The sequence below is a fragment of the Urocampus carinirostris genome, chromosome 6 (genome assembly GCF_059441175.1).
Source record: "Urocampus carinirostris isolate Australia breed hairy pipefish chromosome 6, RoL_Ucar_1.0, whole genome shotgun sequence".
NCBI classification, from domain to species: Eukaryota; Metazoa; Chordata; class Actinopteri; order Syngnathiformes; family Syngnathidae; genus Urocampus; species Urocampus carinirostris.
The window spans coordinates 7,489,905-7,633,474 of NC_142354.1; the positions used below are offsets into that span (position 1 = coordinate 7,489,905).

At 41.4% G+C, this 143,570-nt stretch overlaps 4 protein-coding genes across 14 annotated transcripts in view; 1 reads left to right on the top strand and 3 right to left on the bottom strand.

Annotated features, from left to right (window-relative positions):
• Positions 1–8,894: 8,894 nt before the first annotated feature.
• LOC148363696 (dihydropyridine-sensitive L-type skeletal muscle calcium channel subunit alpha-1-like) lies at positions 8,895–58,081 on the bottom strand. Its single transcript, XM_088337327.1, has 41 exons — positions 57,794–58,081; positions 57,567–57,672; positions 52,436–52,575; positions 52,206–52,348; positions 49,953–50,105; positions 46,471–46,676; positions 39,946–40,049; positions 39,724–39,869; positions 39,257–39,338; positions 38,679–38,839; positions 38,352–38,577; positions 37,954–38,161; positions 37,311–37,431; positions 35,937–36,051; positions 34,866–34,968; positions 34,715–34,784; positions 33,721–33,853; positions 32,153–32,282; positions 32,031–32,090; positions 30,538–30,644; positions 30,370–30,457; positions 29,455–29,562; positions 29,335–29,387; positions 28,097–28,243; positions 27,827–28,028; positions 26,700–26,858; positions 26,518–26,628; positions 24,753–24,836; positions 24,610–24,657; positions 23,330–23,356; positions 22,703–22,828; positions 21,750–21,815; positions 21,573–21,664; positions 20,197–20,356; positions 20,005–20,132; positions 17,867–17,963; positions 13,174–13,276; positions 12,092–12,193; positions 10,427–10,557; positions 9,303–9,416; positions 8,895–9,104 (listed from the first exon to the last, which is right to left on the bottom strand). Exons 1-41 carry the CDS (start codon positions 57,979–57,981, stop codon positions 8,895–8,897), a joined length of 5,058 nt encoding a protein of 1,685 aa, XP_088193453.1. The 5' UTR covers positions 57,982–58,081.
• Positions 58,082–61,296: 3,215 nt separating this feature from the next.
• Positions 61,297–72,344, bottom strand: optc (opticin). Its single transcript, XM_088337089.1, has 7 exons — positions 72,202–72,344; positions 70,066–70,281; positions 69,803–69,944; positions 66,702–66,860; positions 65,751–65,953; positions 63,006–63,101; positions 61,297–62,788 (listed from the first exon to the last, which is right to left on the bottom strand). Exons 2-7 carry the CDS (start codon positions 70,264–70,266, stop codon positions 62,618–62,620), a joined length of 972 nt encoding a protein of 323 aa, XP_088193215.1. The 5' UTR covers positions 70,267–70,281; positions 72,202–72,344; the 3' UTR covers positions 61,297–62,617.
• A 10,976-nt stretch (positions 72,345–83,320) lies between these two features.
• On the top strand, positions 83,321–99,695 carry LOC148363698 (macrophage colony-stimulating factor 1-like). Its single transcript, XM_088337090.1, has 6 exons — positions 83,321–83,534; positions 90,529–90,642; positions 93,945–94,007; positions 94,078–94,248; positions 96,246–96,432; positions 99,342–99,695. The coding sequence occupies exons 1-6, from the start codon at positions 83,502–83,504 to the stop codon at positions 99,359–99,361; spliced, it is 588 nt and encodes a 195-aa protein (XP_088193216.1). The 5' UTR covers positions 83,321–83,501; the 3' UTR covers positions 99,362–99,695.
• Positions 99,696–103,358: 3,663 nt separating this feature from the next.
• plekha6 (pleckstrin homology domain containing A6) overlaps positions 103,359–143,570 on the bottom strand; it is a 69,502-nt gene continuing 29,290 nt past the window's right edge. For 2 of the 11 annotated variants that reach the window (XM_088337682.1, XM_088337676.1), the window contains 22 exons: positions 141,102–141,202; positions 129,292–129,485; positions 128,712–129,176; positions 128,041–128,512; positions 127,201–127,287; positions 125,093–125,146; positions 124,921–125,001; positions 121,951–122,019; positions 121,796–121,876; positions 119,970–120,119; positions 119,804–119,899; positions 118,549–118,660; positions 118,110–118,255; positions 115,391–115,543; positions 111,812–111,881; positions 111,529–111,632; positions 110,231–110,389; positions 108,690–108,842; positions 107,658–107,791; positions 107,404–107,576; positions 106,192–106,294; positions 103,359–104,606 (listed from right to left, as the gene is read on the bottom strand). In XM_088337682.1, coding sequence (XP_088193808.1) covers positions 106,209–106,294; positions 107,404–107,576; positions 107,658–107,791; positions 108,690–108,842; positions 110,231–110,389; positions 111,529–111,632; positions 111,812–111,881; positions 115,391–115,543; positions 118,110–118,255; positions 118,549–118,660; positions 119,804–119,899; positions 119,970–120,119; positions 121,796–121,876; positions 121,951–122,019; positions 124,921–125,001; positions 125,093–125,146; positions 127,201–127,287; positions 128,041–128,512; positions 128,712–129,176; positions 129,292–129,485; positions 141,102–141,202 — 3,140 coding nt within the window. In that variant the 3' untranslated portion in view covers positions 103,359–104,606; positions 106,192–106,208. Of the gene's footprint in view, positions 104,607–106,191; positions 106,295–107,403; positions 107,577–107,657; positions 107,792–108,689; positions 108,843–110,230; positions 110,390–111,528; positions 111,633–111,811; positions 111,882–115,390; positions 115,544–118,109; positions 118,256–118,548; positions 118,661–119,803; positions 119,900–119,969; positions 120,120–121,795; positions 121,877–121,950; positions 122,020–124,920; positions 125,002–125,092; positions 125,147–127,200; positions 127,288–128,040; positions 128,513–128,711; positions 129,177–129,291; positions 129,486–130,345; positions 130,731–141,101; positions 141,203–143,570 lie in introns of those variants that run through there. The other 9 variants (XM_088337679.1, XM_088337686.1, XM_088337677.1 and 6 more) reach the window with 9 other exon arrangements.

Here is a 143,570-nt window from a genome sequence, read left to right on the forward strand (position 1 = left end):
TCGTACGAGAGAAGTTGGGAAGGCAAATGGAAGCGGGTACCCTTTTTGCGCCAACAAGTAGCAAAAAAGTCATGGTGACGTCCTGGCCGTACTCGTCCGATTCATCGCACGGAGTGAAAAGGGAGGCCACCAATATTCAAGTTTTTCCGCGGAATGTCGAGTAGCACGACGACAGGTAAGGCACTGATGGACTTCCCTCGTCACTGGTGAAAACGCCGCAAAGTGGAAGGAGGAAGTCGACTTCTGACTCACCTGTGAGGCCCGCCGACGATGGAGAGGGAGAATAGATCTTAGATGAAAAAGACGGAGACAAAGAGAAGAAGCGAGAATATAGACGATGCGACTCTCCTTCTTTTCAGAGGGAGCCTGCTGGCGAGTGAGGTGGGGTGGCTCTCTCTCTCTCTCTCCCTCTCTCTCTCTCTCTTATATATATATATATATATATATATATATATATATATATATATATATATATATATATATATATATATATATATATATATATATAGGTCGTGGGAACCTCCTGCGTGGGTTTAAATCCAGCTACCGGCCTTACTGTGCAGAGTTTTTATGTTCTCCCCGTGCTTGCGTGGGTTTCCTCTGGGCACTCCTGTTTCCTCCAAGGACATGCATTTCAGGTGAAATGGCCGGTCCAAATGGTCCCTAGATGTGAATGAGCGAGTGAGTCGTCTGTCCCCGTGTGCCCTGTGATTGGATGGCAACCAGTTCAGGGTGTCCCCTGCCCACTGCCCGGAGATGGCTGGGATGGGCTCCAGCCCCCCCACGACCCTAATAAGGATAAGCGGTACAGCTGATGAGATGAGATGAGATGATACATATATATGAATATATATATATATAGACCAATAACAAAACTTTGCACAGGGTCATCAGAACAGTCCAGAAGATCATGGGATGCTCTTTACCCAACAACCAGATTGGAATGACACAAAAGAGAAATTTTACATAAATTCTACCATGGAAATACTTCAAATATCTTTCTACAGAAATGCTACAAAATATGACTCCAGAAATATGACGACAGGAGTACAACAGAGTACTTCCACAGAAATATTTCAATAGAAGTAATAGAAAAAGACAACCATAGTAATGCTACAAAAAGACAGAAATATTACAAAAGTGCTACTTAGGAAACACCACAAAGAGTACCACAGCATAAATACTACAAAAACATGATAAAAAACTGAATTAATATTACAGAAACACTAAAACCCAGCTATAATAGTTCTAAAATACAAAAATGTTAAGACAGGAATACTACAACAAAATACTACCACATAAATATTACAACAGAAGTAATACAAAAATATCATTATAGTAATGCTACAAAAAGACTACAGAAATCCTACAAAAATACTCCTATTTAAATACTACAGGAATTTGAAATAAATACTAAAGTCATACTTCAAAAATACGAAGGTAATACTAGGAAAATGGTACAGAAATACAGTACTAGAAAGGTCCTGAAAAAATACAACCGTAGTAGTACTCGAAATGAAATATACGTAAGAAAGAAAAGGAGTATAAATGGAGAGGAAGGGAAGGTGTCCGGGACAGGCCCCTTATGGCCCTCGACCCAACGAGGACCCCCGATTGGCCAGCTCGGCTTCAAAGGGGAGAAACCGGCTCCGCAATTTGTTTTTCGGAGATTTGTTTTCTCCGGCGATATATATGACTGTCTCGTATAAATGCAGCCGCGCGCTTTCCAGCCACTCCCCGCAGCTCGATGCCCTCTAGGGGGAAGACGGCGTGACATTTTCATCCGCATACCAGACCGGATTAGCGGGATCCGGAGTACACGGCTGTGCATTAACGCCACAGCGAGTGAAATAAATAACAAGCGGGCGACGGGGCATCCATAATGCATTTCCGATAAAGACCCCTCCTCGCTCGCTCCTTCTCTTTTACATTTGATAAAATGGGGAGGGGGGCCGAGAAAATACGGGCGTCGGAAACCATAAAGGGGCTATAAAGCCTGGCCGGCTGGCCGACTGCGACACCGGTTCATGACGTCGTGCACAAACGCTGCTTTGTGGCTTAGCGGGGCCCTCGGACCCCCTTTGGACGGAGCCCCTCGGGGACGCCGGGGGAATCTTAAAGACGACGGGGGAGGGGGGGACGTTAACCTTGGAGGAGGACTTGAAAAGTTGACACTGAAAACATAGCGCTCACGTTTCACACATGATTTGAAGTCCAGTCATGTTGATTTGGGACGCCCTTAAAGGGATACACACATTCTAAAACCTACAAAATGTGGAAAAATTGTACGTTTTTTTGCACAAAATCCACAGTGGTACAGATTACAAAGTACCTGGCCGGGAAGATAGTGCCTCTCGTTACAAAAACAAAAACACAGTACGCGTTCCGATTGGCCGCTCCCAGAGTTCTACCAGGCAATTCAGTGCGTATGCGTGAATCACAGCATGCTCTTCGTGTCGCCTCACCGCTCAACTGTCTACTGTATGGTAGCGCTACCAAGAGCCGTCATTCACAATGGACCTCATGAAAAACACGCAGAAAAGTGAACACGGTGAAAAGAAGAGGAAGAGACTTTTTCTCGCCATGGAAACAAAGTGAGAGTTAATAGAAAGGTATGGAAACACCACTGTGCAGAAAGACTTCAGGGACAACGAGGAGGATGACGCAGCCATCATTCCACAAGCCCAAAATAAAGAAATGTTAAGGAGTGGAAACTATCGTAAAGCACGCCGAATACTGCGAAAGGGACTGCAGGTTGAGTATTGCGTCTTCTTGGGTTGTCCACAGGCCTCTAGCCGGTGGGACATGCGTCTAGGAGGCATTCTTGTCAGATGCCCGAACCACCTCAGTTGGTTCCCCTCAATGCGGCTCTACACTGAGCCCCTCCTGGATGACCGGTCTTCTCACCCTATCTCTAAAAGCATGGTTTGTACACCCTTTTGATTGCTAAATTCAAGCACTTTTAAAGGACTTTCAAAGTCAGTTTTCCCTTTATTCTAGTCCCATTAAAAAAAAACAGAGCTGATCAAAAGTACAAGAGCCTAAACCTTAGTTTCAAACCCCAACTCTAGACCCAACCTTACTTTGGAGCCCTAAAATCGGTTAAAAACCCTAACTTGCAGCTAGCTCTACTTCCAACACTAGCTTGAAGCCCTAGCCCTAACCCTGTTTCAAATTGTAACCCTCGTTCTAAACCTATTTGGGAACCCTAACATGGACCTCGGACCCTAGTTCCTAGCTCTAACCCTGTTTCAAAATGTAACCCTATTTCTAAACCTATTTTGGAATCCTACATCTAGTTTAGAACCTTCATTTTAAGCTCGAACCCTTGTTCCTAGCTCTAATCTTGTTTCACATTGTAATCCTAGCTCTAAACGTATTTTGGAGCCCTGCATTTAGTCCGACCGTTAATTTTGATCTCAAACCTTAGTTCCAGACCTTATATCTTGCTCTAGCTGTAAAACCTAGCCCCAACCTTATTTCTCAACCCTAAATTCCGTTTAATACCCTAATAGGAAGCATTAACTTTAGGTTGTAATCTTAGCCCCAAGCCCTTATTAGAAGCCCAAACCCTAACCCAACACCTAAAAAAAGAAAGCCGGACATTTTTCAAGCATTCATAGGTATTAATTAACCTGACCATGAAATTCAAGCAATTTCAAGGATTTCAAGCACCTGTACAAACCCAGTGAGGGAAAGCACAGCCACCCTGCGGATTCAACCTATATCTTGTTCTCTCGGTCAAGACTGTTTTTGAGGGGAGGAACGTAGATCCAGACCTTTCGGTTTCGTCTTCACCGTGACGGCATACGCCGCAGTATTCCGTCCTGCCATCCTACCCCGGCTCGAACGAGACCCCAAGGTACTCGAAATCCTCCGCTCAGGGAAGGATCCGATCCCCGACTCGGAAGCGGCGCGCCGGCCTTTTCCAGACCTGGAGGTGGCGATCTTGGGGACTCCGTTGTCTGCCGTAAGCGCGGACGGGATGCCTCACCGGCCCCCTTAGCCCATTAGGGCTGCACCAACAAATTGGGTCCGTGAAAGTTAGGAACAAGAAAGGCCAGATGTATCCGTCATCTCCAAAATGTCACTGGGGAGGAAGGAGACAAGGATTTGCTGGACTACCTTTCATCCCGTTAAAACAGAACCTCCTCACCTCTTTGAAGTTTTCTTTGGCTCCTTTCATGCTTTCGCACCCAACCATATGCTAACAGTACTTACAAATATAAATCCACAACAAATGAAGGCACAATTTCATATTCATATTTGGTTTTGGGGCTCTTTGTCCTCATCATTGAGTTATCGGTTCTCTTGCCGATTCATCAGACTTTCTTGTTTAGTTCAGGTTCTGTTCCAAGAATCCGTCCTCTCTTTGTTATCCTTTCATGGTTCGGGTACGTATTGCGCCTTGCCCCTCTTTTCAAGTTTTGTTCCGTCAGAACCTGCGAGTGTCCAAAAATATTCTCAATTGTCTCACGTTCCTCCTTTCATTTAGTTGGAGCAAGTTACTGTTCCAAGGTTGTTTCCTGGTGTCGCCATCTCATCGTGTCAACCTTATCTCCATCCTTTCATGTTGTGTTCAGGTAGCGCTGTGTTCCGGCGTTCAAGGACCTTTGCTTCAAAATCCTTTCTTACGAAAGAATCAAGGTTCAGCTCAGGTTAATTCAAATATGCAAAATTATGTGCAGAACTTTATCTTTTTTGTTAGTCAAAATAGAAAAATGATCACCAAAATCAGTTAAAATATGTGCAAAATGTTCCCTTTATCAATTCTCCAGTTTTCCTTCCTCTTCTCACCAGCTTTCTTGGGGCCCAGTGTAATGAGCGAAAAAAGGAGATAAAACACACTAAATCACTGTAAAACTAAATGCGGTCCCCCTGAAATGGACGGCAGCAGCTCAGGAGGTAAAACGCTTGTGTTGGGATAAATAGATCGCAGGTCCGATTCCCGGCTCTTCCGTGTTATATGTTGAAGTGTCCTTGGGCAAGACACGGAATCCCTAATGCCCTCAATAAGCAGGTAGGCACCTCGCATGGCTGACACTGCAATCGGTTTGAGTGAATGGGTAAGTGTGAAGCACATTGTAAAGCGCTTTGGGAGGTCTTCATTGACTTGAAAAGCGCCATAGAAATGCAGAACATTTACATTCCATTCTGCCCGTTTTCCTCAAGACCTTGAGTTTTGGGTTGCAGACAGCATCGTGATGTGTCTCACTTTCCGGGAAACTTCCACAAGGAGAATGAAGGTCATCTATTGGTTTCACAAAAGACACTTTCTCTAGAAGAATATCAAAACTTTCCACTATCCGTGTCAACAAAGACATGTTGACTTAGGCACCATTTGAACTTTTAAAAACATTTCTTTTGATTTGAATAGAACAAAACATGGATTCATTCGTGAAGAATTGCCGATGCAACTCGAGACGTGAGTCCTCAAACAGCGCCTTTCTGATTTGTTTGGGTTAAGGCGTGACTGCCCTCTAGCGGACAAAACGTAGTATCACAAGTGCTTCAACGACGAACCGTTGGATAAACTTGAGTATTCGTAGTAGAGTATTTAAAGGACACCGTGTATTATTTGCACCTCCTAGTGGTCAAAAACGTCAATAATGGAACAAATCGTTGATTTGTACAAGCACCATTACAGAACTGTCACATTAACGCGCCTTTTTAAAAAAGAAAAACAAATAGGTCGAGATGTTTGCATTTATTTAACATAACATGAGGCTCACCTAATACAATATATGTTTTTCTATTCTTGCCCCTCTTTGTCTTTCTTTTTTCTTTTACAATGTTTGTCATAGTGGTTTCATTTCTTCTTCTTTCCCTCTTTTTTCTTGTTCCAATATTTTTTCCGCTTTTTTTTTTACTGTTTCCTACTTTTTTCCTCTTGCGTTTTTCCCCATTTCGTCTCTTATTTTCTTTCTCTGCTGGGCAAAAAAAAAACTAGAAGCAAAATGTTGCAGTTTTGTCACTTTGAGTCTCCATTGTTTGTATTCCTTCTTCTATTTTGTAGCACTCGTTTTTTGGATACATGACACAATACATAGTGGTCAAATATTTCACACTGTGCCTTTAAATCTTGAGTTCCTCAAAAGGAGCCGGTCAATTAAATGGACTTATTTTGAATTGCTCGAGGTGACCAGTAGAAGTCAGGGGGTCTTCAAGATTAAATTAGAACCAAATAACTCTTTTGTGTTTTTTTTCTTCATTTTTGCGCCTTTTAATGGTATCCTTGAGCACTTGTGTCCTGTCCAGGTTTGGTCTTTTGGGAAATGATTCACTATGATGTGACTTTAAGGTTCTGTTACTAACATAAAAATGTTTGCATGGACGCGATCCCTCTAATCTCTCTGATTTAATATCCCTTTGATCCCGCCCGGAGCTTCCGCTCGGAAATTGTCGGTCTACTAGTAATCCCAAGAGCCAAGAAGAAATCTGCAGGTTGGAGAGCGTTCTCTGTTCGGGCCCATATACTGTGGAACGCTCTACCCTGTTAGAAACTAACTTAACAGCATAAATCACGAATGCTGCATGTTGAAATAATATTTGACGTAGACAATATAGGTAAAACTGGGAGAAACACTGACGTGAAAATGGCGCCGAAGGAAGACGAAATCAAAATCAGGGGTTTTGACTGGGACCAAATAAAGTCACCTGCTTTAATTGCAATAGGGAAATCAAAACAATAGACAGTGGAATGGCGTCTCCCAGTGGGACCCTTCACTCACTGCCCTACACCCACTTAATACTCTTCTTTTTCTGTCCTTTCAGTCGACGAGGCCGGTGGTGAAATGAGAAAAGGAGCGGACCGGACCGAAACCCGGACCTGAAGCGCATGGACGTTTGCAGGGACCAGCCGACAGGGGTGAGAGACTTTTTGGGCCTTTTGAGCAATATGGTTGACGTTGACCGCATTTTGTGTTTTCTTCTCCGATGCGACATCCATTGCAGCTTTTCAAGGTTTCTTCCAGTATATTCCCCATGCATCAGTTTGGAGTTTTTCCTCGCTCGCATGTCGGTCTCAGATCGGGGGACGGTGTCGTTGTGCGACATTTTGTGATCAGGGGCCAAACAAAGAAAAGAGACCTGACTCAGCCAGTCATTGATGACACTTTGGTTAGCTCGCTGTGTTTATGAATCAAAACCTTTTGACATTTTTAACATTTGAATGAGAAATATTGAATAGGGACATTCTCATTTTACAACCCTGGCAAGCGGTCTAAAAAAAAACCCCAAACAGTGGTTCCTGTGCTGAGGGGCCCTCTCCACCTGTGTCGTAAGAGGTGACTAAAGTGGCGGGAGCGAGGGGACTGGGGATCTTCTCCTCTCTATCTCTACTCCCTAAGAGACAGCAAGGCAAAGAAAGGGGGGCGGGAGACCGAAAGGTCCCGCAAACCCTAGGTATAGGGTCACTAAATGTGAGAGGATGTGGAAGTAAAGCGACCGAGTGGAAGAAAGAGGAGATCAGAAGGATGATGATGAAAAGGAAGGTTGATAGATAACCCTGGGAAGCAGTCCCCCAAAAAGCCCAAACAGGAGTACCTACTGTTTTCTGAAAACGCGACGGGCTTTTTGTCTTTGTAAGGATTGGACTCCACAAAGGCCAAACGGATACATGGATTTATTGCGGAAGGAAGGATCCGGCGACAAGAAAGACCTGGCGGAGAAGCGGTTTTGCCAAAGCGCGGGACGGCCTCGGGGGATCCCTCTCGGAACGGGCGGCCGCTTTCTTCGCCGATGAAGCGTTCCCGACGGTTCCTCCGCTCCGGTTAATTTCCCCAACGCCGATCTGTGGAAACAAACGTGGGCTTGAAAGGAAAGCAACCCGCGTCACGGGCTTTTGAATCCGGTCCTCGAAACAAAAACGGTCACGAAAAACCAAAACGATGGCGATAGTAAATCAAATGCTTGTAATAAAAACGTGCGTCTACTTCTAAAATACTTCTATAGAAATACAACAAAACTACATATAAAACGTAGTGCCTGAAACAGGGACCTCATCTATTCTTCAGAAAAGAAAAACATAGGATGGAAATACTGCAAAGATATTACTACAATAATTCTAAGATATAAAAATACTGCTACAGAAATATGACCCCAGAAAATCTACAAAAATACAACCACAGTAATATATATATATGTATTTATACATAAAACCTCCACAGAAACACAACTAAAATACTAGTTCGAAAATACTTCTAAATAAATATTTCAAAAATACCACTACAATAATACAGTAGTACAAAAATACTACTGGAGAAATACTACTACAGAAATGCCACAAAAAATAATATGACGGAAGCATCAGAACAGAAATTACGATGGAAATACTCCAAAAATATTATAAACAAAACTACAGTCATACTACAAAAATACTACAGATATACAACAATTCTACAACGGAAATAATACAAAAATACAACCACAGAAACACTTCAAAAATTCTTCAAACATACTGTAAAACAAAAGGTTTCATTAGGTAAATACTGTAATACGAAAATACTACCGAAATACTACATAAATACAACAGGATTTTTACAGTAATAAAACTACAGTAATACTATAAGAATTCTACAGATAAACTGAACAATTAAACATTCTAATGTAGAAATGTTACGAGCATAAAACAGAAGTACTGCGGAAACTGTATTGTGAAAATACTACAAAAATTGGACAGTCGAAATACCCAAAAAATGGTATATACGATTACAGTAATACTACAAAACTAAATATGGAATGTAGTGTTCAAAACGGGGACCTAATATCTTATTTTTGCTTCAATTGGGATGATTTAAAAACCAATTTGATGAAACTATTAAAAAATAAATTTAAAATGTAGATGTCCACATGTATTTAGGCGGTTTCTAGGACGGGCACCCGGCCCACATTTTTCAACCCTCCTGTTTCCAAATAGCTCCCCCCCAAAACCGATTTTGCCTACACAAACACGGGAAAAATGTGAAGCGAGCACCTTTGGCGTTGTTGTTGTTAGCGTTAGCGTCGGCCATCTGCAGGGGGCGCTGACTAGCGACCTGGTGAGCGCCGGCGGTCTCTTCCGCAGCAAAAGGATCCGACGGTTGACCGAAAAGGCCGCCGTGTCTCTGTGGAGGATCAAAACCGTGTAAAACGGCGGCGGTAATATTTGTAAGCCCCGCCCCCTGCTTGTTGATGCCCAAATAAAGAGGCGCGCCCGAAAATCTGGTCTACCTTACATGCGGCATATTATATATTGAGGTTCATTTGGTTTCTGAATGACTCTAGTAAAATATTTCAATCTCCTTTCGATACTTCGGACCCACCCTGAAAACGTCTTCATCGCCGGCGCCGTCCGTTTGGTCTTCGTGCAGGAAATCGCCCGAGATGGTCCGGTGGAGTTCCGGGGCCGCCTCTTCTTCTATATTCCGGAGTCCCGCCTGGAAAACAAAAACATGAGCACGAAAATAACAAAATAGGGAGTACTAATGATGTGTAACACATCATACAATAATATTATAAATATACATGGAAAGAAAAATAGGAACATTTATGTACATTTGGTGAGTCAAGTTCTATGTCTCTTTCTGGCTCTATGAATGGGACTTTTTTTAGCTCTCTTTCTCTTTTTGGCTTTCTCTCTCCCTCCATCTCTCTCTGCTTCTCTCTCTCTCTCAGTTTCTCTCTCTCCATTTATCTCTCTCCCTCTTTCTCTCTCAGTGTCTTTCTCTCTAGGTTTTGCTCTCTCCATGTGTCTATCTCGGTTTCACCCCCTCTCGTCTCTCCATGCTTCTTTCTCCCCCTTCCTCTCCCTTTCTTTCTCCCTCACTCTGTGTCTCTCTCTCTTGCTCCCTCACTCTCTCTCCCTCACTCGGTGTCTCTATTTCTCCCTCACTCTGTGTCTCTCTCTCTTGCTCCCTCGCTCTCTCTCCTTCACTCCTTTTCTCTCTCCCTCACTCGGTGTCTCTCTTTCTCCCTCACTCGGTGTCTCTCTTTCTCCCTCACTCTGTGTCTCTCTCTCACCCTCACTCTGTCGATCTCTCTCTCTCTCTCTCTCTCAGTTTTGCTCCCCATCTCTCTCTCTCTCTCTCCCTGTTTCACTCACTCTTCATGTCTCCATGTTTCTTTGTTCCCATTATCTTCCTTCTCTCTCCCCCTCAGTGTCTTCTTCTATCTCTTTCTCTCTCTCCCCCTTTTCTCTAACTCCATCTGTCTTTGTGTCTTTCCCCCCAGCTTTCTCTCGATTTCTCTCTCTCTCAGTCTCTGCCACACTCTCCCTCTTTCTGTCTCTATCTTACTACACCCTAACCCACAAACCTGCCTGCCAGCTATCTATCTATCCATCTATCTATCCTTCTGTCGTCCTATCGTTCTATCTATGTATCTTGCTGCTCCCGGCAACATTTGCAAAGGCGAAGGCGCGGCATCCCCCAGAGAAGAAATATCTGGCCTGTATCTCGTCGCTAGCGCTTTTCTTGGAGGGCCGGCAACCGTAGTATTCCTCCTGTCTTTTCTTCATTTTGCGGAAATAATCCTGAATCAGGAAGGTGGCGTAGAATTTCCCCACTGTCACTTCGTCGTCTGGTAGAAAACAGAAAAACAAAGAGGTGTTTGCTTCCCGGAAGCACACAAAGATCCTCGCTGTGCTCCTGACGTCTTATTTTTAAACGAAGAACGTGATTGCGCGTGAGAAGCCGAAAAGGGCTCCATTGTTGGTACGTTTGGTTCAGACGAATGACTCCGTGACCTCGGGGTCCAAAAGGAAGTGAAAAAACATAGGGTACACAAATTTATTCAGGCCCGCAACGTCATATTTTGAAAGGAAATGGAACCGGGAAGTAAGTGGATACATATCATGTCCAGGTCATAGAAAATGAAACAGTAAGCCGATTTAAGAGTAAAAAATCCATCGAGCAAAATACACAAATGTAAAGTGTCATTTCGAATGAAAACCGAACCAGCACTGTGTTAAATATGGTGAGGTGACATCTGAGCCATTTAGTGTTACCTGTGGTGTTGCGCAGGGTTCAGTACTTGGCCCCCTTCTTTTCAGCATTTACATGCTTCCATGAGGCATTATTATTTGCAAGTACAATATCAGTTTTCATTGCTACGCAGATGACACCCAACTATTTCTTCCGAGGGAGGAATCTGCCACACCAAATTGTGGAAATTTGGAGGCCTGCCTCACTGAGATAAAAGAATGGATGTCACTCAACTGCTTGCGCCTTAACTCTGAAAAGACCGAAGTGGTAGTTATTGGTCCATCTAAATGCCGTGACTTGTTCTCAAAAACGGGTCTGAACATTGACAAATGTAATATCACTCAGAGTGACTCAGTCAAAAATTTAGGTGTCATCTGTCCTTTCAAACATACGTTTAGAATATGCCTAGAACTGCTTTCTTCCATCTTGGTTACATTGCTAAAATTCGCCCTATACTGTCTCAGTCGGATGCGGAGATTATAATTCATGCGTTTATGACCTCCCGTCTTGATGACTGTAATGCACTACTCTCCGGTCTCCCCAAGTCCAAAATAAAGAGCCTTCAGCTGGTACAAAATGCTGCAGCGAGGCTTTTAACTAAGATAAGAAAGTTTGATCACATGACCCCGATTTTAGCGAACCTGCATTAGCTCCCTGTTAGCTTAAGATGTGATTTGAAGGTTCTGTTGGTATTATACCAAATCATGCATGAAATTGCTCCCTCATATCTTTCAGATTTAATGTTTCAGTCCAGAGCCTTTGCTCTTAAAACACTGGTCTAGTCGTGATCCCAATAGGCAAGAAGAGATCCACAGGTTGGAGAGCGTTCTCCATTTGGGCCCCAGTGCTGTGGAATTCTCTTCCCCCTGAGATTTGATCTCCAACCTCAGTGGAAATGTTTCAATCCAAGCTTAAAACACACTTCTATTCCATAGCATAAGAATAACTTAAATTTTATGTTAACAATATCTGTGTATTATTTTCCTTCATGTCGGTTTTAGATCGGGGATGCTGTCATAATAGTCTGTGGTTTGCAATAGTCTTTGATCTGTGTAGCCTTTTGCGACTCTTTGTGATTAAGGGCCAAACAAATAAACTTGACTTGTCTGAGTTGCGTATAGATGCGGTACCTCCGATAGGCGGGATGACTTGGTCCAGCAGTTTCATGCTGGTTCTCTTCCAGATCTTCTTGATGATTGCTCTCAGCTCCTCGTTGGCTTGTTCAAAGTTACCTGGAGGAGGCAAACTGCGACTTATACACCGGTGAGACTTATATGTGACATTATTAGCACATCATTCTATATTTGAGTTTTACATTTATATTACTGACACTGTTTATCATTTCACATGTTATTTTAACACTAAGCTGCAAGAGGGCGCTCAAGGCCCGTGTTGATTATTTTAACCGTGTCTTGTTGTGGGGAGGACATTTTTTGAAGCGGCTTATCGTCTTGGAGGAGTTGTATACCGGTAAAAGTGACACAGAGGATAAAGATTTGATCGGGTTTAGTGATTTGTTGATAGATTTACTGATAGTTATATGCCGGAGTTATTTGAATAACTGGTAATATGTTCAGTTGTGCCCAATGATCGTGACTAACATATGCACGTACGTGTATCGTCAGTATACCCTGTTCTTTATCTCATTCGAATTTGAAATTGCCTTTCAAGGGCGGCAGTAGCTCGAGGAGCGCTCGTCTTGCACGGCTGACTCCACGACTGGTGTGTGAGAATGGGTTAAGTGTGAGGTACATTGTAGAGCTCTTGTCTCGGGACCAAGAGGTCGCGGGTTTGATTTCTGGCTCGTCTGGGGAAGACACTCAATTCCCGATGCCTCCGATAAGCGAGTAGGCTCCTTGTGTGGCTAACTCTATACCGCTGCGTGAGTGTGTGTGAATGGATAAAGTGTGAAGTACATTGTAAAGCGCTTTGGGAGGTCTTAAAAAAGCGCTATAGAAATTCAGCCCATTCATCATTTATGTTTCAAGTTGACACGTTTGATTTTGGTGTTGGTTTTTATCAAATTGATTCCCCCAAAAATGCGACTTATACTCCGAGTGGGACTTGACATGAATGAATGCATGTTTTGCCTGGTGCAACATCTACTTCTGAGAGCCTTCTAATCCGTAAAATACAGTCATTCCAATTGGCACTACCGCTTCTCTGTAGATACAGTCATTGGTAATTAAGGAAAAAAAGAAAAAGGGAAAACCTTCGGTCTTGATCTTGAGAGCAGTTCTGACCAAGGCAAAGAGCGTAGCGTTGAAGGTCACGGTTCCGTCACTGTTGAGTGGCATGTTCATGGACACTAGCCTCTGAAAAACACACACGGTAATGTGCTTTTCTATCACTTTTGAAAAAAAGGAACAATATCAAGATTGAATTAAAAATAATTAATACTTTTCCTATCAAAATGCTTGATATGTGTTCAGTCATTTATACTTTATCATATCAGAAAAAAGGAAAGAAACTGGGCAGCACGGCGGCGCAGTGGTTAGTGAGTGTGCAGCACAGTTCTGAGGTCATGAGATTGAACATTTCTGTGCGGAGTTTGCATGTTCTCCCTGTGCCTGCATGGGTTTCCTCCCACATTCCAAAAAATGCATGTCAGGTTAATTAGCCGGTCCAAATGGTCCCTAGGTGTGAACGAGCGAGTGAATTGTCTGTCCCTGTGTGCAACCAGTTGAGGGTGTCCACTTCCCACTGCCCGAAAAGAGCTGGGATGGGCAGACACTACTGAGGATAAGCAATGCAGCTAATGGATGGATGGATGGAAGGAAATAAATTAAATCAGAACTTACTATTACGTCTTAGATTGATTGGTTTTGTATCATTTCATCACAGACAAATTTCTCTTGACACAGTTTCTCTATAATGTTCTTTTTAAGAAAACCAAGACTTTTAAAGACGTTTTTAATGCCTTTTGGAAAAAAAAAAACACAATTAAATAAGGCAATTTAAAAAAAAAATGTTTTTTTTTTTTTTTTAATGAATCAAAGAAGCAAGGTTTTGGGTGCTCTGAGGAGAGTGATGAGCAACAAGAGTATGAGTATGGATGTTAAGAGGGGACTGTATGAGAGTCTGATTGTGCCAACTGTGTTGTATGGTGCAGAGACTTGGAGCCTGAACCCAGATTTGGGAAGGAAATTAAATGCGTTTGAGGAGTATGTTAGGAGTGACAAGATTGGATAGATTAAGAAATGAAAATTGTGAGAGACAGAAGACAGATCTCGGTAGTAGTGATACTGAGCAAGCGTGTGGATAAGAAGGTACTCGGTTGGTTTGGACACGTGGAGAGGATGGATGAGGAGCGAATGTTGAAGAGGATCTACAGAGCAGAAGTAAATGGAAGGAGACCAAGAGGAAGGCCGCGATTGACGTGGATGGATGGTGTTATGAGTGCACTGCAGGAAAGAGGTCGTAATCTAGTGGAAGTTAGACCTCTAGTTGGTGATAGGAATGAGTGGAGAGGTTGTAAAAGTTGTAGAAGGATAGTGGGATGTTTGGACGTGTTCTAAGGGATGGGCAGGGCACCTGTATGATGCGGGAGGGGTAAACCAGCGAAAGCTGTCGGGCCCTGCTGTTGAACGGAAGAGTGTTTTTTGTCACCCTGACCCCAGTGACACGGCCGCTTTCTTGTGCCTCGTTTCATCTGGAGGGACGGAAGCGTGACTGACTAGGGTGCAGAAGTGCTTCACTTGTTTGGGCATTTGGGTTGGCCATGGTCCCAAAACTTTTTGTCTGTGTTTTTTTGCTTCAATCTCCTTTTTTAATTTTCTTTCTGTCGGTCACCCCTCTTGAGGGATATGACCAGGGTAGATAGAGAAAATAGATTTTTTTAAACCACATTTTGGTCCAGTTGGAAACTTTCCATCTGAAAATCAAATTTATAAAAACGGAGTCTACAGTACACCCTTTTCATGGGCAAATTCAAGCAATTTTTAAACACTTTCAAGACCAATCTCCCAATTTTTCCAGTACGGTTAAAAGAGGAAATCGGAAACGAGTCATGTATTGCGAGGATCGATTTTTTTAGCCTCTCTTGTGCATTTATCAAGACATATGATTTTTAGATCTTGAGGTAATCCCGAAAATATTTGTAGATCTGTTAATATTTTTGGAGACGAATGGATGTCGGGCAAAAATGACGGTAATATGTAGCTTTTATTTTCAGTTGCAGGAAGTTCCTCCTATTACAATTTACCACAGGGAAACACAACCTTCATTTTTTGCATGGCCCTGATGAATCTCCATAATTGATATGTTATCTTAGCATTAACACACATTTTCAATGCCCTGTTTAGTTGTAGCATGTAGCAAACCTTTGGCGAAAAAGAAAGAAAAATCTATGCAAATGACATATCTTGCATATGACTCCCATTGTGAAGAGATGTATCTCTTTTTTGTATTATTTGATGCATCTGTCCTATTGCACCTGTAGGAGGCGATGACGCCTCAGCCGACAACACCATTATCATTTTTTAATTTGGGTTCTTTTTTGTTTAATGCTGGGTCTATCGAGTCAGGCTTCCCAGAAACATGACAATGATTTTAAGCATTTTAAGCACTTCACCCAAAATTCAAGCATTACTGAAGTAATTATTTAGATCAAGAAAATGCTTACCAAACTATCGGTTTAACTCCAATAGTTCCTGGCCTTGAAAACAATACATTAAAATAACAAGCAATGACCCAGATTTCAAGCACCCGTACGAACCCTCAGTCAGAACTGACAGAAAACTACTAATTCTATAGAACCTCTCTTGTTACGTCCATGAGGCATGAAAAATGACTTTGATAAATGTTTTGAGTTCACTAGATAGGAATCATATGAATGTGTTTACATTTTAAGACTTGAAAATTGGATTGAAGACATTTCAATGCCAACGAAGGCCTTATTTTTGGAATAACCGATTCAATGCCTTTTAAGGCTTGAAGAATCAGCAAGAGTAGCAAGAGTAGAATAGGTTTATGGCGACAGAGTGTCCCTTTTTCAGCGAAAGGGGGGAATAAAAGAGAGTTTTGTCATAAATACAAAGCGGTGTATTATTCGCAAAACATTTATAAATGCCTCCTAGCATTTTCATGACTGATTTCCTTTTTTTGTTTTGTTTTCCTTCACTTTTTCTTGAATATTGATAAATGTACAGTAGAAAGAGTTTGTATTTGAAGTGAATTTGTCTTTATTTCCACTGACATCAATGTCGTGAAACATTGTGTACAACGAGATTAGACCTGGCACTTCAAAGTAAAACATGTCATATAGACTTTGAAGAGGAGATGTGATGAAAGACTATCCGTCATGGTTTGGTCCCTGCAGTCCATCTTTTCCCCAAAAGATGGCACTTTTCCTCTCCCCAGGTGTTTTCAATTGGACAATCAGCCACCTCTGCTATGAATACCTGGGGCCTTACTTTGCTTAACCGTTTTGATTCCTGGAGACTTTCACTCTCCCCCTCCACTCCGCTTTAAGACCTGCCACTCCAACACTCTTCTCAACTCCTTACTGTTCCTGTAAAATTGGCCTCAAATCCCAATCCAAGACTTACCCAAAGATAATTGAATGCTCTTCTTGAAGCGATTGAGGAATATGGACACTTTTGGTCTCTTTTGAAAGGTAAAACACCGAAACTGAAATAATCACCGTTAGTGCAACTAACATCTGGTCATGTTGAATTTTTTATGTTTGTATTCGCACACCAACAGAAGGTTGTAGCATGAGACAATGGCTTGAAGCCCTACCTGGTACCTTGTCACATTTGATCACAAGCTGTAGAACCGAACATTGTATTTAACACATTTTTCCAAAGATTAGATTAAGGCGTTTCCAGAAGTGTCAATTTGGAGACAACCAGTTCATAGCCCTAAAAACCTTGAATTTGCATTTTTTTACTTTGGCCAAATTTGAGACATTTTAAAAAAGGTGCAAATGTTTAACTTTTCTTTCTAGTAGTCCTTCAATGATTGTGCAAACTTCCGTGTAAAAAATGAATCAGGAGTGGCGTTGCGAGCGTTTATTTCGGGTCTAATTTGAATACACTTTGGAGAAACGGGTATCGTTCTTTTCAGAACTTCATTGGCTAACTATTGTGTCAATCGTCGTTGGCATCCGTTACTACTGGCTAACGATATACGAAGCTAAATACAGGCCCTTGTAGACTGAATGTGGGCTTCGGACCGTGAAAAAAAGCCCGATATTGGCTGAAAATGGTGTCAATCGAAGAGGCTGAGGGCCATATCGGAAATAATTTAACGAGATTGCATGTAGGTGGCGAAACAGACGGATTGCAACGAGGAACGTCCGACGATGCAAAAAATATTTTGGCAGATTTTGTTTTTTATATCTGTGGGCATTCAGGTACGTTTTGGAGTCAATATTCGACACCGATGTAACAAGATTATATCCGTGGCAAATTGTATCCAAGGGACTAGAATCGAGATCGGGCCTGATCTAAATAATTACTTCAGTAAAAGTATGATACTAGATTCTCTCAAGTTTACCCTCCTCGTCCCAAGATCTGCCCCTCCGATCGACTTCAAGATTTTTGCCATCCCAGATCTCTTTATCGCCAGTAAAGTCTTTTGTCCTTGCTGTTTAAATAAACGTCCCACCTAGTGAGATTAGACCGCATCCCTTGTTTCCCGCGCTTGGGTCTGTACGACACCCCGTGAGGATCAGGATAAATAGGCAAAAAAAAAGAAAAGAAAAACTCAGTGCTGAGAAAACTGCCCCCGGTTATAAAAATAATGCGATAAAAAAAGAAGTACATGTTGAAATCGGGTACTAACATTTAGCAGCAACCATTAGGAAACCCCCAATTAGTCTCAAGGTGCAGATTCCCAGCTTTGTGCAGCAGTAAATCTTTTCACCATTTCATTATTTTCCAGGCGAGTTTAGTCTCTACCTTGCAAGCGATCCGATGAGGACAAAACTTCCCGAAACCCAAAGGCGGGGGAATCCGTCGCAGGAGGGTCACCACGTCCAAATGCTTGATACGCCCCCTACGGGAGGAAAATACAAATACAGTGCTTCATTTTGTTTTTATTGACACGCTGCTTTATGAATCTTTTTTTCTGTCGGTGTGAATTGATCGTTTCCAAGAATAGTGATGCCAATTCCTGATGGCTAGGAACAGAACGTAGAATACTACAGGGTAGGAAAACCGGGGCCCGCGGGACCCATTAGGCATTCTATTCGGCCCGCTGAAAAGAGTTACAGATGAAAGTATAACCAAAAAAATGTTGTTTTGGTGCCAGTTCTTGTTCCCAGTTTCTCGCCATCAAAATTTATTTTTCAAAAAGGACACGGAAAGTATGGCTCGAGGGTCACCTATGGCCACCAAGGTTTGCTAATCAGGCCCGCTGAACAAAGTCTTTTATGAAAAATGTCAATAAAAAATGTGTTTTAGGTGCTACTTTTTGTGACGCGCATAAAAACAAATTTTTCATAAGATATGAAATGAAATGATCTGCATTTATATAGCGCTTTTCAAGTCAATGACTTCCCAAAGTGCTTTACAATGTGCTCCACATTTCCCTATGGCCTTGCAGCCATGTAAGGCGCTAACCTGCTTATTGGGGGTATTAGGGGTTCAGTGTCTTACCCAAGGACACTTTGACATGTAACACAGACGAGCCGGGATTCGAACTGGGATCCCTTGATCCCAAGACGAGCGCTCTACCTCCTGAGCTACTGCCGCCCCCAAAATAATAAGAAAACTACAGCCAAAGGGCCCTATATAGCCCGCAGTATTTTTTGAAGTATAACAATCGAAAACATGTTGTTCCGTCCCCACACTTGTCCCCAATGTCCCTTAATGTCCCCTTCCTCTAAACATTTTTGTAAATAATAATCTGCATTTCTATAGCGCTTTTCAAGTCAATGAAGACCCCCCAAAGCGCTTTACAATGTGCTTCACACTTATTCATTCACACACTCACACACCAATAGCGGTCGTGCAGCCATGCAAGGCGCCTACTTGCTTATTGGGGGCATTAGGGATTCAGTGTCTTGCCCAAGGACACTTCAAAATATAACACAGAGGAGCCGGGAATCAAACCTGCAACTTCTTGATCCCAAAACGAGCGCTAAATAATAATTATAAAACAATATGTCCACATCTGGCCCCACCAGGCTCAAAAAAATGTTTGTATTAAAAGTACTTCAAATGAATAAATAATATGTACAGTGACATCTAATGGTCAACTCATAACAATACTGTCCCTTTAAGCGTTGTGTAAAAAAATGTTTCTTTTTTTCCTTTTTCCCCATCTTCTTTTCCCTTTTTTTTTTCTTTAGATGGATAGATAGATAGATACTTTATTCATCCCTGTAGGGAAATTCACACTTCCAGCAGTATCCTTGTGTTGAGAAATAAAACAATAATATAAAAGATATAGAATACAAAAATACCCAATATAATATGCTGATATAGATTATTTAAATAGTGCTACATAAAATAAACACTTTATTAAAAATAGGGTAATATGCAAATGTGGGGGTAAAGAGCCTCATGGCATGAGGAAAAAATGATCTCCTCAGTTTATCTGTGGAACAAGACTGTGATACAAGTGTGTCGCTGAAGCTGCTTATCCCTCACTTCTTTCTTTTTTCCTTCGCAAAAGGCTTGGCAGAAGAAGAAAGAAATTGATGATTTTTGGTCACTTTGAGTCTTCTTAGTTTTTTTTTGGTCATTTTCTCTTTTCTTTTTCTTCGCCCCATTTCCTTCTTTTCATTTATTTCTCTTTTTTTCTCTCTTCTTCCCCTTTGTTTTCTTTTTCATTAAATTTGTTTTTCTTCCTTTTTCCTTTTTAACTAATTTACTAATTTTTTCCTTCCATTTTTGTATTTTCTTTTTGTCAAAGGCTTGGCAGAAAATAAGACTTATACTTTCTGGTCCTTTATAGTCTCCGTAGTTTGTACTCCTCTGTACTGGTATTTTGGTCTCACCGGACTGTCCAGCGACCTAATACAATCTGTCCCTCGATACGCACGATATACGACTTTTTGGGTTACGACTCCTAAAGGCAGCAAAATCCTCACGTGGCTTCGGGATCGTATTCCGCCCAAATTTTCTTGAACTCGTCCAAGTGCTGGGGTCCCAGTATGGACCAATCGCGGGTCAGATAGTCAAAGTTGTCCATGATGACGGCCACAAACAGGTTTATGATCTGCCGAGGACATCCGTGACGAGTTTCTGGTCAGAGAACGCGGAACGTGATGTCAAAAGCTCACCAGAAAAGCGCAGAGCATGTAGAAACTCATAAAGTAAACGATGGCGAAATTGGAGCCGCAGGTGAACTCTTCACCGGGCAGGAAATCGGATTTTGGGTCGCATTTCTTGCCGTACATGCTGGCGAGCATCACTTCGTGCCACGCTTCGCCCGTGGCGCATCTGAAAAAGAACAAAACATTAAAGTCACGTTTTCAAGTAGAACGCGTGGAGTCTCTGACGCAGTGCCCTCTCTGGACAGTTGAGGTGCTGCTAGATCACTATAGTGTCGGGTCATTGTGATTTTCTTGTAAAATGATTTGATATCGGTTGACTGGATCGATGTAACCCCATTTTTAATATTTAAGCTGGTAGTCACATAATAAGGTGATATTTTACAAATTGGATTTGTGGGAATTATATTCAAGTGATGATCATTATTTTAAGTGACTAAGAGAGTAGAATGATCATTTATTCTTGTACAGTATAACCAAATGTATTAATTCATCCTTTGATTGATTTATTCAACAGGAGAAACAACAAAATCATATCAAATTCATGGGTTTTATAACGCGAATGAGCTAAAAGATGTCACTTTATTTTAGCGCGCTATCTGGCTACCTTTTTAGCTTTGTAGCATGCTATATCCTTGCCTTTTTAGATCATTAGCAAGCTACCTAGCTAACTTTTTACAATTTTTGCATGCTACCTAACTAACATTTGAGCTCTTTTGCCTGTTATCAAGCAAAATATTGGCTTCCCTTTAGCTATCTAGCTTGGTTTTTATCTTTCAATCCAACTATTGAGAATGCTTTTTACTCTTATAGCTAGCTCTCTAGTTGCCTTTTAGTTTTTTTTACCCGTATAGCTTTCTAGCTAACTTTCAAGCTACCTCTAGCAAGCTTTTTACATTTTTTTGCATGCTATCTAACATTTGATCTTTTGAGCTAGTGATCAAGGTAAATGTTTGCCTTATTTCTAGCTAACTTCTAGCTGTGCTTTCTATCTAGCTATTTAGATGTCTTTGTATTGTTTTAGCTAGCTATTTAGCTCCCTCTGAGTTTTTTACCTGTTTACTTTCCGAGCTAACTATCAAGCTACTTTTTAGCTATTTAGCAAACCACCTAAGTTGCTATTTTATAAATGTATATGAAAGTGGGAGCAAAAAGTAGCTGGACGCTCGAAAAGGGTCGGAGAGCCCGGGCTTAGATCTTTTTCTGTCCCCTGAACGGTGAAAGGATTAAAAAAACAATAACAATTGTCTCCTTCTTTTCAAACATAGTCAAAGTACAGTATTGTATTGCACTCATTTGAAAAATCTCGGCTAAAGATTGAGAACGGAACGGCGAGATGAAAAGGGAAAATGCTCTAAGGCCGTACTTGATGTGGGAGCACTGACCTGAAGAGCAGCAGCACGGCGTGCGGAAAGGTTTGAAAGTTATTGTTCCTGTTGATATAGGTGCCGTCAACCAGTGCGATTTTACCAAAAATCTAGACGGAAATTACAACATTTGGAAATTAGCTACATGCCAACGGAGCCATTTTAGAGGAGAGAAAAAGGACAAAAGCCACGTGCCTGCATTCCCACAACGGCGTAGATAAAGAAGAGCATCAGAATGAGGAGGGCCACATAGGGAAGAGCCTGCAGAAAGTCGATACTTTAAAATCTATTCAATGGAGACTTCCAATCAACTATCCCTATGCACTTTCTTTCTTTTCTAAAGGGACAGTGTTTATTATATCGTGTCTCCTAGTGGGAAAGAAAACCCTTCTTTTAATCTTCCCCAACGCTTGTCATCCTTGAAGTGGGCCGAGTACTTGTGGGGCCCCTTCTCAAGGTTTCTTTTTTCCTCATCCTGAGGTTTTGGTTTTTCATTGCCCCCTTGTTGGTTTCAGATCAGGGGATGGTGTCATTGTAACCTGTGCAGTCCTTTGAGACTTTTTGTGATTTTTCGTCATTTTTGCCCCCAAATTTTTCCTTTTTCTTTTCTAAATTTCTTCCTGCTATTTTCCTGCAGTTTTTCTTCTCTTTTTATTCCATTTTGCCTTTTATTCTTCCATTTTTTGAGTTTCTTTTTTCTTCACAAATGGCTAGGCAAAAAAAAAACTGAGAAAAAAATGTGATTTTCTTCTTAGTTTATTTCTTCTCGCTATGTTGTTTTTTCGTTTATTTCTCATTTTATTTTTCTGTTCCCCTTTTCTTTTTTTTCTTTGTATTTCCTTCCATCAATTTTCTTCTTTTTTTCTTCCTTTTCCTCTTTCACCCACTCTTACTTCCTTCTTGTCTTTTTCTTTCATTTCTTTTTGTAAGATGGGGCAACAAAGGTAAACAAACAGTGCTTTTTGGTCACTTTGAATCTCTGTAGGTAATATTCGTTTTTGTGCTGTATACGAGACACTACAGTGCCATCTTGTCGAAGGATACACACTGTCCCTTTAAATGTCCAAGCCGCCATATCCTCGTGTTGCTATTCGGACGTTAAATTCAGTAAGTGCTCGTCTAAACATCACCGGCCGTTCGAAACTGACCTGCAAGGATTTGATGAAGGTCCACAGCAGATTCCTGATTCCTTCCGAGCGATTCAAAAGTTTGACCAATCGCATGACTCGGAAAAGTCGGAAGAAGGTGATGGAAACGCTCATATTCTCCGTAGACTAGGGGGGAAAAACAAGCCGTAACAGACGGAACAACAATGTCAATGTATAATCGGCAACGAAACTTAAGTGTTGTAATAAGTGAAATGAATATCCTGAACATTTAATATCCAAGTTGGAATGGACCTCACTTGTGCCCAACTGTTCCATGGACTTATCTCAGTTTTGTCTTTATAAACACGTACGAAAGCTGTACAGGAGTATGCCAACAAAATTGAGGACAAGTGTGAAGAAGCATTTTTGTTATTGGAAGAGAAAAATGCAAAACCTTTTCAGAAAATGTGAAATACTGTATACGCCGTGATTCAATCAATGTGATGATCGTTAGAATCGTGTCAAATATGACTGATAGAAGAAGTGTCCAAAGTTGTTTTGGGTACATGTCTTTGGCTTTGACCCTTTTTTTCAGGTGAATTTTTCAATTTGCGATGCGATGTGTTTAGCAACACGATCGAAAAGAAAATACCAACAGTCGAAGTTTGCGTTTTGGTTTGAACTCACCGCGATCGCTTGCATGGGATCGACTTCCTGTCAAGAAAGATAGAAAAGGTTGTCAGCACAAGCACAATATTCAGTTTATATTGAAGAATGGATTTTGTGTTGTGAGACCATATCTATTATGAAATCATTTTTGTGCTTCATATTGTCTTTACCACAAGTAAGCCAACTGGAGTGGGTTCCAAAAAATAGCAACAGGGCCGGAAGGAAAAAAAGATGACCTATCTATCGATATACTGAAGGCGTATCCCCCTAATGGGAGGTTGCCGGAGTCAAGAACACACTCACATTCACCAAACATCGACTCCCCTTCGCTCTTCCCAACCTGACACCGAATATTAAGCCCACATTGTGCCATGCAACCACTGGTTTATCCCATGTTATATTTCTTTTTGATTGTCAAATAATTATCCAATTCATCAAATTGACTTTGAAACACACAGAATTGAAAGCAAAGCGATACATAATGTCCCATTTCTAGGCACAAGATTTGATCATTTGCATTAATACTCAAAATGAGATAGATCGATAGATAGCTAGATATAGATAGATATAGATCGATATAGGTATAGAGATGGATAGATATAGAGATAGAGATAGATAGAGATAAATAGAGACCGATAGAGTGAGATAGATAGAGCTAGAGAGATAGCGATAGATAGAGATAGATATAGAGAGAGAGATAGATAGAGATACAGATATAGTTATAGAGATAGATAGATATATATAGATAGATAGATAGATAGATAGATAGATAGATAGATAGATAGATAGATAGATAGATAGATAGATAGATAGATAGATAGATAGATAGATAGAGAGATAGAGAGATAGAGAGATGGATAGATAGAGATAGAGAAATATAGACAGATAGAGAGATAGATGGATAGAGATAGATAGATACTTTATTCATCCCTGTAGGGAAATTCACACTTCCAGCATTATCTTTGTGTTGAAAACTAAAATAATAAAATAAAGATATCGAATACAAAAATACCCAATATAACATTTTGCTATAGAGTATTTAAATAGTGCTACGGAGAATCCTTTTTCTTTCATTAAATGTGATCATTATCGTCAAATGGTGGGAAAACTCAGGACAAGATTGACATTAAAATAAAGTAGTCGTTTTTTATCCGTATCATTCTATTTGGAAGATTTTTGTTAAGCTGGCCGAATGAAAAAGTCTGGCGTGTGGCATGAAGGCCATGGATGTCCCACATCTGGTCTAAACAATTGAAGATCTTTAGCATTTGACAGGCAATTGAGTTTGAAATATTTACATCGCAGCCTTGTAGACAGTACAGACCTCCGGACGACACCAGCGCTGCCTGTGCCACCAGAAAAAACAACAAAAGCATGAAATGAACCGACGATTTCCTATGATTCATTGGCAGGCGATCACGAGGACAAAACGGTGACTGACGTCAATTTCGCTGAGAACCACGTCCACCACGCTTCCGATAACGATGACAAAGTCGAAAACGTTCCACGGGTCGCCGAAATAACCCTGGGGGAAAAAGACAAAGAGGACGTTTGGGTCCTGATAAACGGTGTGCCTTGAAAACACTCCATTTCTGCAGTGAGATCAAAAATTGAAATTGATTTTAGGGCCATGAATGACTCCAAAGGTTGATTGCAATTTTAGGGCCACGGACGACTAAGAAAATCAAGGCTTGTTTTTCGTTCTGGTGCCGTTGATGAACCAAGAGGTTTAAGATTTGAATTGAAGTTCCATACATACATACATACATACATACATACATACAGACAGACAGACAGACAGACAGACAGACAGACAGACAGACAGACAGACAGATACTTTATTTATCCCTGAAGGGAAATTCACACTTTCAGCAGTATCCTTGTGTTGAAAATAAAATAATAAAATAAAGATATCGAATACAAACTACCCAATATAACGTTTTGATATAGAGTATTTTAATAATGCTACATAAAATACACACTGTAATCAAAATAGGGTAATATGCAAATGTGGGGGTGGGGTTTAATGTGGGCTTTTACTCCCTCGGGTGGAGTTAAAGAGCCTCATGGCATGAGGAAGAAATGATCTCCTCAGTCTGTCCGTGGAACAAGACTGTGACAGCAGTCTATGAATTAAGGGTGATTTTCATTCCAGTACCATTGACAACCATATACGTCAAAGGTTGATTTGGATCGCGTTGCCAATGACACCTGTAAACATAAAATTGGATTTTCAACTTCAGTGCCATCGATGACTAAAAACATCAAGGGTTGATTGTAATTTTAGTGCCGTTGAAGATGACTATGGATATCAAAGGTTGACTTTAAATGTCAAAGAATGGTCATTTCAGTGCCATTAAGTAAAACGTTCATTTGAAAATATACTGTAAAAATAAACCTTGGTCTATAGACGTCAATGGAAATTCAATTCAAATCTTCAACCTCTTTATTCGTCTTATGTGTTTGCCAGTGTGTGTCCGGTCAGGTCGGGTCATTGAACCCCCACCAGGACGGAGCCCGTTACCCAACCCTTCGCCCGTTTTTTGGGACGTGTTTGAAAAAAAACATTGAACTTTGGTATGTAAAAAAATAAACCAATCTAAAAAACAAGATTTTAGACCTTTCCACTGCCTTAAAAATGTGGGCGTTATTTTTGACTAAACAAAAAAAAATGTCCACATATCAAAACTATAACTAAAATTGGGTTCTATCATCTGTGAAATATATCCATTTTTACACGGGAGTGTGCACAATTATTGGACTACTGGAAAGAGAAGTTAAACATTTACAACTCTTTTAAAATGTCTAAAAAATTGGCCAAAGTAAAAATATAATTTGCCCATTTCTTTTTCGGGCAAACTCAAAAACGCTGACGCCCGCTTTTGTATCCTCTTGTTTAGGTGAGTGTAATGCCCTGCTCTCCGGTCTTCCTGAACAAGAACGCTGCCACCCTGCAGTTACTACACGCTGGTAAGGTGTGGTTCCATGGCTGAAAATCCTGAAGCCATCGGCTGCCATTTGTCTGTGCCTCGTCATAATTTGATTTCTATTATTATTTCTTAATCATCGTGTGTGTCTGTGTATGAGGTTTTGGGTTGTCGGGCGGGGATAAAGGAGGACATTTTTGACTCTTTCGATAAAATAAGTAAAATTAGACTTCGATTATCATGAAAAACAAACCTTAAATGAGTTATCTGGAAAGGTACCTTGGCTTTGAAGGCCATGAGTTTGAGGATCATCTCCACGGTGAAGAGCACGGTGAAGATGACGTTGAGCATGTCGGAAAGGTGGGTCACATGCTCCGATTGGTCGCAATGCTGTGGGCGGGACCAAGGTTAACCATTTGTTTCCTTCATTTCGAGCGGAATCTCGAGACGATCGGCTATACCTGCATGCCCAAGCACATGGTATTGAGCATAATGAGGAGGAACATGAGATACTCAAAGTAGCAGGACGTGACGATGTACCAGACTTGGTACTGGTACGGGTTCTTGGGAATATAACAGCGCAGGGGGCGAGCCTTGAGGGCGTACTGGACGCACTGACGCTAAGAGGAAAAAACATTGGAGTCAATTCCTGCTTCCTTTTACCACAGAAACATCCTAGGGCTGCAACAACGAATCGATCGTTAAAAGCAACGAAACGGATCGGCGATTTGTCGTGCGGCGCGGTTTGTACAGCACTCGGCGCGTTTAAATTCAAAGCACATAAGACAATGCATCAAATTCCTTTTTTTATTTTGTGCTTTGGTCCAGAAGAGGGCGCTCTGAGACCATATTTTAATGTACAGTGATTAGTGGTTCTCAAATGGTCTGCCTTAAGGACCCACCATCCTACCCTGATAACAAACTGCCATACAGATCAACAAAACAAGTCAAATTCTCAAATGTATTGAATTAAAGGTTTGTGCATTTAAAAAGCAACGATGGTAGAATGTCCAGTATTCACATAAAAAAAGACTTCAAGTATTGCTCAATTACCTCCATTTTCATGAAATCCATAGCGTTTCACTTCTGTGGCGTCGTTTTTGAGATAATAAAATCCATAGCTCAGCCTCATATCAGTCACTATAAATCAGTTTCCATTCGAATCTGTCGTCCACCCCACCCTCTACCAGCTCATTTTCCTTTACATTTATAATGATATTTAATCATTAATCACACAAAAGTAGTACTTTGTGGAACATATTTTGGTATTTGAATGTTTCTATCTACTGGGAGTTCGGCGTTACTTTCAATTATCCTCAAGCCGTATTCTGCTGTATTTGGAATTTATAAAGCTGAAATTTAGGGAAGCCGTCTTTTCTTGACAAGCAATTAATGCTCAAGTTGTCTCTTAAAGACACAGGATGTTTAAGAGCAGGGACATTCGATAAAGATGGAACCTATTTCAAGCACTTATTTATGTTGGAACTAAGCATAGGTATCCCCCGCTATACGGCAATCTCACTTCGCAATCCTTACCTCTGTATTTGACAGTGGAGGCGGGAACATGAATCCCGAGGTGTTAGCTTACCTGGTTTTTGTCCAGCTCGCAGTTTTTGTACTCCTGCTCCCCTTGTTCCTGGAAAGTGACGATAACGAAGCCCACGAAGATATTCATCATGAAAAAAGCGATGAGGATGAGGTAGATGATGAAGAAGATGGAGATGGCCACTCGGTTGTTGTAGACTGGTCCTCGGTCCTCCACGTTGGAGTCCATGGCCTTGCGCAGGATCCTGAAGGGAAAACGGGGTTCTAGAAAAAGTTCGTCGGATTCGGCGGTCTGACGAGGACCCGGACTGACTTGGGCCAGCCTTCGAAGGTAGAAATGGTGAAAAGCGCTAGCATGCCGTTGAAGATGTTGTCGAAGTTGAGTTCTGAGTTGGTCCATTCCCGAGGACGGACTTCCATTTCGTGGAGAGCGCCTTCTTGGTACTTGATATACCGACCTCTGAGGAACAGAAACGTTAGGAGATTCCTCGGTATTACAGTAGTATTTCTTAGCCCCATGGAGGCCTTCCTTTCATTTCTTGAGCATCACAAGCTTCGTTTCCATGGTTATCAGGTTTTTGCGTCACTGCGAGCTTTGGGACCAATAGCCAATAGATACAAGTCAAAAATACACTTTTTTATCACCAATGTAAGGCATAGTGTGAGGGAAACATGATACTTTTTCACCCAGCGCCCAAGTCATATATTTATATATTCTTTTGTTATTAAATATATTTATTTTCCTCTGGCTTTTAAACCATTTTTCTGTTTCCAAAAATAGTTTTATTTATTTCTAAATATTTTTATTGAGTATTTTTCCAGCTTTTCAGAATGTTCTAATTTCTTCATTATTCTTTGATAATATTTAATACATTTTTGGGAATGCTTTCGTTTTAATTTTTGGAGTATTGTTGTTGTTTTTTTCTCCAGTTTTTTCCCCACTATTTTTTCCTGATTTTGTAAAAAAGATATAATAACTGTTTTTCTGAATATATTGTTTTTGATTTTTTTTCTGTTTTCTTTGCACTAATATTGTAATTAATATTAATAATTTTCTTTTCAAACACTTTTTAAAGCATTTTTGAAATATAAGGTTTGAATTATGTCTTTCCATTTTGAAATAAATAAATAATATATTATATAATATATATATATATATATATATATATATATATATATATATATATATATATATATATATATATATATATATATATATATATATATATATATATATATATATATATATATATATATATATATATATATTCGATTCCCGGCTCCTTCATATTATATGTGGAAGTGTCCTTGGGCAAGACACTGAATCCCTAATGCCCCCAATAAGCAGGTAGGCGCCTTGCATGGCTGACTCCCTAGTGGTGTGAGTGTGTGTGTGAATGGGTAAGTGTGAAGCACGTTGTAAAGTGCTTTTGGGAGGTCTTCATTGACTTGAAAAGAGCGATAGAAATGCAGACCATTTTCCATTTACAATTTGGTTCTATTAGAAAATGATTCAATTCATTTTTGCCCCCTCTGGAAACTTTTGCTTACCTGCATTCTTCTTCGGTCATTTTGTCGGGATCGGTACAGGAATAGAACTTTCCCTGGAAAAGGAGGGCACGCAAAAGGGACGGTAAGCATCTCCAAGGTCATCCGTCCTCCTGGTCCGACCTTGAAAAGTTGAACTCCGATGCAGGCGAACATGAAGTCCAGCAGCATGGTGACCAGGACGATGTTACCGATGGTTTTGACGGCCACGAAGACGCACTGGACCACGTGCTGAAAGTCCAAATGTACAATTTTTGGTCAGGAATCGGGACTGAACGCTGATCGGTATCCCGTTGGTCCCCGAAACGTTTGGATTTCCCAGAACAGAATGTTCTCAAAGAAGATTACCCCTGCATCGTCCGCCCTTGAAAAAAAAAATTTTTGAATACAGAAAAAAACACTCAAAACGGGGGGATTCTTTCTTTTCTTTTCTCAAGATATTTTCTGTTATATTTTTTACTTAAGATTTTTGATTTTTTGGGGGTTTTGAAAAAAAAAGACGACTTTTTTTGTTATTGTGAACTCTTTTCCAGATTTTTGGATTATTATTTTTTTTTTACTATTTGTAGTTTTTTTTTTAAAGAAACAGGAATCAAACACAAATATTTTGTGGATTCTTTGTTTTGTTTTTATTTTAGACTTTTTTTTGTTTTTTTAAACATGGTTTTTTCTGTTTTTCAGATTTTTTCGTTTTGGTTTTTGAAATATTTTGGCTTCTTTTTCTAATATTCCTCCTCAAAAACACTTTTGAACTTTTTTTCTGAATCTGTTTTGTTTTTTAAAATATTTTTTCAGCTCTAACAATTTTTGTATTTTTTCCCAAAAATGTTCAAAAAGCATATTTTTTGCTCCCCAAAAACATTTTTTTGTCAACAAAACCCGAGAACAAAAGCACACTATTTTTTAGAAAACAAAATATTTTCTTATACATACATTTTTTTTAAAAAAAACTTGAAAAGGGTTTAAAAGAGTTCAAAAACAGTTGTTTTTTTCCCCCTAGAGAAACAAAAACCTGCATATCAAGCCGAAACCGAGTACCTTGAGACCCTTGGCTCGATTGATGGCCCTCAGGGGCCGGAGAACCCTAAGCACCCTGAGGATCTTCACCACGGAGATGGCGCTGGATCTACAGAGGTAAAAAAAATCGAAACCACCTTTGTTAGGAGTCGAGGTCGTTCACACCTAGGGGTTTTGCGAGGTACTCACTCCATTCCCATGGAGAGCAAGGACACGCTAACAACCAGAAGATCCAAAATGTTGAAGGAGTTGCGGCAGAAAGAACCTTTGTGGAGAAAAGCGCCGTAAGTGGTCATCTAAAGAAAAAAACAAGAAAAACAACATGAAGGCGAACAACCTGAGGAGAGTGGCTGGAAAACGCCCAACTCAACTTCATCGGTCCCCACACGACATTACTCCAGCTGCTAACTCATAGTGACTCTGTGCCCGACAGCAGAAGTTGTCAGCAGTGACAATGTATTGTCACTGATGTCACTGTTCAGGGTTAGTACACCTTTTTCATCCGAGAACAATTTAAGGACTTTCAAAGCCAATTTTCACATTTTTCCAGTGCCCTTCGAAGACTAAATAATTTTTTTTTATATTGTTAACAATAATAGTAAATGATTCATCGTCATAATCTTTATTCACTAAAACGGCAGATTTCCGGCATCTCAGTCTTTTCGCCTTTCCTCTTGGGCTGGACAATGCCGCACAAACTAACGAGAGATAAGAAGGGATAACGAAAAAAATAAGAGAAAGATAAGACAGAAAGAGTGAGAGAAATAGAGAGACATAAAAGGAGAAACAAAGGGAGAATGAGAAAGAAAGAAAGAAAGAGTGATAGAGAGAGACAGAGGGACGGACAGAGAGAGAGAGAGAGAGGGAGAATTGGAGAAAGAGAGCAAGAAATGGTCACTGCAAAAAAGAGAAAGATACAGGGAAAGAGAGGGGGACAAAGAGAGAGAGAGAGAAAGGGACAGAGCAAAAAAGAAAAAGACAAAACGAAAGGGAGGGGGAAAATAAGAAATAAAGAGACACAGAGAGAAACAAAAAAGGTAAATCAGGTTGAAGAAAGAGACAAAGACGAGAAAGAGAAAAAAGGGAGACAGGGAGAGAGAATGAATGGAGACAGAGAGAGTGACATGAAGAGAAGACAGAAAGAGAGAGAAAGAAAGCGAGAGAGTGAGAAAAAGAGAAAGCTGAAGAAAGAGGAGAAAAAGACAGAGGAAGATAAAAAAAGAGAGCCAAGGAGAGAGAGAGAAGAATTTGAGAGAAGAAAAGACAGAGAGAAGGAGAAATAAAAGAGACAGGGAGAGAAGAAATGTAGACGGAGAGAGTGTGAAAAAGACAGATAAGATGGGAGAAAGAGAGAGATGTAAATGAAGACCTCCCAAAGCGCTTTACAATGTGCTTCACACTAACGAACCGACAGCTCATCGACCTGCTCATCGGGGGCATTAGGGATTGAGTGTCTTGCCCGCGGACACTTCGACATATCACACGGAGGAGCCGGGAATCGAACCTGCCACCCCTTGATCCCAAGATCCTGAGCTAATGCCGCCCCGGGAAATACAGCGTCGGTTGCTTCGTGAGCGACCGCAAAGTCGATTTTCTCTTGCGCTTTTCTCAACGGGTTTCTCGCAGGCCTGATCGACGCTCTCGACTTCCGACTCCCCCGGCACGGCCATATTCGGGATTACCTTGAGGACGATCTCCGCCGTGAAGACCGACGTGAAGACGATATCGGCGTACGCCAGCACCTGCGTGAGAAAGAGGGTCTCGGTAAAGGGCGCGGGGCACGGAAGGTTCCGAGGCGGGTCACCTGGTTCCTGAAGGACATGGGGTCGATGGGGTCCTCGGCCGCCAAGGACACCGACGACAGCAGGATGAAAAGCAGGATGATGTTGGTGAAGGTGGTGGCGTTGATGATGCGGTGGCATAATTTACGGAACCTGAAAGGCAACATCCGCAGATCCCATCTCTCATTCAAGTCCAGCACTTTTTAAGCACTTTCCAGGCCCATTTTTCCAATACCTCCAAAGGAAGGAATCGAAAGAATCTCGTTGTTTTTTGTTGACGACTGGAGTAGAGTCGCTATCTTGCTGCTAGCACATACTTTGAGCTGTTCCTATGAATTATCTATTGTGTCGATGGGCTGCTATATACTGACATGGATTCTGCCGTTCTGCTTCCACAATGCACTCTCAGCTTCAGTTCGTCACACTTGTCTAGAAACAAGGAAAGGGCTCTAGAGGTATAATGGACTTCGATACGTATGAGAAGCAGAAAAATGAGCCAACTTTGGACTCATTTTAAGAAAGTGCATTCAAACCTTCTGCTGATCTTTCAATTTTTGTTTTACTTATTTCAATTGACATGTTTTTGCGTGTTTTTAGCAGATTTGTGAAACTAGAAATATAGATGAATAAGTGTTTTGCAATATATCATGTATTTATAGCACCCAAGTGGCACTTAAGAGTAATATTTATGAATTTTGTTTTGGATTTTCAGAAATTGTGTGCTATTGTTTGACTTTCAGTGTGTAAAAAGTTTATTACAATTGTTTTGTATTTTACAACATTTTGGAGATTAATAGCGATTATTTTAATTTATAATTATATTATATTTATGAAATGACTAACTGATTTGGCGCTTAATATTTTATTATCATTGATAACAACTCATTTAAAAAATATACATATATTTTTTTACAAAATAATTCGTTTTAGCTCAGACGCCAAATTCCTGAGAAAAAAAGAGAACAAAAAAATAAGAGAAAGAAAAGACAGAAAGAGTGACAGAAATAGAGAGACATAAAAGGAGAAACAAGGGGAGAATGAGATAAAGAAAGAGAGAATGATAGAGAGAGACAGAGAGACGGACTTAAAGAGATAGAGAAAAAGAGAAAGAGCAAGAAATGGACACAGCGAAAAAAAGAAATATACAGGGAAAGAGAGAGAGACAAAGAGAGAAAGAGACAGACCAAAAAAGAGAAAGACAAAGCAAAAGAGAGGGGGAAAAGAGAGAGACAAAAAAGGTAAATCAAGTTGAAGAAAGAGAAAAAAAGACGAGAACATTTTTGAGGAGAGTGCTGTTAGCTGAGCCAAAAAAGCCAGTTTTCTAAATAGAGCTGCACTTTTGGTTAAGCCCAGTAGGGCGGCGATGGCGCTCAACATGACGCCACAAGAGCAGGAGTGTCGGCGTAGTTTTCACAAAGTTTTTTAAGGTTTCTTCTTAAATCCATGCTTTATAGCGTCAGACTGCCCAGCTACATAACAATGACAACAGTTTCAAGCATTTTCAAGCACTTCACTCCATATTCAAGAATTTTCCAGCATTTTCAAGGATATCAATCACCCATACGAACCCTGTGGAAAACCCGTCTCGTACTTGTTTTGGGGTCCGAAGATAAAAAAGGAACTGGCGTCCGGCATGGGTACCGCTTCTTCCTTCAATTGGAGGTCCGCCATCGGACGAGGTCGAGGACTTTCCGGGATTTCGGGGTCCTCTTCTTCGTCGTCGCCTGATTCGTGTTAGCGTTAGCGTTACCCTTCGGAATATTGCCCATCTAATAAGGTGGTTCTCAACTGGTGGGTCAGGACCCAAAAGTGGGTCACCGACCCGTTTTCAGTGAGCCTTGGAAAAAAATTCTGTAATTCGAACTCCTTAACAGTAGATGTCGATAATCACCTGCAGTTGCGAGTTAACGACCGTTATTTCGCAACACAAAATATGACCAATAAAGATTGTTTTCACATGTTGATAATGGCCAAACGCAGATAGGGCGGAGAATTCAGAAGCTACGGATTTTATCATCTTGAAAACAAAGACCAACGAAATAAAGCGTTTGTAAAAATGTATGTGTGTATTTGACCGCAAGATGTCGCTGTATTGCATAAAGAAATGTAAACAAGTGTTAAAAGCACAAGAATTCAGACTGCAGCGTCTCAAAAGTGGCCAAAATGCATATTTGTTTTCAATCTTCTGCCCAGCCGTGGGGAAACAAAAAGGAAAAGGAAGAAAAATACAAATAAAAAAGAAGGAAAAAAAGACAGAATAAAATAATTTAAAAAAGAATGAAAAAAGAAAAGATATGAAGAATAATAAAAGAGAAAAATGAAAAAAAATAAATAAAGGAAAATTAAAGAAAAAATTGTGTAAAAACAGAAAAAAGAAAAAGCGGCAAGGCTAAAAAAATATCCCAAAAAAGAAAAACATTTAAAAAAAGGACAGGTTTTTGTGTAGCCCGAGGGACAAGATGCTTGATCATGAAGTCAGCTTTTCAATCAATACATTTAAGAAGTCAAGGTCAAGGCCTATTATTAGGGTCCCGGGTTAGGGTCTTCAAGACCATTTGAGAACCACCAATCTAATGAAAAATTACCAGGGAAGTCGGCCGGCGGGAAGGGGTCTTTGATTTCGTTTACGTTGGACTCAAATTCATCGACTTTCAGCTGAAAGGGAAACGTTTGTTTAAGGCGTAGTGACACATTTATTATTTGCGATTGAAGATGATTTTTGATTTTCTTTTTTACTCGGGCAGTAGTAGGGAAGCCTTCGACACCCTTGGCCCTTTGTTCTGCTAATTTCTTAGCTAGGTTAGCCTTTTCTTCTGATGACTTGCCGGGCACGTTGGTCCTAAAAATAGAAGAAATACCGTTAAGGACACGCATACATTTCTAGACTGAAATTATTTCGGTCGAAAAAAATACAGGAACTTAAAAAAATAACGATGGTATGACGTCCCCGCTTAGGTGAGGCAAGCAGAGTGAAGCTGCCTTTCACTCGGGGCAGAGTTGGTGCTCAACAAAGCCGCTTAGCTTACTTGTTCACAAAGAAGAAAGAAACGGAGGTCACTGCCACGCTTTTGCCACAAATACATTTTCTCAAACGTTAAGTGTTTGCCGCTAGCCAGACTTTTGCTAATGTTTTCAAGCTAACACTACAAAGCTAACTTAATAAAGGGCCATACAAATAAATGCGATTTGACTGGAGGCCGTGTGAATTCATAAACTCTTACATTTTGTGTACATTCAGTCATTCTTCCTTGAACTTTTTGTAAACCGCTAGCTGGATTTTGGCTAATGAGTACGTGCAAACACACCGGAAAAAACTTACTTCAATTGTTTTATTTTTATTTTACTGAGGCAACTATGCAAGTGAGACTTCTTTGTTGCATTAAACTGCGCCAACCACTGCACCATCATCGTCAAGTTCGCTCCTACTCCTGCTTTCCTGTCATTATTCACTCTCCAGTCCATCAAAATTCCAAAAGGCCCCAAAGACATGTACTAAAAAAGTGGAAGGCAAGCTTTTAGGAACTACAAAATAATTCATTTTTATGATGAAGGCGCCACTTCACTCAAAGTAGAATGAACTTTTTGGTACCCGAATGCCTTTTTGGTTGTTTTATGAAAATTGGTTTTATGAAACCCTTGAAAAGAGTGTCTAGCAATACGCTGTCTGTTATTAATCATTCGATAGTGTCCATTTTTCGCAAGTCAGCGCAAAACACCTATTTATTCGTTCCGTTACGGTTTTAGGCCCGGTTTCTCATTCACATTACAAGCCATTTGTATGGTAAATATTTGCCACGCTCACAGTACCTGAGCGCTTTCTTCCGTTTCTTATCTTCGGCTTTCTCTTTCTGCGCCAACGTTAAGGACTCGGCCTCCGCCAAATTGTCCACGGCGATGGCCAGGAAGACGTTGAGAAGGATGACTGAAGGATTTCAGAGTTGAGGACAAAAACCGGGTACAATTAGCATAGGAAACGATAGCCCACTGAGTGGTCAGGACGCTTTTCGACCCAGAGAACCACATAAGCTCAAATATTTGGATATTTTTTTCCTCGAGAGGGCCGCACCTCATATTTGAAGACAAAAATCAATAAAACCGCCAAAAGTGCGATTTAATTTCACTCTGTGGCTTGAGATAATTGAATAAATCTTGAAATAATAAAAATGCAAGAGCCTGTGTCCTACATCAATATAAGATTCAAAGGGGCCTCAAAAGTGGACCACTTTTCAAAAAAGGTCCTTCATAAAAATGTCACCAAATATTGCAAACCAGGATACGAACGTATTAACCTTCAGTGCATATGGCGCTGGGCAAAGGAGGAAGAGTACACGCCCCCTGTGTATAGCTCCGCCCATTCCTACTGCTCAGCCAATCAAAATGCTCTAGGTGCTTTCCTAGAGCTTCTGAGTAAGATAGATAGATAGAGATAGATAGATAGATAGATAGATAGATAGATAGATACTTTATTCATCCCCGTAGGGAAATTCACACTTCCAGCAGTATCCTTTTGTTGTTTATTAACAGAATAACAGGATGGCCTCGGGTTGCTGTGTTGTAGTTTAGCCACAGCGAAGTGGCTGACGTCACACGCCAGGCCAAAAGTTGGACGTCCCTGCAGCAGATGAAAGTCTTTGTGCCCAGGGATACACCACCTCATTTTCACTTAGATAGCGAGTCCACCTCCTCTCCTCTTCCTGCAGGCTTTTGTGTCTCTATCTGTCTTAACAGCGCTGAAGCCGGGTAGCTCCACGTTAGCGTCCAGGATGCTAGACGTGAGCCACGTTTCAGTAAAACACAGCAAACTGCACTCCCTGTACGCTTTGATGTTTTTCACCAGCACAGCCAGTTCACATAGTAGAGAGTTCACATTTACCATCATTACGGACGGTACCGAAGACTTATAACGTTTGTTTTGGGTTAAAGTCTGTTCTGTGATCATTAGGTCTGGTCATTTTTAGCCATTTACAGCCTAAATGGGGTCTGCTGGTAAGACATTTCGACTGTAAACAGTAGTTAACATTTCGTCTTATATCTACCGAAACATACTCTCGATATATCTGTATCCTATCGACAGTTGGCTCTACGGGCTGCGATATTTTAGAAAAACTGCACAAGTTGTATTTCAACTCCAAGACAATTATTTTAACTCGCGACCCCTGTGCTAGCCAGTTGGAAGGATACAATTCCCGCAGACGAAGAGGATGATGAAGTAGATGCTAACCAGGATGCCGGGCATGCTCGGTCCGCCGTGCGCCATGATGCCGTCGTACATGACCGCGTTCCAGTCTTCGCCCGTTAGGATCTGAAAAAAAGCATCAAGTTAGTCGGAGCGCTCGTCTCCTGACCAAAGAGGTCGCCGGTTCCATTCCCCGTTCCTCCGAGATAAAAGTGAAAGTGTTCTTGGACAAGACGCCGAAGCCTTAACGCCCTGCATAGCTGATGTCGCTATCGGTGTGTGAGTGTGTCTGCGAATGAGTAAATGTAAAGCGCATTGTAAGAGGGCTCGTCTCCCTACCACTTGTGAGGCCCCTTTTCAAGGTTTCTTATTCCCCGATCTTGACTTTTTCTTGCCTTCATGTAGGTTTCAGATCAGGGGACATTGCCATTGTAGCTTGTGCAGACATTTTGGGCCAAACAAAGAAATGGGACTTGACTTGTTAGCATGTAGTCATTAGCATCTCCTCGTCGTTAGCACGCCTTTTGTTCATGGTTACACTTCACGTAGAAAAACAACAGCTGCGAGTCAAAAATAAGGACAAAGGTGTCGTTCCTTGAAGTTGCGGTTGCTTCAGTTAATGCTTGTCACCTAAAGCGACTTTCATACCTGGAAGACGGTGATGAGGGCTTGAGGGAAGCTGTCAAAGGTGCTCCGGGGTTTCGGCTGGTCGTGGAAATTGAACTTTCCCCCGAAGACTTGCATCCCCAACAAGGAGAAGATGACGATGAAGAGGAAAAGCAGCAGCAGGAGGCAAGCAATAGACCGCACCGAGTTCAGGAGCGAAGCCACCAAATTGCTCAGGGACGTCCAGTACCTGGAGTGCCACCGCACCGCAACAGACAAAAGCGGGCAGGGGGTGGGGGGTGTTGCCCAATAACATTGCTTAACTTATTATCAATTTGCGTTGTTTAGTCATTTGCTATCAAGTGGCCAAGACAACTACAGAAGATTCTGGTCATTTGCGAGCTCCGGTAAGGCCTTCCCCCAGTGTTTGTTTGACTTACCTGGTGACTTTTAGCAAACGTAGCAAACGTATACAACGTAGCACGGAGATGCCCATGACGGACATGACATTCATGTGGACCAGGACCAGTTCCAGGACGCCGGTGGACACCACGAAACAGTCGAAACGATTGAAGAGGGACATGAAGTACGAGGACAGGCCCAGAGCGTACATTTTCAGCAACATCTCCAGGGTGAACATGGACAGCAGCAGATTATTGGTAAGGTCTGCTCATCGCAGTTTTGGTTTCAGGCCACATGAGGACAAAGAAGACGCGAGTCCACTTCGGTGAGATTCGGTGACATAAAAACTAAGTTCTTGGTCCCACCTTGCCAGTTGGACAGCCTCTGAGACTGCTTGTGATGTTCGGTGGCGATGGCCAGCGTGTTGAAGAAGACCAGCGTAATGACCCACCAGTAGAAAAGTTTGGACTTGACGTGGACCAGACATTTGCGCCGTAGCCAGCGGTTCCACTTGCGGGCCAGCTTACTGTGCAAAGAGAACAGGAAGAGTCTGTAAAACCACACAAAACCCCTATGGAAACAGTAGCGGCTACTCAATGGAAAACATAAGCTACAAACGAAAGGTTTCAGGGTCACGTGGGATCTCAGGGTCCCTGATATGCAGAGTCTTGTTGTCTGGTACCAGGGTGAAGAACACAAAAACGGACACATCAAAGGGGGGAAGGTACCTTAGATGGTAAAACGGATGGCCTGCTTTGTTTAGGGGGCAGGCCACAATAGTTAAAATGAGCTGAGTCAACAGAGCCTCTTTCATCTCCGGCCAGCTTGTCTCTTTTCCAACCATTTGACCATTTTTGCATCATAATGCTCCTCAAAACCCAGTTTTAGTCTTGTGATCCCTTTAAAAATTGTCCGCTGATGGGAATAACAAAACACCACCTACTAGTAATAAATGATCAACTGCATGGTGTCCATTTTGCCGGCACTTCCAGCTTCTGAGCCTCCATTTTCGGAAGGGAGTAAACCTGAGCACAAGAACACATTTCTAAATTGATCTCTTGAGTAGGAGATGAATTCAGTGAAACAACTTCCTGTAAATGTGTCGACTACACGTGACAGAGTAGTCTATAAAACAAAATTCTCCCAACACACTTACATTCTAAATGTTAATTATTATTGTCTGTAAAGCCCTTTGAGACTTTTTGTGATTAAAGGTATCACAAATAAACATGACTTAGACGGAGACAGTGTGTTTTTTAAATACTATCCCCTTTCTTGGTAAAGTGACAGAGTCGTCTTAAAAAGTTTTGAAAGTACAGATAAACTACTAGTTCCCTTTCAGAAAAACAAGACCTCTTATGTAAAGATTAGAAATTTGTGTCTATTCATTGTACGTGCCGCGAGACTTACTCTGTCCTTCGTGGTCGTTATCCAGGACTTCGGCCTGGGTGATCCACTCCATATAACCCTTCAGGTCTTCGTCCAGCTGCTGGGTCTCCCTCAGTTTCTGGAACTCTCCCCTGGACTTGGCCTTCTCTCGTTCTTTGGTAAACTCACTAATGAGAGTGAAGAAAAGAAAGAGATCAGGACGTCTTAACAAAATAATTTAGAAGAAATCGTAAATGTTCATACCCACTGAGAACACCGAGGACCAGGTTAAGCACGAAATAGGAACCCACCAAGATGAGTGTGGTGAAAAAGATCCAAGGCCATTCCATTCCGATGGCGTCGTTCACCTGTTTATTTGTGGCCTTGTGTCATGAGGTATTCACACAAAACATCGGTAACTATGTTTCTTTGTAGGCAATAATCCGATTGGAGAGGGAATATTGCAATTCAAGCATGGATTTACACTGTGTGTGGATGGATACATTTGTGACATACGCTATATTAAAATCTGAATTGTCTTTATTGTCATTGATATCAACATAGTGACATAATGTATGCACCGAGATTAGACATGGCACCCCAGGGTAAAACATGTTGTACAATGGATATAACCTGTACTGTAAAATTGGGACCGTAAGCAGCGACTTTTTCGCAAGCATTCAACCCTCCGGCTTATGCAATGATGACTACTTGATGTATTTTCTAATGGTCTATTAATCTGTCTGAATTCTGGTGTGTTTTGGAGTCAATATTTGACAAAGGTTGGATTCTCTGAAATGTCCTTGATGTAAGGAAGAAAGACAGAAGTTGAAAACGACCAGGGGGCGTCATGGTGAGTTATGCCTGCTTTATAGTTTTGAGGTACCTTGTTTCAGATAGATCGTGGTGTTTCTGTGATGATTACATTGTGAAATCATATGTTGAATGGCAAGAATTTGCGCTTTCCAATGATATGTGGCATGACCCCTTTCAGTGACTGGCGACATTGTACATCGACACCAATTTGTTTACCCAAAACAGGCCGTTGGAATGTTAAGGGGTTAAGGTATTGTATATTATCAAAACTTTCTGTGCATCGTCTTTCTTTGTAAATATCTCATGTTTCAATGTGGGTACATGTGCCTTATAGTTAGGTGCAGCTATGTATGGCATAATTGTTGTTTTCCTTAAAAAATGCACTGAGTGAGGCTTATAATCAGGTGCGGCTTATAGTACAAATTGTACAATGTGTGTGAGTGTATATAATAAACACTATGTACATATAAAAAAATAAAGTCTTATTTAAAGGAAGAAGAGGGATATATACATACATTTGTGTTGTATAATGTCGAATTTTTATTGGAAATGATTTTACAGCATCAGAACATCTGAATGTTTTTTGTCGTGTTTGTCTTCCTACGAAAACAATATCTAAAAAAAAAAAGGTGTATCCCTTGCGCATATTTTTCCATCTCGGAACACAAGGTAGAGGTAGCTCAGGGGGTAAAGCGCTCGTCTTGGGATCAAGAGGTCGCAGGTTCGAATCCCAGTTCCTCCGTGTTATATGTTGAAGTGTCTTTGGGCAAGACACTGAATCCCTAATGCCCCCAATAAGCAGGTAGGCGCCTTGCATGGCTGACAATGTAATCGGTGTGAGTGGATGAGTGAGTGTGATTGTAAAGCGCTTTGGGAGGTCTTCATTGACTTGAAAAGCGCTATATAAACGTAGTCCATTTACATTTACTTTGGATCTAGACCCACAGGTTGCTCACCCTTTCTCATCCTAGTATACTCACTCGAGTCATCAGAAATCGAAAAGACAAACCAAACCAACGCAAGCAGAAACTCGCAGTCGGACTAAAATTTAAATGTAAATAACCGGTTCCGGGTTATCGAGTGGCGGGAATTTTTGTGTTGCTCACGTCGTCGCGTCTACGAGATTGTTTCAGATTCCTACTATAGCAGAATTCTGGATTGAGACTTTTTATCTTGAACAGTTGAAAAGTTTCGGGTAAGCATCTCGGACGATTGGCGCAAGGTAAGTGCCGCGCACAATTGTTTTACAGTCGGAAGCTGCTGCCGATCGTTGTTGAAGGGCATCCCCTCCCACGGCTGCTAAGGCGCTCTTTGGCACCCGACGCTTACAAGTGAGTACGGGTTGCTGTAAAGTTTGCTCCCGTGTCCGTAGGCAAGTAGCCCTTCTAGAGGGACGTGTCCGTGAGCTAGAGCAGTTTAAACGGAAAATGTTAGGTGCCTCGGAAACCACTGCTAGCGTGGGTTGTAGCGAACCTGCTAGTCCGGTTAGCACTAGCCCTTAACGGCATGCTAATCGCGGTGAGCCAATTCAGACGCATAACAAGTTCAGCCCCCTAGCTAGTCCCACTCCACCCCGGTCTACTGGCTCCCGCACCCTAGTTATAGGTGACTCCATCACCCGTAACATAAAGCTTAGCACCCCAGTCACGGTTATGTGTATTTCTGGGGCCAGAGCACCCGACATTGAGGCTAATTTGAGGGAGCTGACGAGCAAACTTAGACACCAGGACAGGGCTAGCTACACCGATATAGTAATTCACGTCGGCTCTAATGATACTAGAATGAGACAATCTGAGATTACAAAGAAAAATATTGCTAGGACCTGTAATCTCGCCAGAAAGATGAGTCGGCATCGAGTAATTGTCTCTGGCCCCTTGCCTGCGGAGGCAATGATGAGAGATTTAGCAGACTAGTCTCGCTAAACCGGTGGCTGGCAAGTTTTTGCAATCAGAAGGGATTTAGGTTTGTGGATAACTGGCCTGCTTTCTGGGGCCGACCTGACCTGCTGAGGAGAGACGGCCTTCACCCTAACTGGGAAGGTGCTCTCACTCTTTCTAAAAATATAGATTACTGTTTAAGCCTTCCATGACAGGGTACACTAGTGCAGGCCAGGTCACAGGTGATTAGTGAACCTGTTACCATGGGTGTGGAGTCTGTAACGCTAGAGCTAACTAGCGCTATGCTAGATTCATGCAATTCACATAGTTTTTATAGTTTAGAGCGTTCTACTGACTGCTCCATACACCCTGATCTTCTGTGCTTCTTACCTCTGTTTCTCCCTTGTTAGGTGAGGAGGGAGAAGAAATAACATTATTTTCTACCAATAGTCATCCTGCTACTCCACCTGTCAACAATATTTTTGTGGTATGGAACTCGGGCCGCATCTGCCGTCATGCAAGGCACAAGACCCGGGACCGGCAGTCTAATCCTGTGGTGGTTACCACTAAGGTTGCCATTAAGGTTCAAAACTCGCGAAAGGTTTCAGCTCAGTCCACAGTGCTGAAGCTTGGCCTTCTTAATATTAGATCACTAGCCTCCAAAGCTTTACTTGTAAATGACCTTATTAATGAACACAATCTTAACCTTATTGGCCTTTGTGAGACCTGGTTAAAACCAAATGAGTTTGTAGTGTTAAATGAGGCTTCTCCCCCTAACTTTGTGAGTTCGCACTTGGCACGACCATGCAAAAAAGGTGGAGGTGTTACTCTTATATCGGAAGATAGGTTGAAATTTACTTTTAATACCCCTACTAGTTTTAAAACGTTTGAAGCACTTGTTATGAGGTCCTTAATGTCAACACCAATTTATTTAGTTGTTGTGTATCGCCCACCTGGACCATACTCAAATTTTTTGGAAGAATTTTCGGAACTGTTAACAGACTTAGCAACTTATGCGGATAATGTTGTAATTATTGGTGAGTTTAATGTTCACATAAACTCACCATCAAATTCACTTGCAATTGCAATTAAGTCACTGATTGATACATTTGGTTTCAATCAAATAGTTGATGTGCCCACTCATAAAGATGGGAACACTCTAGATCTTGTCCTGACCCGTGGCGTAGTAGCCTCAAATGTTACAGTGTTACCGTATCCTAATACCATCTCTGATCACTATTTTGTTAAATGTGAGGTGCTGTTTAATGTTTACTGTGATAAGGAAAATTTAGGCTTTAGCAGTCGCAATATCCGCCCTAAAACGGTGTTAGCCTTAAAAGAATTATTACCTACGGTAACTGCAACCTTCACTTCGTACACTGGGTCTGTTGACTCACTTACAAACAACTTCAATACTGCTTTGGTAAATGTTCTTGATTCTGTGGCGCCCCTAAAGTATAAATTCCGACCCAAGAAGAATACACCTTGGTTTACTGAAGAAACTAGGTTACTCAAACAAAGTTGCAGAAAAACTGAACGAAAATGGCGCACTACTAAGCTGGAGGTTTTTCGACTGGCCTGGTGGGACAGTTTGCTGAAATATAAAGTAGCTCTTGCCTCAGCTAAAGCTTCGTATTTCTCTAAGATTATTGTTGAACATAAGAATAATCCGAAATTTTTGTTTGACACAGTGGCGAAACTTACCAGACAACAACTTAACCCAAATGGTTGCACTTATTCTGCTAATGACATTATGGAATTTGTTAATAAAAAGATTCAACTAATCAGGAATGAAATTTTAAAAGAACGCTCTGTTTCCTCCTCCTATATCAAAGATGTGGAGGTGCTAGGTATGGACTGTGTCAGCGGTTGTTCAGAAACATTCTCCAGTTTCAGTGATTTGTCCCTTGATAATCTAACACAGATGGTCAGTAGGGCCAAACAAACTACGTGCCTGCTTGATCCGTTTCCAGCTTCACTGGTGAAGGATCTGTTTGGGATCTTAGGACCATCAGTTTTAAATATTATTAATAAATCGCTATCCTCGGGTATTGTTTCTGTAGCCTTCAAGTCTGCCGTCATTAAACCCACGCTTAAGCGACCTAACCTTGACCCAGAAAGCCTAGGTAATTATAGGCCAGTGTCAAATCTGCCATTTTTTGCGAAATTACTTAAAAAGGTCGTTGCACAGCAGCTAAATGACTTCATGTCAGAAAATAACCTTTTTGAAACTGTCCAGTCAGCATTTAGGGCAAATCATTCTACTGAGACAGCCCTTGCTAAAGTAACCAATGATCTCCTTTTAACAATAGATTCTGGTGCCTCATCAATGTTACTGCTGCTGGATCTCAGCGCTGCTTTTGATACGGTCGACCACAACATATTATTGGTTCGTCTAGAACGCATTGGTATCTCAGGAACTGTACTCTCGTGGTTTAGGTCCTACCTGTCAGACAGGATGCAATGTGTTAACTATGGCAATCTGACCTCTAAACAATCTAATGTCCCTTGTGGTGTTCCTCAAGGCTCTGTACTTGGCCCCCTTCTTTTTAGTATTTATATGATCCCGCTTGGTGACATTATCCGCAAGTATAATATTAGTTTCCATTGCTATGCAGATGACACTCAACTGTATTTGCCACTGGAAAAAACTGGACATTTAAGTTTTAGAAATCTGGAGGCTTGCCTTACTGAGATTCAAAGATGGATGTCAAATAATTTTGTACGCCTTAACCCAGACAAAACTGAAATGTTGATTATTGGTCCAGCTCACTGTCGTCAGTTGTTTTCAAACACTACCCTGAACCTAGACAAATGTAATATCACCCATAGTGACTTGGTCAAAAATCTAGGTGTTATATTTGATCCTAATCTGTCGTTTCAGTTACACGTGAAAAATATTACTAGAATAGCTTTCTACCACCTCTGTAATATTGCGAAGATTCGTTCGATGCTGTCCCAATCAGATGCAGAGATTTTAATTCATGCGTTTATTACCTCTCGGCTTGATTACTGTAATGTATTGCTTTCTGGTCTCCCGATGTCTAGCATTAAAAGTTTGCAGCTGGTTCAGAATGCAGCAGCTAGACTTTTGACTAAGACCAAAAAGTTTGAGCATATTACTCCTGTATTGGCCATCTTGCACTGGCTCCCAGTCCACTTAAGATGTGACTTTAAGGTTCTCTTATTAACATATAAATGTTTGCATGGGCTTGCACCCTCTTATCTCTCCGGTTTGATTTCCCCCTATGTTCCTGCACGGAGTCTGCGCTCGGAAAATGCCGGTCTACTTGTGACTCCGAGAGCCAAGAAGTCTGCGGGCTCGAGAGCGTTCTCCATCCGGGCCCCGGTGTTATGGAACGCCCTGCCTCTGGAGATAAGATCTGCAACCTCAACGGAAGTTTTTAAATCTAGGCTTAAGACACACTTCTATTCCAAAGCGTATGATTGATGCCCACCTCATATTCTGTTTTGTCCTGTCTTTTTCCGACGCCTGCCTGGCTGATACGAAGGAGAAGGATGATTTGGGATGGGTCAGCGGACCGGCGTCTGACCTGCAGCATGTCAACCCCTGCATTTACCAGCTGGCAGAGACGGGAGGCAGCGTCGAGGCCGTCATAGACTTTCTGGACTGGTTTGCAGGCTGGGGGCGTCGTTGATGTCATGCACTTTCCGGACATTTTCAACATCTTACCGTATGTTTACTATTATGTGTACAGTAATGCTAATTGTAATTCACCCTGGTCAATCCTGGAAGGGGGATTACCACATGTGGGGTCCTTTCTCAGGGTTTCTCTAATTTTGTAACTGTAATCATGTGCAGTCCTTTGAGACATTTTTGTGATTAAGGGCTATATAAATAAATTTGACTTGACTTGACTTGTCTGCATTTCTGTAGCGCTTTTCAAGTCAATGAAGACCTCCCAAAGCGCTTTACAATGTGCTTCACACTTTCTCATTCACTCACACCGATTGCAGTGTCAGCCATGCAAGGCGCCTACCCAAAAGACCTTTATAGGGTTATTGATTCTCAATAACAGAATATCATCGATATCCTGTTTCCAATCTCGATTTTTGCCCGAATGTAAATACGAACCCAGTAGAGGACGTCGGTCCAGCCTTGGGTGGTGATGCACTGGTACACGGTGAGCATGGAGAATCCCAAATTGTCGAAATGCGTGATGCCGTGATTGGGGCCGGGCCAACCTCCTCGACACTCGCTGCCGTTCATAGAACAGCGACGTCCGTTGCCGGCTTGGGCGCAGGGAGACGGTTTCTCGTTCTCCACCGTGGCGATGATATCTAGGACGTCGAAGACGATTTGTGTTCTCAAATGTCACCATTACAACCAAGTCCTAAAAACGATCCATCTATCTGTCTATCTACCCTGGTCATATCCCTCGAGAGGGGTGACCGACAGCAAGACAACACATACAAAAATATAGAAAATAAAAGAAAATAAAAAAAATAAAAAGGGAAAAAATAGCAAAAACACACACAAACATTTTTGGACCATGGCCAACCCAAATGCCCAAACACACAAACAAGTTAAGCACCTCGGCACCTAAGTTGGTCACGCTTTCGTTCCTCCAGATGAAATGGGACGCGAGAGAGCGGCCGTGTCACTCGGGTCAGGGTGACACAACACACTCTTCTGTCTGACAGCTTTCACTGGTTTATCCCTGCCGCATCATACAGGTGACCTGCCCATCCCTTAGAACAAATCCCACTATCCTTTTACAACACCTCTACACTCATTCCCATCACCAACAAGAGCTCTAGCTTCCACTAGATTTAGACCTCTTCTAGCAGTGCACTCATAACACCATCCATCCACGTTAATGGCGGCCTTCCTCTTGGTTTCCTTCCATTGACTTCTGCTCTGTAGATCCTCTTCAACATTCGCTCCTCATCCATCCTCTCCATGTGTCCAAACCAACCGAGTACTCTCTTATCCACATGCTTGCTCGGTTCCACTACGACTCCAGTTCTGTCTCTCTCAATTTCATTTCTCAATCCATCCAATCTTGTCACTCCTAACAAACTCTCAAACAGTTCATCTCAACAACATTTAATTTCCTTCTCAAATCTGCGTTCAGGCTCCAAGTCTCTGCACCATAGAACACAATTGGCACAATCAGACTCTCATACAGTCCCCCCTTAACATCCATACTCATACTCTTGTTGCTCGTCACTCTCCTCAGAGCACCCAAAACCTTGCTTCCTTGATTGACTCTGTGCAATACCTCGCACTCCATTCCACCAACTGCAGCCACATCACAACCCAAGTACCTAAAGCTTTCAACTTCTTCCAGCACCCGTCCATGCAACCTTATTTCTAACGCAATGCCCACTCCATCATGTGAACACTTCATCACCTTACTCTTCCCAAAAACGATATCGGGAAAAGCACAGAAATATGACCTCTGTTGGCATAAATGGAGAAATAGCAACAAAAACGTGGCAGAGAAATAAATGAACAGAGAAAATAATGTCATACCTAAATCTATCACATCAATGGTATCTATTAATTTCATGATGCCGTTGTCATTTCTGTTGGTCTTTTTTAAAATTTGATCCTTACATTTTGGGTATATTTTGTCGTGTACTTGTTTTGTTATCTATTTCAATATTTATTTGGTCATCTATTTTGTCATCTATGATGTCATCCCCAAAAAGTTATTTAAATGAGGTAAGTGTAACTGGCTGAGATTTTCACCTCTTGGGTGATCGGCATAGTCACCGATTCGTTCCAGCATGAAGTGAAAAACTCAGGAAACTGGGTTGCCCCCTCATCAAATAACATTTTGTTGTGACAAAATACTCCATGAAATACATGAGAAAATGTATTCCGAAATAAATAAATGACAAAATACATCACGTAATAAAAAGAAAAGACTCCAGGAAATACTTGAGAAAAGTCACATGAAAAAACATGAAAAAGTACACGAAAAATACACAAGAAAAAACGCAACATACTAACTCGATGGATGCGCGAACATTTTCCAGAAGTCTTGTGGCGCCGGCAGAAGTGCTGTATTGTGGGATCTGTAGTCTGAGCGTTATCAGCGTTTTATAGATTTCACGGGCTGGATATAATTATACGCCGGGCCGTATGTGGCCCCCGGGCTGCGGGTCAGACACCTATATTTGCCATTATGAGATGCTTCCCCGCGTCAGTGAGCGACGCATACCCGTAATCCAAGCAGAAACGGACACCGAAGCATTCAGACTTTTAGAAGCTTTTGGATCCCTAACTCGACCCTGTTTTTCATTCTGTTCTTCTTCGTGGAGGATCCGCACTGCGTGCACTTACTTTTACTCGAGTAGTTATTTGGATAACTACTTTTTACAACTACTTGAAACATATCATTCTGAAGTAAAGGCACTTTTACCCGAGTACCATATTTTAGTGCTGCACTTGTTGTGGAATGTGGATAATAACTAATGATAAGTATGTAGGCATCTGGTGAAGGTTGTAGGATGACGTTGTTGCAAGAGGTCACAAGCTAAAATGCTGATGGAGCTGGGGCGGACGACCTTCAATAGATATCTAAATGTTTTTGAGAACACTATAAAAGCCAATGTTAAACGTCTGGAACTTTGAACGTGTCAGTAATGCAATAAAGCGTGTTCCCTTTTTGCCATATCTTCTTCTCTCTGCATATTTTTTGGGACGACACCCAACGACGGTCTCTCCAAAATAAGTGGCACCCAACGTGGGGCTCACCTCAACCACTGTCCTCCTAATCCATTGAGGAATGGAAATGTCAATTTACAGGTCTCAAAATCAGGTTACCCCATGCACTACCCATGGCCCTAACAATTGATGAACGGACAGCTTGGGACATCAGATGTAACAACACTAGAAAACGGAACTTGAAACACTATTGGTATCGTCGACACAACATTTCAGACACCGACAGAGATGACATAATAGAGCAAAGATAAATACACAAACCAAAGACCCAATCTGTACTAATAGCAAAACAAAACGTTTCAGAGGGGGGTCCGGTGTATTGTCTGACCCCGGGGGAACTTTGAACGTGTCCTGAATGCAAAAAAGCGCATTTCCTTTTTTGTCATAACTCTTCTCCTCATATTTTTAGGGGCGACGCCCAACAACGGTCTCTCCAAAACACTTTGGTGCCTTGCGTACTTTGACGCCAATGTTCACACTTGATTTAAGGGACCAAGGTAAACACAAAGCTGCACCCGGGCGCTAAACTTTGGTGCCACGCGTACTTCAACCAAAGCGCGCACTTCGGACGATTCGGCTAAACGTGTGAATACGCCAGGAGGAAGAAGATATGGGTCCATAGCTAGCCCTGCTGATGCTATCCTCAGTTTCTCTTAGTAGCGCTCTTTGTGCTTTCGGACCCACCTGCACAATATTGGTGGGACTAGTCATTGCTGATAGTTGAATAGCTTTTTTTCGTTGTTGTCAAACATTTACCGGCCTAACCCACGGGCAGTACTGCTTACTAGGGTTTACTGCCGTCCGTCATGGCCTCGTCACTCAGTTAGGTCACGCGTATGTGCAAAGGGTTAATACATTCCCGTCTCCGCAGTACGTACCTGTGCCGACGTAGTAGCAAGTTTTGTGCATCTTGCATTTAAAGAGCTCGAGGGCCATGATGGAGTAGATGGTGACCATGAAGAAAACCAGCAAGGTGATGTGGAACAAGGGCAGCATGGACTTCAGGATGGAGTTCATCACCACCTGCAGGCCTTACAAAACAAAGTTGACCTCCTCATATAAGGCTAACTTTCAGTTCAGGGTCTGGCCGTCATGGCAATATTGACGTATCCTACGTTCTCCTCCATTTTGCTCAGAGCTAGTTACGGTAGCGTCCTCACATAGCTTAATTTGTCTTAGGTTTTGTTTAATTACAGATAGTTAGTGTGTTCACATATCCTTTCATATTTCTGTTCCATTACAGTTATTTATCCAACATTTCCTTTATTATTACTTTCATGTTTTGTAGAGTTCAAGTTTTAAAACATCCATGTTTTCCTGTCATGTTTTGTTCGGTTACAGCTAGTGCCCACAACGTATCCTGAGCCGTCTGTGGTTTTCTTTGTTTTTATGTTTTCAGTTACATATCCAGCACCATCTTCCTATCATGTTTTGTGCAGTTCAATGTTCCAAAATAAAATTGGGGTTGTCTTACTTTCCTGTTTTATTCAGTTGAAGCTTAGTTAGTGTCATATCCAGCAGTTGTCTCTCCTGTTTTACATGGTTGAAAATTGTGTTCCAACATGTTCCGCATCGTCTTATCTCCACATATGTTTATTAAGATCTAGTTCATGGTCTTGATGTCGTGGCACTATTGTTTTTGCTCTGAGTGTTTCGTGTGACATCTTCCTTTCATGTTTTTTTTTTTAGTTACAGCCAGTGTCCCAACAGATTCTGCACTGTCCTTCTTCCTTGTTTAGTTAGTTAGTGTTGCAACACATTCTGAGTTGTCTTTCATGTTTTTGTCAGTTAGAAATAGTGTCCCGACATGTCCCGTTTTGTTTTCCTTTCATGTTTTTTTCCGATTGACATGTGTCCAAACATAACCTGTTTTATCTCTTTTCTTGTTTTGTTCAGTCAAATCCAGTTGGTGTTGGCACATGAGGTAGTTCTATATACACACATGCATTTTTCCTGCGTCCTCTTTGTGTTTTGTTCTGGTGGAACTAGTTAGTACTGCAACAGATTCTGTGTTGTTTTTCTTTTATGTTTTGTTCATTTAGATCTAGGTAGTTTTTTTTTTTTCCAAACATACCAGTAATGTAGCAGTGGTTTATCGTTGAGCCTGTGTTAGCGTAGCTTTGATGTCTTTAGATTTTAAAGATCCAAGGAAACTTGTTCGTTCTTTTTTGTAAACTGGCTGATATGGATTCCTTTCTGTTGATAAATTATTTTCTAAATTCTTATTTTGGTCAACATTTACCATCATCTATTTTGTATGTTTCGTTCAGTTAGGGCGAGGTCGTGTTCCAAAATGTTTTGTGTCCTCTCCCATTCTTGTTCTTTTTCATTTAGATCCTCTGAGTGTTTCAACGTTATACCGTCGATCCTTTTGTCATGCCTTGGGTATCAAGGATATACGAAAACGTTGTAAACCTTGTCTTGTTTCTGTGCACGTGTCAGGACCAGAACCGAAACAGGACCCAATAGCGTTACGTTTCTCGCAAGTTTTATTAAAGGAAAGAGGAAGGGCAGCGGCCACGATCCGGCGTTCGCTAGGCGCGAGAAGCAAGTCGCTCTCGTACTCGCATTGTGACCCGAACACGGAAGTGGATCTTCCGCAGCGAGCGATGGCGGTGTCAAGGACGGAAAAACAGGTCGATAGCCCGGACAGAAGAGCAAAATCGTGGTCGGGGTCAGAAACGGGTCGTAAGCCGGAACAGGAGAGCAGACGTGGTCAGGCTCAAAACGGTTCGTAACCGGAGACAGACGGGAGCAAAAACGGGACAGGTGTGAGTCAGGGTTGAAAAGGCTTGTATACATTGAGACTCGCAGACAAACTGACAACAAGGGATTGACAGGACCGGTTTCAAATAGTGACAGGGAGCTGCGGCGGGTGGCGCCAAATGAGCGGGCACAGCTGAGTCACAGCAGTAATCATGACAGCACGAGCTGATATCGATTCCTTTTCTGCCAAGAAATGGTTTTGTAAAATCTCATTTTGTGGGATCTGGCATGCCACAATCTCAATCTGTTAAGAAACGTGTGCACACAACTCGGGCAGGAACTTTGGCATATCTTGTATCTGCCGTCCGTCTGGCAGGTAAAAATAAAATGGCCGGTTCTTTTGTGTTTTTTACGGTAGGGCTTACTTGGGACTCCGGAGACAAGCCGAAGCGGTCGAAGGACTCGGAAAGCCCTCAAAGCTTTCATATCGAACCCGCCACCTTTTTCTCCGACAACTGGTTCCACCCCGCTGATGTGATTGATGGCGTCCACGGCGACCGTGAAGAGTCTACCAAGGACAGAAGAAGGAAAGCTCCAATCTCATTTCCACACAGTGAACAAAAAATGGATAAGGAAAGATCGGCGAGCGACTCACCCGACCGACACGCAAACAAAGTCTAAAATATTCCAGCAGTTTCTCAAATATGCGTCGGCGTGGAAAAGAAATCCGTAGGCAATGATCTTCAGGAAACATTCCACCGAAAAGATGATCAGGAAAATGTATTCCAGGCTTTCCTGACGGACGACAACAAGAGCCAAAATTCATTTATCGCATATTCAAAAGGTAACAAATATTCAAAATCCATACGTGGTGGCCCCCTCAAAGTATTTGTTTTCAAACGTCAGCAAAAGATGATTCTGTACTTTCAATTTTCAACCAAATAAAAACGTTCTTAGTGTTTTTTTAAAGACTTTTGAATGAATTTAAGAATGAATGAATGGCTTTGTCATTTTACAATAGTATAATGAAATTGGAGGCACAGCGGGTGAGTGGTCAGCGCGTCTGTGGCACAGTTCTGAGGTCATGGGATCAAATCCAGCCAGACTTTCCTGTGCGGAGTTTGCATGTTCTCGTGTTTGTGCTTGAGTGGGTTTCCTCCCGCATTTCCAAAAAAATGCATGTCAGGTTAATTGGCCGGTTCAAATTGTCCTTAGGGTGGGAATGAGCGAGTGAGTTGTCCATCTCTGTGTGCCCTGCGACTGGCTGGCAAGCAGTTGAAGGTGTCCCCTGCCCACTGCCCGAAGATAGCTGGGATGGGCTCCAGCACCCCCGCGACCCTACTGAGGATAAGCGGCGCAGATAATGGATGGAAGGAAATTGGATGGCTTATCCAGTGTAAGTAAAACCAATTAGAAGATAAAAATGTGTAAAAGGATAAAAATGTAGTGTATATTAATCATTTATAATAAATATGAACATATTCAGTGGCAATTTTACAGAACATTTTCAAGCAATTTAAGATAGGTGGGATGGAATGCAATTTTGGTAAAAAAACGACGCGTGCTTTTCTCAAGTCTCCTTTCGATAATTGTGATTCCCTGTTCTCTGTACTCACCAAAAGAATACCATAAACTATCATTTGAAGAATTTCTATAGTCTCCAGCCATTTCTTCTAGTCAAATACAAGATGTTATCATTCTCCTTTCAATGATTGTAAGTCCTTGTACATAACACCAGTTTCAAAGTTTCCCGATCCAATTTTGACATGCTTTCATGAGCTTTAAAATGTCCATCTGATCTTGGGATCATTTTTGTCACATGGTTAGTTTGTGCCATGCCATCATTTCATATCTTTATTAGTTATTTTAATTTAACAGTTGCGTGTGTTGGTCTTTTTGGAATTTCGGCTTGTCGTGTGGGGAAAAAGGAGGGGATCAGTCTGAGTTGCAATTTGTCTGAAAAGTGCAGTAGAAGTATTTTTATATTTTGGATTTTGACAAAAGATGATATTCCTGATCTTAAGAGAGATTTAGTGAACGAAGGACATATGGGTTTCCACACGACGTATTCCTTTCATTCCAGGATCGCGACTTACAAAGGCCGGCGTGTGTCGGAATGTTTTATGAGCTCTCTCATTTCAGCGCTAGCACGCGCTCTATTTTGGACAGGGAACACAGGGACGGAGTTATCCCCGCTGCCCTTCACCGGGATCAAATAGTTACACGAGACCCACGCCGTCCTTGTCTACTTGTCCTTGCCGGCTACCGAATACCGAGAAATGTTAGCGTAGACTTTAGGCCTGACCTGACTCAAACAATAGGATACCTGGATGCTTTGGGCATTTTTGACCTGGAGATGTCGCTGTTTTGTGTAGCGCAACTGAAAACGAGTGCTCAAAGGTAGAGACGTCTCGTTGGCAAACAGATTGGCTCTGTGAAGGAAACGACAAAAGCCGGCTCCCCATTTTTTTCTAGTGATTTATGCATTTTTCTCAGGACTTATGTTGTTGACTTTATTTGTTGTGTTTTGGGTTTTGTCATAAATTTTGTGGATCTAATTTATATTTCTTTTGTTTTTTAGCATTTTGTTTCACAGTTATTTTTTTAAGTTTATTCTTATATTCCGTAGTTTTTTGTTGCACTGAAAAGATTTTTTTTTTAAATTTTGTTATGTTGTTTCTTTTGAGGGATTCCATATTGATTGATTTTAAAGTTGCTTGGTATAAAAAAAGAGGTTTAAATGACTAAACTTTCATCACTTCATCAATTAACAATATTTTCATATTTCAAAATAAAAACGACATTCCCTTAATTGCCAATGTTAATCTTTTAAAACTATAGCATATTTTATTTTGAAGTTTGATCAAAAACTAAAACAGACGCTCAGATGATTTAAAAAAAAAATCTACTATTAAAATTGAGTAAAGAAAACACTATTATAATGTTTCAATTCATTATTGTGTGTATAATATTACATGATAAATTGATTCAAGCAACAAGAATCCGAAAAAGTGTGCCGAGTCGGTTCTCGAAAAAGAGCCGGAAATTCCGATCGGAAGAAGGAAGAATGCAAATGAAAGAGGCTCAATGTGACCAAACCGCAGCATTTTATCCCCTTTCACATGTTTTTTGGGGAACAGGCGTAGCAACAAGACGGCTGCCGATCTTTCAGCTCCCTCCGAGTGATTTAATGCACGGACGACCTCTTAGTCAAAATGAAATCCATTAAATGTCTTCATTTAGACGTCTTTGAGCAATGTTCATTGTTTTCCGCCAAAAAGAAACAAAAGAGAAGTGCAAAACCTTTCGAATGCTCTTTGCGAATCCCCCTTTATTGTTGCTTTAGGTAAAAAAATGTCCATATGGCCGAGCTTTTTGTGCTGACTTGACTGGATAGATTTGTCTATGGTAACACTTTGTACAAAATGACATATTTTTGTCTGAAATGTTGTTAGGGTGTGCGGCACAGTTCTGAGGTCATGAGATCAAACTTTCCTGTGAGGAGTTTGCATGTTCTCCTTGTGCGTGCGTTGGTTTCCTCCTACATTCCCTAAAACATGCATGTCAGGTTAATTGGCCGGTCCAAATTGTCCCTTAGTGTGAATGGGCGAGGGAGTTGTCTGTCTCTCTGTGCCCTGCGACTGGCTGGCAACCGGTTTAAAGTGTCCCCGGCCCACTGCCCTGAGATAGATGGGATGGGCTCCAGCAACTATTGAGGATAAGCAGTACAGATGGATGTTGTTAGCGTCTTAGCTCAAAATATTTTTGTGTAGTTAGCAAGCTAACGGGACCTTGTTGTACTTCGGTTTTAGTTTCACGGTCGAGTCCATTGTCCGAATGAACTGCGATTCAAAGAAAAGAAGTCTGCTTATCTGGTACGTCGTTCACTATCTGGCTAGCTGGCGAAACGTCAGGGTAAGGACGGCACAAGTTCATCAACTGGCTAAAATTACATAGGGTGTAGAAATGCAAATGTCTCTCAGACCTAAAAAAGAGTCATGTGAGGAAACCTTTAACAAGACAGTTTAGATCAAAACGATTGTTTTGAGCATCCCAGCTGTCATATTTTCTTCCGGTTCTATTCACGGTGATGGAGGTTAGCCGGGGTTGACATAGCGCAGGGACTCTGGGTATATGTCAGCTCGCTTCTCGAGAACCTCTGCTTTTGACCTCTAAAAGACGTCTTTACAACTGAAAAGATAGCTCAATGGGTCGATTGAGTCACGCGAGGAAGCTTTTAACGAGGCATTTTGGATCCGGTGATTGTTTTGAGCATCCCTGCAACCGTCTATTTTCTTCTGGTTCACGGTGACAGAGGGGCTCGGGTTAGCTAGCAACGACGTAGCACAAGAACCCCGGTTAGACGCGCAGTCGCAGGGCGCATTCCACCGGCGACCGCTGGTATCTTTAGACTGCTCTTAAAGGAGCTATCGTCGCACACGGACAACATGTAAACGTGTTGGAGTATTAATGCTCCGGCTCTGAGAATAAATTAGCGTCCAAATCTTTCTTTAACAAGGCCCACCTGGGGATTTAAGAGTTCAATATATTTCCTGGCAGATTATTATTATTAGCTCTACATTTAGACAGCACAAAATAATTATTTTTGACTGTATGTAAAAAAATGTGTACAAATGCATCAAGTCTTAGTCTGTAGCTAAAATGTTTTGGCTAAAAGAAAATAAAACCAGATTAAAGCTTTTGAAAGATAAGGCTGTAATGACATCATTCGTCACCAAAGTTTTTCTTAGTTGCTAGCACGACTTGTTTACTTGTCAACGCTACTAAGCTAGCTTACTACGGTTGGGCCGGTTCGATCTGTAAACACGTACAGTGCATAGGACACTAATTCCAATCATTCACAGGAGTTATTTTTATCCGCTAGCCAGATTTTAGCTAACGTTCGCATGCTAACATAATGGAGCAAGCTTACTACAGTTCAGCAGTTGGAATGACTAAACAGGTACTTTGTGTGGGACATTGTCTGTTCATCCCCCCCCAACATTTTTGTCAGCTGCTGTCCAGACATTGGCTTTACATGCCCACTCTACAGAGTGTTTGTTTTTGTTAGCTGCTAGCTGAAGTTTGAGTAATAATTCTTTCTAACACTACAGAATTAGCTTACAACAGTCAAGCACTTTTAATGTGAAAACATACGTTGTTGTGTGACATTCGGTCCGCTCTTTAGAGGGGTTTTTGTTAGCCGCTAGCCAGACTTTGGCTTTACTTGCTAACTTACTACAGTTCAGCCCTTTTAATCCGTAAACACGTACTCTGTGATGTTCGGTCCCTTTTTCCCTGAAGTCAATCAGTACTTGTATTACCATTTTATTTTGGCAAATATAAGAGTCGTGTTTGTTGCGTTAGACTGCCCCAACTACCGCAACATCATCATCATCAATTCCGTGCTACTCCTGTTTTCTTGTCACTATTGACTCTGAAATGCCCCAAAAATATGCACTTGACTGAGGAAAAACAATATTTAAGTTCCTACAAGCTGTCTTTTAATCATAAAAAGACACTTTATTCAAATCAAAATTAACTTTTGGAGACCAAAATGCTTTTTTTGTTGTTGTTTTGGCCCTGACGTCGATTGGCTGGCACTGACTTATTTGACTATCACGAATGTGCAAGCAAGACGAAGTTGCAATATAATGCGCCTACTACCCCTCCTTTTGTTGTCACCAGTTGACATCGTATGACTCCGTGTTTCAAAGCTCCTTTTTCAAAAAGTCCCGACTCAAGTGTCCAGCAAACATTCAATCATCAGGGACCGGCAGACGCACCAGATTGCTATTAGTAATGTTGCTGTCTTCCTCCGGCATGGGCAGGTAGACGGCCAGGGCCACACAGTTAGCGAAAATAGCTAGCAGGATGATGATTTCAAAAGGTCTGGAAAGGTTAAAGTAAGGAAATACAAAGCGGAATCCTCGGTTTATGATCATCTCCCAATCTACAAAGCAAACTTCTTATGTTCCCAAATGAAAAACGGGCTATTAGCATTCCAGGATACTTCCACTCTACGACGGCGATGCAGGCCCGTCGGAAAGGATTCTTCAGCGTCAAGAAGAGGAGCGATCGAGCCGGCCTGGGGTTGCCTCCGGTGGCCATCAACTTTTTTAACTTTTCCTTCTGTTTCCTCTTCAGCGTTTCTTCGTCCATGATGAAGGACGACAGAGGGGGACCGTTGCCGTCCGCCATGGCCGGAATATAAAAAAAGTATCTCGCTTCAAACTAGAAAAATAGGTATTTCCTCTTCACACTTGAGGATATTTTCCTGGAGTTGAAGCTCCGCTGCCGTTCATCCTTATGGGTCCTCCTCTGTCCCGACTGGACAGCTGCTCGCTCTAGAGAATAAATATAGACAATGAACTTGGCAGCAGTCGCGCGAGGTGACGTGAACTTTATCGTATGTGCAAACAAGATCTGGAGGCGGTTTATTGTTCATGATTTATAAGGCAGGCAAGAGCATCCGTCATTCTTCGTCTTCACTATCGAACTTTTGCTCACAAAGGTTTTCTAAAAATCTTCTATTGGAGCATTGTGACTCATTACATTACTTTAGCTTCTTGGGTTTAATGTATGTGGCTGTAGCTAAGCTAACTTCAATCTTTCTAAGCTAACGCTAAGCTTTCTCTGAGTATGTGGATCTGTTGTATGTTGAAGGGCACTGTAAACGCCAGTCAGCGATTTTTTTTTTAGTTAGGATATAGTGGAATAGTCTTTATTCATTTTTAGTGCAAGAAAGAGCATCTGTCATTCAATAGAACAGCTTTGTCTACTTAACCTCTTTACCTGAAAGTCTTTGCTCACAAATGTTTCTTGGGCTCCAGACATTAGAAAATTTGATCTTTTTATGTTTCTCAATGGTTTGTGTGTGGCTATTGCAAAGCTAATGTTACGCTAACCCTATATGCCAGGGCTCGGGAACCTTTTTGACTCAAAGAGCCATAAAGGCAAAATATATTAATTTTATTTTGGGAAAGAGCCACACCATATATTATGAGACAAATTTACTAAATTGCTAAACCCGCACCCCAGACAAAAGCTTAGTCTTCAGCGCATTTATTTTTGATTATTTGATAAAAATGATGAAAAGAGAATAATGCCAGAGTCCGTGTCCCAAAATCAACAAACATACCACTTTAAACTTGTCTCTTTCTTGCAATTACTACAGATCGGTTAAACTCATTTTGACCCTTTTTTTTCATGCATATTGGTTTCAAAACCAGATGCAAGCAGTTATTTTGTTAAAATGTCACAACATTCTGCAAACAGGGAGCCTGATGTGCTTACCTTTGGCGCAGACGGCGTTGGGCAAGAGATGGGAGGGAGTGCTTCAAGACCACTGCTATATGCTAATGCTACGCTTACTGCGAGTGCGTGGATCTATTATATGTTTAGCCTCAATATAAAGGCCATTTAGTGATAATCACAGAATGTGCATCATTTTCATCGAGATTAGATGAAAAAGGGCTTTACTTTTTGAATAATTAAAGCAGAAAACTCCTATCCGTAAGCATAGGAGCATCGTTTCAATTCTACATTGTTGGCTCCCGGAAGAGTTAGACATACACGCAAGCAAGTAATGAAAGAGCTGTTCATAAAGTGCCGAGATGTAAACGAAAAGTTTATTGTAATCATTTGAGTACAATATGTGATTTTCATTTGAATTACGACACGACAAGTCCTTAAACGAATAAAACTCCGGCTATTACGTACTTTACATCATTCCATAAAGTATGTCAATCTTACATAAGTGTGTATAGCTAAAATACAAGTCAGCATTATATACATTTCCTAAATTGCTGTTTCAATCCAGGTTTTATTGAAAAAAAAGTTGACTTTTCATGTGAATTAGAATGGACCTTTTACTTTACCATTATTTCTGACGGGATAAATCAATTCAGGCTTCAACAAAATCCGATCCGAACCTCTGTCCTTCGACGGATTATGTTCCCGTGTACTGGTTATGCTTATGTCCAGCATGACACTGGTCAACCACATTTTGATTTCCTGTAACTGTCCGGAAATAAAAACGCAGACCAGTGAGGTCGTCGAGAGATTCAGAGTCAAGACGGACCACACACGAGGTTCTTCTTTGAGTGGAGCCACGGAGGCGTTGGAAGTCCAGCTACGACCCTCGGATGTTTGCGCGAGAGGCGTTAAATTCCGACAGCTGCAGCTCAGTAACGCGACACTGCGATTGCCACAGCTCGGGAGCTAAAGACTTGTCGTTAAAATAGATTTACAAATCCTGAACACTCAATACTGTAATCTTTCGCTACTTCAGGCATCGTACTTTCCGGCCCAAGGGTTGAAAAATATCTCAGCATTCCTCGTCCTTGGCAAGGAAACAGCCTACTTTTGTCGGACCTGGCAGCTTTTTTTGTCGCTTATGCCGAAGATGAACTGCACCGTGCGGACGCGATCCGTCATATCCGAAAGCATATTGCTATGAGCGAGGACAGGCAGAGCACGTTTTTGTCGGGCACTGAGTCTCTTTTGCCGGTACTTTATCTCCGCCTCGAATGAATTGCAACTGTGCAGTCCAGATCTATTTTCCTCATCAGGGGGCAATTTTGTCTGGAGCCCTTCCTAAAACAAAATGCACAGTTGTCACTATGATCCGCTATCCCCTGAGTACTATAGTTGAGAGCTGGGGCCGACGGAGCGCATTATTTTCATGATTAAAGCTGCTGAAGCATGTCTTAATGGGCCGCCTAAAATGAACGGCACTGTTTTGGCCAGGATCCAATGCCTCTGGTCATCTGTTGCTAAGATAGGGGGCCAAGAGAGCAAATCTGTGTCAAGCATGGCAGCTTTTTTTTCATTCTCTCCGACTGAAATGAATACCACCCGTGCAGTCGCGATTAAGTATCCTTGACTGACGATTGCTGCAAGAATAGGTGAGTGGCTACTTTGCTGATTTACATATGTCCCGGGTATTTTCTTGTCCCCATTAACCAGGAGAAACGAGGAATTACAGTACACGACGTAAGGGTCACTGTGCTCAATTCATCAAACGCAAGAAAAAAAAAGACAATTTGAATAATTACCTACATCAGACAAAAGACTCCGTTACGGATCATGGGTGAAAAGGATAATTCTTAACAAAAAAACAGATACAAAGTGAAAAGCTGTCTCAAAACAAAATGTACAAACAAGAAGCAAAAAACAAACCTGACATAGCAATGACTGTCGTCGGGTACATGCAAAATAAAGGGCTTGAATAGTGAACTGCAGGTGTGGGGACTGGTTAGGCGCAGGTGGGTGCTTACCAGCCACTCCCCCCAAGTGTTTCCCTCTCGGAAGAAAATTGGTGTAACAGATCCTGACACGAAGAAAGAAAAGCACCTCGCTCGTCCTGAATCTCATGTTCAACCTCCAGAAAATACATGATTATAAAAGTCAAGATCAGCTCCCTATCTACTAAAACACCCAAAAAGTACTTCAATTCAAGTAGATCATTACTTCAATTATATTTGCGGGGAAGCAGGAACTGAGACAGAAAAGCTCAAGAAAAGGACGCTGTTTAATGGCATGACAAAGGAACATAGAGACAAAACACAAACAGTGGTCTCAAATTCGCTCAAAGAATATCCGCACAAGAAAAAAAACAAAAACAGCTATTATTGGCTACAGGCAATAAAAAGAACAAGACTAACTGCAAAGGTGGTGGTTAATGAGGCGCAGGTGGGTGCCTTCTAACCACTCACCCCAATTGGACACCTTTGAGGAGGGGAAATGATGCCCCGGATCCTGATAGACTCAATGAATGGTGCTGCTACTTTAAACATTCTTGTAATACCAACACAGATGAACGGCAGATTTAGGTGCAAAACATCTTAATTGGGATGTTGAAAGATTGAAAATATAGTCAGAAAAAAGTGACAGTACTTTGGATTCCGGTAGTTGAAGAATAAGAAGAATAATCATATTGGAAAGGGACTATCGGCAGTATTCGGATAATGTAAACGCGCAAGATAATCCGATGAAGGTTTAAAGACGACTGATTATTGTGATTGCAATGGTATATGCATTGGAGACATGCGATTGGTTGTTTCTCTCATCCGGGCCACTTTGATGCTCCAAAGCACTGTGGGACTTGTAGTAGAGAGCGAAAGTATACACACAAACTGACACTTATTTGCTAAAAAAAAAAAAAGCCTCTCGGGTATTGCCAATGCATTTCCCCTTTTTTCGGAAAATGACACAGGTTATGTATAGATGATCCGACAGTTGCACCCTTCAATATATAGTGTAAGTCTGTGCTTCAGGCTAGCCACATACAAGCACATCTTGTTAACACAGCAATATGGCTCACTTTTGGAGCAAACAAGCACGGTACTTAGTCACAGAACGACTTTGCCAAGGACTGGCTCACTCTCGCCGCCATCAAAGACGCCATCTGGACCTCCTTGTTAGAATATGATATGGTGAAATTGTGAATGTGTTTAATTGCTGTTAAAAGTGTCGATAAAAATTGTTTAAACCTTATATTGTTAGAATATGATATAATGAAATTGTAAATGTGTTTAATTGCTGTTAAAAATATCAATAAAATTGTTCAAACTTAGTCTACGGTATTTTAGTGAATGGCATGAATAAAATTGACATTTTTTAAAGTTAAATGCAGAAACCCGCTTGTATACAGAAATCCAATTGAATTGTCGCCTGCATGTAAACCGTCAGATTCAATGGAAAAAAGTGTCGGGAAAAGCATGACCAATAAAAAGTCGTCTCTTCTCAGTTTATGGACTTAACAGCTGCCATATTTTTTTATTACTACGTAGGAGTAATTATTAGAAGTGATTCTTTTGTTCTCTGAGAGAACTTATGAGGAAGTTCCCACGGGCAGGCGTGGCAAACAGACATAGGCTTGAGGAAATCTGTTGACATTCAAAGGGTTTTCGTCCAGGCGGATGTCCTCCAGGTTTCGGCGAATCAGGTAACGGTCGTGACTGTCACAGAAAGTGTCCTGGTGCAGGGATTGGATGTTGTTGCCCTGTGTTACACACAAAAATGAAAGTGAACTGGGACTGCCGGCCAGCTGCCAAACCACGAGAAGAACCGATTCCTCAAGACACAGAACACCCAGAAAAAAAGAAACGTCTCTGAAGGACTCAATGCATCATCTGACATATGATTGACGGTCTTTTCCAAGTCAAAGAAACATTACTCAATATATTAAACTCAAAATAGTTTTCCATCCGTGAACTTACCTGCAGATGTAATGCTCTCAGGCTCATCGGCAGCGGTGTGGGTATGTAGTCCAATTTGTTATGAGAAAGGTAGAGGAATTCCAGTTGATGCATATCCTGGGTAAATCAGAAGTAAGCATTGGGTACATTTACATGCACGCAAAAATCAGACAGAAATAGCATTCCGTTGATTTAAACAGTTAGTTTGACTGAGAGCATTACCATTGTAACAGTTGGTTTAGTCCAGTGCTGATTATTTTCGGTCACGCCCCCCTCAGAAGAAGAAAATCTCTAGTGCCCCCCCAAAAACTCTAGCGTTCTATCAGCTTGATTTTTGTATAACGTATTTCTTATACAGCTTTATTTATTTGGCTTCATGCTGTCCACTGCCAACATTGTTAAACACAGCAAGCACACCGGTATTTCCTGATCTAACAAAGTGGTCGCAGTAAAATGGATTGCTTTATATGCTTGGATAAACGTCCTTGTTTGAGCTTTCGAGACACTTTCATTTTCCTCTTAACCCCTGTTTCTCTTGGCTGGTCTTCTCATCCCTGTTAAATACTTTTAACTTGAGGGTTTGCAACACCAAGTGTCTCCACTTCGTACTCATTCTCTTGACTATGCATGTGCAAAATGTGGATGCTTTACCCCCCGATGCACGCTTTGACAATGACAGCGCTGCTGCCCCTAATGTAGTGGAGGTGTAATTACACTTTATTCCAGCACAGTAAAAAAAAGAAAAGTTGTTAAATGTGCCCCCCGGCAGAGCCTCGCGCCTGCCCAGGGGGACCGCCCCATTGTTTAGGAACCACTAGGTTAGTCCTTTATTTGTGACCGGTGATAGCTTGGAAACCAGTCCTAAATGATCTCCCAATGACCTCCAGAATGAGTTCCAGTAAATCGTGCCACCTTTGTATAAAAATAGGTTTGAAGTTCTCCCCTCCACTAATGCTGTCTGCATTGGTTATAAATCCAGGCCAACTAAGAGTTGTACAGTAATAGGGGATAGGACATGAATCATTTCCAAGGTCAAATTGCAAGACAGTCTAGTGGTGGATATAGAGCTCCAAATTATCTCCATATCCCAGTTGAAAACTTTAAAATTACAAAATAGTAAGTAGTACTTATCCATAATATACATATATTTGATCAAATAACATAAATAAATGTATGTGTGACGTGACTTGAGCTGGTACAGTAGGGTTAGCAGTTGGATGCAAAGAGGGGAGGAGATGGATAATTCAAATTAAAACTGCCTTTAGAATACTTTTTCTTTAAACACCTTGTTATTTTTACCCAGTCCCAAATGGCAATTGGTCACAGCCATGCAACTCATCGAGGGTAGACATTTGAGTGCCTTTTTTGTATTTCCTTTATAATTGCAAGAGTTGTTTCAAGGTTAACAAGTTTTGTTTTCCCCCCTAGCATCACTGCAAGCCTTGGGACCCGTTAAGTATGCATAACAAAAACCAAAGTATTTCATTGGAGTCTTTACAAAGCACATGAGATTCTGAGCTTAATGATAAAAAAGCATTCTGAGCAGAATGAATAAAGAAAAAAGCATAGTTGGAGACGGTTCAGCCAAAAGCATATTTGCTCTGCAATACCAACCAAAGGCTGAGCAGCATTTTAGATGACATTGGCCCAAAACAAGCAAGCACGTTAGAGACGCAACTATACAAATGCACCAAAACTGCAAAGTTTGAGTTTGCAGTATTGTTCGATAACTTCATAAGGCAAGGTCGCAATATCCAAGCGTCTCCTAAGGCTGTGCGGTTAACCAAAATCGAATCGGTATCGCAATTTAATGTAGTGTCATAGTGTCACCGCAAAACACCGCGTTTTTTTCAAGGATTTGCAGTTCCAATTTGTTCATCGAGGGTTGGAGTGTTCGGTCAACAAGAATTGTCACATTTCCAGGTTCGAACAGTGTGGGCCAATCAGAAGCAGTCTTTAGTAGCAGAGGAAAATGAAGGCGAGGCAGAGTTTGCAAGTGTGCACGACTTTGATAGGATTCTGTAAGCTGTCAGTCAAACAGCCGGGCGCACGGCTCGCCACCGAAACAAAGGCGACAGCTTTTGGAATTAGCGACTCGTTGCATGGAAAGAAAATTCATCAGTCAAATCGGACTCTGAAGAGAATCAGAAAAGCGCAGAGAAAAGTCAATCACTAGCGGGTGCTCCCTGGATTTTTATCGCGCCTGGGATTTGACTGAGGCGGCGTCGGGAAGGGAAAACTAGCAGACAACTAACAAATCTTAAGCCACCACTGCCAAAAATGGCTAGTCACCAACGCCAGATCCATTACCCGTGAAACGGAAGACGTACTACTATTCGTGACTCTTAAATTTTAATCATCGTGGAGACCTTGCAAAAGTCACGGTTACCCGACTGTAACGCGGAAACTAACTAGCCGCTCTCGAAATCGCTTTTTACACTGAGATGATAATAAAGACCATTCATTTAACTGCAATTCTGTTTTTATTAATAGATCTATAGTTGGTGTTTTGTTACGGTCGTATACTCTCAGTCGGTAATGCAGTCACCTCGAGGTAAGTTTGAGTGTCACTGTTTATGTTCTCCCCAAAATCAAGGAGGCACAGAAATGCACTTTTCTTTTCAAATCGAAAATCACATCGAAATTTCAATACAGGTCTGACAAATAGCAATTAAAGTTTTTTCCAAAATTGTGATTGATTTGTTATTAGTTTTGCCCTAATGAGACTTTTTTTTCCGAATACACGAGTTTCCGTCTCGGAGGCACCTTGAAGGACTCCGAACGGATCCCTCGACTCCCGAGTCGGTTGTTGCGTAGATCGATTCTCTTCAAGGAAAGCGGCAGTCGCGGCAGGGCCTGCAGTTTGTTGTCAGCTAGAGATAAGTCGCGTAAAATCTCCTGCGAGCTGAAGACATCGTCGTCCATCTCGGAAATCTGGTTTCCCGTCAGGTCGATCGATTGCAGCTGAACTGAAGATAAAAAACCACCATGAAATGAAAGTCCGGTGGAAGCCAGCAGCTCTCTAGTGGCTCTAGAGCAGGGGTCAGCAAGTGGAGTGCCACATTTAAATGTCCTTGTAAATTAGTGTGCCACACCAAGATTAATGACTTGCACAAAGATTTTTTTTATATGCAACATAGCTGTCATTTTACACCAGTCCGAATATACAACAGGGATATACATTGAAATTTTATAACTGACCAATTTATCTGTGAGCATGTGGAAAGGCCTGTAGACATCAATGACTTCAACTATTCATCAACAATGAACTACAATCAAAATCAAGTGATATGGACAGCTACCATACCACTCGTCAATAAAATCTTATTTTAGAACTTTAAACACACACACACCTTTAATATATCCGTCATCAGTAAATGTTTCTCCGTGCTTTGCCATGCAGTGAACAATGTGATAGCTCTTTAAATATCAAACGTGCAACTTATTTTGATTTAAAATATAAGGCTTTCATTTTTATGGCGGCTCCAACTTTTCAAATTTTGGCTTTTTCACATTTTTGGTCGCTCATCTTTGCTGTAGGAGGGCAAACATAACACGAACATTTATTATGTTTTTCTAATAAAAAAAAAAGGCAGCGTGTGTGTTGCCTTCCATACACAGCTTTTAATTTTTTGCAGCTGCAAACATGTTTGTTGTTTTTCCTTCCAACGCGGCTCATTCAACATTTGGGGTTAGCCTAACTGGTCTATGACACACCTGGGCTTGCAAAGTCGGTGTTCTTGACGTGTCGGATGGCGTTGAAACGGGCGTAAAGATGGCGGGTGTCCTCGGGCAGCGGCGGAATTTGCTCCAGGCCCGTATCGTCGCAATAAACGCTTCCTCCCATGCAGACGCAAAGGAGGCAGGTCGGCATCCCTGCCGCCGTTTCAAAACAGGACATTAGTCACCGAGTACCTCTACATGCAGGTCATAATCGGAAAGGGAATATCCGAAGTTTCCTGAGGATGTAAATGCACGCGATAATCCCGTGAAGGTCCTTGTCTAACTGCGACAGGATTCCTACGGCTTGAGGCGACTTAAATTCCAGACTTTTTTTTAATGTTTTTTAAAATCAGATTCAAGACCTGGTCGAAAAAACCTCCACAAATATTTATTGCATCGTACCTCCTACACCTGACCCGCTTAGCCATGGAGAAAAATGTTGGACAGCCATTTCTCATAAAATGTCCATTTTGTGGGCACGGTCCAAAGTAAAGGTCTCAGTCCCAATGCTATGTGTGGTGTGGGTAGACCTAAGACATGCGTCCGACTGAAAGCAAATCACCGTTTTGATACTTCCAACATTGTGGTCACGCCATGTTGCCACCAAAATCAATCGATACATTCTTTAAAAAATCACAAAAACTCCATCTTTTTGGGTCAAACAAATATAGTATACATACATCTTATCAATATTTTTACATTTTTAAGACTTTTGAAATTTGAATTTAAGACATTTTAATGGCAATTAAGACCTTTTTTTAGAATAATGTATTCAATGCCTTTTAGGGCTTTTCAAGGATCTGCAGGAACCCTGAGAGTGGGGTTTGTACAGTTTTTTTTATTGCCAAATTCAAGCACTTTTTCAGCACTTTCAAAGCCAATTTTCCAATTCCTCCAGTACCTGGCATCTCTGTCTTTTAACCTATCATCTTGGGCCCTACGTTAGGAACCCATGAAACGTCACATGGCGGCATACAAACTAATGTCAGCTGCCGTTAGTCAGGAGGGAAGAACAAACGGCAAAGCAAAGCCTCCATAGCAGGCGTTTTGGCGTCATTATTAAGCAGACTTCATTTTTTTTGCGTGGTCTATCGAGTCAGACCCCTGGGAAACATGGCAAATATTTCAAGCATTTACAAGAACTTCACCCAAAACTTGAGCACATTTCAAACCTTTAAAACTCAACATTAAACTTCTAGTATTTTCAAGGATTTCAAGCTCACGTTGGCCGCATTGGGTATACAAATTAGGCAGAAGAGACCAGGCAAAAAAAAAATTAAAATTAAAATTCAAAAAATGATTTGAGTGGTAGTTGTCCATCAAAAATGCTTCTGTTCTCTTTGCATATCACAAGTTTTTTTTTAATCTACCAATACATTCAAATGAAAATAAGATTTCATTTTTCTCATTTCGTCACCGCTATTCAAAAAGACGTAACTTTTTTGGGGGAAACATTCATTCAAGGAATAATAAATGAACAAAAATGGAAAGTATTTTTAAAATAGCAGCCCTAAAAACATGCAGACATCTACATGTACTGTAGTTATGTTTTTGTTTATAAATAGACCATTAAATCTAATAAATCTAATAAAACACAGAGTAATACCCGACATGTCTATTTGAGCTTATGTATTGAGAAAACTCAAATTGCAATACGGTTTGCTCAGAATTGTTTTGTTTTTTCGAGAAATGTCTTGATAGATAAAATATACCTTTTGCTGCCTGCTAAAAATATAGGGTGTAAAAAAAATGTTAAGGACTCTTGAGAATGTGGTGTGTCTTGGGCAAGTACAAACGGGTGGCGCCCATCTCTTCCCGGGCCAACTCGAGAACTGACTGGCACCATTCATAGTAGTGCATTCGTTACATTTTACCATTAGGTTTTTGAACATATCTTGCAAGCCAGATCAAGAAGGCTGACGGGCCACATGTGGTCCGCAGGCTGAAGCTTTTATGCATCCCAGAAATCCCATTGCTTGTTTCTCTCATGCGGGGTTGTTTAATGCTCAAAGCAAAGCATTGTGGGATTTGTAGTACAGAAAGCAATGATAAATGCAAAAAGCCTCTTGTGTATTGGTCAATTTCACTGGCACTTTTCCATTTGATTTACTGCCCCCTCTAGTTCTGTCACTATTTCAAGTCTATCACTTACGATCCCCTTTTGTAAATTGACATGTGAAAAGGCATATGTTTCCCATAACGTATGGACTCTATTGTTGCGACAGTAAGGAAAAGGGTGATTGGGAGAAGCTCAGAAAATTTCAAATGTATTTTGTGAATGAAACCATGTGGAAATGTCTAAAGTGACAAACGAACGACTGTTGTATTGATCCAAGACAGGCTAATGGGTTAAATGATCACCCAAGGCTTTTTAGAAAAGGCTCTCAGATAAGACTAATACATATATGGGGTGGCACGGCGGCACAGTGGTTAGCGCGTGTGCGGCACAGTGCGGCACTCCTGTTTCCTCCCACATTCCAAAGACATGCATTTCAGGTGGATTGGCCGGTCCAAATTGTCCCTAGGTGTGAATGAGCGGGCGAGTTGTCTGTCCCTGAGTGCCCTGCAATTGACTGGCAACCAGTTCAGGGTGTCCCCTGCCCACTGCCTGATGATTGCTGGGATGGGCTCCAGCACCCCCGCGACCCTACTGAGGATAAGCGGTGCAGCTGATGAGATGAGATACATATATGGTGGATGTCACACTTTTATCCGTCCATGTGTAGTGTAAATCCAGCCTTTTGGCGAGCCACATACGAGCACATTGAGTAAACAGATGGGACTCAGTAATAGAGTTCACTTTTAGAGTAAACAAGCACGCTATTTTCTTGATTTTGGAGAGTGACATGAAATGATCCTTTATTTCATGTCGGAAGTTTCACTCGGTAACTATGTCTATTTGACATTGCTCCTACTTGGCCTTTATAAATGGAGTACTTGTATACGGGATTTTTGGTTTGTTGCCTTGTAGACCATTCATTTAGATTGCTCCAGAAATCAAATATTCCCTTTCCAATCAGATTATTGCATGCATGGAAACGCATTCACAGAAAGTTTGGGTCCACTTCGAAACCATGCGTCGGTATTTTACAAACCCAGTCCGGTCTCGGGTCCGAAAAGGCCGGATCCTTTGTAGTCCAGAGTCGCGGGGGATGCAGGAGGCTGAGTGGCAGTCTCAATTTGACTGGATCGAGAGTCATATCTTTGGACCTCGGCTGTCACCGGTTTGACATCGATCTGTCGATAAAATGCAAATGTATTTCGTGAACGTTTGGTAAAAATGTTATTTCGAGTATAGATTTTCAAATCAATAACTCCTCAGCTCACCGGGATCCCAGTTTTGACATTTTCCACATACCTCTTGGTCTGAGTCTTCGTAATCATAGTTGTCCCCGTATATGTCTGGGTCTAAGTTGTCCCAGTCCGTGGCGCCGTTGAGGTCGTAGCTCTCCAGCTCAAAACGATCATCGTCCGACGGATCGAGGGAGGCCGTGAAGCAAGGGCTCGGGTCCAGGAAGACCAGGAAAAAAGCCATCAAAGATGCCATCATAGAATCCATTTCAAAGGAGATCCCCTGCAAGCGTACAAAGACTTCATTATCTTCAAATAATTCTAATTTTTTTAAAGAATCTCACAAAAAAATGGGATTTCGCCCCAAAATTGAAAGGAAGCATCGGGCTCTGCAGTGTAAACCTAGCCTCGGAATGCTGGTCCATGAGCAGACTATTTACAGTGTTTACATAGTCGTTACATGTAAGTGGTAATTGGCGAAAGTGAGCAAGGGTCATTTTTAACGGTTTGGTCCCAACGCCAGAGGAATGTTGGCTTTGGAAGTGATGAGAAGGTGCCAATTTTTGGCAACTGCACGAGATAAAGAATGCCCTCCGACCTACTCGACATCATCAAACCGACGAAGGAATTTGGCTTTCCTGCACACATTCCACTCTCTTCTCATTGTTCGATGCATATCCTGTCCAGGTGCAAACAGGTGCACATTGTGCAACATTATTTTGGTTGATAGGAGAAACATATGTTCTTCTTCTTGGCAAATATTCGTAGATATATGGAATGTACAAGATCATATTTTGTACACTAAACCCTAGTTTATGCCGGGGTTACCTTTCAAAAAGAACCTGTCAAGTCGAAACCTTTCTTTTTTTTAAAGCATGGAGTGAAGCTGAAGGGAGAAGAAAAAAACATGATAACCATGGAAACAAAGCTTGTGATTATCAAAGATTTGTTACAGCCATGTTCAATCGAGAATTGGGACTACTGTTAAAACTAAAGAGGTGATTAAGGCCAGGAAACCTTCTTAGGATATGAAAATCCTCTCAAGCTTAAAAATGGAGTTTTAATTAATGTTCGCAGTCTCATCACCCCTTTCTGCATTTGTTTGCTGCTTCACTATACCAACTCAAGTTACGTCACACCAAAGGTAAGTAAAATGTCATTTTGCTTTATATTTATCATGTTATTAGATCTTATACAGATTTATGATACATAATACCTAATTTTTGTATCTGGGGAAAGAAGCCACAGCAGCTGAGTGGTTAGCGTGTCCGCGGGAGTAGTCATGGGATCAACTCAAGCTACTAGCCTTCCTTTGCGGAGTTTGCATGTTCTCCCCGTGCTTGCGTGGGTTTCCTTTAGGCACTCCGGTTTCCTCCCACAGTCCATAAACTTGTGCGTCAGGTTAATTGGCCATTCCAATTTGTCCCTAGGGTTGAATGACTAAGCGAGTTGTACGTCTCTGTGTGACCAGCAACGTGCCCCCTGCCCACTGCCTTGATACCACGGATGGGCTTCAGCACCCCCGCAACCCTCCTGAGGATAAGAGGTGCACATAAAGGATGGGGATCCCAAGCAAATTGGCATTAGTATCCCCCACTATAGGGCAATTTCACTTTGAAATTGGGGGCTATACCATAAAATTAAATCAGTGGTTGGTGCAGAAAGTACTTTTTTTTTCGATATTATGGCTTTTAAAAAAACCTTTGAGGGAATTTGCACAAACACAAGATCAATTTGAAAAGCTGTTTTAGGTACATATGCAACGCCAACATGATTGACGCAGTGTTTAACCAATCGGAAGGCGGAACGCAATACAAATCGGTAAATACAGTAAAAAGATTGAGCCAGGGATCGCTTTATTCTAAAGCTACAAATACAACCAAAAGGTGGCATTGGCCTTCTAGTGTTCCAAAACTTGACATCTGCAATGACATGTATAATATTTCATCAAAAGAATCATGACTTATATATGAATGGCCTTTTATTGTCAAGTATAACAAGATGAGATGGCTTCTCCTTTTAGTACAAGTGAAACAAATGAAACAGGTAAAAATGTGCAAAAGGATAAAAACATTTAAGTCAATGTATTAATGCTCTGGGATAAATATGTGCATATTCACAGAGTTTGTAAATAAGCTTGAACGCGCAGGTGATGACGAACATATGAAAACAAATGAATCTGTAATCAAAAGAATTCTCTTACCTCGCTGTGTGAGATCTTGAATTTTTCCAGCCTTCGGTCCCCTGAGGATTCCCAGACTGGCCTCAGATTTTGGGCTTGCCTGCTTGCACCCTTGGCCTCCTTTTTGTTGCACAACAATGAATGGTTATGAAGGGAGGGGGGTTGTTCGCTTGATGACTTGGCAGAAAGAAAAAAACGGGTGGGGGGCCTGGCCAGCTTTTTCAGTCAACGGCCATTCATCTGTACGCATATTCTTAGCAAATATGCAGATGGAAGCTTCGCTAAGGGAAAAAAGAACAGGCTATTAAAAAAAAAACAGTCATTTCCTTGGAATAAATAACAAAAGAAGTAACTCACTCCAGAACTTTATCAGGATGCACCCGGATAGTCCACAAAAGTATAGAGAAAATGTCCTATGGTCAGATCAAACTCGAAGAAAAATGTTGCGTAGAATAGATATGAGATCGGATGCAGAAAATACAGCCTGACCTGACCTAGGCCTGTGGGTATTATAGCCCGAGCCAGAGCAATGAACTTGTTTTGAGGGACTGAAGAAATACCCAAATTTCAAATTTTACCTGAGAGGCCTCGGGAGGAGGGGAGGCGTTTTGGGATAACAAATGAATGAAAGTCTGTCTTTTGTCAAAGAAATCAAAGTTATACATGACTGTATAAACATATACATTAATGATTCTGTATCTGCAGAGGATACATGAACATAAACGTTTCCATCATTGACGGAAATTTTAAAGAGTTGACTGAAACATTTGAAGGCTGCGTGTCATTTTGACTGGAGGTCAACTGTTTATCGGCACGGACATCTGAACAAACATTGTTTTCTTTGGTTTAGTATCCACACATCGATTTAGTATTGTCAGGACCAGAACAAAGACAGGACCTGTTTGCGTGCATTTCTCTTTTTATGAAGAGGAAGGGAAAGGGTAGAATACAGGATCTGTAAATCGTTGATCGTGGGGAGCAGGTTACTCGGACGCGGAAGTGGTATTTCCGTGGCAAGCAAAGGCAGTGTCGAGAGCGGTAAACACAGATCGATGGCCGGGACGGGGGAGCAAAAACGTCATCAAGTTCAGAAAAGGGGTCGGAGCCAGGAATCAAACAGGAATAAGGACAGGAGAGAGTCAGGGTTGAAAGGGCTTCAAAACAAAATACAGCAGGGGTACAATTTACCACGTTTTCACGTTGATGTTTTTAACCCCATAACTTTCCTGCAAGGTCAAAGATAGTTAGCAGTTTTTCCACATAGAATTTCGTTAGACCCAGGTATGTGGACAGTCTAGGGCAGGGATCTCAAACATGCAGCTGGGGGCCAATTGCGGACTGCGGAGTGATTGCTTGATGCCCCCTACCCTAATATGAAAGTTAAAGGGACAGTTGTTTCATTGAGCGCTCCTAGCGGTAGAAAATAATAATTCATTAGAAAATACCTATATTCATTTAAAAAATAATCCAAAATAAACAAACTACGATACAAACGTTGCTTGGGAAATTTGCAAATTTTTACATAGCTAGGCTAAGTGTCAGCCATTTTGCTGCTGAAGAAAATGGCAGATAAAATTGTTCATTTTGGTCTCTTTGAGTCTCCATGGTATTCTTCCTTGCACGACACAATACAGCAATGTCCTCTTAATGTAGGGAAAGACCATGCAATTTACGGATTCACTTTTTCGCATGAATCTATTTATAATTTCAAAAAGTTTTCAATGTTTTTATTTTTGAAATCTTGTTTTGTTTAGCAAATTCAAAATATATATTTGAGAGAACAATGGAATGTTTAGAATCAGACGTTTCCTTGTGGGAAACCTGATTTAGACCGGTTTTACTCGGAACTCTAGCTCCAGACCAGTGCTAGGAATTAAATGGACAGAACGGTTTTAAGGCAGTGGAGTATTTCCGACGCTGCGTTGCTCAAATTTTTTTTTTGTTTTCCTTTTTTTTTCTCATCATATTGAAGCTTATCCTGTTTTTATTAAGAAAAATAGAGGTTTAAAATCATCTAAAAAAGATTTCAAGTTGACGTTTGAGGAGGAAGAACAAAAAGAGAGAAAGAAATAAGAGAAAGAGAGGGAGAGAAAAAGAGAGAGTGTGGGACAAGAAAATAGAAAGCAAAGAAAAGAGGAGGGAAGGGTAGAAAGAGGGAAGGGGAAACCAAGAGAAAGAGAAGAGAGAAAAGAAAAAAAGAGCAAAACAAGGTAAAGACAGAGCGAGAAAGATACAAAGAGGAACAAAGAAAGAGAGAAAGAGACAAAGATGAACAAAGAAAGAGAGAGGAAAAGACAGTGAGACAAAGACAGGGAGAGAGAGAGAGAGAGACCAAGAGAGAGACAGAGGCCGAGAGAGCTCGAGAGAGAGAGAGAGACCTAGGCCGAGAGACCGAGAGAGAGGCCGAGAGAGAGAGATGCCAAGAGAGAACGAGACAGAGAGAGAGAGAGAGAGAGAGAGAGAGAGAGAGAGAGAGAGAGAGAGAGAAAGAAATACACTTACAGTGTCTTTGTGAGGGGCACCTGGCTTTGGCAACATCAGGTGGACATATTTCAACCTGCAGCTTGTTTTCCTCTGACGCTTCCCCTCAGACTTGTCTCGCGGGCCGCCTGTTTGACACCCCTGTTCTCCGCGCACAAGAAAAATCCATCTGACAGATATAAATTAGGGCTAGAAATTACGAATCGGGTAGCGAATTCGGCCGAGCTTACAGTGCATGCAGGTAAAACAACGCAAGTTCACTTGGCGGTGAACTTTGAACGCGGTATTTTGAAGTCAATGTCAGCACGAAATTGAGTAAAGTAGTTATTCTTTTCATTTTATCATTTATTTATAGAACTGTCAAGTTAATATTTTTAAGTTCTTTACTTGTTTTGCACTTTTAGTGGTTTTGTGTTGTTGTTCGACTCTAAATTGTCAAGTCAAGTCAAGTCATTTTTATTTGTATAGCCCTTAATCACAAATAGTCTCTAAGGGCTTCACAAGTTATTACATATAAGAAGTTTAGGTTATTCAATCTGCTCAAGAGATCGCAGGTTCGGTTCTTGCTCCTCCGTGTTATATGTGGAAGTGTCCTTGGGCAAGACTCTGAATCCTTAATTCCCCCAATAAGCAGGTAGTTGCCTTGCCGATGCTGCCATTGGTAGGTGACTGGGTAAGTGTAAAGCACATTGTAAAGCGCATTGGGAGGTTTTCATTGAGTTGAAAAGAGCTATATAAATGTAGCCCATTTACTAGCGTAGGTTTTTATCCCCCGTTGTACGGCAATTTCACCCACTAATTCACTTTGCATTGACTGTTGCTATTGTGTAACAGTTTCCTAGGAACTGTTGTGTCGATCGATATCGTAGTCAAATCACTTGAGGAATTTTAATCAGTTTCTGGATTCTCTTGTGCTGACACAGACGACTCACAAGACCCCATGACGCGGTCCAGTCAGACTCAAGTCTTGTGAAAATCCAAATAAAATTAGAAAAAAAATGCATCAGATAAAGAGATACGGAGGAATAGGAGTCACAGTTCAAAAGCTGCAAATTGAAAGTGCAATATTTGCTGCGCGTGTTACACGGCAGAGCGGGAATAAAAATAAAGAAGAAACGGTGTCCTGAGTCCTTCCTAGGGTAGAGTGAGTCTTGCATAATGACTTTTAGATACCATGCCCTCAAAATGAGCAATGAAACAAGAGTTTAATCTGTGCTCGTAGGTCAACAATTTATAAAGAACTCAAAAGAAGAACAAATAAAGCCTTTTGGCTAAACAAAGTGGAGCATTTTGTGCGTCAAAACTGGTAAAAAAAAAAAAATAATGAAAACTTTCCGGAGAGGCATAACCACAGCCCAGATAATCGTGCCCTGTTCAATATCCAGCAACTAAATAAGAATGAGACTACCGTAAATTCCGGACTATACGCCGCTACTTTTTTCCCAAACTTTCAACCCTGCGGCTTATTCAGTGATGCGGCCAATTTGTGTAATTTTTCTAACGGCCGCCAGCGGCGCTCGAGTACAAAAGGTAAGATTTAGACTGCAACTTCTCAGCTTGTACACAAATTAAATTAGCGTAGACATATCCTCATCATGCAAATTACAGAAAGAAAGGCACATAACGCAACTTTCAAGCTAAACGCAATCGAGCAGTCCGATATAGAAGGAAACAGAGCTACCGTACGTAATCTTTACTTTGTGAGCGTGATGCTAGCGTGTTTTTGAATGAGGGAGTGTGGGCATCTATTTGACAAAGTCTCTTTCTCATACTGTAGGAAGACAACTTCGATGATGTCAGTTATAAGGAGGAAGAAGAGGATGGATTACCGTGCTTTTTTTTGGTTTGAACAAATTTATTGACACTAAAAACAGAAAACAATCATGACAATCTCAACAGCAATTAAGCACATTCACAATATTATATTCCAATATTACTGCTTACCGCAAGTACGGTGTGTTTTTTTTACAGAGCTGTTTACTGTGTTGCGAGCGTGTTGTTAGTAGCGTTTTGCTACCCTTCACAGGCACGGTTTGGGATGAAAGTTATATTATTATCAAAGCTTTGAAAACTGTCTCGGTGTACCATCTTTCTTTGTAAATATGTGTAACCATGTATAATATGTATTTGCAACTGTATAATTTTGTTATGTATTTATTTTAGAGACTTATTCTGATGTTTTGCACGAGCAAATGAGAAAGAAGGGGCGGGGCAAACGCGGGCTGACGGGAAGTGGAGTAAAAGTGAGACGTGTTTGTGGACGCGGCCGACAACAGTGGATATATATTTTTCCCACCCTTACCTTTGGAAATATACACTTTTTTCCTTGGATTACTTTCAACGGACACCCGGACTCTGCAGGTCTGCATTAAATCTTAAACACCGGTATCATTTTCTGTTCATTTTGGACTGTATCGGATATGGGTTAATTTTGTGTTTGTAATGCGTTTCTGCAATGTGGGCGCATGCGGCAAATATACGGGTGCGGCTTGTGTATGTACAAAATCGGCTTCCCTCCTGAAACGTGGTGGGAGCGGCTTATAATCAGGTGAGCTCTATAGTCGGGAATTTACGGTAGGTCAAAATCCAATTCAGATGATGGATTAACAAAATTAGATATTGAATTAAAATAATTAGCCAAAAACCGAACCTCAAAGGAGAGTCATGAACACATCCTAAACAGTCAGGGACCACTATCTGCTTGATGGCCAAATCTTAATTAAACTACAACCAACCTTTGTATACTTACCAGAAAACAAGCATTACGGAAATACATCAACACAGCAATATATATATACTAAATTCATGTATTTGCTCTCTTTCTCTCTCTCTCTCTCTCTCTCTCTCTCTCTCTCTCTCTCTCTCTCTCTCTCTCTCTCTCTCTCTATATATATATATATATATATATATGTATATATGTATATATATATATATATATATATATATATATATATATATATATATATATATATATATATATATATATATATATATATATATATATATACATATATATATACATATATATATATATATATATATATATATATATATATATATATATATATCTCATCTCATCTCATCTCATCAGCCGTACCGCTTATCCTCATTAGGGTCGCGGGGGGGCTGGAGCCCATCCCAGCCATCTCCGGGCAGTGGGCAGGGGACACCCTGAACTGGTTGCCAGCCAATCGCAGGGCACACGGGGACAGACAACTCATTCGCTCATTCACACCTAGGGACAATTTGAACCGGCCAATTCACCTGAAATGCATGTTTTTGGAACGTGGGAGGAAACCGGAGTTCCCGGAGGAAACCCACGCAAGCACGGGGAGAACATACAAACTCCGCACAGGAAGTCTGGAGCTGGATTTGAACCCACGACAGGTTCCCATGACATGAACTGTGCCGCACAAGCGCTAACCACTGCGCCGCCGTGCTTGCATATATATATATCTATATATATATATATATATATATATATATATATATATATATATATATATATATATATATATATATATATACAGTATGTAAGGTCAATAAATCATTAGGGTAATTTTTAATCTTGGAACTGACAGAGAGCTGCCTTTGGCTATTTGGGCTGTGTTGATGACTTACTGTAAAAGTTTGGTTTTTGGTTAATATATATGGTTACTAAATGATTATGTTATTCATAATCTTGTAAGTAAGTTGATTTTATGTCATTCTAATTTGGCTGTGGGACATTGAATAGCTCTTAATTTTCTTGGCTGTGTTCATGACAATTAATGTATATATATACAGTATTAACCAAAAACACAAACTTTACACTAAGTCATCAAAACAGACCAGAAATATATAGAAAGCTCTCTGTCCGACCGCCGAATTAGAATCACACAAAGTCAAAACTTAGTTCCAAAATTATATATTAACCAAAAACCAAGCCTTACAGAGTCATTAACTCAGTCTAGAAAATAAAGTGCGGCTCTCGGCCCAGTCTGGAAAAGTTTATTGCAGACTCCTTTTCCTCACCCTAGCTGGCCACCAACTCTCTGATCTGACGCTAAAGGTCCCTTAAATCAAAAACTAGCGAGCTACTATATAATATCTGTCAACCTCCACGGCTCCATGCCCGTACAAATTGTCTTATTTTCCTGTACAAACTACAAAATAATCGTACACCTTATTTTTTTTTCTCGGAATGATTCATGATGGGAAATCCCCAGGCGGCAGACACATGCGCACAGTAGCATCAAACCGCACGCTTCGTTTGCAACAAAAAAAACGATACAGAGATAGAGGCTACCGCGGCCAACTCGTTAGACTTGATTCATTTACCGTTTGGTGATAGTCAGTGTTCACCGGATGGTACCCATCATTGACAAATTTGCGTTTTTCCGTAAGGATTTTCTTGTACGTCGTACATGTCTTGAAATGCATAATAAACGTACTTTGTACAGCAAAAACGTACAGGTTGACAGGTATGCCATATATACGCGCGGTTTAAAAAAAACAACATTTCATAGGTCAATAAATCGGCATCTATTTCCCTAGAGCTGACATGATCGCCTGCCATGCTACGGGTGCCCCCAAAAACGTTGTGAAAGGCCCGGTATAGAAATGAGAAGCAAAATGTGGCACAATGCTCACAGAGTCTCCGTAGTTAGTGTTCCTCCTTGCGCTTTGCGGCACTCGTTTTCAGATGCAGTGATCAAATATAGATATTGCCTATTTATCTTAATATTGGATGTTATTTTTCTCTTGGAAATCTTTGATAACATGTTTCTCTGGAGTGTCACCAAGTTTAATCCCATAAACAATGTAGACTATGTTGTTTTTATCTGTGACGATCAAGACTATTTAAGCGTAAAGATGAAAACGGGTAGATGAGATTATGAGCTTGAGCTCATTAGGCCACCCTGCAAGCAATCTGTATAATGCTGAGCTCGTCTCAGGCTAATGAAACGCAAAAAAATGCAATAATCCGCCTGACCTTAGGGTGTGAACAGTTATGAAAAGTCAAGAAAGCAGCAACGTCGGCAAGCCATTGGTGCTTAGCTTTTCTTTGCGTGACAGACGTTTGAAAGGGATTTGAATCGGGGCCCCAATGTTCATAAAACTGATGGATTCAAATGGATTATTGTTGCTTTATTGAACAGGAACAATGCACAAAACGCATTGAGACACAATGCAAATGTGATCTGGAGTGGCTAAGAGGAACACAAACAAAAATAGACAAAAAACAAACAAGATAAGGTTATAGAGAAATTGAAGCCACGGGTTTAGGGGGATTATTATAAGTTTCATCGGGACTGGATTCTTTTGACTGTATTCTCCAGGAAGAATTTCTGAATAAGTGTCGAATAACCAAATTCAATGCCTATACAAGAGAACCTCGGCATACAGTGACACTGCTATTTTTCAAGATTTACCTTGCCCATAACCGTAGGAACTTTACGTCTCCAAACTTTATGTCTGCTATTTGTGGGCATCATAAGATTATGGTGTGCTGTTGGTCTGCTTCATGGTGTCACGAAGATGCCGATATGCTTATGGCTAAACTCCATCCCACAATGCCTTTCTCTCTCTCCCTTCATTCATTTCAGAGACTTGCGAGTCGGCGATACAATACAGTCTTTTTTGTAATGTATTTGTTTGCTAGGCTTCTATTAAGGATTGCAGCGAGCCTAAAAATGAAGGAAAAACATGAGAACTGTTTTGTTTGTCACGTGGACTATCTAGATGATGCCTACAAGTTTCATGGCATTATCTAATGATCATCAGTTCCGATCCCCGCCATACAACAGTTTCACCTTATGATCAACACCTCAGAATGGATTCATGTGCTATTGCAAGGTTTTCAAAACTTGCCTGTTCGTCTTGTCAGGGCACAAAGTCGGCATCGTTTCTCATAGCCAGTGTTGTACAGTAGTCACTCACTACTTCTGACTCTATAGTCAAAGTAACTAGTTACCAGGGAGAGTAACTATTTCGGTTATTTTAAAATGAACTTGTATGTCAAAAAGTTTGAAATGATCTGAGCAGTATTCCAGTCAGTTGAATAAAAAAACAACAGTTAGTTGTGTTTCAGAACATTGTCATATTTATTGCCCCTTAACAAGCAACAGATTTATTCTACACTTCAAGTGCAACAAAAAAGCAATAAACAAAATAAAAAAATTATGAGCAGTAAACAATATTTAACGAGTTTAATAAATTAAATCAAACTCTCAGAACCTGAGACGACTTGTGAACTGTATTTCAAGTGATTTGTTCACAACAAAAGTCTTTTATAACAATATATATATATATATATATATATATATATATATATATATATATATATATATATATATATATATATATATATATATATATATATATATATATATATATATATATATATATATATATATATATATATATATATTGAGTTTCACTTTATAGAATAAATCGTAATCTCTCGTCGGACAACTGCTCAAGTAGAAATATGCTACTGTGCCTCAAGTATTTTCACACAACAAAAGTAAAAGTTCAACGATATAAAGTGCTTTCGACACTGCAGTGTTAAATAAATAAAACTCAACCTGAGACAACTGGTCACGTAGAAATAGGCAACCGCACCTTAGATATTTTGCTCACAACAAAAGTCAGTCGTAAGACAATATATAGTGACTCTCCAACAGTGTTCCCTCTAAGCTGCACGCGTGCGCAATTGCGCACTGCTCGCACATTCTCGGCGCAAAAGAAAATCTAGCCGGCGCACAAAAATAAGGGCTCAAAATTACTTATAAAGAAGCGACTTAAGTCAAAGTTACAGTGCATGAAGGTAAAAATACACGGGTTCCCCTGACTTTGTGTCCTAAATGCGATATTTTGAAGTCGAACGAAGTTGAGTAAAGTTAGTAGAGTGTGTCGAGAACCGGCTCTTCGGCTCGGCTCTAAAAAGGGTCCTAAACGGCTCTTCAAGTTGTTTTTACTTCTTTAATCCCAACATGACCAGATATTAAGTAAAATTATGCACAAAATGACTTAAAGGAAGGGGGGAATAGAACAAAAAAGAAACAAAATACCAAAATGAAAAAGTAGTGAAAAGCTGAGAAAAAAAAACAAAAGGAAGAGAAAAAAAGAAGGAAAAATTTAAAAAAAAGCCAGAAAAAAAGAAAAGAAAGAAATGTAGGAAAAAAGTAAATAGAGAACAAAAAGAAAAAAAGTAACAGCTCGGAAAAAAATAAACACAATGAGATGTTTTTAAAGGAATTTAAAAAAAAAGTAGAAATAAAACACCGAAAAAAGAATAAAAAGTTTGTGTTGCATTCAAATAATTTCCAATTATGTCAAGTGAATCGTGTTGCCAACATTATACTTCCACTAAAAAATGTGATTAAGTACAGTTCTGTATCTTACAACCGACTAGATAAGCCCCCAAAAATGTTAATTTATGCGACAAAATATATCAGGAAATAAAAAGATATCTTGTGAAAGAATTGTAAGAACAAACAACGTATGTAGGCCGTACAACCTTTGCAATAGTACATGAGTCAATTCATTCAAAAGAGAAAATTAGTTTTGCATTGCCGGAAACTCAGCAAAATGTAACTTGATGTCAAGTTTTGGACATGTTTGATAATTAATTATCTTGCCACACTTGGGATTATGGTGGCTCACTGTTGTTTCAAGCGTTGCTCACCGACTTTGTGTGAAGGCTCAGACCCGTGGAAAATTAGAGGGAACATTGCTCTCCAATCCCTCTCTCTAACTCTCTCACTCCTGTCCCTCTCCTCCTTTGTCTCCATCTCTGTCTATGATAGCTGTCAAAACCTCTCAGTGAGGAACTGCAGTTTTATTAGTATTTTAAAGACGCAGGGGCCACTGAAAAGGAATCCTGCACTTGTTTCCCCGAGCGAGATGTTAAGTATTGTGAAATGAATAGCGCTCTTACTTGTGATATTACGGTAGGACGTTCACCATTGTGTGACGTCGTCACGCATGCATTGTTTTGTGTTATTGGAGATTGTTGCCGTGTTAGCTTGAATGAGAGCTGTGCTCAAGTTGGTGTGTTGTTAAATAGGCCATAAGGCTGATCGAAGATGTCACAATTCTATTTCTTACACGCAAGACTGCATACTCTGACATAGCCCTCACATGAGACAAAGTAACTAGACAAAGTAACGCACCACTTTTGACCGTCAGTGACGTAACAAAGGAAAAAAGAGTGAGTTTGTTGGCCCATACACTGGAAAAATTAACGCCGTTACGTAACAGTGTTATTTATAACGGCGGTATTTCAAACACTGCGCATAGCTGACGTGAATTTGGCATTCTTGGGATAAAGGAGCCCGTAATTGTCCAGCCATGAAAGAAAACATTGGTCACGGCGTCAATAGCCTTTACGGACGCCGCAACTATGACAGACAAACATGGTCACGCTCCATCAATGGACAAAGGAGCACAAGACTTCAAATCAAAGCTGGGGTTATCTTTCAGGGCCCGAAGCTCTAATTGTACAAAAAAGAAGAAGAAAAATGTCAACCACATGTTTTAATATTCATCTCGCGTGCTTGTCTTTTGTCTTTATTCCAAGAAGCGTTTGCCGGCACAAGCGTGACGTTGTACGAGACGTCCGCGGGGCTGGCTTTATTTGAAGAGTTTTGGGGGCACAGAGGCTGAGGAGACCGGGAGGCGGCTCAGGAGGTCCCTCCCAGCATTGGGTCTGGGATGCACCGAGCAGAAAAGCACCACCTTCCTCTAGTTCACTGACCAACAATCCAGAGACTTTCAAGCATCTTTCAAGGACTAAGGTTCTACTGGGGTGGACCAATGAGACGGGAACTTGTTGGATTTTCCTCCTCAGCCAGATGAACACGCACGCGCTGGACTGTAGAACCAAGGTCAGACTCGTACTTGTACTAAGAAAATACATGAAAAGTTCTTCGCTACAAACCCTTTTTTCTATTTCTTTGAAATCTCAAGTACAAAAACGGCTGCGAAGATTATGTCATTTACAGACAGTGTAGAGACATCTCACCTCGTAAAGCACATGAAAAAAAAAACTGCCGTTAAAGGAAATGAGGCTTCCTGTCCTTATTCAACTTTATCGTTTGGAGTACAACCTGCACATACAAAAAATACAATCAAAAACGAATCGGTTCCATTTTCCTCATTTATGGTTTGACACAAAATCACCCCATTTGTTCAGGTAGATTTTAAACTAAACTAGTAAGGGTTTCAACAATATGTTTGGATTTCATATTTTTCAATTTAAAAGACAGTGTAAAATTTTGAGTCATTTTTTCTAAATGTTTTAGAATTCGTGCAGCCATGATTAAAAACATTTCTCGACAACAAAAATTGTGAAAATAAACAAAAAATGTACAATGTATTCATCTAATGTGCTTTGTGTTCTCTCTCGTGTTGTGTAAATAAATGCATATTTTTTTAACATATTGGTAATTGCACTACTTTTAAAATCAATGCTACTTTTTAAATTCTATGCTATTTTTAAAATGTCATGTTATTGTATGTGCACTATGTAGGGCAGCTTTGAACTTACAAAAAGGCATTCCATTCTATTCTAAGGCTGAATCATCATCATATAAACTAAAAGGTTGTTTCTCCTGTTTGTGCTTTTTGGCCTCTGTTTATATCTTTCAGTATGACTTTTTCTTTCCTCCGTTCTCGAACATTCACCTTTGATACGTCGATTAAAAATAGTGCGAGATCAAGTCGAATGCTATTTTGTAGGTCATCTATATCACTGGTGGTCTAGTGGTTAGGATTCTGCGCTCACGCTGCTCCGACTTATGTTCGACTTCCGATTCAATGTTTTATTTTTTTACCGTGGCAAAAATACGGTAATATACTAGCTTAAAACCTCCTGTAGATTGAGTTATTTTTCATTATTCCTGCGTCGTTGTCCTTCCATGTTTCGTTAAGTTAGCATTCCAATCTATTCTGTGCTGCCTTCCGTTAATCTTTTGTTAAGTTAGAGCTCAGTGTGCTTGTTGTCAATGTCCTGGCACTGTCTTTGTTGTTCCGCCCTCGTGGGCGAATGTTTCCTATGTCATCTACTTTCATGTTGTCTTCAATTTAGGGCAGCGACTGACAATTATTTTAATAATCGATGAATCAGTCAATTATCCTTTCGATGAATCGGCTTTTTAAAAAACACCTTTTTAATTTCCTCCTATATTGGAATATTGAAGTTTTGGACGGGTAGGAAAAAAGTGCACGACACAACAGAATATTCTTTAATATTAAACAATAAATTAAAAAATAAATTTTTAATAATATAAAGGCATACATATTAATGGTATACTATTGCAAATGTGTAAGCCTCTCATTTCCTACGACCTTATCCAAAGATCATATTACATTTAGAATTATCACACAAAACAAAAACGAAGAAAGTGCAATATCTTACATTCGTATACGCCAAAAATATCATAAATGTAAACCCACTTTTATAACTCTTGTCAATAAATTGTTTTTTTGGGTTAAATTTTTAAATTCCCAGTGTGCAAATAATATAAAATATGCTTAAACGGCTGTCCCTTGTGTCGGGATGAACATGTCGTCATTATTATTTTTCTTTTTTGTTAACGCAACATTTCTTGCAGCCTGGTCATCCTGGATGGGGGATGACCATGTGCGGTCCCTTCTAAAGGTTTCTTTATTATCCTCTTGTGGAGGTTTTTGAGTTTTCACTTGCCCTCATGTAGGTTTTAGATCAGGGGATGCTGTCATAATAGTCTGTGCAGCCCTTTGAAACTCCTTCTGATTAAGGGTGTCACAAATAAATATGACTTGACCTTTAACTTCATACTTTTTATTTATTTTCAGATTTGTTTCTCTGTATGTATGCATCACTTTCTGTTCCCTTGTTAACTTGGTCGTGTTTGTGATGATGCAATGTTCAATAAAAAAAATGTTGTTTTTTGTTTTAAAAGGAAGATACTATGGGCTATGCAAATAATTAAGGAAATTTATAATGGTAAGAGCTCCCTGTAATTGAAAATGTAAGTATATTTTTACCCAACAACTACATCAAAAGAGATTTGTGCCCAAAACAAAAATATTCGCTTTTCAATCAAAATCTAAAGATCATGTTTTGATAAATGCACATGCAAGATTAAAAATTGCACATTTTTGGCACTGCAAAGTACATGATTGGCAGCAGATTTTCTTTCCTTTTATTGTACTTGAGAAATTACAAATTTGGCCTTAAAAAGTCCTTCAAAAATGCTTGAAGATGGCCATTAAAAGGTGCATGAACCCTGTAATATGTACGTACTACTGCAGGCCAACATTTAAAGCGCTGGGCACATTTTTTTTTAAACTTTTCTTGCAATTTCTAAATGTATGTATTTTATTTATGTTCATATTTTTATCGCATATAAATGTGCTTTTCTAAATTTAAAACATACTGTAAATAAATTCTCAATTACCAAGAAAATGTTTTTGGGTAGTATGAACTTCATATTACGATATTATCATTAGTAATCTATTTTGTCATTCTGATTCGATTTAAACCAAATTACATATTTATTAATTTTATAAAGCTGATGTTCTATTTTACTAGTTGATTTTTTTTTCTCGTTTTTTTTTTGTACCACCCTTTGAGACTTTTGGTGATAAAGGGCTAAAACAAATAAATATGACTTTACTATACTACTATAAACAAGGTCTCAAGGCGCCCTTTGCCGGACCAAAGTGGTCTACAAACCTACAATTTCACAAGATCCAATACTCATTTAGATTGATCGAACGTGCTTAGCGGCTCATAAATTGCGCAACATGATGAATGGCTGAGGTAATTAGTTGCCGACGCTTATACGAATAGGTTATATTGATTCGTTGTTGCAGCCCCAATTCAGTTATAAGCAAAAATGCACCAACTATCATATAAACATGCACGTTTTAAATTACTCATAGGACAAAAAAGGGGCATTTATTTTGCATTAATCTAGGCTCACCTACAAGGAGCTGACATAATGGCCCGCCATCTTACCGTCTACCCAAATGCTTAAAAAAATTTTTTTTGTTAAAAGGCTATTAAAAATAAAAGACAAAACGAAGTAAAATCTGTATTATTTTGTTCATTTTGAGTCTCTAAAGTTTGCATTATTTCTTGTGCTTTTAAGCACTTGTATTAAATGGTAAATGGTCGACATTTATATGCGCTTTTCAAGTCAATGAAGACCTCCCAAAACGCTTTACAATGTGCTTCACACTTACCCATTCACACACACACTCGCACATCAATAGAGGCCATGCAGCCATGCAAGGCGCCTACCTGCTTATTGGGGGCATTAGGGATTCAGTGTCTTGTCCAAGGACACTTATATAACACGGATGAGCCGGGAATCGAACCTTCCACCTCTTGATCCCAACTGCGCTTCACTGTACAACGATCTCTAGTGGTCATACACACTGTCCATTTAACCAATCACAAATGAGCTTTTTTTTTTAAATACCGCACTTAAAGGAGTTATTTTAAGGACGTTGGATTCATTTACAAAAACCATAGAAAACGCTAATTAGCTGACATAGAAGTGAATACGTTTTTTATACAAAGTGAGGGTTGGTTCACAAGTTAAGGGCAATTGTAGTTCCTCTTTAGATGATTAGAGATAAGGGATGTTTATAAAGCTCAGTAATTCTTGTGTTAGAAAAAGAAACTGCAAACATGAAATGAATAACACAGGGAGGTGGCGCCATTGCTAAAGCTAACACAAAGTATTGTGTATCCCTTCAAACAACAGTTCATGAACAAATAAACGTCAGTATATTAAGATGTAGGTGTGATGACATTAATAAAACAAACTTACAGCATTCCTGCGCGATAATTCATAGTGGATAGCATATAATATCATGTTTTTATTTTCTATTGACAAAGACGGCTTTTAATCCATCCATCCATTAGCTGCGCCGCTTATCCTCAGTAGGGTCGCGGGGTGCTGGAGCCCATCCCAGCTATCTTCGGGCAGTGGGCAGGGGACACCCTGAACTGGTTGCCAGCCAATCGCAGGGCACACAGGGACGGACAACTCATTCGCTCATTCCCACCAAGGGACAATTTGGACCGGCCAATTAACCTGACATTCATGTTTTTAGAATGTGGGAGGAAACCGGAGTGCCCGGAAGAAACCCACGCAAGCACGGGGAGAACATGCAAACTCCGCACAGGAAGGTTGGTAGCTGGACCTCAGAACTCTGGCGCACACGCGCTAACCACTGCGCCGCCGTGCTGCCCATGGCTTTAAATGCCTTCTTCAATGTTGCTGAGAGCGGAAGTACGTCATCTCATCTCATCTCATTAGCTACACCGCTTATCCTCAGTAGGGTCGCGGGGGTGCTGGAGCCCATCCCAGCAATCATCGGGCAGTGGGCGGGGGACACCCTGAACTGGTTGCCAGCCAATCGAAGTACGTCATTACGGCGGCAAATCCAATTTGCGATAACGCCTATTTTTAAAAGTGGAAATAAAATGTAGAAATGGCCCCAATGTAGTGGTTCTGGTTCATGACACCCAAAAATATTACAAAAATTCCTGTCAGCACAAAAATATAATTCAATTCAAATGAAAGAAGCCCAATTGTATGTTTTAAAGCCTTTAAGGCAACATGCCATTGACTACAACGTGATGCAAATAGTTTACAACTAAATAAGATGCACTACGCCATGTCGTTGTTTTTTACAAATAATACAGTAATTGTCAGACAGGACGAAAGGAAGACTGAGATCACTTGCGCTCGTTTCTTGGTTTTATTGAAAGGAAGGAAATGACAAGGTGGGATTCTTCGATCCGTTGGTTGGCAGATTGACGGAACTTGACAGGCGGGTGAAGGCTTGGCGGGAATGGTCGCGGACAGGCGTAATCGTAGTGTTCGGAAAAGAGTTCAGGAGTCAGACGGGCAGGGCAGATTTACAGAAACGGGTCGGCAACGGAGATCAATCAGAAGAAAACAGGGAGCAGGCAAAGAGTCAGAGGTACGGGCTTACTGAGCTGAAGGCAACAGGTAGCATGAGTACAATCAGACAAAGTGTTACCGGAAGCTGGGGATTTAAATGTACAGGGTGCACCAATCAGCTGTCCTGGCTGTTGGCGCCAAATCCTGAACACAGGTCTTTCCGATCCGTGTGGTTGTGACAGTAATCCCTCGTTTATTGCGTTTCCCCCCCAAATACAACAGTCGTATTTATATTATTTTTAATTATTTACAACCATTATACAATTAAATACTATATTATACACACAAACCAAATAAAATTACTGTATTATACTTATACCAAGAATGCTGTTTAATGAATTCAATTCAATTGTCAGGACCAGAATGGAGACAGGACCCACTTGCGTTACGTTTCTCTCAGTTTTATTGGGAAGAAAGGAAAGGCTTGCACACACGATCTGGTGATAACTTGTCGCTGGAAGCAGATCACTCTGAATGCGGAAGTGGCACTCCCGTGGCGAGCGATGGCGGTGTCGGGAACGGAAAAAAACGGGTCAGTAGCCGAGACAAGAGAGCAAAAAAACGTGGTCAAGATCAAAAAACGGGTCGAAGCCGGGAAACAGACGGGAGCAAAAACAGGAGTAAGTCAGGGTCGAATAGCTTGCCTAGAGTTACCTGAGGTTCGCAGACGGACTGACCACAAGTGACAGAAAGGATTGGGTTTAAATGGGGACACGGAGCCAATCATAGTCCGAGGCAGTTGGCGCCAAAGGAGTGGGCACAGCTGATTTCGAATCAGTAATCATGACACTTTTTGTCAATGATAACAACGTAGTAAACATTGTACGCAAATATTTTAGCCATGGCACCCCAGGGTAAACATATATTTGAAATACTATTATTTTTTTTAAACTAAGTCATTGTGCATGAATAAACCACTCGTTCGATCACATGAGATTTACGTTTTGTCAGGAACCAGAACAGGAACAGGACCCAAACGCGTGATGTTCTCACACAAGCCTTTTATTTTACGGGAAATGGGGAGTCATGCACGTTAGGCAGCGGTCTGGCATGAAATGAAAGGAAGCCAAGTTGCCCAAGTTGATATCGGACAGATGGGGTCGATACCGGACAGGATAGATAATGAAACAGGATATCGAAAAAAAACAGGACAAACAAGATGGGAACGAAACTGGAAACCGATATTAATCAGGACAAAAATAAACGGGAACAATACTAGACTGGAAAATACCAACAGGAAAACAGGACCAAGTCAGAACCCGCGTCCTGCAAGGCAGAGGTTCATTGATGGACTGACAAAGGAAGAATGAGAGCACTGAGCTTAAATAGGCGGAAAAACAATCTGTTAATGAGCCGCCGCTGGCGCCACACGGGCAGGGCCAATTGGGCGCTATGATATGGTAAAAGTTGATCTCTTTTGATTTTAACCAAGCAGTTATTGTTTTGTTTTTTTCCGATATTTTCTGATAAATGGTTCGTGTTTTGTCAACATATAGTGCACGATTAACATCTACCGCTTTTCAGTGTCAAACGTTGCCATTTAAGCTTTTTATTGACGTGAACGAAAACGTGAAAATTACTGTATGTGGATAAGTGATACTGTATTTACAAGGTAGTGGTTGTAGATTGACACTAAATTGAATGCATCAGAAAATTGTGCAATGACTTTAGCAACATTCCTAACATTATGCAAAAATAAGAATAAAATAAACATTTTTCTATACATAGTCAAACTACTTTTTCCATTATTGCTTATTTAGGGTGGTGATGGCCCTTGGAAAGAATCTTGTCCCTGTAGCATCTGACAGAGGGCAGTCTATAACATCCTCCAGACTGAGCAGAGAGCAGCCCATGATTTCATGGGTCGTGTTAAAGACTTTCCGTAAGGTTTTCCTGCTGTTTCTTCTTCCAGGCTTGGCATCTTTGCTTGTTTCCGATCCTGTGCTCTCATTTGGTTTTCGGCGGCATTCCTGGTCCATGCCGATACTCGGTCACACAGGACCACCTTCGGAGCCTCAATCGCTTGGTGAGGAACAAATAATATCTGTCATGATTACCGATTTGAATCACCTGTGACCGCTCATTTGGCTCCCTGTCCATTTTTAAACCCAGTCCTGTCACTCTCCGGTTGTCAGTCCATCTGCGAACCCCTGTTGATACAAGGCAAGCCTTTTTTAACCCTGACTCCCGCATGTCCTGTTTTTGCTCCAGTTCGTTCCACCTGTTTGTTCCTGATCTCCCCGTCTATCTCCGTCTGTTTTTGATCCCGACCACGTCTGCTCTCCTGTCCTAGCTTACGACCTGTTTCTGAGTCCGACCACGTTTTTGCTCTCTGTGCCGATACCGCCATCACCCGCTACGGAAGATCCACTTCCGTATTCGGATCACGACCCGATTGCAAGAGCGTCTTGCTTCCCGCGGCCAGCGAACACCGGATCGTTGACGCAGCCCTTCCTCTTTCTTTCAATAAAACTTGTAGTAAACGTTACGCAATTGGGTCCTGATTCCGTTCTGGTCGTGACAATATCGTTCCGAAATTATAAATGCATGAAACAGAACCCTTACTTTGCATTTATGAACATTGTTTTCCTTAACTTTGTCAAGTGTAATGTTTACGTTAGGGGTGAGCGATGCTGGGAATTAAGTAAGTACAGGGTAATATTGATCGATACCGATCGGATATCAACGGTGTTCTCGTTTGCCCGAATCCGTGCGTCCAAGACGCATCATTTTTGCTGGGGACGCATTGTGCCAAATCAACATGTGTCCCCGGGACGCAACTTTTTTGAAACCAAATTGTAATTACTTTTGATTACTTTTTAAAAAAAAAATTTTTAACAAAGATTTACCGCACTCCAAACTTTTCGTCAGGCAGATCCGCCATTGTTGTTTTTGTCTCGCGCCGATCTCGGCAAACAAGATTTCGTTGTTTCGAGATGACGTCATTGCTTTGGTGGTTGTCGAGTGAAAGAGAAGTATGCCTCCGTAAAAACAGTTGGTATTAGGTGCAAATCAACAAAAAAATGTAATTTCTTCAGTGTCGGTAATAAGTCGAAACCTAATACAGAAAGTAGTAACAACGGCAATAATTTCGGCACGAAAAAATGGCGGAGAAATTCTTCAGAAGACCGCCATGGCAAGGAAAACACATGTTTTGAAGCGAACGATTTGACAAAAGATAAACAAAAGAATACTCCTAGCAAGAAAAGGACTTTTCTGCCAAAATGGACTCAATTATATTCCTGGTTACGCTATGAGGAGGATGATAATGGATGCAACATGTTCTATGATGCGTGTGCCCAGCGTGACAAAAAAACTGAATGGCATGAATCATTTCGCAATACGAACTTTCAGAAGAGCACATTCGATCGGCACCACGACAATGAAAACCGCAAATTAGCTATGAAAATTCCTTTGCCGCAATTAGACCTTGAGAAGGCATTAGAACTGCGGCGGGACAGCAAACCACGAAGAATATATGAACTGAAAAACCTGAAGTGATTAAAACTGCATGGATATATGGACTAATATTTCAGCAATATTATTTTGTATAATGTACAATATTTTTGTGAACTGAAAAATCTGAAGTGATAACTGCTTTGTATTGCCAATTAAGTGTGATGATTAAAACTGAATGAATATATCGGTTTATATATTTATTTATATATTTGTCGCCGATTTACAATTTCAACCTCGATAACACAACATTTTGGGGACCCATAAATCTCTGTTGGGACCCATAGATTTTTGAGCATGCGAGTCCCCGGGACCCATCACTTTTCACAGGTAAAATGAACACTGTATCAATAATTTTTGGTTAGAAATGTCATGATCACTTGAGCATGTTTATAATTACGATACAAACGGCACAAATTGCAAATTTTAACAGTATAAAAGTGTATAAAACTGTTGAAGAAAAAATTCTAACAAAAAAAGCAGCAAGAAATATACAAATGCCGTACAATCATGTCAATAACAGAACTGTGTCAAGACCAGAACAGAGACAGGACCCACTTGCGTACGTTTCTCTCAGTTTTATTGGGAAGAAGGGAAGGGATTGCACACACGACCTGGTGATTGCTGGTCGCATGGAAGTGGTACTTCTGTGGCGAGCCATGGCGGTGTCGGGAGCGGAAAAAAACAGGTCAGTAGCCGGTACACGAGAGCAAAGACATGGTCGAGATCGGAAAATGGGAAACAGACGGGAGCCAAAACAGGAGTGAGTCAGGGTCGAAAAGCTTGCCTGGAGTAACCTGAGGTTCGCAGACGGACTGACAACATGTGACAGAAAGATGGGGGTTTATATGGTGAGAGGGAGACAATCAGAGTCCGAGGCAGATGGCGCTAAAGGAGCGGGCACAGGTGCCTTGCATCAGTAATCATGACAAACTTCCATTGCACAATATTTTCGGAAGATGAAGACAAAGTGCACATGGTGTAAAAATACAGTGAAAAACTTCACAAGTACTAACAATAAAATCCTTCTACTACAAAAACGTTTTCAAAATAAAAATCAAGAGAGTAAAACCCAAAAAGCAGCAAAGTCACAAAAATACAAATACTGTATATTGATGTCAACAAGACAACTGAAATACCTCTATCAGAACCAGAACGGAGACAGGACCCACTTGCGTTACGTTTCTCTCAGTTTTATTGGGAAGAAAGGAAAGGATTACACACACGATCCGGTGATCGCTGCTCACAGGAAGCCGGTCGCTCTGAACGCGGAAGTGCATCTTCCGTGGCCAGTGATGGCGATGTCGCTGACGGAAAAAACGGAAGACTTTGAAGGCGATGCTTTGGGCAGAGAGTTGTCGTTTCGTGTGGTCCGAGGTCTCGATGCTCCCAAGTCGCCGGGACAGAAGAGCAAAAAAGTGGTCGGGATCAGAAACGAGTTGAAAGCCAGGAGAAGAGAGAAAACCAGGTCAGAAAAAAAAAAAAAAAACGAGTCGAAGCCGGGAAACAGACGGGAGCAAAAACAAGGGTGAGTCAGGAACAAAAAAAGCTTGCCTAGAGTAACCTGAGGTGCGCAGACGGACTGACCAATGGGGACAGATAGGAGTGGGTTTAAATAGTGACAGGGAGCCAATCAGAGTCCAAGAGAGTGGGCACAGGTGAAGCATATCGGTAATGTCAGAATGTATGCATAGTCTTGCCACCCACTAACATAAGTATAGTGATAGTTAAAATGGGAGGTATCAATGCTAAGACAATAGTCTCGATCCCATCCAAGTACTGGCTCAGCTTCGACGATATCGATATTTGTATCGATCTCTTCATCTTACCTATGTTGATTGAGATGGAAATTTGATTTTGATTTGGTTCTAGATCGACAACCAGCTGGAGCACGGCTGTACCATAATTTATCATTTCACTGAACGTTTCAATTTGGTAAGTATCGCACTCGTTTCCCGACCATTTGCCAAACGCATTTTTGACAAGGTTTCCGTTTTCGTTCCAGAGTAAAGTCTGCTTCGTCAAAGCGGCCCTCCCGCAAGTTCTGGAGCTCCTGAAAACCCGTTTCAAATACGGCCGCAATTCCGACAACAGGAGATATGTCGGAACGCTGGAAAAGGCCATCTACCATCTCTACTCCCAGGGATGCGTCTCGCCCATCGATGAAGAGATCGAGGTAAGGGATCGACGTCGGCTGAGAACATTGCCGAGAATTTTACTTGTCATATTCCAACGTAAACACAAAATTATAGCGGACAGGCTAAACATACAGAGAGTCATTGTCAGGAACCATAACAGGATCAGGACCCAATCGCGTGACGTTCACACACAAGTTTTTATTTTACGGGAAATGGGGAGTCATGCACGTTAGGCAGCCGGTCTGGCGTCGAAGGACAGGAAGCCAGAGACGGACAAGACCGATTCCAATTGCCTGAGTTGATATCGGACAGATGGGGTCGATACTGGACAGGAAGGGACAGACAGGATGGATAACGAATCAGTATATTGAAAATTAACAGGAGAAACTAGACGGGAACGAAAACTGGACACCGAACAATACCGGACAGGAAAATCCAACAAGAAAACAGGGCCGAGTCAGAATCCACGTCTTGCGGGGCAGAGGTTTGTTGACGGGCTGACAAACAAAGCAAAAGAGCGCCGAGCTTAATATAGACAGAAAGCCAATTTCTCAACAAGGGCGGGGCCAATTGGGCACCATGGCAACCGTGACACACACAGGCGCGCCCAATTGGGCGCCAAGGCAACCATGACAGTCATCAAGACGGCCCAGAAGATCATCAGCTGCTCTCTGCCCAGTCTAGAGGACAATTGCTGCCCTGCTATACTGAAGCAGAGCCGTTGACGTTATAAAAGACGATTTCCACCCCGGCCCTCTGGTAAGCGCCACATGTCCCTCAAAACTAGGACAAACTCAGTGACACACAAGCCTTTTATTTTACGGGGAAATGGGAAGTCATACACGTTAGGTAGCAGTCTGCAATGAAATGACAGGAAGCCAGAGGCAATTGCCCGAGAAGATATCGGACAGATGGGGTCGATGCCGGACAGGACAGGACAGATATCGAAAAGGATATCGAAATAAACAGGCATGGAAAAGAAGCTGTCTCTGAGTTTTGAGGGACCTCTAGCGCTTATCAGAGGGCCGGTGTGATAATCGTCTTTTATAACGTCAACGGTTCTGCTTCAGTATACCAAGGCAGCAATTGTCCTTTAGACTGGGCAGAGAGTAGCCGATGATCTTTTGGGCCGTCTTGATGACTCTTAGTATGTTTAGCCTGTCCGCTATAATTATGTGATTACGTTGGAATGGCAATAAACGCACGCCAGCAACACAACTACACAATGTTCTGCCGTCCACCAGCTTTAACAGAACAAAACATGAAAGGAAACAACTTGAGATAGGTACTAACTAGCTCTAACTGAACAAAAGACAAAATATTGAGGACGCAGAGAACATACTCACGCGGGGATTAAACAACAAGAACATGAAAGCTAATGCTGGCACACGAACTAGCTGTATTTGAACAAACACATGAAAGGAATACTTATGTTTGGGACACTAACTAGCTCTAACTGACCAAAACATAGAAGGCAGATGATGCAGGATATGTACTCACATACGAATAGAACATTAGCTGTGACCACAGATGACATAAGATGTTTAGAACACTGAAGGTCTCCAACTGAACAAAAAATGAAAGGAAACAACTTGGCACAAGTACTAACTAGCTCTAACTGACCAAAACATAGAAGGCAGATGACGCAGGATATGTAGTCACATACGGATATAAGAATAGCCGGAGACCACAGATGACACAAGATATTTGGAACACTGACGGTCTCCAACTGAACAAAACAGGACAGCGCAGACAACCTTGTCTCACGTGGAGGGAGCAACAGTGTGATGAAACTGTGAAGTGTAATGCAGACACACTCACTAGATGTGAACGAACAAAACATGAAAATGTTGGAACACTCACCAGCTGCCACTGATCAAAACATGAAAGTTAGTAGATCCATGCGCGCCTTGATAGAAGAAACAGGCCGTGAAAGCCTGAAGCAATTGTATGCTAACTTTCAAATTCAAATTGATCGTAGGCTTTTTTATCAGGACTCGATACGATTTTGAGCATGCATGTTTTGTGTGTCTAGGACATTCCATCCAAGCTGATGAGAAAATGGCAAAGCTCACCGAGGGAAGCGCTGAAGAAAGCCCAACGGGTGATCCAGATGTATAAAAAACTGATCCATTTCAACAACCGTCCCCTGGACTGGAACTGCCAGTCCGAGTATTCCCTCCTAGACAACGTCAACGCCACGCTGGTCCCGGGCACCGCGGGTAGGTCACTCAATCCTGTAACCCTCTAACCCTAACTCTGCTAACCCTATCCCTAGTCGCACCCACAAAGCAAGGGGTGTCCAAACTTTTGAGAAAGCGGGCCAGATTTGGTATATGTTCAGGGAAAAAAAGTTTCCCGTCACTTCAGCTTTTCACAGCATTCGTTTCCTGTTAGCTTTACGTAGTCGGTGTGCTTCGTCCGGCAGTGCCTTTTGATATTATATTCTTTAAAAACAGCGATAGTCTCTTGGCAAATCAGGCAGACGCAATTTCCACTTGTCCTGGATGCAACATCCCTCACAGTCAATTTTCCTTTTTTTTTTTTTTTTTACAGTCGCTATGTCGGATATGGGGTGAACTAAAATCCTCAGATTAAGCCAAGGGGAAAGGTGGCTACTGCCATCAACTGGTGAAACGGTTATTATCATTTTTGGTCCACATTTTTTATCATATGCTGCAGTCGACATGACTGGCGAGCCACATATTATTAATTTCATGACAGAGGCCACCAACCAGTAAATATTTGAGCCGTAATTTACCCCCGGACTTTGGACACGCCTGCTCTGAGCCTGCCTGATCTGTCACGAAACAGGAACGGAGACGGGACACAATTGCGTTTGTTTACTCAGCTTTACTTAGTAGGAGGAAAGGATTTGCACCCACAATCCGGTGATCGTCGGTCACGGGTAACAGGTCACTCTGAACGCGAAAATGGGACTTCCGTGTCGAGCGAAGGCAAAGTCGATAGCAAGGAAAAACAGGTCGATGGGCGGGACGGAGGAGCAAAAGCAGATACGGGTCCAAAAAAAGGTCGGCAACAGGTATCGGGCAGGAAACGGGGCAGGAGAGAGTCAGGAGTCACAGAAGTTTGCCTAGCGTGTAGCGTAGGTTCACAGACGATCCAACAATTTTTGACGGGAAAGAGGGGTTTCAAAAAAGAGGAAGCAGCCAATCAGCGGGGCACCTGAGTCAGGTGCCCTGCATCAGTAATCATGACATGATCGACCCCTGATAGTAGGGTCTGATGCACCTCATAACACCGGAGGGCCCCAACCGGGGTTTGAACTGGGTACAGGTGTCTCCCATTATAGAATACCTGTGCCCAATGATCCGAAAACTTTAACAGGACATTTTGAACATCATTCGTGGTTGGGTCATTTTCATTTCTTCATCCAGTTAGCATTTTTATTTCATTAGCTCTTTTCTGCTCATGTAAACCTCTTTCGGGGATAATTCGATGCCGCAAAGCATTCTGCGACTCGTAGTATAGAGGTTTGTCTATCCATTGTGACCGATATTGCCTTTCTGACGGAATTATTCGGGGCATGGAGAAATAGTCACTGGCCGTCCACTAGGGGATTAGCTTTGGTCCACCGCAAACTTGTAAGCTAGTTTATGAAGTTGGAGGGAGAATGTCTTTAAATTACGTTTATTTGGGTTTAAAATTGGATTTGCTGGTGAGCGGATCACCCATTAGGTGGGCCTCATGTCCAAAATAGCCTCTTTGGCGCTCATAGTCATGAAGGAAGCAATACCCCAAAACATTTTAGCTTTAGATTATGTCACAAACCAGTTTTTATTAAGACAGAGAGCAGTGCTTGCTTCCAGGATCCGATGATCGTCGGTCACGGGTAGCAGATGGCAGCAAAACAGAAACGGGTCCAGAAAAGAGGTCGGCAACAGGTATCAGGCAGGAAAACAGGGCAGGCTAGTGTCGGAGAGTACAAAAGCCGGGAGTTTAAAAAGAGTCCAACAGCCAATCAGATCCCGTAGCTGTTGGCGCCAACGGGGTAGTCGCAGGTGCCCTGAATCAGTAATCATGACAGATTGGCCTTTTTTATCAAACCAAAGAAAAAAAAAGATATTTATACCCATCACCAAGAACGGTTTGTTGTGTTATCTTTGTGTCTGGTTACCTTTTCTTAGACGAAGCATGAGTGGGGGGAGGGTCTCACACGGAAAAAAGGCAGACCCCTTGCAGCTTTTTGGCCAATCGAGAAGGAGAGAATGATCCGAGGACCTTCCGGGCCTTTCAGTTGGAGTGTGCCAGGCCTTCTCGTCCTGGCCCTGGGCTTCAGCCTTCTTTGTCCCCACGGTACAAGGGGGCAAATGTTAGGCAGCCCCCTACTCTGGGCCACTGTCCTTAAAGTAGACACGTTCCCGCCTGCCCCTTTCAAATGCCGATGAGGAGTGTCCCGTGACCGGTCGAGGTTTCCTGTTGATGCCTTTCAAAATAAAGTTTTCTAATGTGTCCTGTGACCGGTCAAGGTTTCCTGTTGATGCCTTCCATAATAAAGTTTTCTAATGTGTCCCGTGACCGGTCGAGGTTTCCTGTTGATGCCTTTCAAAATAAAGTTTTCTAATGTGTCCCGTGACCGGTCGAGGTTTCCTGTTGATGCCTTCCATAATAAAGTTTTCTAATGTGTCCCGTGACCGGTCGAGGTTTCCTGTTGATGCCTTCCATAATAAAGTTTTCTAATGTGTCCCGTGACTGGTCGAGGTTTCCAGTTGATGCCTTCCAAAATAAAGTTTTCTATTGTGTCCCGTGATCGGTCGAGGTTTCCAGTTGATGCCTTTCAAAATAAAGTTTTCTAATGTGTCCCGTGACTGTTCAAGGTTTCCTGTTGATGCCTTTCAAAATAACGTTTTCTAATCTACTGATTGATGAGTAGGCAAAATTTGACTCAAAACATGCACACAAATCATGAATCTTTTGATTCCAAATGAACACTTTGGGGCTTCAAATCTTTATTAGACTCAAGGGGAGTCTGCTCACTTGTGAACCTTTTGAGTGTCTTGCTTGGTTCGGCAGAGTTTGCGGTTGACAACAACCAGGGCAATGTATCTGTAGCAAGGTCGTATCCTAGGATGTTAACCGTTTGTATTTTTTCTCCGTTCTGGTCTTCCAGTTTCACTCGTGTGGCCTTGAATCTGGCGGCGGAGACACCCTGCACGTCCGGAAGGAGCTGCGTCTTTGGAACTGATCAGTTTTTGTTGCTGTTTGATATTGTGTATATAAAAGCACGACTTCTGTTATTTTCACAAAGTATTTAAGTATTTAATGTTCAATTGTGATCCTCGTCATCTGGATACTGCACTGTATTTGAAAATGAAGCATTACTGATGATAAAGGAGCTTTTTAATTTTTTTCCCACAAAGTCAGCATAAATGATGAGGGGAGCCGCTTCCATCGGCTGCATTCAATTATTTAGCGTTTTAATTGCGCCACCTTGTGTTACTTTTCTGGAGTAAACATACACAAAGTCTAGTGTACATATATGTTTGTAGTTTTTTTTTAAGTTTTTTGTACTCCTTTACCAAATCATACATTTGTTTTATGTGCACTGTATCAGAGACCCTAATGGGCCAAGAATCTCGTTAGGATAATTCTGCAATTTGTTTTGACCATGCATAGTTTTTTTCCCTTTTATTTTTTTCTTCATGTTTCCCCTTTCTTGAGTCGTTTTTCTCTTTTTCATGTTTTTCCCTCTTTCCAATTTTTTCCACACTTTTTTGTTTTTTTTCCATTTTTTCTCCCTTTTGTTCATTTTACCCCCAAGTTTCCTTATATCATTTACGTTCTTACTGTGTCCTGTTTCTTCACTCTGTTTTCACTTTTTCTTCTTTTCCAATTTCCCTTTCCTTTCTCTTTTTTCCCCGTTTCTTCACCTTTCTATTTCCCTTTTACCCTTTATTATCTATTTTCACCTTTCACCCACTTTTTCATGTTTTCCCCCTTTTTGTTATTTTTTTCCCCTTCTGCTCCTTTTCCGTTTGACCTTCTCATTTTCTTTTTCCCTTTGTTCCTTTTTTTAGCTTTTCGTTCCTCTTTTATCATTTCTATCTATTCATGCATCCATTATCTGCACCGCTCATCCTCAGTAGGGCCTTTCTTTTTCTTGCGTTCCTCTCATTGTCCTTTATTTCCTCTTCCCCCCTGTTTCTTTATTCTTTTTTTTTTACCCCTTTTGTTATCCCATTTTCATCCTTTTCCCCTCTTTCCCCTTTCTCTCCCTTTTTGCTATTTACCATTTGTACCCCTTTTTTAAAATCCCACTTTTCAAATTTTTTCTTCTCCCTTTTCGCCGTTGTTTTCTCATGTTTGATTATTTTTCTTTTTGCTCCTTCTTTCATTTTTTCCCTTTTTTATTGCTGTTTGATCCTTTTTAGTGTTTTTTCCTGGTTCTTCACGCTTTCTCCTCTTTGTCACTTTTTTTCCTTTTTTTTAATTACCTTTTTTTCTATCTCATTTTCCTTTCCTTTCCTCTTTTTTTTATTTTTGGTCCTGTTTCTTTACTCTTTCTTTTTCCCTTTATCATCCAATTTTTCCTCCTTTTTTCCTTTTTTCATCTTTTTCATTCCTCTCTTTCACCCTTTTTTACAGACCCAAACTGTTTTGTTATGGTGGGAAAACATAGCAAGTATTGATCCATCAATTGTTAATGTGAAACATTGGCAGTCTCGGTCTCCAGGAGCAGGATTCGATCAGTTACCAGAAACAAAAAAACAGTTATTGTATCAATCTAATGTCCCCCGTCTTTATTCTTGGCATAATCGATGACACCAAAACAGCAAAGGAATTTCATTTGCCTTTTTATTTGGACATACAGCAAGACTGACAGTAGGAGCATCACGGTGGTTATGCTAACCAGTTAGCTCGAAGATGCTAAGTAGGTTTCACCTCAGTCGGCAGCGGCAGTGAAAATGATGAGTAAATAGAATATTATTCCCCAAACGAGACATATTCATCATACAAAATACCGCGATGCATTAAAAAACCCATTTCCAGACCTTATTGCAAAGTTTTCGGAAAGCAAGCCCGTTTTTTTTGCATAGTTCACTCTCTTTTTTACCCTCAATGTATACTGCAATACGAAGCGGCTATTTAAAAAAAAAAGAATTCATAACAATAGATTATTTCTTGATGCGAAGCGACGTTTTTCGGTCGAGCGACTCTCTTTTTTTGCGTACACGTACGTAAGCGACGCGTTCGATTCCCTTGATTGAAAAATATTCATCTCTGATCGGTTCAAAAGAGCCAAAGCGTGTCAAAAGGACGTCCTGTCGTTCCATGCATCGAAACATAGAAGTACCGCCACTGTTCTGGGTGTTTTTGTTTGGGTTTTGGGTTCCTGTCCACCAACTGTGTCATGATTACTGATGCTTATCTCTTTTTAAACCCCCGTTTTCCTGTCACCCGTTGTCAGTCCGTCTGCCAACCTCAGCTCACGCTAAGCAAGCATTTTCAACCCTGACTTTCTCCTGTCCTGATTCCCGTTTAATTGCTGGTTCAGTACGTGAAGAAACCATGGCGATAAAGAAACTTCCGATGTATGGCACAGCATGTTTAACTGTAATTTTTTTGTGTTCTGTGGCTTTTTGTGGCGGTATTTATTTTGTCCTAGCTAACGCACAAAGACAGTTTGAGTTCCTCTTCTAAGGTCACTTCTATTTTCAAGGAGTCCCTTTCTACATTTGTAGACAATTGCTGGATTTTTACGTACAAGAAGTTTTGGTAAAAAACATTGGGATACACTGAAGACAAAGGTCGGTCGTGGGGTTCGTTTGCAAGTTCTCGGGACGGCCTCTGTTTGTTCTTTCGGTCTCATTGTGGTTTGGTTTTCTGTCAGCTACGTGTGGCCGGTTGAAGGTTTTTGGGATCGCTCGGTTCGGTCCTTGGGCCCGCTCACTCTACCATTTGGTTTTTCACCGGAAATTTCGATATTGATAATGGACCGTTGCTTACGTTCGGAGACCTTTGTGGTCTTATGTCAATTATCTCATAGCCATAAACTTTTTGTTACAGTTCCAATTGCGCCCAATTGGCCCCGCCCATGTACACCAGCTGAAACTCGTTGACAGATTGCTCTCTGTGACTACTTAAACGCTGTCCTGTGAGTCGCCTTTTGTCGGAGCGTTTGCAAAACTCATACGTCTAGCCCTGAGAATCTCTGTTTCTGCCTGTGTTTTTGCTCCTGTTTTGTTCTCGTCCCGATCTGTTTGATTTTGACCACTTCCGCGTTCCGAGCAATCTACTCCCCGTGACCAACGATCTCCGAATCAAGTGTGTGCTCCTTTCTCTTCTCCCCAATAAACTGTGAGTAATGTTACGCGAGTGTGTTCTGCTTCTGGTCCTGGTTCATGACACTTTTTTGGAGGGACCCTAGAACCACAGACCTTTACTTGAAGACCAGAAAACGCTACCCCAAAGAAGTCACTGGAAAGGTTTTCGAAACATCTTCGGGTCCCTGGAAACTGTATTATGCAATAAAAATAGTTGTATTTGTTTAAAACGGCCCACATCAAGGAATTCAGGAGACGCGCTTAAATGCTTTAAGTCCAGTCCGTCAGTTGGACGTTAATAAGACGACTGAGGAGGTGAAATGACCAACGAAAAGCAGAAATTGTGAGGCTTAAAGTCCAGTTGTAGAGATACATTTGTTTTTTGTGTCCACTTGAAGGATTTGAGACTTTCCTATAGCAGAGGTTAAACGACCCACCCAAAAAATAAATCATGAGGAGATAGACTCATTTCTCATCCAATTCAAAGGCTTTGAGTCCTGTTTGTTAGCCTTTACCATGATGGCTGTTGAAGTTAAACGACCAACCACGAAAAATAAAATAAAAACAGATAAAATCACATGGACATACAGTGAATTCGTTTTACATGACCACTTAAAACATTTAGGTCCGGTCTGTTGGACTTTCCTACGACAGAGGTTAAACGACCAACCCATAAGAAAAGGATGACTACTTAAAGCCCGGGGTCCCAATTTGTTCGACTTTCTTTCCTATGGTAGAGGTTAAACGACCAACCCCAAAAATATAAATCGTGAGGTGATAGACTCATTTATCATACAATTTAAAGGTTTTGAGTCCTGTTTGTTAGACTTCACCAAGACGGTTGTTGAGGTTAAACGACCAACCATAAAAAAAAAATCACGTGGACATACAATGAATTCGTTTTACATGACCACTTAAAACATTTAGGTCCAATCTGTTGGACTTTCTTTCCAATGGCAGAGGTTAAACGACTGATCCAAAAAAAAATCATGATGTGATAGACTAATTTCTCATACAATTTAAAGGCTTTGAGTCCCGTTTGTTAGACTTTATCAAGACGGTTGTTGAGGTTAAAAGACCAACCACAAAAAAAAATAAAAAAAATCACGTGGACATACAATGAATTAGTTTTACATGACCACTTAAAACATTTAGGTCCAATCTGTTGGACTTTCCTATGACAGAGGTTAAACGACCAACCCCAAAAAATAAATCATGAGGTGATAGACTCATTTATCATACAATTCAAAGGCTTTGAGTTCTGTTTGTTTGACTTTACCATGACGGTTATTGAGGTTAAAACATTTAGGTCCTGTCTGTTGGACTTTCATATGACAGAGGTTAAACAACAAACCCATAACAAAATGATGGCCACTTCAAGCCCGGGGTCCAATTTGTTGGACTTACTATGGCAGATGTTAAAGTTAAATGCCCAACCAAAAACCATGAGCAGATTAATCAATTTTTCATCACCCATTAAAAACTTCCAGTCCCGTCAGTCTAGGACTGTCCTTTGTCGGCTGTCGAGGTTAAAGGATCAAACAAAAACGTGAATTTTCAGAATATGGATTCATTTTAAATGACCACCCACATTTTTTTAGTTTAGTCAGTAAACCCTTAAAGACTTTTAGTCTGGTCAGTTTTGGACTTTCCTGTAATCGTGGTTGAGGTTAAACGACCAGCCCGAGAAAAACAAAAGATGGAGAGATGAATCGCGACGAAGCGACCAAATGTAAACAGAAATCGTGAAGAGACAAAGGCTTTGAGTCCGGTTTGAGGGACTTGGCGATGACGGCTGTCGAGGTGAAACGAAACAACCCCCGAAAATAAATCCTGAACACGTCCGGTTCCTTAGTGTAAACGGTGGAAGGATTCCAACTCGTCCTACTTTGTCCTGAGCGACTCTGAGACGTCCCACGATCGGAGGAACGCGCGGTGTCCCGGCTGTCCCGGCTGGGAAGTCAGGAACACAGGTTCCGGTGTCCTCTCCCTTGAAGTGCTCCGCTCGGGTCCGAAAGAGTTCCCTTCGGCCGGTTTTTCTTCGGGGTCCCCTTGGAGAGCGAGTCCTCAAAAAGATGCTCCCTGGAACTTGATGGCGGACAGGGCTCGAGCTATCACCGTCCGAAAAAGGACAAAGAGAAGACATGAGAAGGGGTTGGCTTTTTGCCTTTGAAACGGGACCCCAGTCAGCGTTTGGTATTTTGGTCCTTTTTTTTTCTAATCTGTAAACATTTTTATGTATGTTTTGGGTGTTTTTTATGGATATCTTTCATCATTAGTTTTCAAAATAAAAGTTTCATTTATTTTTCTGTTTTGCAAATGATTGTACTGAACAGTCACTATATGAAACGGACATTTAGTTTTTCCACTTGCTTGACTTTAAAGTTGCTTAATATCAAAACGTTTCAAATGTAAATACATTCACTGGAGAGTGAAATAATTCATGTTTTTTAAGTAGAATAATAGATTGAAAAATTGTATGCATATTTCATTATCATTGGTAATGTAGTGATCAAATGGACCAACAAAAACCTGTCTTTTTTCTGGGATTTTTTGGTCTTTGCTTTCTTTTCTGCTTTTTTCTTGCTTATTATTTCCTTTTTCCCTTCTTTTTTGTTCTTTTTTCTGCTTTTGTTCTCCGTTTTCCTTTTTTCATTTGAGTTTTTCCATTAATTGTTTCTTTCATTTTTTTTCTAGCTTTTTACTTTGTTTTTCTTACTTTTCCCCTCTTCTTATTTATTTCCTGTTTTTTTTTATCTGAGCTTTTTACTTATTTTTATTCCTTAATTATGTTTTTCCTCTTTTAGTTAACTGTTTCTTTGTTTGTTTCTTTTTTCATTATTTTCTTGTTTCTATTTTGACATATTCCCCCCCCCCTTTTTCCAGACAGACTGAGGAGATCATTTTTCCTCATGCCATGAGGCTCTTTAACTCCACCCGGGGGAGTAAAAGCCCACATTAAACCTCACCCCCGCATTTCTCTTTCAGTAGAACTATTGAAATACTCTATATCAACACGTTATATTGGGTATTTTTGTATTCTATATCTTTTATTTTATTATTTTATTTTTCAACACAAAGATACTGCTGGAAGTGTGAATTTCCCTACGGGATAAATAAAGTATCCATCCATCTATATCTATCTATCTATCTTTTTAAGTCATTTTGTGCATAATGTTACCTAATAATCGTTAAAATATAGATTAAAGCAACAAAAACAATGTGAAGAACTCAAGAACCCAAGTGAAAGAGCCGCTTCTCTAAAAATAGACGAATTTCCCATCAGGACGAGAAAGAGATATACCGGGAGAGGCTGCTCCCTCCATTGGGACTGACACGCTCAAACTATGTGCTGTAGGGGGCAGGAGAGTCCACTGTAGTGTCCGCTAACATACGCAATAGTGTACGAATGGGATAGGATATACGCTGCCCAGACTGCCGTCAGTACTACATCCACTTCTTTCCGGGTGGGCAGAGATTGTCCACGGGTGGACACTGCTCACTGGTGACGAAGACCACTGCACTAATTTTGTGCCCTTTTGTTGTTCCTTGTTTAGTTTTTAACCGTCATCCCACTTTTTGAGCACCCCTATAGGTTTATTATAGCTTAATAAGAAGCATTACGATCATTACAAAGGGGAGCAATGGTCTGAAGTCGACAGCTATAAAATCGAGGTGTGTCGGGAAGTCGCTTACCTTTCCTGGCTGGGAGTTCAGATTGAGGAGGTGGGGGAGTCGGCAGAGGAGGGGGGAAGGTGCAGGCTGGTGGGGAGAGTGGGGGGGTCGGGGGCACATTGGGCTGCAGCAAAAGGAAGGGATTGTCAGCAAATCAAACCAAGAAGCAGGAAAAACAAAACGACTGCCATTTATTTCCTGACATGCAAAAAAGAACTAATGCAGTAGAGCCCCTGGATGTGGTGTCCCCGCCTTATGACATTTTCACTATACAGTGTGGAATAAGACGCTTTTTCCGCCTCTCCTTATGCCATTTTTTCCCACTGTACCAAAACAACAACCGATATTTTTCCAATCGACTGTCTGCGATCGGTCCACGTCATATGAGATGAAAATGCCAATATGCTATTGGCTGCACTACTTCCCACAATACCTTTCTCTTCAATCAATTCGAACTTTGCAAATGAATGTGATACAATATTGTATTCATTACCATGGGGCTTGCAGTGATGCTAAGAGGTTTAGGAAAAACATGATAACAATGGAAACAAAAAAAAGATCACCTAAAAAAAAACATGATTGCAAAAAACTCAAAAATATTATTTTTTTTCTTCAAAAACTGAAAAGAAACAGATAACTAGGTGAAACATGATTGTTCAAATAAGAGGTTTTTTTTTTTTTTTAGAAAAAAAATGTCAAGCCCTCCTTCACATATAAACCCCAATATTTGCAAAGAACAGAAAAAAAGCTCAAAAAGTTGAGTTTTTTAAAAAAGAAACAGAAAACTCTCTTGAAAAACGATTTTAAAAAAAAGTTCAAATGCTTAGGAAAATAATACTTTAAATAATTGATTTGTTTTGCGAAAAAGAAAAAAAATGTCAACCCCATACCCCGAAAACTCCACTAATTCCAAAGGACAGAAAAAAAGCTCAAAAAGAGAATTATTTAAAAGAAAAAAAAGAAAAAAACGTTTGTTAAGAAACAACGGAATTATTTCCAAAACACAGAAAATAATTATTTTAAAAAAAACAAAAACAAAAAATGAAAATAGAATGGTTCCTTCCCACAATCCCTCTGTAAAACCTTTGTGAACTGGCGCTACACGATACACCGCATACCGGCGGCATGACTTGCAGCGACGCTAAAGGGAGAAGCAAAACCTTCGCGCAGCGATAAGACGAGAGCGACCGAGGGAGCACGGAAAAACCCGAGAATCCGGAGCCCGTTCCTCACCCGAGAGAAGACGACTTCGGCGGGAAGCTTCAGCGGCGAGCGCGCAGGAAATCTCGATACGTTTCTCCTGCTCATGCAAGTGCTGGCGGGAAGCAGCCGAGGGGCCGGCCGACGGTCCAGCCGAGGCTCCGTCCTCGGCGGAGCCGTCCAGGTCCGGGACCACGTTTTGCAGACTAGGAAGCGAAAAGCAGACCCATGCAATGAGTATTCGGTCTAAGCTAATCAGCTAGTTGCTAATGAAAGAAGCCGGCTACCTGGATTTGGCAATGAGGGTCTTGATCCTCTCCAGTTTTTTCTGCTTTTCCTTTTCTTCTGCTGGACTGAGAGGCGCGGGGTCTTCCGTGTCCAGGTAGCGCTCGGGGATGAGAACCTTGTCCGGAGCCAGGAGCTGAAGATGAAAACATCTGCTCATTAGCATTAGATTTTTTTTTTAAATATATTGATTTTAATATTGAATAAATTTAGTTTTTTATTTTATAATTAATTTCAAATGTATTTATTACATCTGTTTTTTTCATTTTATTCATCTGTAAGGTATATTAAATCTAGTTATTTGTAATTTTCTCTATTATCTCTATTATTCACGTCACAAATGGCTCTGATGGAATGTACTTGAGTTCATACTATTTTTATTACTTATTCTCTATTTTTCTACTCTTTTATATGTTTCTGTTTAAAATATATGCACACTTTCAGTCTTTATTTTGAAGGATACAGGAAAGTCATCTTGGTATGTTTTTACAACTGCTTGACCTCTTCCAAATAAAAACATTCAGGTCACTGGGCCACGGTGAGAGAAAGGGAGTCATTCAATGGAGTGGGTCCGTTTTTCTCCCCGCGGTTACTGGAGGCCTCCTGTTGATATCAAACCTGCATCTTCCTTGACTCTCATATCAGCCAAAGATTAATATCCCAAATTAATCTGTCACATCTTATAAATTTGTGTTTTTTTTAATATATTGAATAAATTTAGTTTTTTATTATTATTTTAAAATGTATTTATTACATTTATTTTTTTCATTTTATTCATCTTTTAAATTTCGGTTCGAGAGCAGGTAGAAACATATGTTGGCCTGGAGGGGGATGGGCACCACCAGGCTGTATTTGGCCAAGACACATCACGGGAAACGGGGATCCAAGCAACTAACTAACCATTCATCCGTTATATTTATCGACATTTTCTAATTTTTTTGATGTATCGTTTTATTGCATTTATTCATTCCAAAGAAATCAATGGTCATTGAAAGCGTGTATTGGGCAGAATTTGTAGGAATCAGCAGAGATACCTCTTTGCTAATGTCGAGTTGGTATCGGTCCGGTTCCGCCTGGGATCTTCTCAAGCGAGCGATTTCTTCCCGGGGCGATTCCAGACCTTCTCCTCGGACGGCCGCCTCCAAATCGTGGATATCGATTTCGTGGGCTGTTACCCGACGGCGGATCTGCGCACGGTATCGACAATTTTCACCTTAGTGTCGGCGTCGGATTGGAGAGCGAAAAACGGTCACGTTTGCAGGAAAAGATCTGTGTTCTATACATTTGACCAGAAAGCCGTGCCCAACTTGATGTTTTGGACTATAGCATTGTCCAAATAAAAAGAGTTCCAAGAACATTTTGTCGGTGAAGGACCCTCCTACGCTTCTGCCCCAGTTTTGGTGGCGAAGGACCTCAGTTGCTTCTGTTCAAGGTATTGGTGACCAAAGAGTCTTAATCTGTCCTCGGTTTCTTAGATGAAGGTCTCCCAGCCGGTTTCATCCCCAGTTTCGGTAGCAAAGGACCTCAGTTACTCCTGACCCAGGTTTCGTCAGTAAAGGATCCTCGGCAGCTTCCAACCTCAGTTTTATTGGCTGAACCCTCAGTCGCATCAGTACCAGGTTTTGACATCAAAAAACTTAGTTACTTCAATCGCCAATCTATGCAGAAAAGAAACCTCGGTCGCTTCTGTCCGGGTTTAGGCGGCAAAAGAATGTCAGTCACTTCGGTTCCCGGTGACAAAAGACTCTTGATTGCTTCTGTCCACGGTTTCATAGATGGAGGACTCCCAGCCGGTTCCATCCCCAGTTTCGGTGGCAAAGGACCTCAGTTGCTCCTTACCCAGGTTTCGTCAGTGAAGGATCCCTGGCAACTTCCGACCTCAATTTTATTGGCTGAACCCTCAGTCGCATCTGTACCAGGTTTTGACAGCAAAATACTTTTAGTTACTTCAATCGCCACTCTATGCAGCAAAGCACACTCTGCCGCTTGTGTCCTGGTTAAAAAGCAAAAGAATGTCAGTCGCTTCTGTTTCCGGTGACAAAAGATCCCTGATTGCTTCTGTCCTCGGTTTTATGAATGAAGGACTCTCAGCTAGTCGTTTCCCCTGTTTTGACAGCGAAGGGCCATGTTTCAGTCTTCGGTTTTGACGGCAAAAATCCCTGACCGCTTCCTTCTCAAAATTTGGCAGCAAAAGACCCTCAGCCACTTCTGTCCCCAGTTTCCCCGGTGAACAACCCCAAGCTGCTTCCATCCCTAGTTTCAGTGAAGAAAGACCCTCAGCTGCTTCCTGCCCTTGTTTTGGCAGCAAGGGACCATAAGCCGCTTCTGTCCAAGGTTTCTTCAGTAAAGGACCCTCAGCTGGATCAGTGCCCAGTTTTGGAATGAGAGAACCATCAGTGGTGCTTCAGTCCCTGATTTTGGCAGTAAAGGACCTTCAGTCAGTTTGGTCTTTGGTTTTGGCGAGCAGTAGTTTTGTTCTTAAACACCAGATTTTTGGAGCATGCCTGCCCGGGTTCCTGCTTCACCGGACATAGGCCTACCACAAACTGATCCTATTTTCACAGTCCAAACTTACCACTTTATAGCCTGCCGGCAAAGGCCCGCCTGAAAGATTAAGGCTCCTCCTTTTGTCCCGCGAAGTAGTGCTCTGGTTTCGTCTGAGTCTCTCGTTTTGTTCCTCCACGCTCATCTTGGACCTGAGCTCGGCTGGAAAGACGGCGCTCTTGGGACGTTCCTGGAAAAGACAGCAATTTAGAGTTCTGTACTTGTCATGATCTTGAATGCCACAAACGATGCGTTATATTGGCTCTAGTGTTAAATTTTGCCATTCTGTTACGTTTTCAGTGTGGACCCAAATGCAGAGAAACAGGCCCAAAGGGTGGGCCAATTGAAAAAAGATGCTATTTAAAAAATTCAAAATAGTGAAGAAAGTAGCTAACAAGTGGCCCAAAATCAATCTCAAGACTATCCAGACCTTAGAAAAATAACAAAAAACTAACTTGACATGGAAATGGAAGACAATAATCCGACCACATGGGGACCCAGCCGTAAGCTTTCACAGTCCCTGACTTGACCTGATTGTGAGGAGAAGGTCCCTCGGCCAATACTGGACCCTGTCCAGGTCCCTATCCTGGCAACAAGGAGAAAATCCCTGTACAGGCTTCAAAGAGAAGGTCACTCAGCTGCTATCGGACCCTTTCCCGGCAGTGAGGAGAAGGTCCCTGATCTGGCAACAATGAAAAGGTCCCTCAACCGCTTCTGTTCTCTGTTCTGGTGTGGAAGAACAAGGACCCTTGACTGCCCCGTCACCAGTTCTAATCGCAAAAGACTGTCTACTGAACCCGTTCCCTGTCTTGACGGTGAGGAGAAGGACCCTGTGCTGGGTCTGGCCCCTCTGAAGAGAATGTCCAGGTCCACGCAGTGAGGAGAAGCTCCTGGTATCGGCGATAGGAAAAAGGTCCCTTGATCGCTTCCGTTCCAGTTCCTGCAGTGAGAAGGTCCCTCTGCATATTCTGTGCCTCTTCTGGCGGGGAGTGATTGTCTGCTACCACCTCTGCAATTGTTTAATTGTTTTTTGGATGTCAGGTTTGGGTTTTTAGTTGCCGTTTTCTGGTTTTGATGGTTTAGGAAAAAACATTTTTGACTACTTGTCGGTAACTTTGCTCACGATTTTGTTGTTGAATACTGTCATTTCTTAGGAGCCTCTTGTCCTGCTTCCCTGCATTTGCTGTCAAAATACAACATCTAGTTTTACTGAAGGTACATGTATCAGATGGTTTTAGTGAGAAACTTCCCAAAACGACGCTCCTGAGGACTTTGGAGTATTTTGCCGACCCCCGACCCCCGACTCGGGGTTAGCTTAGCTTGACCTACCCGAGAAATCCCATTAGCAGTTCTCCCGTGAGTCCTTGAAGCTCCAGCGGACCAAACCGGGGACTCGTCGGCAGGTGACTTGGTTCTGGGAGGGACGACGCCAACTGCGAGCAGAAGGAGATCCGTGGGAAAAGAGATTAGCGTCATCTGGGAGCGTGTCGGGCGTGATCAAAAATGTCTTTCATGTTTCAAAACATGTCAGGGGGGCGCCGCTAGGGTCTCCGGTACCCCTCGCGGGAGCTGAGGCCCACTAAGCCTTCGGAAGGTGAAGATGTGGCCGTACCTTTGTTGGTGTTGGATTGCCTTTCCAGGTCTTGAGGTTCACCGGTGTCGTGGTGATTGACAGTCTTCATCTGGGGGAGAAGATTCTCATGAGGCGATCATAGAAATAGACAGCCTGTTGCTAGCTTCAAGAAGAAACAATTCCCTGACAATCATCTTGTTCTTTCTCTCTTACTTTCTTTCTTGTTCTCTCATTCGGCTTTCTTTCTATTCCCTGTTCTCTTCCCCTCCCTCTCTCTCTTTTTACACTCTTTCTCCTTTTTTATGTCTCTCCTACCTTCTCTCGCTCTCTCTCTCTCCGTTTCTCTATTTTTCTCTCTTTTTCACTCTCTTGTTCTCTATCTTGTTCTTTCTCTCTGACTCTTTCTTTCTTGTTCTCTCATTCCTTTCGCTTGACTGTTTTCTTCCCCTCCCTCTTTCTCTTTCTCACACTCTTTCTCCTTTTTTCTTGTTCTCTCATTCGGCTTTCTTTCTATTCCCTGTTCTCTTCCCCTCCCTCTCTCTCTTTTTACACTCTTTCTCCTTTTTTATGTCTCTCCTACCTTCTCTCGCTCTCTCTCTCTCCGTTTCTCTATTTTTCTCTCTCTTTCACTCTCTTGTTCTCTAACTTGTTTTTTCTCTCTTACACTTTCTTTTTTGTTCTCTCATTTTGTTCTCCTTCTCTTCCCTGTTCCTTTCCCCTCCCTCTCGCTCTTTTTTCACACTCTTTCTCCTTTTTTTCGGCCTCTCTTGCCTTCTCCGTCCCTCTCCCTCTCTCTGTCTCCCTTGTTCTCTTTCTTTGTTTATCTTCTCTTCCCTTCTTTCTCTCTTTCTCTTAAACCACCTAGTCCGTAGGATGTTTTCACTACACAGTGTGAAACCTTCATGGCATTCTCTCGCTCTCTCTCTCTCCGTTTCTCTATTTTTCTCTCTTTTTCACTCTCTTGTTCTCTATCTTGTTCTTTCTCTCTGACTCTTTCTTTCTTGTTTTCTCATTCCTTTCGCTTGACTGTTTTCTTCCCCTCCCTTTCTCTTTCTCACACTCTTTCTCCTTTTTTCGTCTCTCTCTCTCCCTTTCTGTTTTTCTCTCTCTTTCACTCTCTTGTTCTCTATCTTGTTTTTTCTCTCTTACGCTTTCTTTTTTGTTCTCTCATTTTGTTCTCCTTCTCTTCCCTGTTCCTTTCCCCTCCCTCTCGCTCTTTTTTCACACTCTTTCTCCTTTTTTTCGGCCTCTCTTGCCTTCTCCGTCCCTCTCCCTCTCTCTGTCTCCCTTGTTCTCTTTCTTTGTTTATCTTCTCTTCCCTTCTTTCTCTCTTTCTCTTAAACCACCTAGTCCGTAGGATGTTTTCACTACACAGTGTGAAACCTTCATGGCATTTTCTCCACTATACCGCATAAACGACAAATGATTTTGGTGTTTGTAAACGCTAAAAACAACATGGACCATTCATGACATTCACTACACAGCATCATCTCCAAACAGAAGAGCAGCTTCAGCGACAGACTGCTGTCACGGTCTTGTTCCACGGAGAGACTGAGGAGATCATTTCTTCCTCATGCCACGAGGCTCTTTAACTCCACCCGGGGGAGTAAAGGTCCACATTAAACCCCACCCCCACATTTGCATATTACCCTTTTTTATGACAGTGTGTATTTTATGTAGCACTATTTAAATACTAAATTGTACATTGGGTATTTTTGTATTCTAGATTTTTATTTTATTATTTTATTTTTCAACACGGATACTGCTGGAAGTGTGAATTTCCCTACTGGGATGAATAAACTATCTATCTATATATCTATCCAGCAAAATACATAGCCGAAAATATGTTCATAAAAAACATTTTCAATACACAAGCCAGAATTTTACCAAAAGTGAAAAAAACTGTTTAAAAAGATTTAAAAAAAACAACAAAATAACTAAGGACATTCCACTTAATATTCCAAAAAGCAGTTTAAAACAGAATAAAAGAAAAAAAAAGGAAAAAAAAAAAAGCCCTATCGTAATCCATTATCCAAATAATAAACCCTTTTTAACGTACGAGTACATATTAAACAATGCATGATGCAAGAATCGGAGAGACTTGTTTGGCCAATCAGAACGCAGAATCGTGCAAATCAAGGAAGCGGTGAAAGCATGAAAAGCCAATGGCGTTAAAGCCGTTCGGGTGGACCGTAGGAGCGAGAAGGACTGCACGATGAAGCCAAAACCTAAAGGACGTCCCCGTGTGACGTCTTGCAATTGTGTCATCGCGAGACGCTGCGGTTTTTTAGAGTTTGGCCAACCGGAATCCTCGCCCATTTGGTTAAAACCGTGCCGGCCAATGAGAGGTAAGCGTGCGTCAGGCGGGCGTGACCGACTGCGATAAGCTGGTGTTAGCTATCAGTTGAACACAGGCGTGTCGGACACCAAAACCAACAGCGACGGCGTAGCTTGTAGCCTTAACGGCCAGTCACTTTGAAAATTTGGATCAAATCGGATTCTGAGGAAAGTCAGAACACCGCCAAGAAATGGTAATTACCAGCGGGTGCTCCGTGGATTGTTACTGTTAGCATAATTTGTAAACAAGTAGCCATTAGCATGTTAACATTAGCATTTTTTTTTGCATGAAGCAGTTAGCATTTAGCCGTTACATCACTTTTTAGCATATAACCATTAGCACAACTCATTAGCATGGAGCCGTTAGCATATTGGTTACCATGTAGCTGTTAGCATTAGCATTCTTTTTAGCATGAAGCAGTTAGCATTTAGCGGTTAGCATCACTTTTTATGATTTTATTATCATTATCATAATTTTTCAGCATGTAGCTGATAGCAAACATTAGCTCAGGAGGTAGAGCGCTCGTCTTGGGATCAAGAGATCGCAGGTTTGATTACCGGCCCCCCTGTTATATGTCGAAGTGTCCTTGGGCAAGACAATGAATCCCTAATGCCCCCGATAAGCAGGTCGGCACCTTGCATGGCTGCATGGCCGCTATTGGTGTGTGAGTGTGTGTGTGAATGGGTAAGTGTGGAGGACATTGTATAGACCTTTGGGAGGTCTTCATTGACTTGATTGATTTACCATTTTACCATTTATGGCGTCCGGGAATTGAGAGAAGGCTGCAGGTCTGGCCTACTGCTATGGGTTAGATACGTTGCAACCCTCACAAGCTTTCCCCTCGTAGCCAGATCCATTACCCGTGAAACACACGACTTGGAGCTACAACATGTGGGAACATGCGACTTTCGAGACTTTTATATGTTAAAAATCGCAGAGACCTTGCTGAAATCGCGGTAACACGGTGCTAGCGTGCAGCTAGCTAACCGTTATGCATATCGCTTTCTAACTATGAAAGGAGAAGCGCTCCAATTTCTTTTTGTACGATGAAGTCGATTTTTTGAACTGGAATTCTGTTTTTATGTGTATATTCACGGTTGTTATTTTGTTACAGTCGTGTACTCTCAGTCGGTCATCTTTAGGTAAGTGTGCTCGAAAATGCACTTTCCTTTTGGAAAATCGCGTGGAAATTGCAGGACGGATGTGAAATATCCCAATCCCAAAACAAAGGGGATAGAATTCGGACACCGCTAAGGGCAAAAGCAGAAGCCTGGAAATACCTTTTCATCTTCAAGAGCAAGGTAATGGTGCCGGCCTCCGCGTAGCCAGATGGCGCTGTCCGAGGGCAAGGGAGGGACAGACGGGGCAAAGTCGGAGGAAGATTCCAAAGGGAGATAGGATTTAGGCAGAGGGGGTCTAGGGGGGGCGTTTTCCTAGGCAGGGGAGGAGAGAGAAAGAAATAGCAAGCCAGAGAATTAGGCCCGGAGCAAGGAATCGCGAGGAATGGAGAGCGGCGTCCGGGCGCCGTAGAAAAGAATGGAAACGGGCGAGCGACTCCCTTTCTTTCTGCACCGTCGGGCTGTCGGTTATATTCCCGAAATGCAAACGTGCGCGATGAAACCACGGGTGTCTTTGTCCGAACAGAGAAAGAAAGACAGTGAGGAAGAAAGAGAAGCAAAGGGAAAGGGGGAGGGAGAAAAAGGGAAAAAGGAGATAGAGAGAGAGAGAAAAAGAAAAGAGAAAAAAGAGAGAAAAGAGAGGAAAGAGAGAAAAAGAGAGGGATAGAAAAGATGAAAGAAAGAGAGAAGAGAGAGACAGAGAGAAAGGAATAGAGACAGGGAGAGACATAGAGAGAATGTATGAGAGAGGTGAAGATAAAGAGAGAGAGAGAAAGAAAGAGGTAAAAAAGAAGAAAAGAGAGATAGAATGAGAGAGTGAGAGCGATTGAGAGAGGAAGAGAGAGTGAAAATAGACAGAGACAAAGAGAGCAAAAACAGAGAGAAAGGAAGGACAAGTGAAATGGAGAGACATTGAGAAAAAGAAAGAGCGATACAAAGAGAAAGAGGGAGAAAAAAAGAAGGACAATAAGTGAAAAAAGAGAGATAGAACACGAGAGTGAGAGAGAAGGAGAAAGAAATTGAGAGTGAAAGAGGAAAAGAGAGTGAAAAAGAGAGAACAAGAAAAAGAGAGCAAAAAAAGAGCACATATGGTAGAAATACATAAAAAGAGAACTGGCAAGAGAATGTAGAAAAGAAAAAAGAGAGACACAAAGTTAGAGAGAGGAAAAGAGACCCAAAGAGAAAAAGACTGTCTTTGCGAGTGGCGCCTGGCTTTCTTGACATCCAGTGGACATATTTAGAAGTGCAGCTCATATTTCTCTTTTACTTCTTAGTCCGATGCGAGTATTCTGATTGCAAATGTCATTTGTAGTATTACTGTCGTTTTATTTTCGTGGTCCTTTGGTAGCATTTTACGAAATAGTATTTCTTGTAGTATTTCCATTCTGGGCTTTTTTATATCTTCAGTATTTATGTCGTATGTTTGTCGTATATTTGTGGTAAATCCACAGTAGATTATTTTTGTATATCTATTCTTTTTGTAATATTACTTTTGTTTGTTTTTTCGTAGTACTTTTTTTGTATTTCTGTAATAGTATTTTGTAGTATTTTTCTGTAATTTCATTGTGGAGTTTTTTTTCTTATACATCTTCAGTATTTATGCGGTATTTTTGTCACTGTAGTTTGATTTTTGTAGTACATTTTTGCAGTATATCTGGAGTATTTTTGTAGCATTACTTTAGTTTTATTTTCATAGTACATTTGTAATATTTCCGTAGCGGTATTTTTGTAATATTTCTGTAGTCATATTTCTTCAGTAGTAATTTTGTATTATAGTATTACTGAAGTGATATTTTTGTAGTATTTCTGTCGGGGGGAGTGGCTGGAGCACACCCACCTGCTTTTTTTAAAGACGGGATTTGCTCCTTAATCTAAACCCTAACTGGGATGAGCGGTTTCCTACAGAAAGTCTCCATAAACACAGATTTTGTAGGCTACAGCCTCGCCATAAAATTGATTGGATTCCAGAGATGCTCTGTTAGCATGTTAGCATTTAAGCTATTTTTTAAAAAAAAAGTTGTTTTTGGTTTTATAAAGGTCAATCTGCATAGAAACTTTGCGACTCTTATTGTTTCTCTGTGTGATGCTTTATATTTCAAGAAGTTAGCATGTTAGCATCTAAGCTAGTTCAACTAGATATTCGTTTTAGGTTGGCTACAGATGAGTCTGCCTAAAAACCTTGTCCGAAGACTGACTTTGTGATCGTTTCTCCCCGTGAACATTTCTTCTGTGTTAGCATCTAAGCTAGTTCAACAAAATTCTCGTTTTCGGTTGGCTACAGATGAGTCTGCCTAAAAATTGAAGACCGACTCGGTGATCGTTTGTCCTTGTTTGTGTGATGTTCCGTTAGCATATTAGCATCTAAGCTAGTAAAACGAAATAGTGTTTGACATTCAGGATGGTTGCTTGTGGTATAAGAACGTGGGAGATCTATATCGTAGCATAAGGTTAGACCGGGACTTTGAAAGGGGTTCCGGAATGGCAGGATTTGGGATTCCGGCACGGAAAAAGCCCCGTCGCCGGATACGTAGGTCCCCGGACTGTTGGGAACGCCGATCGACCGGGAAAATTCCTGACAAGAATCCGGAAAAACGTCCTGTCTTTGGCCGACTTTGGAATCCGTCTCCTCCGCCACAGTATCCAACCGAGCCAGGGACCCGATCGGGTTCGAAAACCCTAAAACCGAAGGCGGGACCCGTATTTCGTTAACGCTGCATTCGGGTTCCCTAAAACTCTTGGGTCTGGACTGTTCCCAGTTTTCAGAGTCCAATGGAGGCGCGACGCAAGATCTGGGCCGAGATTTGCTACCGGACGCCGTTCTGGTTTGTAGGACGGGAGAAGGTAAAGGGCTGAGTCCGGACCGGGCGGTTCCGGTTCTTACCTCCGGGCCCGGTGGTTTAGAAGCGGAGACCCGGGAGCCGGGACCGGGACCGGGGGAGTAAGGACTGAGGGGGCTGCTGAGGCCTACGGAGCTGAGGGGACTGGCCGGGCTATTGGTGCTAAAGGAACCCGAAGCTCCCGCCGACACTGCAAAGAAAGAAAGGAGAAGACGGGTCAAAATCTGGAACCTTTCAGGAAAAGGACACGGAATATTTCAGAACGGGTAAAGGGAAATTCCGGATTCGGAAAACGGATTTTTCGACAATAGTAAACAAACATATAACAAACAATGTAGCCATTTTGAATATCTTTAGCATGAATGTAACCGTTCATATTCGAGCCAATGAACGTCTTTAATACAGAAAACTGGCAAAGTCACTTACAGAATATTCTGGTCATTGGCTATCTTTGAACAAGCGTGTGGCGGTATCGGAAATGACCTTTGTGCTTTGCGGTATCGGTTCCTCTGGACGAGTGATTCTTGTGAAGACCTTCCAAGACGTCCTGGACTCGCCAGAACTCTTTCTGGATGTGTCTTCGGACCAGTTCGCTCTAAAACATGAAAAAGAAACGTTGAAGGACGGCGTAAAAGATTCCAACACTAGATGTCGCCGTATCAGGTCACGCGATTGAAAAAGACCGCTAAAAAGCATAACGACCAAAAGAATGCTACAATAAAAAGGTCAAAACAAAAATGGCTCAAAAAGCTGCAAGTAAAACAGCTGACAAAAATGCAAAAAGGCAAAAACAACTAAACCAAAACAAGTTTAATGTCATGATTAGTGATGTGATGCACTTGTGCCCGCTCCTTTGGCGACAACTGCCTCGGACTCCCTGTCACTATTTGAACCCAGTCCTGTCTATCCCCTATTGTCAGTCTGTCTGCGAACCTCAGTGAACACTAGGCAAGCATTTTTCGACCCTGACTCCCACCTGTTCGGTTTTTTGTTCCTGTCTGTCTTCGGCTTCGACCCCTTTTACTCCTGACCACGTCTGTTCTCCTGTCCCGGCTTACGACCTCTTTTTGTTCCCGACTACGTCTACTCTCCCGTTCTGGCTTACGACTCGTTTCCAATCTCAAACACGTTTTTGCTCTCCTGTCCCGGTTACCGACCCGCTTTTTCGTCCCCGACACGGCCATCGCTCGCAACCGAAGATCCACTTCCGTGCTTGGATCACAGTCCGAGTACGAGACCGACTCGCTTCCTGCGTCCAGCGAACACCGGATCTTGGGCGCAGCCCTTCCTCTTCCCTTCAATAAAAGTTGTGGTAAACGCTACGCAAGTGGGTCCTGTTTCCGTTCTGTTCCTGACAAAGCTACCGATTGACACCACCAAAGAGCCCCCAAAATGCTCTCAAAAAGCTCCAATTTAAAAAAAAGCTAAACATTGCAAGAGAAAAAAATTAAATGCTACAATTAAGAGCTAAAAAAAAAAAAAAAAACTTAAAAGCTGAAAGCCACAACAAAAATCTACAAAGCTGAAAATGAAAGCCCGAAAAATGCTATAAGTAAAAAAAAAAAACAGAAATCCTCTTCAGTGGGTGAATATATGCAGAGCCCACGGACCAGCAGTGATGGGTCATTGCGGTTTTCTAGTCAATCTGATGTCTAGCAGACGTGACAGTGAGAGCTTGCCGATCCCCCGGTCTAGATCGTAGACCTTCCCCTGAAAGTGGGCGGGGCTCGCGCGTTACCTGAACGCCGGCGTTGAGCTGTTCCCAAAGATCTCCGTGGATGGCGTGGGCCTCGTCTTCTAAGGCCTCGAATTCCATCAGAGCGCCCCCTAGAGCCTGCGAGGGCGGTCCGAGATCGTGAGGGTGACCCGTGAGAGGTACGGGCGGATGCAGGGGGCGGTCTTACGTCGGAGGCTCGCGAGAGTTCCCCTCGGATGTCGATGAGTTGCTTTTGGAGCGTTTCCTTCTTGTGGTGGAGTCGCTCCAAAGGAACCGATCGGTTGTGATACTTTTCCATTTCCTGGTGAGTTGACACTAGCGCCTCCTCCAGGCTGTCCTGAAAATGCAAGTTCTATGTCAGCGTGATTAAAGCTTCTATTCAGGAATTAAAAAGAGCGGCTTTAAATATTTAGAGTTGAGGACATTGCGATGATTTAGGGGAGGGGCTGCCGGCGCCTCCTCCAGGCCGTCCTGTAAAATAGCAGCGTGATGTTGGAGAGGGCGGGGCTTACCGTGACACTCAAATCATACAAGGTTAAGGTTTAGGATATTGTGTCGATTCAAATGAGGGGCATCTACAATAGCTCCCAAAGAACAACTGAGTGGCAGAAGAACTGGGAGTGAAATTAGCTCACCGGTATGGGTCATTGTGATTTTCTAGGAGGTGTGACTTCTAACTAGCATCTCTAGCAGTCTCTTTCTCTGGCAACCTTCTTTCTCTTTATTTTCTCTTTTTGCTCCCTCTCTCACTTTGTTTTTTCTCTTGTTTTCTCTGCTTTCACCTTCCTTGCTCTCTCTCTCTCTCTCTCTCTCTCTCTCTCTCTCTTTGTCTTTCTTTCCCCCTTGTCTTTCTTCTTTTCTTGCTTACCTTCTTTCTTTCTTTTTATCAACTTTTCTTTTTTTTTCTTCTTTATTTCTCTTCTTTATTTTTTTTCTTCTGTTTATTTACTTTTTCCTTTTACTCTCTCCCTTCTCTCTCTCTCATTTTATATTTGTTGTGCCTCTGTCTTTTTCTCTCTTTTTTTCTCTATCCCTCTTTCATCTTTCTTTTACTCCATCTTTTTTATTTCTCTTTGTTTCTGCTTTTTCCTCTTTCATTTTTCTTGTTTTTCTCTACTTTCTCCTTCCTCGCTCTCTCTTTCTCTTTCTCTCCCCTTATCTTTGTCTTTCTTTCTCCTTGTCTTTCTTCTTTCTTACCTTCTTTCTTCCTTTCTATTTACCTTTCCTTTTTTCTTTCTTTCTTCTTTCTTTCCGTCCTTTATTTTTGTCTTCTGTTTTTTTTTCCCTTCTCTCTCTCTCACACACTTTATTTTTGTTGTGCCGTTTTTTTCTCTTTTTTTCTCTATCCCTCTTTCATCTTTCTTTTTCTCCATCTTTTTTATTTATCTTTGTTCCTTCCTTTTCCTCTTTCTTTTTTCTTCTTTTTCTCTACTTTCTCCTTCCTTACGCTCTCTCTCTCTCTCTCTCTCTCTCACTTTCTCTTTCTTTCTCCGTGTCTTTCTTCTTTTCTTTCTTACCTCCTTCTCTTCCTTTCTATTTACCTTTTCTTTTTTCTTTCTTTTTTCTCTCCGTCTTTATTTCTTTTTCTTCTGTTTATTTACTTTTTCCTTTCTCTCTCTTTCTTTTCTCTCTCTCTCTCTGTCTTTCTTTTTCTTTTCTTTGATCTCTTTTTCCCTTGATCCCTTTCCTTGTCTCTTTCTTTCTTCTTTTTATCTTCCTGACACTCTGTGTAGCTCTCCCTTTCCCTTGCTTTCTCTTTCTTTCCAAACGACATCGGTAGCCCTCTAGGCTAAAAAGTATCCCTCGGCTTCCGAAATCTTGGCGGCCGCAGACTTAGGGATTAAAAGCGATTGAGTTTTTCGGATTGGTTTTACTCAACTTACCCCAACCCCAAAGGTTCACGTATCTAACAAACTGGTGCAGAATCAGTAAGAAGATCAAGATTCTTGTTTGAAAAAGTCACAGAAAACACGGACAATATTGTCAATGATATGCGTTATCATGGTTTGTTACCTTGTCCATTCGCAAACGATGGACAAGGGCCTCCTGGTCTTTCAAAACGTGGTTCTGTTCGCACAGCCGACCCAAAAGTTTCTGCGTCAGAAGGAAAAAAAAACGATGAAAACCATGTCCCAGCTCATTTAAGGTCCGAACGTGTTCTCCCGTACGCTGGTTTCTATTTCGTTGAGTTTCAGCGTCGGATGCAATTCTCTGTAGACGTCGTGGAAAGGAGGAACCTGTAAATACACAAAACTTCTTCCATCAAAGGATGAAATGGCTTCTTGGAGAGAAAGAACCTGTCTACTTTCAAGAACGGTCAACGATTCAACTGAGGAAGCTCCTTACGTGAAAAATACACAAAAAGAAACGAATCAAAGAAAAAACTGCACAAAAATCCATTTCAATGGAGAACAGCATGCAAGACATTCCATTGGTCGACACCAAGTCGAGTTTTTCACCCCAAATCAGTAAAGATGCACCCAGGTCCCTTTGGAGTACCACCTATCCACCAGGGTCTTCTCGTAAATACCCCGAAGAACTATTAGAATAGCTATTTTGGATAGACTCTTCCACCCCAAAAATCATTCCCTAGAAAAGACAGACCCAAGTGCTTTTGGAGTACCACCTATCCACCAGGGTCTTCTCTTAAATACCCTGATCCAATCATGGGAAACAATTTGAATAGTTTATTTAGCATGTTCTTGGGTATGTATTTTCCATCCCGAAAATCGTTTACTGGTGAAGAGACAGGCAGGTGTCAAGGGTCTTCTGTTGAGCATCATGAACCATTCGTGAGGACCTTTACAGAGATATTTTCAAAGTACTGGGGTGCTTATTTGAGTAGACTTTACAACCCAAAAAAGGGTCTTCTGTTGAGTACCCTTAACTGTTCCTGATCAACTTTAAGGAATGGTCTAGCATCTACCAGGGTACGTGGTATTTTGCTTGTTTTAACCCATCCTGAAGAGCCTATGCAAGGGTTGTTGTCATGCACCAGGTTACCTACCTATCAGGTCTTCTTTTGAGTACACTAAATCATTTACTTTTCAGAAAGTTTTTGCAAGGTACAGGTACTTATTTTGGTAGTTTTCCAACCAAAAATTCTCGGAAAACTATGGGTCATCTGTTGAGTACTGTTAGATTATCAAAATAGGTCACTTATAACCATAACATTGTCACGGTTGCCATGGCGCCCATTTGGCCCCGCCCGTGTGGCGTCAGCTGCGGCTCATTAACAAATTGGCTCTCCCTCTTTTTAAGCTCAGTGCGCTCTCTCTTACTTTGTCAGTCCGTCAACGAACCTCTGCCCCGCAAGACTTGGGTTCTGACTCTGTCCTGTTTTCCTGTTGGTATTTCCTGTCCGGTATTCCTCCTGTTTATTTTTGTCCTGTTTGAGATCAGTTTTCAGTTTGGTTTCCGTCTATTTTTGTCCTGTTCATTATTTTCTCCAGTTTTCGTTCCCGCTTAGTTTGTCCTGTTTATTTTTGATATCCTGATTCATTATCTATCCGTTCTGTCCCGTCTTGTTCGGTATCGACCCCATCTGTCTGTTATCTGCTCAGAATTGGTATCGATCTCATCAGCCTCTGGCCTCCTATCATTTTACGCCAAACCGCTGCCTAACGTGCATGACTCCCCATTTCCCGTAAAATAAAAGGCTTGTGTGAGAACGTCACGCGATTGGGTCCTAATCCTGTTCTGGTTCTTGACAAACATGAGTTTTCCAGCTATATTCAGTTTATTATCGATCATCACAGCATTACTTTTAGTTGTGAAAAATGCACGTACGTTTATCCACATATTTGAGTGAAGTATTATTTGCTGTATCCTTTCGGATTTGTACTTTCACGCCAATGGTGTTCCAACCTTATCTTATCAAACAACCTTCACAATTCAGCTGTGAGCAGTTTCAACAAAAGTCTCTCGTTCATTGAGTTCCCTGGAGAGTTTCGTTTTTAGGTTTTGCGTAATCCATGCCTTTCCCTTATATATTATGGTCGTTTTTTACACAAAAATCAGGTTCTAGGTAGACTTCTAGGGTCCTCTGTGGAGTTCCCCTAACCATTCCTGAGGAAGGTATAGACGATGTTTAGCATGCACCAGGGTACTTATTATGGTCGTTTTCTACCCCAAAAATTGGGCTCTGGGTAAACTTCTAGGGTCCCCTGTGGAGTACCCTTAACCATTCCTGAGGAGGGTATGGACGAGGTTTTGTCACGGTTGCCATGGCGCCCAATTGGTCCCCGCCGTGTGGCGCCAGGTTCTGTCACGGTTGCCACGGCGCCCAATTGGCCCAGCCCATGGACACCAGCTCAAACTTGTTGACAGATTGCTCCCTGTGACTACTTAAACGCTCTCCTTTGAGTCGTTGTTTGTCGGAGCGTCTGCTAAACTCTGTTTTGATACGTCAAGCCCTGAGAATCTCCGTTTTTCCTGTGTTTCTGCTCTAGTTTTGCCAAGCCCTGTGAATCCCCGTTTTTGCCTGCGTTTTTTGCTCTTGTTTGCCAAGCCCTGTGAATCCCCGTTTTTGCCTGTGTTTTGCTCCTGTTTTGTTCTCGCCTCGATTTGTTTGATTTTGACCACTTCCTAGTTCCGATCAATCTATTTTTGCGACCAACGATCCCCGGATCGAGTGTGCGCTCATTTCTCTTCTCCCCAATAAACTGTGAGTAACGTTACGCGATTGGGTTCTGCTTCCTGTTTCCTGTCCTGGGTCCTGACAGGTTTAGTATGCACCACGGTACTCATTGGGGTCTTTGGACTGCCCTTCGACGATTTATCAACCTCTTCTCTATAAAATTTGTTTTATTCACTTTAACTCTTCAACCGTGGCGTCTTTAGGGCATCTTTTTGACCTCCATCTTTTAGGTTAGGTGGAAACTATGCGAGTCTCTACCTTGAACGTAATCAAGCGCACGAAACAGGGGGCAAAAAAGCAAGAAAACAAGAATAAAATGCAGGCGAAGTCGGGATCACACGCATGCAGACAACAAGGAGACGGAAAGAGAGGCAGGCTCTGGGAGGACCGGAACCGGGACCCGACGGTCGTCCGGTTTTCCATCAAAGTTCCCGAAAGCGAACGCGAGCTAACTAGCCGGTCGCAGCCTGCCTCCCGGCTACGCTAGCGCCTCTCTTACTTGTATGCAGAGCTTGGCTGCGGAGGAGGACCTCTCCGGCCTTCTGGTAACCATACCGAGCCACGGGCTTCCTCCCGGCACCTGAAGATTGAGCCGAGGTTACAAAAAGGAAGCCGGTCGCCTCGGAACGGAGGACCGGCGCAGGCGCGGTGACGGAGGACAAAGCGCCTACCTGCCGGTCTAAATAATCCAAGTTGCGGCGGAGATGGAGATCTAACGTGTCGTCCTTAAGCGACCGTCACACAAAAACATGCCGCGTTTCACGAGACACATTTCAGATCAGAGACAAACAAAACAATGTCAATGCCGTTTTCAATATCCTACTTGTTGATTTTTTTCAATAAGTTGCCGTGCTTTAATTCTACGTGCGTGGATGAGATGATGGAGTATGGCTTGACCGTACTTTCTGGACTGTTGTTTTTCTTTTCTTTGGATTTTCCTCCACCACTAGGGGCGCTCTAACGAATTCAAACAAAGGTGTCAAACATGCACCCCACCTTCCGGTTCAGGCCCACCCAAGGTTTCGATCTGGCCTGCAGGACAACGCCAATAGAAGCGCTAGAGAAAAATGAGCTGCACTTTGAAATATGTCCCCTTGATGTTACCAAAGCCAGGCGCCACTCGCAAAGCAACTGGAGCTGGATTTCCTTCTCTCTCTCTCTCTCTCTCTCTCTCTCTCTCTCTCTCTCTCTCTCTCTCTCTCTCTCTCTCTCTCTCTCTCTCTCTCTCTCTCTCTCTCTCTCTCTCTCTCTCTCTCTCTCTCTCTCTCTCTCTCTCTTTTCCTTTTTCTGTCCCTCTTTTTATTTATCTACTGTATTTCTTTTTCTCTTTCTTCCCTCTCTTTTTTGCTCTTTTTGCTTTTTTAAAAACATTATCTGCCTCTCACTTTCTACCTGTCCTTTTTTCTTTTTTCTTTATCATCCTCATCATCTTGTTCTGTCTCTATGGCTTTCGCTTTTTCTTCTTTCGCACTTTCTCATGCTTTTTCTCTCTCTCCCACTCTTTTCCTCTCTCTTTCTCGCTTATTGTTTTTTGTTTCTCTCCTTTTTCTCTCTTCCTTTGTCTCTCACTTTCTCACTTTCCTCCTCTCTTGACTGCACGAGAGGTCATCCCCCTTTCAGCATGACCAGGCTGCAAATTAGCAAGGGTCCAAGCTTAATTAACCTATGGCTAAACACCGCCCTCTAACGCAATGAGCCAATCAAAGGGCGCGTAGTCAACTTGATAAACATTCTGAGTTCACTGCTCCATAGAATTGCATTGCATTTTGTGGGTTTTTGCTTTTTTGTGTGTAGAAATCTTAAAATGGTCTAACAATGTGCATGAGGGTACATTCAAATCTGATTTCTGAGAAACCGGCCGATGGGATGTATTTTTGTAGCCATTCTAAAGCCACAGGAATCTTACATGTATATATTTAATGATGATTGAAGAACTGGATTTTTCTCCAGGATGGATACTTCAAATAGTTGTGTTTGACACCCGTTTCCTGTTTTCTTTCCAAATTATTTTGTCGAATACACCTTTTTTTCCAGCTCGTTAAAATCGACGGCACAATTTCTCCCGACTTGTCCACCCTAAACGATTGCAACACAATGTTTTTGACAGAAGATGTTTTTCGGGGTGTTTTTTCGGACGCTCGAGCGGAACGCAGGACGGGGTCAGGCCGGACGGTCGACGACATTTCCTCAAAGTCAATATTTAAAGTTTAAGTTCATAACGACCCGCACAAATATCCCCTCCCCGAGTCCACGTCAATCTCCCGGGCTAATGACCCGGACCAGGGTTGGAAAAACTACAGCCGGCATGCCACCTGATGAAAAAGTTAATCGGATTTTATATATATAAAATCGAGATTTTCTTCTTTAATATAAAACATAGAGAGGGTGCAGCTTACATAGCAGTTTATAGTCCAGGAAATACGGTCGTATAAATTGAAAATCAAGCGTTGGAATTGTGTTCGGATGGGGGCTTGCACGCTACATGCGACAATAGCATGATTCCAATGACGGGGACCGTGCAGGGACACCGCTATATAAGATGTCAACAGTGGAAAAAAACAACAATTATATAGGAAAAACTCAGGTTCATTGATGTAAAATGAACAGACAACTCTGGGTTTCCCTCATTTTAGGGTTCTCACAAGACATCCATCGTGAAATGAACTCTCGATCCGGAATAGATCGAGCTACTGCCAAACAGAATTTCGGGAATGGACCAAACCACCACGTAGAAAATGTCTGCGATGGAAATGGAAAGACGAGACATGACAGAACATACCATCTGATCGCGGATGGAAAGGGAAACGGGGTAGTTGTGGTGGTACGGTCCTTGATTTATAGCCCTCCTATGGCCGGCAAAGTCGCACTGAAGGGAGGGAATACGAGCAGGAGGAGAAAAAGGGAGATGGAGTGACAGCAAGGAAGTTAAATGGGATAGAGGCCGAAAGGCTCAGACATTCATTTATGACCGCACGTAGCATTCCAACCAAGTAGACAGATAGACAAAGGGGTGCGGCTTGGGGTTAGGGGAGTAGGATTATGGTTCAGAGCTAAGGTTTTAGATTGTCTTTAAGGTTTCAAAGTAAAGTGTGACCTCAATTTTAGGCTTAGGAGTAGAGGGTTAGGGTTGGTGCTAGGTTTAAAGTGTTAGGAATGGGACTAAGGGTAGAAGCAAGGTTACAGCAAGGGTAGGAACTAGGATTACGAGTTGGAATCTACAGGAAGTGTTAGGGTCACATTTGGTGCTAGGGGTAAAGTAGGCGATAGGGTCAGGGGCTGAAGTTGTTTTTAGGGTTTCAAAGAAGTGTTTTAAACTTCCCAGGGGGTTTCAAATTAGGATTTTACCTCTATTTTAAGGTTAAGTGTGAATCTAAATTAAGGGAAGGAGCTAGAGTTAGGGCAGAGGCTGGAAACCCGGTCCTCCGAAAGCATGCAGGACATGCGGCCCTTGAGGACTGGGTTGCCCACCTCCAGGTTAGGGGTCGGAACTAGAGTAGTATAAGGGTTGAAGCAAGGGACAGGGTTACAGGTGAAAGTAGAGATAGGATTTGAGTTAGGGTTAGGGGTAAGGGTTGATGGGGTTAGGTTTATTAAACAAACTCCTGTCAATTTTGCTCACCTTGGGCGAGCTGATCGACCTCCTCAGACCGTAAGTAGACGGATCAGCGTAGATGGCTTCGTCCCGCATCCTCGCCGAATATCGGACCGAGGGGGACCGGGCTGGCGATGCGAAATTGTGTGACACGGGCGAGTAGGCTCCCCCTGACGATAAGGACGGTGACCTGGGTACCGAGCGGGACCGAGGTTGGATGGAAAGCCGCCTCACTGACTTGTCCAGTCCCCCGTAGTATTGCGGGCCCCAGGAATCCCGAGCGGAAGCCCCAGGGGGGCCATACCACGGCCCGTCCCTCAGGGAACGCCGTTTTTCTTCTAGGGCCCAGCGTGGGTCGTACCCCCCCACGGCAGAAACGGAACAGATGCTGTCCGGTCGCGAACTTGTCGGGTACAGCGAGTACTCGTCCAAATACTGGGGCCCGTTCGGGTAGCCGTAGTAGTTGAAGCCGGGGTTGGACGGGTAATAGTAGGAGGGGCTGCAACAAGAAACAATCACAAATTGGGATTGCCCCAGATAAATAAATCGAATTGCCCTTGGAATATAATCCGTATTTTCATCAACTAGCAGTCAGAAGTGGATTAAGAATGGCAGGAAAAAAATATATAATCTTGTCTGCCGACTTTAAGTAGAGAGTATGAAATTGTCCAGACTCAAAAACTGGCCCAGGAACAAACCTGTTGAGGTCCTCCTGAGACACCATGTCCCGCCGCTGGTTTACCCAATGCTGCAGCTGTGCCATGGAGCTCTTCCTTTGGGCTACTTTTTCAGGAGCAGTCCTAGGTACGAAGCCCCTTCTCAGGACTACATTCTGGTTGTTCTGGTTTGGGCCCCCTCCTGGTGGTCTTTGAGGAGCCTGTGCTGGTTGACTATTGTAATTTGCGGGGACGTGATGACTCCAACCGTTGGGATCGTGGTTATTCCCAGGACCTCCGCCTTCATCTTCAGTTTGTCGTCGTTCGTCTTGCCGAGGGTTGTTCCTTAGCGCGTCCTGGTCGGAACCAGGGGTGGACGGCGGTGGCGTTTCTGAGTGCTCCACCCCGTTGTCTTTTTTGCTCGGCGGTGTGAACGGTTTGGATTCGGTCTGCGGGTCCGGTTCCCTGGTGACCTTGGTCTGGATTTCAGTGACGACCTGGTTGGCTCTGGAAAAGAACATTACGGAGTTTGTTGGATCTTGAAGAAACAAGAGCAGTGTTATCACAAGCAAGTCCAGAACCATGTAAGTCCTAAACCGGAACCTTGGAGAAACCGGGTCACCTGGGTGGTGGATTCCCGTTGACTTCGGCGGCTTCGCTCATCGCTCGGATCCAGTCCCTCTGCTCTTCGTAGCTGTCGGTACTGAAGAAATAAGTCCGAGTTCCGGCATGTTCCGCCTGCACGCAAAAGACAGCGGGAGCTTTCAACTCCCCGTTTTCGGCTTTGTCCACTTCCTGCTCCTCGTCCAACCACACCTGGACGCAAAGACACAACAAAAACCGCCATCAGTTCCGGTCAAGAATTTTTGAAAGTCTTTGCATGCAAGGCGGATGTTTCTCGGACTCTACCCCCCCGGCAAAACACCGGTTGACAAGATGTTAAAAGGACGCAATGGTTCCTAGCTTCAAATCCAACCTTCGAAAGATGTATTTTGGGGAAACAAAACAGATTTAGCTCAAAATTCAACGTCCAAAAGACTTTTTGGCTGGGCCAAATTTGGACCGAGTGTTTATTTTTCGGCGAACTCAAGTCTATGAGAATCCAGACCAAAGTCCAATGTCCAAAAGATGTCTTAAGGGGGCCTCAACTTGGACCAGGTATCTATTTTTGCACTAAGTTAAGTCTATAGTTAAGTCCCATTTCTTTGTTTGGCCCTTAATCACAAAATATTTCAAAGGACTGCACAGGTTACAATGACACCATCGCCTGATCTTAAACCGACATGCGAGCAAGGGAAAACTCAAAACCTCAGCACGGGGAAAATGAGAAACCTTGAGAAAGGGTCTGTTTTGGACTAAACAAAGTCTTTAAAAACCAGGCCAAAATCCAACGTGTAAAAGAAGTCTTTGTTGCAATGACCAAGATAAACGTGACCCATTTTTTTTTTTCCATTTTGGGACTAAATGAGACCAAGAACGACCAAATTGATCTCAAAGTCCAAAAGATGTCTGCTGCTGAGTGGGTAGAGTTTATAGTTTAGGGATGCAAACGGAGAAAATAGACCTATTTAACCACCTTTCTTCTTCAATATATTTTTTTTTCAGATTGTAAATAAAATGACATGCATTTCTAAATAAATCGACGGGCATGCTCGTACATCAGAAGAATGATATACCTCCTTTACTTTTCTACCCAAACAGGAAACGAGGAGTGATGAAGGTCGGAAGAGCTCAAAAAGGGAGCGGGGCAACATCATGTGGAAAAGAGGAAACAAGGGGGGTGGGGTGGGGGTCTTGAGGTTAAAGTTTGCTAACACAACGTTCATTCTAAGTTTAAACCTTGGTAAAATAAAAGTGTTATTATTCAGAATTGGGCAGTCGCTTCCTCTTCAAATCTAAAGGTAACCATTGGCCAAATAATAGCATTTTAGTCAGAAGTCAACAGTCAATACCAATTCAAATCTAAGCAAGCAAAATAAAATTATATTCTATTCAGAAATCCGCAGTCACTTCTGGTTAAAATCTTAAGTATAACTATTGTCAAAACAAAAAACATTTTAGTTTTAATCAGCACTCATCTCCAGTCAAAATCTTTGGTCAAGCCTTTGGCTAGATACTATCATTTTATTCTGAAATTGGCAGTCACTTATAGTTTAAATCGGGAAATATAAACGCATTTTACGCAGTTCCAGTTCACAACTTGAGTATAACTATTGGCCAAAAAATAGCATGTTTATTTCTGAAATCAGCAGTCACGTCCCAATCAAATATAAAGATTTACTGTAATCATTGTCACCATAAAAACCTGAATATTCTGAAATTGGCTAGCATTTCCGGATTAAATATTACGCAAAACCATTGGCAAAATAAAAGCATTTTATTCTGAAATCTGAGGTCACTTCCAGCTCAAAGCTGTCGTAATTACAACAACCACGAGATGTCAGCAGAGGCCCAGTAGAGAACTACTGATTTCTTGACTAGACTCCATGCTATATTTTACAAAATAAAACGATTTCAATCCAGATTTCTTGTGACGTAAAACGATTGCATTGGATAGTGGCAATTACTGCTGCATCACAAGTGCAAATATTACTGGTTAAAAAATATCTTTTATTGCCTTTAATTGTGCATTAAAAAAACACATTGTGCCGATGAAGCTTTCTCTTAACGAGAAGGCCATCTAAACTATCTATATTTGTAAACATTTTTTTTTAAATAACTAATTGTTTGCCCCTCTAATAGGTTTGTTTGTATTGTCTTATAATTTGGATTTCTTGTAAATTACATTGCTCTGGAATATTTGTATGAAAGTGTAAAAAAATTAAAAAAAATAAAAATTTTTAAAAATGCAGCAATAATGGAGAGGAGATTACGTCACTGCCAGTTTGGGAACTCAAACACGCCCCGCCCTCCTGTTGTGACGCAACATCACAGGCCCAGCCCAGCCGTTGCCTAGCAACAGAGGAGGGGCCGAAGACATGTGTGGGGCTGTTCTTTGTTCAATGGTCTTTCGTTATTTCACCTTCAATCCAGGAAAGAAACGAAAATGACTCCTCATTTTCTGGATGATGAAATTATTTACCCAGTAAAGAGATTAGCTAACACATTCAGATTCGGACTCAAGAGCTACGACGTCAAATACTAATAAAAGGCACTTTGAACGTAAGGCAGGAGGTATTTTTAATCTTCTTAAAGAAAATCTTCTATTTTAGGAAAAGAAAAAAAGAAAATTAGGCCAACTTGTGGTCCAGCCCACAGCTGCTGTCAACCATCTGATCTGAAAAGAAGCTAGCCATGGTCTGCAGCAGACTACCTAAAAGAGTGGCTGGAGAAGGAAACTGGAAAAAGCTGGAAGGACGGGACTTGGTGACCATCACATGCAGGGCTCAGTTTTGAAAGGCGAGTGACACTGAAGTAATAACGGCTAGCGACGAGCCGTAGCTATCAACCTAGTGGCCAACATAAGTGGCTGAAGGAGGAGACAGTGGAACAAAGTGGAAAGTGCCTGAATGACAGGACTTGGTCATGTTCACTTGCATGATGTGTGGAAGGACAAACCAAGCTTTATTTACACGGAGCAGCTAACAACAACAATAGTGGCTAGCGCCCAGCCGTAGCCTGTAGTACACTACCTAACATAAGTGGCTAGAGGAGGAAACAGGAAAGGGTGGGGCAAAAAGTGCCTACATGGTGGGACTCGGCGACCATCTCATTCAGGGCTCAGCTATGGTAGGCAAGTGACACTGGAAGATAAAGCCAGAGCAGCTAGCTAACAATAACTGAGCGGCAAATCATAGGCTGCGGTCCAGTGGCCAACATTAGTGGCTAGAGAAGTAAACAGGGGAATAAAAGTGGAAGACTGAATTATGGAACTCTGCGACATTCGCTTCAACCCAAGCCATAGCCTTCAGTCTAGTGGCTTATAAGAGTAGCTAGAGAAGGAAACAGAGGAAAATAGTGAAAGACCAAGTGGCTAACATAAGTGGCTAGAGAAGAAAAGAAAGAAACATTAGAATGGAACAAACGAAAACAAATGAAAGATGCTTAAATGCCAGGACTTGGCAACGCTCATATCCAGGGCTCTGACTTGGAAGACGGCGAGAGACACTGAAGAATGAAGCAGCAGGAGCAAACAATAACAATAGCGGTTAGCCTTGGCATGTAGCTTAGTGGCTAACATGAGCGGCTAAAGAAAAAAAAGTGGAAAAAGTAAATGAACGGTCATGGAGAGTGACACTGAAGGACAAAGCAGGAGCAGTGAACAATAACAATAGCAGCTAGTGGGGAGCCATAACCCAAATCCAGGTGCCTAACAAGAGTGGCAAGAGAAGGAAACAATGAAAAGAGCACCAGATGTCTGAATCACGGGACTTTGACTCAGCTATGTGCCATAAATGCCCGCCAAGTGCTAAAAGCAGCACTGGGCCAAGCTAGAGTAGCACGATGTCTGCTTTTTTAAAGTTATGTACGAGAATGAAATATTTGTCAACAGAAAAATATATATATAAACGAGTTGATGTGTTTTTGCTTATTATTTGAATAGAAAGTGTCCTATTGCAATTCTTGTTTTTGACACCACTAGGGGTCACTGAGGACACACACTGGGATTTTAAGTTTAAATCAGACTCAAACCAAAACTAATTTTGTGGTGTAGACACATTAAGACCACCAACGTGTCAATTTGGAGGGGACCGTTTTGCCCACCTCTGCATGAGATGATGCAGTGCCATCTAGTGGTCAAATATCACATACTGGGGCTTTAAGGACCACCGGGACATTTACTGAAAGTAAGAATCCTGAAAATGGTTTCCACGTTCCTTCATTTCCCACGAAAGAGACGCGGGACGTGCTTTGCCATTGCTAGTTGCCCTTGGGCAAGGGACACGCCTCCCTCCGTCTGTAAAGCCAAACTGGGAGAGTTGCCGGTACAACAGGTTTGAGAGCACAAACAAAAGAAATGAAATCTGTTTCTGTGCTAAAGTCGTTTTGTTGTGTTTGGTGTGCAAAACCTGGCTGTGATTTGGGGATTTCTCAACTGCTGTCACTCGAGGGCCCCAGATCTCACCCTAATTACCACGCTAGCTAGAAAGGAGGACAACCTCCTAGCAAAAGAGCTCAAATGTTAGCTAGATAGCATGGAAAAAATGTAGAAAGCTTGCTAGAGGTAGCTTGATAGTTAACTAGAAAGTCATACAGGAAAAAAACTAAAAGGGAACTAGACATATATATATATATATATATATATATATATATATATATAAACATATAAACAGTGGCCAGCCATTTTCCACTTGTGAGGATGCACTTTGTCCTGTTCACAAGCCCAGAATATTCTGTTTATTTCTTATTTTGTTTCTTTGTAATCAAACTCGATCAGCTCGCTATAAGAGTTAAAAGCAATCTCGATAGGATATAAAGCTAGCGATTTTTGGATTTCTTAACTGCTGTCACTTGAGAACGCCCTATCTCACCCTAATTACCACGCTAGCTAGAAAGGAGGACAACATTTAGCTCCCTTACAAGCAAAATAGGTCAAATGTTATTTAGATAGCTTGGGGAATAGCTAAAAAGGTAGGACGATAGCTAGCTACAAATCTAAAAAGTTAGCTTGAAAATTTAATAACAAGGTATACAGGTAAGGTAAAAAACTAAAAGGGAGCTAGAAAGTTAGCTATAAGAGTAAAAAGCAATCTCGATAGTTGGATAGAAAGATAAAAACAGTTCGATACAGTAGGTAGCTGGAAGGGAGGACAACCTTTAGCTCGACCACGAGCAAAAGAGCTCAAATGTTAGCTAGATAGTGTGCAAAAAATTTAACAAAAAGGTAGCTTGATCGTCAGCTAGAAAGCTAAACAGGAAAAAAAATAAAAGGGAACTAGAGACATAGCTATGTATAGAATAGAAGGATAGGAGGCTTAAAATAACGCTAGATAGCTAGCCAAAAAGGAGGCCAACATTTAGCTTGTTAACTAGGAAAAGAAGATAAAACATTTGCTAGATAGCATGCAAAAAAGGGAGAAAGCTTGGGAGAGGTAGCTTGATAGTTAGCTAGAAATCTATACAGGTAAAAAACTAAAAGGGAACTAGAGAGCTAGCTATATATAGAATAGAAGGATAGAAAGCTTAAAACAACGCTATATAGCTTATATAACATTTAGCCTGTTAATTAGCAAAAGAAGATAAAATGTTAGCTAGATAGCTTGCAAAAAATGTAGAAAGCTTGCTCGAGGTAGCTTGATAGTTCGCTAGAAAGGTATACAGGTAAGGTAAAAAAAAACTAAAAGGTAGTTATAAGAGTATAAAGCAATCTCAATAGTTGGATAGAAAGATAAAAACAAAGCTAGATAGCTAGCTGGAAAAGAGGCCAACATTTAGCTTGATAACTAGGAAAAGAAAATCAAATGTTAGCTAGATAGCATGCGGAAATGTAAAAAACTAGTTAGGTAGCTAACTATAAGAGTTAAAAGCAAAATATATCATCAGATAGAAAGCTATAAAGGAGGCCAAAATCTAGCTTGATAACTAGCAGAAACGTTCAATTGTTAGTTTGTTAAAATTTAGCTAGATAGCAAGCTATAAGGGGGCAGCAAGGCAGCGCAGTGGTTAGCGTGTGTGCGACACAGTTCTGAGGTCGTGGGAACCTCCTGCGTGGGTTCAAATCCAGCTACCAGCCTTACTGTGCGGAGTTTGTATGTTCTCCCCGTGCTTGCGTGGGTTTCCTCCAGGCACTCCGGTTCCCTCCCACATTCCAAAGACATGCATTTCAGGTGAATTGGCTGGTCCAAATTGTCCCTAGGGGTGACTGAGCGAGTGAGTTGTCTGTCCACGTGTGCCCTGCGATTGGCTGGCAACCTGTTCAGGGTGTCCCCTGCCCCCCTGCTCCCTTTTAGTGTTTACGTTTCTAGCTAACTATCAGAAAAGCGAATTAGAGCGGGTCCCGTTTACGCTCATTAGTAACAAAACGTAGCTTGACGTGGAATCGGGGAGGGGATGTTTGTTCGGGTTATTATAAACTTGAAGGCTAAATATTGACTTAACCGAGCGTCCAGCCTGACCCCCTTTCCTGGGTTCTGAAAATCCTTTAGAGAGGACCACAAGTCAGAATTTCTGCGCACCATTTCATTTGAAGTACCTATCCTGGAGAACTCTCCGGTTCTTCATTTCTCATAAATATAAACATGTTAGATTCCTTTTTAGATTTCTTTTTAGTCCAACTGTCGGGACAGAACAGAAACAGGCCAGAACGGGAGCGTAGACGTAATCGTGAAAAAAAAGAGGTCATAAGCAGGGACGGGAGAGCGGACGTGGTCAGGATGCAAACAGGTCGTTGCCGGAAGCAAAAACGGGACAGGTAGGAGTCAGGGTCGAAAACAGCTCGCCAAGTATACACTCAGGTTCATAGACGGACTGACAACAGGGGACAGACAGGACTGGGTACAAGTACTGATCGGGAGCCAATCAGAACCCGCGGCGGGTGGCGCCAAAAGAGCGGCCACAGCTGAATCACATCAGTAATCGTGACACCAACTGGTTTTGGAACGCTTACACTTTTTAAGCACTTCATTTGAAATTATTTTTTTTAGTATTACTATAGTAGTATATCTTATATCGTTTTGTCATATTATTTTAGCTTTATTTTTTGGAGTATTTCTGCAGTACTATTTCCTTAGTCATAGTTTTGTTGTATTTCTCTTGTATTTTTGGAATAGTTAGATAGTAGATTTTTTTAAGTATATCAGTAGTATGTTTGTCGTATTACTGTAGTTATATGTTTGTACTAATCCCGTTTGGAACATTTCTGTAGTAGTATTTTTTGTATCATAGTATTACTGTACTGGTATTTTTTAGCATTTCTGCTGAAGTATTTTTGACAAATTTATATAGTAGTATCTCTGTAGTATTGTTTCCACAGAAGTGTTTCTTTTTAGTTTTTTGTAATAGTACCGTAGTTTTGTATTTTTGTAGTATTTCTGTTGTAATAATATTGTACCCGTCTGTTGTATTCTAGTATTATTGTCATAGTATTGTTGACATATTTTTATAGTAGTATCTATTGCACCACGGCAGTGACAATGGCATTATGATACGGGTTGAATTACCTCCCACAATTCCTTTCTCTCTCTTCATTCAGTTTGGAATTTTGTCTTCTTTGTGAATCAGTGTTACCATACTATTTCTGTCCCCTATTTATTCGCTTTGGGTCAAAGACTTACAGTGGTGCTAAAGGGAGAAGCAAAAACACGACAGAACCACGGAAACCGAGCTTTCAATGATCAAGAAACACAAAAAAAACGCACAAATCGTTACCCTAGCAAAATCGCATGGCTGTGAACAATCCACAATCAGGAAATGTTTCATTTTCAATCTGCCGTCTCTTCTGCATCCACCTGCTACTTCACTGGACCAACTAATATTATGTGACACCAAAGGTATATCAAATATCATACTTCGGTTATATGTATAATGTTATTTATTCACGTGCACGTAAAAGTAGTACTTTTTGTGTACAATTTGGCTGTTTTATTGTATTTATCTGGCGTATCGGTGTTCAAGAGGTGTTAGCTAATCAGTATTTGATTCGATAATTTAACCTTGCGATTCCTGCCGAATCCTGAGGGTTTACTGTATTCTGGACCGATTTTAGAATTGTAGATTTCCCCGAGTAGGCCATTTGATCCGGATTCCTTAGCAGAAGTTGTAGCGACATACAAGCCGGAACACGATCCCTCTCCGTCACCACCTGAGGCAAACTGTCAAATCTAGACGGGACCTTTTTGTGATATTATGTCAACTGTAACTGTAACTATAACATTGTTGAGGAAAAAACTACAATAACATTGAATGATTCACAGATTTTGGAAGACGTCACACTCGAAGTTTCTCAACAAAACCACTCGAAAAAAAATGCCCTAAAAGAAGATTCCCGATAGGACGGTTGACAGACCAATCAAGCGTTCCAGTTTTGACTGTTCCAAAGTATTTCCTGGTTTTCAAATTTAGGCCAAAAGCCAACAACACATTCTCATTACACGCTTTCTGAATGCCATCATTATGAAAACACCCTTTTTATATTTTTTGATCGTAAGAAGCTTCCTTTCCATGGTTATCATCTTTTTGTTTCATTATTTTCAACACACTGATTGGAGTAATACATGTTTTTTTGCAATTTCATCTGAAAATTGTTGCCAAGAATTGAAATGCAAAGCCAGGGAGGAAACGGTGACAGCTGTTGAACTGAAGCTTAAAGTTTGTCTATTTGTGATGTGTTATCATTTTGAAAAGCCATAAAAAGGGTCCAGAAATACGTCTTACCGTATAATGTCAGAATGTTATAAAGGCAGCAATGCCTTATCGTGGGGCCCGACTGTATCTAAAATAACTACCCAATACAGGGTTAATCTACCTTTTTTCAAGGCCAAATTCAAGCACTTTTTAAGGACTTTCAAATCCAATTGATTTTTTCCAGTACCATTAAAAAAAGAAATCCAACGATCAAAAAAACGAGAGCTTCAACTTTACTTTCAAACCCTAACCTTATTTTGGAGCCCTTAAATCGGTTAAAAACCCTGACTCGCAGCCCAAACCCTAGCTCTACATCTTATCCTAGCTTGTAACCCTAGCCCTAACCCCGTTACAAACCGGAACCTTGCTCTCAACCTAAGTTAGAACCCTAATTTTGAGCTAAAACCCTAGATCCTAACCCTAAGCCTAGCCCTAACTCTAGATGTATGTCACGACCAGCACACAGAGCAGACCCAATCGCGTAACGTTTTCTCACAATTTTATTGAGAGTGAGAGGAAGGGCAGCGCCCGCGATCCGGTGCCCACTGGACGCGGGAAGCAAGTCGCTCTTGCAATCGGATTGTGATCCGAAGACGTAAGTGGATCTTCCGTAGCGAGCGATGGCGGTGTCAGGGACAGAGAAACTGGTCGGTAGCCGGGAATGTGAGAGCAAAGCGTGGTCAGGGACAAAAAGGGTCGTAAGCCGGGACGGGAGAGCAGACGTGGTCAGGATCAAAACAGGTTGTAGCCGGAGACAGACGGTAGCAAAAATGGGACAGGTGGGAGTAAGGGTCGAAAAAGGCTTGCCTAGTGTTAACTGAGGTTTGCAGACGGACTGACAAAAGGGGACAGATAGAAGTGGGTTCAAATAGTGACAGGGAGCCAATCAGTACCCGCAAAAGGAGCGGGCACAGGTGAATCACATCGGTAATCATGACAATGTAACCCTAGCCCCAACCCTATTTATGCACCCCAAATTCAGTTTAATACCCTAATAAGGAGCCTAAACCTTAGTTTCTAAACCCTTACTTTATATTTCTGTTACATTTAAATTCTTGATGTATTCTTGAATTTTATGACACTCTGTATAATGATGACAATAAAGGACTTTTATTCTTTTCTTATCTAAAGCACAAACCCTAGCCCAACACTTAACGTAAGACCCATGGCAAGCATTTCAAGCACTTAACCTCAACGCACCAAAATCAATTCTGCCGAAGATGAGCAAAAGTTCCTTTTTAGTTTTGGCCAACAGAAATAACACACAGAACTGAATCAAAGCTTCCGAAAGAATAATGTGCAAATACTGTCCCGTCTAAGGTGAGGCGAGCTGTTCAAAGCTGGCTGATTATTTTTCTTTTTGCATACGTGAAGGAAGGAGGTTGTTGATGTAGTGTAGTGGTGAAAATTCTGTAAAGAGGTGTTATTCTACATTGTGTTGTGATGTAGGCTAGGGGTGTTGTATCCTGGGGGTTTGGCCATATATACAGTATATTTTTTGTTTCCAGTAGGACAAGCTCTGCTCAAGGCGGAGCCTAGAATATCATTTTCAGATAGATTTTCAATTGAAGGATGCTCAAAGCCAGCTTCACATTCAATCAAGTCAACAGACTTCTGAGTCCACCGAGAAATATCCATGACATCAAGTTCGCTAAACTGCTAGCTAGCGGCAAGTGGAGGAGGAGGACTTAAGCTCCGCCTACTGGACTTTGCACCTGGGCCGCAATCCCAAAGTCAACAAAATGGACGGAATGTCCCGAGAGCCCAAAACAAATAGTCGCCGCACTTGAAAAGGATGTCAACGGGATGTCAACTAAAGATACCGATTACGAATAAAAGAAAATATTGAAATAAACCAATAAATAAATAATCAAATGAAATAATTTTACAACTAAATAGTAATAGATAAACTGATATTATTCAAAGTAATACAAAGACGTAAACAGAATCATATTGATATTTAAATCATATTAATAATAATAAACGTACGAGTAAAATAATATTCAACAACAAATAAAAGAACAAAACGAGGATAAATATGACATAGTAATACAAATATCTAAATAAATAAATAATAGAATTAAACACATTTACAACATTATAGCAGTGAAAAATATTGTAAAAGTGGAATTATTTGACTCAATTTTAATTTTATTTTTTTCCATCATATTCTGTTTATATGGTTATATATACTATATATTTTTTTTAATTATTTTATCGAATGTAACAATCAGTGTTCAATAAAAGAAGAAAATGTGTTTTTTTCGTTTCTAAAAGGGTAAAAAGACTTTTATTCAAAAAGAAAAAAAAATCCCATGCTTTTTCTTACCTGAATAAAAAATAATGAAATACGTTACGGCAAGCGAGGCACAGACAAACCACGTGAGGAAAGGGACCTGATCAAATGCCGTATTAAAAGTTAAGAAATCATCTCCTTATACATTTATAAAAAAATGAAATATAAAAGTATGTGCAATCTAAAACATAATAAAAAAAATTTAATTCAATAAAATTAACAATGACAACATTTAAAAGAATAGACATCATGCATATAAATTTATTATATTATATAAAAGACAATACTTTTAAAATGAAATGATTAAAAGTACATCCAATAAATTATACAAAAATAAAGGTAAAGAACATTTAAATAAAGACAAAAACATAAAAAGAAACCAATAAAAAGAAATATATATATATAAAATAAATTAACGCATTAAAATAAAATACATTTAAAAGAGTACTTTAAAAATGCAATTATTTCTAAAAATAATAACATAACTATAGAAATAGAATTGAACAGAAAAAGAAACTCCACAATGTATTAATCAATAAAATAACAAATGCTTTTAAAATAATAAAATAATACAATGAACAATAAAACCTTAAAAACTTTAAGGAAAATACATTTTCAGATTATATAAATGTAGAATGAAATAAATCTGGCCAAAAAAACACATTGTAAAATTCAATTACGAGAACATAAAAACAAATCCAAAATCACATAATTCGACAAAAAAAGGTAATAGTTGATTATTGATCCAAAAATTCAAAAAAAATAAAAAAAATAAAAAATCGAAAACAACAACACTAAAAAAAGGAGAAATAAGAAGCTCAAAAGAAATAGGACGGTAAGGTTTGGAGACCGACCTTAAAGGCGAATTTCCGGGTGACGTTGTCTCGGGGTCCAACGGCACCGATCCGGAAACTGGGCAGCGGTAAACTGCCCAAAACGCCGTCCTCCTTCTCGTCTGCCCACCACAATAAAACAAAAGCACGTCAGCTTCCCTTTTTCTTCAAAATAAAAGCATTCGCTCGCCTGAAAAAACGAAGCACCGGGCTGGGATGGCGAACGCACACTGTGTCAAATGTGGTAGGAGAGAGAGGGTTCTTAAGGGGAGGGGAGGAGGGGGCGGGGCCTTCGCTCGGCTCCTCCCACTCCGGTGTGTATTTCCCGGGGGTGGAGGGGGGAGGAGGCAGGGCCTAGGTGAGTCAGTGCAGAAAAAATTCCGGGACCGCGACCACAACCTGACCTGCCTTCAAGCCGCACCTTGCCTGCACAATTTCTCCCTCTTTTTTCTTGCTTTCTTTCTTTATTTTTTTCTTTCTTTCTTTTTTTTTCACTTCACTTTCAGTTCATCGGTCCGTTCAAAATCAAACTCATTAAAAAAATAGCGTTCAAAATGAAATCGTAACATAAAAACAGAAATAACTGACGGTAACTATATAAATGAAATACAGTTAAAATCATGTATGAAAATAGAAAAATAATAAAAAAACGTAAGAAAAGTACAAATAATCAAATCAAATATATTTAAAATGAAATAAAAATTCAAAACCTACATATTAATAATAATAAGAAGAATGTGAAATGAAATAAATTATGAATAGAAATCCATCCATCCGTTATCTGTACCGCTTATCCCAGCCATCTTGGGGCCGTGGTCAGGGGACACCCTGAACCGGTTGCCCACCTCATTCCCGCCTAGGGACAATTTGGACCGGCCAATTCACCTGACATGCATGTTTTTGGAATGTGGGAGAAAACCGGAGGAAACCCACGCAAGCACGGGGAGAACATGCAAAGTCCACACAGGAGGTTCGATCTCATGACCCCAGAACTGTGCCGCACACGCGTTAATCACTGTGCCGCCGTGCTGCCCTTGAATAGAAATGCAAATAACAAAATAAAAATAACAAATTGATAATAATATCAAATATATTTTCGATTGAATAATAAAAAACAGCCAGGGACTGAAATGGTGCGCCGATAAAACGAGAGTTCAATGTTGGCAAAGTGGAAACAAGTGCAAGGAAACATAGAGAAAGGCGTCATTCGCAGAGAAGCGTATTTTTCTTCTTTTCTTTCACGTTGCCACACCACCGGACACCCGAAGAAACGTGGTTGGAATCCAAAGAGGGACTCAAAAGTTGGACAAAGTTAAAGAAAAAGAAAGGAAAGCTTACCAAGTTGGAAAAAGACCCAGAAAAAAAACAAAAATATTTGTCGCCCTGAACCGGTCTTGATAGGGCACAATGACTGAAAGCTCAGAATTTCCCCCTGACTCTTGTGTCATCTCATTCTTACTTGCATGTTTTGTTCATTTATAACATGATGTCGCCACGTGCCAGTACGTTTCCTGCATCCTCTTTCTTTTGAGTTTTGTTGTCTTCCTTTCATGTTTTGTTCATTGCATGCTAGTTTGTGTTCTGAAGTCTCATGTGTCTTTTTATGTTCATGTTTGGTTCACTTAGAGCACAGGTGTCAAACAGGCGGCCCGCGGGCCAGATCAGGCCCGCTAAAGGATTGAATCCGGCCCGCGAGACAACACTCAGAGAAGCGCAAGATAAAAAACAAGCTGCAGGTTGAAATATGTCTCCTTGATGTTGCCAAAGCCAGGTGCCTCGAACAAAGACACTGTACTTGTATTTATTTATCTATCTCTCTCTCTTTCTCTAAATTTCTCCCACTCTCTGTCTCTTTCACTCTCTGTGTCTCTCTTTTTCCTCTTCATTTGTTGCTCTTTGTCTCCTCTCTCTGTGTCTTTTTGACTTATTTTGCTCTAACTTCTTTTTTCCTTTTTCTCTTTCTCTCTTGCTACCCTTCGCGCTTTCTTTTCTCTCCTTCTGTCTTTCTATTTCTCCTTGGATTTCTTTCTTCCTCTCCCTTTCTTTCCCCCTCTCTCACGACTTCTCTTTTTATCTCTTTTGTTTCTCCCACTCTCTCTTTCTTTGTTCCACCCTCTCTCATTTTCCCTCCCTCTTTCTCTTATTGCTTTATCTCTCTTTTTCTTTCTCTTTAATCTACTCGTCCGGCCCCCGACAGAATGTTTGTTCTATCGTGTGGCCCCCGAGTTCAAATGAGTTTGACACCCCTGACTTAGAGCCTGTAAGTGTTTCAACATTATGTGTCATTATGTTGTCCTGGCACTCTTTTTATAGTTCTATTTATGTGGGAGTATCTATCTTGCATAGTCTTGTTTTCACCTTTTGTTCGGTTGCAACAAGTAAGCATGCCTGCACTTTTTCACAATCTCGTCGTTATGGCACTCTATTATTGTTCAGTCCTTATATGGGAATGTTTCTTGTGTCACCTTAATTTCAGGTTTTGTTCTGTTG

What these genes read in the sequence shown, in the direction of transcription:
- LOC148363696 (XM_088337327.1), bottom strand. Translation starts at nt 57,981, where the DNA reads ATGGCGGACGGCAACGGTCCCCCTCTGTCGTCCTTCATCATGGACGAA. An exon ending in ATGACCGAAGAAGAATGCAG is followed by an intron (nt 28,244 to 29,334) that starts GTAAGCAAAAGT and finishes TCTGTTCCTCAG; the next exon opens with AGGTCGGTATATCAAGTACC. An exon ending in ACATGCTCTGCGCTTTTCTG is followed by an intron (nt 20,133 to 20,196) that starts GTGAGCTTTTGA and finishes TGTCCTCGGCAG; the next exon opens with ATCATAAACCTGTTTGTGGC.
- optc (XM_088337089.1), bottom strand. Translation starts at nt 70,266, where the DNA reads ATGGATTCTATGATGGCATCTTTGATGGCTTTTTTCCTGGTCTTCCTG. An exon ending in CACCGACTTTGCAAGCCCAG is followed by an intron (nt 65,954 to 66,701) that starts GTGTGTCATAGA and finishes TTTTATCTTCAG; the next exon opens with TTCAGCTGCAATCGATCGAC. An exon ending in TGAGAGCATTACATCTGCAG is followed by an intron (nt 62,789 to 63,005) that starts GTAAGTTCACGG and finishes TGTGTAACACAG; the next exon opens with GGCAACAACATCCAATCCCT.
- LOC148363698 (XM_088337090.1), top strand. Translation starts at nt 83,502, where the DNA reads ATGAACACGCACGCGCTGGACTGTAGAACCAAG. An exon ending in CGCTGGACTGTAGAACCAAG is followed by an intron (nt 83,535 to 90,528) that starts GTCAGACTCGTA and finishes TTCTTCTTCCAG; the next exon opens with GCTTGGCATCTTTGCTTGTT. An exon ending in CCATCGATGAAGAGATCGAG is followed by an intron (nt 94,249 to 96,245) that starts GTAAGGGATCGA and finishes TTGTGTGTCTAG; the next exon opens with GACATTCCATCCAAGCTGAT.